The 136323-nt window shown below is 47.9% G+C and overlaps 2 protein-coding genes across 2 annotated transcripts; one reads left to right on the top strand and one right to left on the bottom strand.

The window, feature by feature from the left end:
* Positions 1-18701: 18701 nt before the first annotated feature.
* Positions 18702-68657, top strand: LOC130872683 (serotransferrin-like). Its single transcript, XM_057766858.1, is given in 24 exon segments — positions 18702-18890; positions 20900-21072; positions 23197-23305; positions 24029-24205; positions 24853-24985; positions 25987-26042; positions 26501-26679; positions 27689-27866; positions 29478-29629; positions 31027-31117; positions 32198-32227; positions 33921-34076; positions 35466-35595; positions 38223-38287; positions 40482-40666; positions 42438-42624; positions 49473-49573; positions 49575-49728; positions 50283-50377; positions 52533-52610; positions 57263-57345; positions 61540-61676; positions 65979-66033; positions 67668-68657. Coding segments are annotated over 24 exon segments (2961 nt in total). The 5' UTR covers positions 18702-18847; the 3' UTR covers positions 67882-68657.
* Positions 68658-71037: 2380 nt separating this feature from the next.
* Rab6b (RAB6B, member RAS oncogene family) lies at positions 71038-131454 on the bottom strand. Its single transcript, XM_057767915.1, has 8 exons — positions 130979-131454; positions 102128-102186; positions 83527-83580; positions 83274-83379; positions 82054-82165; positions 80730-80823; positions 78900-78966; positions 71038-75160 (listed from the first exon to the last, which is right to left on the bottom strand). The coding sequence occupies exons 1-8, from the start codon at positions 131046-131048 to the stop codon at positions 75096-75098; spliced, it is 627 nt and encodes a 208-aa protein (XP_057623898.1). The 5' UTR covers positions 131049-131454; the 3' UTR covers positions 71038-75095.
* Between the last annotated feature and the right edge of the window lie 4869 nt (positions 131455-136323).

Below are 136323 nucleotides of genomic sequence, written 5' to 3'. Positions count from 1 at the left end.
CCACACAGACATAATGGCACGAGTGTGCCACCATGCACCAACACACACAAATAAAGGAGTGTTAAAAATACACCTTTGGGGCGATGACCAGTGGGTTAGCGTTTACTTTGGAAGCATGAGAACTTGAGTTTGGATCCCCAACATCCATGTGAAAACTAATTGTGTCTTCGTGTGTCTGTAATCTTGACACTGCAAAGAGATAGGTGGAACCCAGGGCTTGTGGTCACCTGGTCTAGCTGAAACAGTGACATTCAGGTTCCTCAAGAGACCCTGTCTCAAAAAGTAAAGGGAAACTTCTCATGTTGCCTGCACATGGAGAGAAAGAGAAGACACTGTTGGAGTTGACAGCCTTTGAAGAGGAAGAAGGGGGACCTGCTTTTTACTCTGTGCCCCCCAACTCCTATATTCACATGTGGCAGCCTCTGCTCAACAGTGTTGTGTTGTGGTTCTCTTTGCCCCATTACCTGTTGCTACTTTTGTGTTGTCTCCATGGTTTGTAAAGAACTCCTGGGGAGGGAGGGTTCATCCCCCTGTTCCTCTGCTACTTTTTGGAAGAAAGGGGATTGGCAGATGTGGTTACAAATCTTTTTTATATGGTTGGACTAATAAAATGACTTGAAAATCCAAAAAAAAAAAAAGTAAAGGGAAGAGTGACAGAAAAAGACACCTGGTGTCAAACTATAACCTCCACATGTTCATACATGGGACTGTGCTTACGTAGAACATGCACGCACATGCACACACACACACACACACACACACTGGGGGGGGAATTTTAATAATAATATACTTTTAAAAGAGCTCTACCTAACTAATTTGACCTATCTCCTCATACTCTGATTCTTTTACACAAGAGACAAATCATTCAATTACAATTTGAACAACAAATCTGTCTGAATACCATCCAATCAGTGACGATAAGATCTCTCTCTCTCTCGTCTCTCTCTCTCTCTCTCTCTCTCTCTCTCTCTCTCTCTCTCTCTCTCTCTCTCTCACACACACACACACACACACACACACACACAAAACCATATCAGTGTGTTCAGCAGAGACAGCTTACATAATAACAAGAAAGGACAAGGAATGATCTTGTGTATTTTTAAAACGCCGTTTGGGGCTTTGGGAGATGGCTCGGTTGGTAAAGTGCTTGCTGTACATGCGTGAGAACCTCAGTTTGGATCCCTAGAACTCATGTAAAGGGGCTAGGTAGAGTGTCTGGGAAAACAAAACAGGGGTTCCCTGGGTGGCCAGGCTAGCTGAATGGGTGAGCTTCAGGTTCAATGAGAGACCCTGTCTCAAAAAGTAAAGCAGAGAGCAATAGAAGCCAACACTAGACTTTGACCTCCAGTCTCCACACGCATGTGTACATATAGGCACATGCACCACCTCCCCCCCCATATGCATACATAAAACATTATCTTTTGACATTTTAAATTAATGTCAAAGGCAATCAAAGTCTTAGTTACTGTTTCCTGAAAAATATTAAAATTATGGCAAACATTGTACCTGACTGCTTGTTCAGTCAACTTTCTAAAAAGTGTGATGCTCAAGACACTTGCTTCTTTTTAGGTCTTATCAGAAATGTCAGCATCTCTAGTTATTTCTACAACGCCAGCTTGTGACAGCCTCTTAGCAAGTGTGGAATTGGAGCTAAGATTGTATGTCGCTAAAAGTCAGATTTCACAAGTGAGTGAAGGAGTGGCCGGAGCAGGACCACCCTCCTTCACAAACAACTGAAGAGCAGGAAAAAATGCATGAAACAGCTCTTTGTGGTTGAACAATAACAGCGAGGGATTTGGAACCACAGAGGAAGGGAAACAAGAGCTGGGATGATGACCCAGCCTTCCGCCAGTCTGAAGTTTCTAGAAACAGAGATAGAAATCTGAGTCAATGTGACCGGCATCAAGTGCCAGACAGGATGGAACTTTGCAGGGGAACTGTTCGTGGCCCACACTGCAGACTGGTCCTTGATGAACCTGCACCAGTATAGACTGAAATTAAAACCCAACAGTACAGGGGACTCACAACACATGTCACTGTAGCCCTGGGCAATCCAACCTTTCTTCCAGCCTTGGCAGGCATCTGCACATACACGTGCTCACATATTTCACACACACACACACACAAATACATACACACACAGGAACATAGACACACACAGAGACATACATGCACACAAGACTAAAGGCAAAAGTCTACTGATAACAACTGTTTTTTTCAAAGACAGATTATTATTATCATTATTATTTCAGATAAGTTGATAAAGTTCATCAAACTGTTTTGTTATGTTCTTAGTGTTTGTAGACGGTGTAGTGATGCCCTGTCTTCCATTCTTGACATGAGGGATGTATTTCTCTCTTTGATCACTCTAGCTAACGCTGGTGGATTTTACTTTGCATTGCCAGGAACAAACATTTGGTTTTATTAATTGTCACAATTCTCTCTCTACATTCTATCTGATTTTTCATTGTGGTCCTTATGTTTTGCTTTCTGTGTACTTTTCATTTAATTTCATTTTTGATTCTTTAAATTTGTGATTTGTGCATATTAGTTATATGGAATAGAAGTTTATGGTAATATTTTCACACATATATAATAAACTTTTAGGGTTTCATCTATTCGCCTGCCACCTTCATTTACCTTTCTCCTCTTCTTCTCCATCCTTCTGTTTCTCTGATAATTCCCTTCTGATTTTGTATTATTTTATTTCTGGTAGATTCTACACTTGAGAGAAAACATGTAATATTTATCATTCTGAGCCTTGTTTATCACATTTTGCATCATGCTTTGCAGTTTCTCCAATTTTCCCACAGTATTGTGCATTATGATTTCCTTTTTCTATGAAAACTCACTTTGTGTGTGAGAATGCATGTGCCCACATGCGCAGTGTGTGTGTGTGCATGTGTGAGTGTGTGTGCATGTCCATCCTTTATTTTCCTTATTCATTTGTTTGCTGGACATCTAGGCTAGCCCTTGACTTGGTCATTGTGGATCGTGCATAGATAAACAGATGTACAAGTGTCTCTGTGCACTGACTTAGATTCCCTTGGCTATATACACAAGAGTAGTACAGCTGAAGCATATGGTACTTCTGATCTTAGATTTACATAATGGATGGAATAAATGACTCTCCTGTCAATGATGTATAAAGAATTCTATCCACTCCCAACCCAGCTCTCTTCCCCTCTCTCAAATTATCTTTTCCCTGTCATAGTCTCTTTTCTTGTTTTATAACCTACATAACTCCCATAAGTAAATAAATGCACACACACACGTTCAAATACAGACAGTAGTTTTAAGAAATGTGTATGTGTGTTTTGCCAGCATGTATGTCTATGTACCACTTGCATGGGACCTGTGGATACCAGAAGAAGGCATTAGATCCCCCGGGAGTGGAGTTACAGATGGTTATGAGCCACTATGTGGTTGCTGGAAATCGAACCTGTGTCCCCTGGAAGAGCACCCAGTATTCTTAACTGCTGGGGAGTCATTTCTCCAGTCAATCTCTAGGAATGTTTTGTATTCAAATTCATTTCCATCTTCTTGATTCAAAGCTGGTAGTTTTAACTTCATACATTATAGTGAAGATTCTGGGACCAGAAATTCACAAAATGGAGCTAAGTTTTGAGAAGCTACAGTCAAAGCCATGTTTAGTCTAGAGAGCTGGAAGGAAGTGGTGGCTCCAAGACAAAGTCCTCCAAGTGTTTTCCCAGCTGCAGAGCTCCAGTCCACGGGTCTTTATCTAGCCAGTTAGCCGGGAGATTTTCTTCTTCAACTCATTCTACTTTTAGAGCTGATGTATCCGTGGAATGCTATGGGTCCTCCCTTCCCCAGCCTGGAATTCAGTCTCTGGAGAGGCAGCAAGAAAGTCTTGGGTTATGCTGGCTAGTTTTATGTCAACGTGACACAAACTAGTCATTTGGAAAAGGGAACCTAAGTTGGGGAAATGCTTCCGCCAATCAGCTTGTGGACAGGCCTGTGGTACTTTTTCTTGACTTATGGTTGATGTGGGAGGCCCAGCTCACAGTTAGGAGTGCCACCTTTGGGCAGGTGATCCTGGGTTCTATAAGAAAGCAGGATGAGCTAGCCATGAGGAGCAAGCCAATAAGCACCACTCCTCCATGGACTTTGCTCCAGTTCCTGCCTCCATGCTTGTTGTGATGAGGAGCGGCGGGGCTGCGTCCTACCACCCTGGTTCCCGCATGGCTAGCTTATGCCCTGAAATAATTACACGGAAACTGTATTCTTTTGAACACTGCCTGGTCCATTAGTTCAAGCCTCTTATTGGCTAGCTCTTACATATTGATCTAACCCATTTCTAATATTCTGTGTAGCACCACGAGCTGGCTTACCAGGAAAGATCTTAACCTGCGTCTGTCTGGAGTGGGAGAATCATGGCGACTGCCTGACTTGGCTTCTTTCTCCCAGCATTCTGTTCTGTCTACTCCGCCTACCTAATTTTCTGTCCTATTAAAGGCCAAGCAGTTTCTTTATTAATTAACCAATGAAAGTAACACAAAACAGAAGACTCTCCCCCATCACATGCTGATGCCTTGAGTTACTAGCCTGACTTCCTTTGATGATGGTCTGTGATGTGGAAGGGAAAGTGACGCAAACCCTTCTCTTCCCAAGTTGCTTTTAGTCATGGTGTCTTATCACAGCCATAGAAACCCTAACTCAGACAGGTTCAGGTAGTTTCTGGGGCAGAGGACTTATTCTTTCAGGGTCCTGTGCCATCTCCCTGAAGACTGTCCCAGAGGAAGCCACAGACACACCAGTCCTTTATGCCAGGGGTTCTGGAAGATTCTCTTTCAGAGTTTCCCCAGATACAAAATCTCCAGGTTGTTCGCCAAAGCTTTAGACACCATTGACTCTAATGACCTTCAATTTCGAGTCTTGCAGTCCTACACGACGCAGAGCTGGGGTAAGATCTTGAGGCTTTTAGCCGGGCGGTGGTGGCACACACCTTTACTCGGGAGGCAGAGGCAGGCGGATCTCTGAGAGTTCGAGGCCAGCCTGGTCTACAAGAGCTAGTTCCGGGATAGGCACCAAAGCTACAGAGAGACCCTGTCTTGAAAAACCAAAAAAAAAAAAAAAAAAAAAAAAGATCTTGAGACTTTGGTCCAATTGGTGCCTTTTCCTGGCATATGGAACTGCAGTCAAGGTACTTCACCTCCTCCCAATCTCAGGATCTTGCCAAAACCACAGAGATTTTTGCACACCGAGGTCCTAATGGGCCCTACTGAGGATTACTAAAATCTAAAGACTCTCGCCTCAGTTACACACACAGACACATAGACACACACACAGACACACAGACACACAGACACACAGACACACACCTTTGTCTACACCTTCTGCACGTTAATAGTCCCAGTTCAGAGAATCTTCTGAGACTTCTCCCTTCTTTCGTCCTGAAAGAGAAGAGTGGAAACGAAGGCTTGTTAATTTATCTTACGTAGCTGCTAACCTGCGAGACTGGTAAGTTTTACTAAATTATACATACAGAGAAGTTATGTAGTGTACAAAAGGATGTGTCCATGAGTATCATTCCTGACAACCAAAAAGATCAGGACATCCAATTGTAGGAGCCAACGGCTAAGCACCAATGGCTTGTAAGTCTGTGGATTTGTATAGTTAGGTCAGAGGCTTAATTCAGACATGCTGAGAAAGAAATTGGACTTCGGTCCTTTCTTTCCATGGAGAGTAGGGACATTAAACAACGCATAGACCTTGGGAACAACAGAGAGATCAGTGCTGTGTTTGGTTTGGCTCTGGAAATACTGGACTCTGTTCAGGTCAGCTGGCTACCTGTCTGTAAGTCCACCGCAAGCCCTGAGTCTTAACTTCTCTTGATGAAAAAACAATGAGAATTAAATTCTGAAATAAACCTGGGAGAAAACATGAATAGTACTTTCCAGGAACAAGACAAAGGGGACAGCTCAGGATATCAGCCCAGTGTCTAGCTTCCAGTGTCCTTGCCCTACTGGGCAGCAGACCAGCTATATCCACTGCCTGGCCCAGGAGTTTTTTTTTTTTTTTTTTTTTTTTTATTATCTGTGAATTGAGGTTGTTATTTTGGGTGCTCTCTCATCCTGTGTCTTGCTGAGGGGCCCACTAATAATGGAAGGACTCTTGATTGCTACATGTCAGGTAGAGCCTGCATCTCAGTAGCAAGGTCAGTAGTTGTCATAACAACGAGGAAGATATTTGCATTTCTATTGCTAATGAGAGAATGGAGCTTAAGATTCAAAAGTCTGCCTGTTTTTGGATACCTTGTTTGTGGTCTAAATTTGAGGTAGAGTCTGTACATGTTCACTGCTCCATGATAGGACCATGATAGGACCCAGTCCAGGTCAGGTGTATGGGTGGAACTCATGGGTGATTTGTATGCAGAAAAGCAAACAAACCCCAACAAAATCTGTTTGATTTCTTCCAGCATGCACTGTCTAGCAGCTAGTGATCATCTCCTTTGAAGAGATCCCTGAGAAAAAAACGGGACCTGAGATCTGGGTCCATGGGAGGCCGAAGCAGGTGGGTGGTTGTGAGTTTGAGGCCAGCCTGGTCTACAAAGTAAGGTCCAAACCCGCTGGGGAGACACAGTGAGACCCTGTCCCCACAAAACAAAACAAGCAACAACAAAAACAATAAAAATAACCACTACCAACCAAATGGTACCTGAGGAGTGAGGTTCAGAGGACTTACCAGGACTGTATATATTGAACAGACTTACCAGGGACTTACCACAGGACTTACCAGGGCTGTATATATTGAACAGAGTGTAGACAAAAATAAGACCAGCAATGTCTCTACGCTGTATTAGGTCAATTACTAATTTATATCCTGGGATCGGACCCTGCGGTCTCTGCAGTTACCTGTGCTCACATGCATACCCTCTGCACCCTGCCGTGTAAGTGAAAATAAAAATAAAATGTGGGGCGGGTGAGATGGCTCGGTGGTTAAGATTCCAGAAGACTTGAGTTCAATTCCTAGCACCCACACCAGACAGCTTGCTAATTTAGATCCTATAACTCTATTAAATAAGCCAAAGGGGGAAAAAAGCAACCACACACATAAAACAGGGTCTCATATATTCCAGGATAGCCTCAAACTAATACAGCTAAGGCTGGCTTTGAACTCCTGATCATCCTGTCTCTCCTTCCCAGGTGCTAGGATTACATGCATGCACACTGAGGTGTCTGTGTTTCTGCATGCACATATGTGTGTCAGAGGTCAATGTTGGTTGTTTCCATACGTCACTCTCCACCTTATATTTTTAAGACGGAGTCTCTCACTGGACTTGTAGTTCAGTTCACTAATTCAGCTAGGTTGGCTGGCCAGCGAGGTCCAGCAATCCTTCTGTCTCTGCTTCCCCAGTGCTGGGAGTACAGATGTGAGCGGGGATTAAAGGTGTGAGCTGGGGTGATAGGCGTGTGCTGGGATTACAGGTGTGAGCAGTTGCACAATCTAGTGACATTACCAATCCTCCCTGTTGGATGAGAAACGGATGTATGAGGAGCTTCAGGGACTTGCTTAGTTCACTGTCTAATCTACAGGTCTTCACTTGTAGAAGTGAATGATCAACAACTCTGGCCTTAGTGGTGTGACTAAGGAGAGGGAGAACCCGATGGGACCGTCTCTTGTCCCTGTCTGGTCTTTCCCTCTGGGACCTCCTCCCGTGTTTGAATAGGTCTCTTCTACTGGGGTTGCATTGTGGAGGCTTTCTACAAATTAGGATCTGGGACCGACTTTACTCGGGCAAGCAAACTCCTCTATTTGAGGTTCTCCAGGTTCTCCCTGTGTTAGAAATTCCAGGCTCCTTGCTGTCTCATCTTCTGGCCCACTTCACGGTTTTCAGGATCTCCTGCCTTTCTTTTCAGGCTGAAGTTTCCTACTTTGTCCCCTGGGAGAGGGATCCCTGGAATCAGGGACTGAAGCAGTTTCTGTGATAGATGTCACCTGTTTTGTATCTCCTCCCCGAGTCTGCCCACACAGTGGGACGTTAACCCGTGGCCCTGAACTCTAATCTCATCTGTACAGTCCTGGAAGAGATATTCAGTAAACCCGCCTCTGGTCAGGGACTTGTGTTCCTTTACACACGAGACCTCACGAAGTCCACTCAGTTCCAGGGTCAGCGACCTCTCTGGGTGTTGGTTTGGGGGTTAGGGCTGGGCTGGGTTGAACTGAACGTTGTACTGAATGAGGAAAGGAATTTTCTTAGCAGGTCCTCACTGGCAGAATGAGGTCTCAGGCTTTCACAAACAACCCTGGCCCCTCCCAGCTCACCACAGCAGGCTGAAGGAGTATGTGAAAAGGGACTGCAGCTCTGCTCCATTGGAAGGTCCTCAGAGCCTCTGTTCGGACCTTCATCCTGAAATGGAGTCTCTGTTCTTCACAGTCCTCTGTGTACCGTGAAGAAAATGATGCGTCTTCCCCCTCCTCTCCCCTTCTTTCTCTAGTTCTTTTTTTACTGGAAATAAACAAACAACAACAAAAATAACAAAAATAGATTCATTCTCTCCTCTCCTCTCTCTGAGCGGCTGGGGCTGAAGAGCATGAGAGTCTGCAGAGGCATTTGGAAACTAAGGATACTGATGATGAGCAGAAGCAACGAGGAAGGAGGTTGAGATGGGGAGAACGGGAGGACCAGTTCTCACTGATAGAAAGGGGAGGGAGACAACTAGAATGCGGGTGATGGTTCAATCGTGTTGAGCTCTCACTGCACTGAAGGAGAGAAGAAAACTAGAATGTATGCTAACTATATAATATATATTAACTGGGACCAGTCAGTCAGTGTGAACTCATGATCGTCAGAGAGGAAGACAGAGAAAGCACATACACACAGAGGGGATGCAAAATAGGTACGGATAAGTGTGCGTGCAAGCACATGTACACACAAACACATACATACATATCCATGTGCATCCTAGCTCTGTGTGCAGAAGAGTCTTCGTGTTAATGACATGGCAACAGCTGATACACAGAATGCCCTTCCGAACACGGTTCCACACTACAAGGCCACGTCCGTGGAGTTTTTATTTCCAGGAACACAAACCCCAGAGATGGCGCAGAGAAAACACAAGGTAGATTTGAATGATGGGGCTTTTTAGAGCACACAGCTGCTGTAGGCATTAGGATAGATAACAAGGGCTGGTGAAATGGCTTGGTGAGTGAAGGAACTTGCCACCAGACCTGATGACCTGAGCTCAGCCCAGGAATCCTCCACACTTGTACCATGGTGCTCACAAAAATACACACGCAGGCCCAAAATTAATAAATAAGTATAAGCAAAACAAATGTCTGTTCAAAATTAAATAAAGTGCATAGCGACATTCTGGGTTATAGCCTACTATATAAAATAAGAATCCATGAGTCCTCGCTGATCTAAATGATAGCAAGATAAATATGTGAAGAAGGGGAGGATTTTCCTTACTTCAGGCTGCTAATCAATAAATCTTGAGGGGAGGAGAGGACCAGAGAGTCAACACTTGGTAACCAGTGCAATACCAACTCATGCTGGCAAGAATCAGTAATGGGGGCTGGAGAGATGGAGCAGTTAAGAGCACTGCTGTTCTTCCAGAAGACCCAGGTTCAAATCCCAGCACCCACATGGCAGCTCACAACTGTCTGTAACACCAATTTCAGGGGATCTGATGCCTTCACACCAATGCACATAAAATAAAGTTAAAATTATAAATTTTAAAAAAAAATCACTAATGAATGGTGAGACCCAAGGGCAAAAGTCTTAGAGGGAGAAAAACAAAGCATGAAATACTCTCAAAGTATCTCTTTGCAGACTTGTTACTAATAGAAAATCGGAAAACCAGGGAGCTGCAGTGGTAACACCTACCAGACACCATCACCAGCAAACAGTTAACAGCGCAGCAAGGTGACAATCACCTTAGTAGCCTGTGCCATGGGATACAATGTCACCTCTTTGAGGTCACTGCCAACATCAGAAAATCAAAGTCTCCTGATGAGGTAATCCCAGAAAAACCCAAGTCAAGGGACTTTCCCCAAAATAGCTGTCAAATACAAAAGATTACACTAAATCCCATCACCGTGACACAGATCAGCCAAATCCAGAACACTGGAAATTCCACAGGACAAAGATCCAGTTTCTTTGACAAGTAAACAGCATACAATGTAGGCAATCATCTTAGAGCAAAAGACTCAGGAAATAATAGACCCCATATAGCACGTAAATCTCAGCAGACCCCATGTAGCATGGAAATCTCAGCAGACATCATGTAGCATGGGGATCTCAACAGACCCCACGTAGCATGGGGATCTCAATAGACCCCACGTAGCATGGGGATCTCAATAGACCCCCATAGCATGGAGATCTCAATTAGGATCTATTGTGAGCACCTAGCTTAATTTTCTTGTGGATCCACATAGGAATTTGTATACTGAAGGCAGCTCAGTAGCTGAGAGATCTCCCTTTCGTGTCAGACAGCCTGAGTCCCTCAAAGCCTGCAGTAGGAGGAGAGACTCACCTCTAAAACTTGTCCTCTGACCTCCATGCTTGCAAGCAAGTGTGTGTACACACATGCAAACACAAATAACAAATAATAAATAAAATTATTTTGGATATTAGTAAATAGATTAGGCAATACAGAATAATTATTAATTTCTGCAGATGTATCAGTATTGTTATGTAAAAATTCCTATGTGTTAAAGATAGATTGCATACTGTGGGAACTATGATAATTGTCACTTCAGAAGAAAGGGAGGGAGGGATGGAGGGAGGGAGAGGGAGGGTGGGAAGGGTGAAATTAAATCAACAGAATACTGAGCTTTGTTGAAACTGGGGATTGTCTGTGGGCGCTTACTATGTTATTGACTCCTTTTGTGTCTGTTTGAAAGCTCTCATATGAAGGAAGGAGAGAAGTATCTGAAAGAAACTTCAGAGCACAGAAGAAAAATCAAAAGTTTATTCCACTTCTTAGTATAAAACATTGGGGGTGAGACTAGTGTTTATCTGTTGTGGCGATGTGTAGGAACACACCCTTGAGACTGTGATTGAATGAACCCCACAACAACAATAGACACGATAACATGGGTGAGGGAAAGCCCGCAAGACCTCAGCCTTATACAAAGAACTACAGGCGGCTAAGGAATGCTGAGAGCAGGAGAAATGGTCTTCCCCAGGGAAGAGCATGGCAATTGGTTATCAACGGCCAAATACTCTAGCAACATACATGCAAGTAATATGCAGACTGAGCAGGCTGCATCTATGTGTTTAGGGATATACGTGAATAAACATATATGTTATGTAACAATAATTAATGGAAAAAGAGGCCATGAATTTGAAAGAGAGAAAGGAAGGGTGCACTGAAAGGTTTGGGGGGAGGAAAGGGAAGGGAGAAATGATGTAATTAGAATCTCAAACAGTATACAAATTATTTTTTTTTAGAAAGAACGTAGTTGATTGTATCATTTCTTTAAGTGCCATTAGTCCAAGATCATTCTAAAAACACATTTATGTAATTATATGCACAATCTACACCCAATTTCAACAACTTAATGATTCTACTATTTATCTTGGTGCAGGGTTGGGCAAGAAGGTCAGAAAAATTAAACACAATCTATTCTTAGCTTTTGTGCCTTGCCTTACACAACCAACGAATGCATGGAGACTTTTGTATTTGTATGTGAACTGTAGAAATGTATTGTCAATTTATACCAAAATATACAGCCATGCCTTAGGAATTTGATTGGGAGTATTTAGAGTACTAGAATCCATAAATCATTTTAAAGTAATATCTTTTATTTATTATTTGGCAGTATCATACATGTATACCATGTATCTTGATCATAGCAAACCCCAGCTCCTCGCTCCCACTCCCCCAACACTACACCCAACATAGTCCCCTCTCACGGTCCCCTGCATGCCTTCTCCTTCTTTATTATTATTAGTTTTCCTAATTCACCCAGCCTAACTAGTGTTGCCTGTCAGGAAGTTGGCTGATGTTTTTGAATTGATCTCATGCAGGTTGCACACGGGTACCCACAGTTTCAGTGAACTCATGAGTCCAACAGCCAGCCACGTCATGTCCAGAAAACAGTAGTTCATAGCGCTCCTCCCCATCCATTGTCTCTTATCGTCTTTCTGCCTCGCCTTGGCTGTGCTCCCTAAGTCTTGGGGGAAGAGGATTGATATAAATGTCCCATTTAGGGTTGATCACCCAACAGTCTTTTTTCCAGCCCTTTATCATGAGTCTCTGCATTAACTGCACAAAGAGGCTTTTCTGGCCCAAGTTGCGAGCAGCACTAACCTAGGGGGATAAACCAGTATTTAGAAGGCAGTGTTTTGTTTTTTCACTTTTTAAATTTAATTAGTTCATTCATTCATCCCTTGTGTGTGCGCATGCACATTCCAGGTCTTGCCTGTGATGGTCAGGGCACAACCTGTGGGAGTTGGCTTTCTCTTTCTACCAGTTGCATCTTGGGAATCAAACTTAGGTTGTCAGGTTTGGTGGCAAGCACCTTTGGTTGCTGAGCCATCTCACAGGCCTTAAAGGGCAGTCTGACATGTTTATTTAGAGAAACAATGGTAGTACAGTCCTCACTGTAGTCTACAATCTTCTGAACTTTTAACCAGGTTTTTAATATGAAGGATGAATCCCCTTCTGGGAGGCCTCAATCCAATCAGGAAGCAGCTTGTTACCGCCATAGCCTTAATGTCGCTATTGCACCAGTAGCATGCCTGGCAGAGCCTGGCAGGTCACTACTGGGACATACAGGGTTCACCGCTAGACAATACACATCTATGACTTTTCTCCCCCAGTATCCTCCAGCACTATAAAAGCCTGCCAGCAGGAAGGAAGTTTGCAGGTCGGTTCCAGAGTGGTTTCTCTATGTCCTGAACCAATTTTTAGCAGCAGGGTCTTAGCATCTAGCTATGGTGTACAACCAAAAACCATGGCAACAGCCTATGTGGTTTTGAGGTCCTTTTTGACCTAATCAATTCATAGAGAGGGATCCACATCTGGTTCTAAGATCTTTGTTTAATAACATATGTCTTCTGGCAAGAAGCATTGAACACCCAAGCAGGGTGTCTGCATTCAAATTCCTTTAAAAAAAAAGTTCTGAGTTTTAATTAGCTTACAAAGTCGTGTGTTTCCACAGAGCTTTGCATTCACCTTGAGTTTTAGTGACCCAGCACTTCCAGGATCCTAGCTCCCCTCCTCACCTAGACCTGATTAAGCCTCTAACTCCCAGTGGGCCCCACCCCTCTCATCAGCAAATCAGTGTGGAGAGAGTGGAGACCTTCACAGTGCTGGCGCTTCTACTCCACATGCAGGGCTTAGTTTCCCACTAACCTCAAGTTTAATTTCCTTAATAATATTTAATCATTCAGTCAGTGACAATCCAGAGGTCTTTGTTCATAAGCATTTGTTTTTCCTTAAGGTAGAATCCTTTGCTTTTTAGATTGTGTATATAGAAATGAGTTGGTTTTGTATAATTTACCATGCATTCTGATGCTTCTTAGCTCGTTTATCCTACGATACAAAATAAATTTATTAGAATTTTTATATTTATGCAGTTAAGCCATATATCAAGAGAGGAGGGTTTTGTTTTGTTTTTCAATCATTTTGCTTCTCATTTCTCTTCCTTGCCTAGAGGTCCGGCCCAGACCTCCAGCTAACATGCTGAGTGCAGATGGTAACAGTGGTTGTTTTAGTATCCTTCTTGCTCTCGAAGAGAAAGGTTTCATTTCACATTGCCACCCTGAAGCAGGATATCTGTAGATCGTTATCAAATTGAGGAGCAAGCTTGCTAAGAACTGTCATTATGTATGGATGTTGAACTGTACCCAATGATGTTCTGGTACTGATAGATGTGGTCATTCATTTCATCCACTACTATATTGATTTACTCAGTTATATTAAGTGATACTTCAAAAAATAATTTACATTCCTGGATAAATCAAACTGAGTATTTATTATCCCTAGTGTATTCTATTTGTGATTTTTTTTTGAGATGTTCCCATGTGACCCATAATAGTACTAATTATGAAGCCAAAGTTAACTTTAAACTTCTGTTTTTGCTGCCTCTGCCTTGTGGGGAGTGGGTTTCCTGGTGTGTGTCCAAACGCACATTATGCAGTGCTATCAAATCCAGGGTCTCATGCATACTAGGTAAGCACCTGACTGACTAACCAAGCCTCTTCCCAGGCCTGTTTCATTGGATTTTTTCATCTTTGCTCATAGTAGATACTTTGTGTTTGTCATGATGTCTTTATTGGTTTTTTTTTTTTCCTTTCAAAGTCTATATTTCGTTCTCAAAACATTATCGGGACTTTCCTAGACTTGGTTCCCGGAAAGAGCGTGAAAGACTGTGGTGGTTTTTCTTAAGTGCTGGACTAAATTCCAAGTCCACCTGGCCATGGACTGCTACTGTTTACGAGCAGGTTATTTTTGTGGTCTCTGATGTGAAGAGAATAAAGACCTTCCATTGTTCTAGGATTTCTGAGAGGGAAGATAGACAGAGGGAGAAAGAGATGGAGGAGGTGCCACATACCACATCCCAGTGCCAGCTTCCCATGAGGTGCCTGCCCCAGTTCCTTCCTTCCTGGCAAACTTTCCCTGACCCAGCAGGCTGGCAACGACTGGCCTTGTGGTTTTCACTGAACAGGCTTCCAGGTTACTCCCTCCCCAATCGAGATTTCAGAGAAGGAAGGCTCTGGCTTGGTCAGAGGACACTGTTGGGGGGGGGAGATGGTCTGGGGCTGGAGGGGGGGCATGGGGAGGAATGCTTGAGGCAGACAGAAGCTCTTTGTTTGCTCAGTTTCTATGAAAATTGGGTAACCTTTGTAAACAGCAAATATTGGTCCAGAGGTCCACTGCCTTCCTGCCCACCCCCATCTGGGCAACACCCCAAACTCCCCTGCACGTACACACAGCTTCAGTTGTTTCTCTCTGATAGCCCGCTCTGTGGTTGAGATGTAAGGGTTTTACTCTGTTTGTGGTGCACAATTTGGGTCACAAGCAGGTTGGGCTGAAACTAGCAGTCCCCTTTAACCCGTCTCTCAAGCTCTCTCCCTCTCCTCTCTTCTTTTTCTCGCCCCTTTTAAATAGAGAGATCAAATACTAAGAAAGCAGCTATGGCGTCGAGAAGGCTAGCTAGCATTAGGAGCTCTGAGATCTGCTCCCAAGGTCTGTGAACAAGGAGCCTCTTTTTAACAGACTGACTGGGAGCATCATGGATGTTGACTTCATCTGTAGGGTTGTTGATCAACACTACAGACCCACTTGCCCCAAAGCAGGGCCTGGAATGTGCAAGGGGCTAACTCATTGCTTTCCATCCAATTAGGCCTAACCCGGACAGCCCCATCTGAGAGCCTGTAGTCCTGCACGCATTCCTCTCCAAAGCCGAACAGGTCCTCAGACGACAGAGTTGGCGGCAGAGGTGGGGTGAGATGGGGGAAATGCCTGTGGGAAAAAGGCAAGGCTGGAGTCCACCCATGTCTGTCACCTCCTCAGCGTGACCACAGGTGAGCCTTCTTGGCCTCCATATGTTCTGCTTTGCTGGAAGGAGCTGTGTCCCTGGTTGATGAGTTAACATACAAACAGTCTGTCTGATTTTGTATCTCGGCATTATCGCTGACCTTGGGCAAGGCCCTTCCCCTCTGGTCTCCTTGTCCCATCTAGACGGAGAATCTCAAGCACCAATACCGGGGCTGTAGTAAGAGGTCACCAAACCCCACCTCCAAAAGTCTCAGTCATTGTTAAGGTGTTCAAGGGAACAATGAGTGCCCGGAGGGTCTCCGGTATAGAATTAAATACACCAGTGAGGACACAGAGACAGGTGGCTGGGGCCACCAAGAACACAGAACACTGTGATGCCAGCTTCTCATGCCCACACACTGTACAGACATACATAGACCTGGGCACCCAATCTAACCACGGTCGTGTTCACATGAACATCCCCAAAAAAGCCTTTGTTCTGCCTACCCTCTGAAGATTGACAGACACAGGGCTTCTCCTGAGCCAGAACCAATGGCCTGGACCTCTCTGCCAGGTATGTGTTGATGACATGGTAGCTGTAGGTACCAATGTCACACAGGAACCTTCTCCATGTCCTGTGCACCTCTCTGGGCTTGGGCTCAAAGGACCCCTCTGAAGTAGGGCCTCACGTTGGCTGGTCTGGCTAGGACCCAGGGAGACCAGAGACTTGGCTAAGGCAAGGCTGCAGGCCTGTGGAGGGAGGAGTAGCTTGAGGTGGGCTCATTTTGTGTGCACAGGAAAGGACGAGGGAGGGATAGTCATTTTCTATGTCTTCCATGCCCTGCTCTGAGCAGCCCTGAATTTGTGTGATACATTCAACACCTCACGGTTCCCCTTCCTGCTTCCTGGCATCAGCTGGAAGTGTACCTGTTGCTCTGCTGGGTATCTCCTGCCCCCCCACCTCCATCTTCATGCCCTACCTCCAGGTGTTAAAGGAATTCAGACCACATCCTAATGCCTGCTGTGGATGGTAGTGGGAATATGACTTTCCTGCAAAGGGAGCCATGAGAGGGTCAGGAGATGGAACCCAGAGCAGCAGGGGCTTCCCTTCCTCATTAGTGATGCACTAATGGTTGCATTAGTGATGTATGTCTGCCTCATGTCCCTGCTAAAACCCTTGTTAAATCAATGGTCTCTAAAGCAGCTGGTGTGTAACTCCTTTCTACAGGAGCCCATCCACTGGCTTAGGGATATAGTATTACTATTGCTATTGCAGAAGATGAACAAATCAGCAGTGGGGCTCAGGCGGTCGGCCCTGTCTCCTCACCTGTGTCCATAGGCTGGACCTGTGTCTGGAGCTTCTGAGGTGTCCTGAGGGAAGATGGGGATCCTCTCGACAAAGACTGGGCGAGGGAGAGGAGTGCTGGACACTTGTGGCACCCTATCCCTGTCTTTTGCTTTTGACATCTTCGTTTCCATGTTTAGGGCTTTTGTGTGTCCAGTTCCACGAGTGTTAGGTTAGAACATTTGACCTTTGGGCTCGTAAGACAGCTCAGCAGGCCACATAGACTTCAACCTGGCCACTTGAATTTAATCTCCAGAACTTCCGCAGTGGATGGACAGAACTGACTCCTGAAGGTTGTCCTCTGACCTATGCACTGTGACATATGACCGAAGTGTGTCTGTGCTTGGACACACATATATATGTGCACAATATATAAAGGAAGAAAATATGACTTTCTCTCTAACCCTCATAAGACATACAGGTGCCTTTAAACCATTCCCGTCAGAGACTGGAATCACACTGGGGAAAGCCGCCTGTCTGTGTTCCTAACACACAACCAAAGCAACCATATTAGCTTGTTGTCTGGGCCTGGCATGAGCTCTCCATCAGCTAAAATATGAAGCAGGCTCACATCACTTGCCCATTCCTGGTGGAGAGGTCAAGCTACTGGTTCTTGCACAGGATAACAACAGAATCCCATGTCTGACATTCTTCTGAGGGGTCGGCAGGACAAGGCTAGCCATGGGGAGGGACATGTTGCATGGCCCAGGCCTGTGTATGTCTACAGGGGTGTGCGGAGGTGACAGGTTGGCATCACAGCATCTGTAACTGTGTCTTCACTTAAGTGTTTAGTCCTGCACCAGAGACCCTCTGGACATTCATGGTTCCCATGAACATCTTGACAATGGTTGGGACTTGCTGAGAGCGTCACTGGGCTCCTCCCAAAGCCTGACATTGGTGCTTTAATATGTCCACCTTTCCTTGACAAGGAAACAGAGTGGACAACATCTTGAGTAAACTGATTTTGAAAACCCTGAATTATCTTAATGATTCTGAAATCTGGACTGACATTGCGCCTATAGCTCCTTGACCTTTTCCTGGGTGTATCTTGTGTGCTGAAATAGTACACGAGGTAATTAATATACCCACAGGGACATTTTCAAACGCCCATTTTATTTTTACCTCATCGTTTCACAATTTTCCAACCCATGTGCAGGGTTGAAATGCACAATTATAGTTATCGTGAAAATAGTACAGATGGAAGGTACAAGCGCAATATTTTTGTGATAAAACCATGCAATCAAAGCAGTTTGATGATTACTTAATCAGAGGGGACTCGGTATGGGCAGGAAGCATCCTCCCGGGGTGTTCTTTGCACTCACACTGGCCCTTTGTTCTGAGTCTCAGTTTGACCACTTCCTAACAGTGGGAGAGAGTTTCATGCCCCTGTTCCTAGCCTGGGCTGTCCCACCAGAAACTCAGGGACAGGACACTTTCAGCCCCAGAGCAGGCTCTGCCTGGCAGGGATGGAGAGAGAGAGGCTCTTGGTATGTTCCCAGGATCACCTGTGAGAGCAGGGGCTGGGGTCTCTCTAACCAGAGCCCCGCTTTCCTCTCTTTATGTTCCTTTATGTTTTATTGTTCTAGACTGGGGTCCAAGGCAGTTCCCTCCCCTCTCCAGCCTCAGTCTCCCTTCGTGAGGCTGATGAAGCTGCTGGCAAGCAGCTCTGGTACCCGGGGTACTGGAGCATGTCACTCCCGCCCAAGCGGCTATAGCCATGCCGTTCCTGGCACGGAGAGAGCAGTGATAACAAAGAGTGGATTTTGCTTTAGGCCTCCTTCCAAACAGCTTTTTTTTTTTGGTGGTGGTGGTGGATTCCATGCGCAGTTCTGTCTCACAGCCCCACAGCTCAGGAAATGAGGTGATCATCAGGGCAAGAAATGGGGGGGGGATGCGGGCTATTGGGCAATTGGGCTGCGCAAACACAGGAGGTCAAAGATTGCACCCAGCCAGTCTGCTCCGGACATAAAGGGGAGCTGGTCACAGAGAAGCGGTGCAGAAGCGGGTTGGTCTGTGTTCCCCGCTCCTCGCCACACACACCGGGAGGATGAGGTCCGCCGTGGGCGCCCTGCTGGCCTGTGCTGCCTTGGGTGAGTGTGGGCTGGGAAGGGCTGTAGATTACTGCGTGCAAGCGAAAGGCTGAGCCTGCCTTTTGCTTCTCCCTGCCACATCTCCATCCTTTGATAATGTAGGAATAACCTTGACTCAGTCGTCTGGGGCCCAGATTCCTTTTCTTATGCTCCTTGTGTGGTCTCCCCTATGTCCAGTAATTTGCAGATATGGCCTATGATAAGGTAGAAAACTTTTAACCAGTTTACCTAGGTATTACCCTGAGCCGTCTAGTGTAATCCAAACAGCTTGGTGGGTAGTCAGGACTTCTGGGATCTAACGGTGCAATCCGTTCACTGTCTGATGTCCCTTGGATGCCTTTGGCGCTGGTGGCTCAGACTATGGTGTGGGATTCGAAGCCAGAAATCTTGAGTTCAAATCTTGCCTGTACTTCTCCTGTGCCAGGTGTAGTTACAGCACCTGCCTCGGAGGGTCAGGTGAGGGTGAAGTCACAAGATCCTGCTGATTCCTCTCCAGATGGGGTCTCGAGGACCCACGTGCCTGCCCTCGTTGGACAGTTGGAACCTTCTAGTCTGAGCTATTTGCCTTCCTTGAACACTGTAAACATGGGAGAGGCTTCCATGCTTGTCAACTCAGGGCACCTCATGTGCACAGTGGCACATGACGAGGGACAAAATTTACAATTTAGATTAAGTAGGTTGAAGCTCTAGGGAGGTGGTTTAGGGAAAGTCTGCTATTTGTTTTCTCCCTGGCCAGCGTGGAATAAAGGGAAGGACTTGGGGTACCCAGTCTCCCTGTTGTCCTTCCCTATCCATCCTCACCTCGCCCACCTGACCCCATCCTTTGTGCACTGTGGACCTGGTTGAGTCATTAAGTCAGCCCTGCTGAGTTGTTCCATAGGGAACAGATGTGATGAAAGCCAGGCCTGACTGCCAAATCTCATGGATGGTATCTCTCCATCACACGGATTTTAAGAGTGACACAGTTGGGAAGGTGGTTCAGTTGGGGAGATGCTTGCCACGTAAGCATGAGGACATCAATTCAGAACCTTAGCACCCATGGGACAAGTGGGAACCTTAGCACTCTAGGGAAACAGAGACAGGAAGATCCCAGGGACTTAGGGCCAGCCAATCTAATGGAACTAGCAAGGCTAAGATTCCGTGAGAGATCCTGTCTCAAAAACATCAGGCAGCAAGTAATAGCAGAAGATATCCCATATTGCCCTTTGGCCTCCATGTGTGCCTATCTGCACATGTGCGCGCGCACACACACACACACACGTACACCCATTTATAGACACACGTGCACACAAATAGTGATGCACAGGATTGTCTTCGGCTATTTCTCCAAATGGAGACCAAAGTGGGGTAAAGCATTGAGGGAAGGTTTGGTAGAAGCTGAAGCCGTTGAGCAGAAGGGAGTTCCTAGCTATTTCTAGGCAGAAGGTAACTGAAAAGTATCATGGGGGACTTCACAATCTAGCTGTGGCCCAGAGAGAGGCAAAGCACAGAAGATGGTTATCTTCCTCTGTGGTCTGGCCAGCAGACCTGGACCGCTAACAAACACGGTGAGCTTGGACAATCACACCTCACTTCCAGAGTGCAGCTCTCTCGTTTCTGAAAGCTGGCATTCCTTTCCCCGGATCCTCAGAGTTGGAGCACAGAGCCTTGGGTCAAGGTGACTGAGAATCGTGCTCGCATTCTGGAACTTAAATTTTGATGTAGATTTTCAGCCATGATGGCGAGGCAAGGGGTTGGGAGAACTGTGGGCTGTCATCCTCAGCTCTCCCAGAATCCCTCCAAGCAGCCCAGGGGTAGGTGGGAAGATGAGAGGCCACTGGGATGAGCCAACTTCTCTGTCCGCAGCATCAGAAAGCAGCAGAGCCCTGTGCTCTGTTCATGACCGCCAACAGGAGTGGGATGAGGGTGCATCAGAGGGGAGGTGGCTGGCAAGACGCTTCAGAAAGTGGCGCTTTCTCTCCCCTGGCACAGGAAGCGGGCCCCTTATGCCTCTGCCTTCTCTCCTGCAGGACTGTGTCTGGCTGTCCCTGACAAAACTGTAAGATGGTGCGCAATATCAGAGCATGAAAACACCAAGTGCATCAGTTTCCGTGACCACATGAAAAACGTCCTTCCGGCCGATGGTCCCCAGCTTGCCTGTGTGAAGAAAACCTCCTACACTGATTGCATCAAGGCCATTGCTGTAAGTCCCGCTGCCTCACACGGTAGACAGGCGGCAGGGGTTGTTTTCTTTAGTCGTTGTTGAACGTGGAAGGCAGGTAGGAGGCTGATGTGGGAGTTAGGCAACCCCTTGCTGCCCTTCAAATCACGTCAGAAATGGACATAGAAGAAGTCGTGGTTACTGTCCATAGGCAGGGGGCAGTGCACCCTGAAAGATAACTGCTCAGAGGCACTTGAGTTCTATGAACTTGGGGTGGGGGAACAGGCATCAAAAGTTATTGTCTAACTCTGCTGGGAAGTTCTCTTCCTCTCTCTTCCTCCCTCCCCCTTTCTCTTCCCTCCCTCTGTCTCTGTCTCTGTCCATCTCTTTCTCTTAGTGTGTGTGTGTGTGTTTCTAGGGATTGAGCCCAGGGTTTGGGGAATGCTAGGCACACACTCTAATACTACATTACAACCCCCAACTATATAGGTTCTGGACGCGTCTTTGGAAACATGAGTGGGCGTAGGGGGCAAGAATTAAGAGTGGTGACTGCAGGTGACCACAGATCCCTTTGCTTTCCTCTCTTCCCTCCTTCAGCTCTTGTACACCCGAGCTTGCCAGTCCCTCTTCTAGCCAGGGAGCTGCAGGGTTGGTTACCTTTCCCCTCGAGGTGTCCACAGCCTAGTAAGGAGAGGAGAGAGGATTGCGCGAGAGAGAACTATTGATGTGGACAAAAGGAAAGAAGAGTGTTCCAACAGGGACACATGGAGAAAACGTGTCGGGCCCTGTCGTCAGCGTCAGTCTCTTTGAGAAGGAAGCGATGAGGCTAAAGTTCAACAGATGACCCAGGGTAGGGCTCCCTGCTAAGAGCCATGGTGCACACCAGGAATGAACAGCACACTCAAAGGCAGTGCCAAGCTAGTGTGAGCTGTATGCAGGAAACCAGAGAAACCCAGCCTGCTCTTTGGGGGAACAAGATTTGTAATTGTGAGTACTGCCAGCCAGGGGAGTACTGGGCTCCATTCCAGTGTCTGGTAGATTGGACATTTTATTGAAGGAGGGGAGTGCAGGAACTCAAGAGTTAGGGAAATGAGTGGATGAAGATTGGTCAAAGTGAACCTGGTGAACCTGGTGAGGCTAGCAGTGTTGGCTGACTGGCAGTTAGATATTTAGGGTTCCATTTCACATAGAGGTGGGTAGACAGATGCCATGTTCTTCCTGATAGATATCTATCGAAGGAGGTGTGTGTGTGTGTGTGTGTGTGCATCTCTGTGTGTAATACTTCTGAGCTGCAACAAATACACAGTTACACCCAGAAGTCTTATTTTTGCCATAGAAAGGGAGAGGAAAGTCTGTCATTTATTATACCCCCAAAGAGAGAGGACATTTTTCCTAAAGGTGTCGTGCAGAAGGAGCTCCCGCAACACAAGTAGACAATTATACCAGAAATGAGGGTGTGAGGGAGACCCTGAACCTTGAATCCTCCCGCCTGTGTCTACCAAACTCTGGGATAACAGGTGTGTGTGACCACGGCACGCTAGCCCCTACTGTTTCGCGGGCCCAGGACTGTAGGGGAACGCAATGAGTCCCGAGTCAGTGGAGAGCCAAGTGCCTTCAAGGATTTCATCTTCCTCAGAGGCAACTCCACAATAGCACCCACAGAAGAGCTGACGGGAACACTCAGAACACAAGGGTCTCTGATGAAAAACCTTTCTGGGTGGCTGAGCATGGAAAGAGATATAAAGACCACCTAGAGGTCCCTGAGTGCTCTATACAACCATGTCAGAACCTATAGTACAGTGGCTAGGCCCGCCTCTGGAGGGGGAGGGACCCTTTCCCCAACCAAGCCTGCCAGGCCAAGCCTCTACAATTGCTGAAAGTAAATCTGCATTAGGGTATTTTTGGCTAGGTGCTGGACAGACACATCATGGGGAAAAGAGAAAAACACTCCGTTCTTTTCTATGCAGAGCAAATGTGAATGGTAGCAAAGGGGTCTTTTGACAGAAATGGAATCAATGCATGCTAGCAGGGTTGGATGTGTTCTTGTTAGAGTTGGGGGTTTTCTGGCCCTGGATGCATGGGTCATCGCTGTCCCTCCCCATCTGCTATGGCTTAGGGAGGCCTTCTTTGGAAGCAAGAGCTTCATTGAGGATTATTCTCTCTTAGGGAAGTGAAGCAGATGCCATAACCTTGGACGCCGGTTGGGTGTATGAGGCAGGCCTGACTCCCAACAACCTGAAGCCTGTGGTAGCGGAGGTCTATGGGACACCTGAAAGTAAGTTCTCCCAAAGGACCCAGGAGCGGTGTTGTGGCTTTGCCCCCTAGGAGACATGAACTCTCATTTCGTAGGCAGGTATTAGATATTAGACGCTAGCAAGCATTCTCTTCGGGGAGTCAGTGAGGAATGAGATCTTCTAGTTCTCCAGGCACAGATGAAAGCATCTGGGGACTCTGGGCTGGTTGAAGGCCAGTATGGACCTTCTGAGTCAGGCATCCTCACTGGACAGAGAGCAGCCTGGGGTCCAGCTTGGTCTTCATTGGATTTGGTGATGTGTCCAAGCTGGAGCGTCGGATGCCATGGACATAGGAGAACCCATCCTATGGCACACAGTGAGAGCCCAACAGTCCAAGGAGTCTTCTGAGATCACTCTGAATGTCCCTTGTCACCAGAGGACATAAAATACTTTGAGGGAGGCAGCGAATGTGAGCCCCTGTTGTTACAGTCCCATGTTCCCGGTGGCTTTGGGTTGGTGGGCAAGAGCAGGGTAAACAGCATCCTTGACCCTTGTGCAGGTCCTTCTCGACCCTGTGTTTTCCTGGGATGATGTTACAAAGGTTCCCTCAGCCTTTAAGCCAACAGAGGTTTCTCTGACTTCTTACAAGCCAACTGCACCTAGGTTACCCCCGGGTCTCTCTTCTCTCGGTCAGAGCCAAGCCCTGATGAGCGGTGCTTCCCTGTGCTATGTCTAAGTATTCCATTCACACTGTCCCCTTTCAGAGCCACAAACCTCCTACTTGGCTGTGGCCGTGGTGAAGAAGGGTTCTGGCTTCCAGCTGGACGAGCTCCAAGGCAAGAAGTCCTGCCACACTGGCTTGGGCAGGTCTGCAGGATGGAACATCCCCGTCGGCTTACTTTTCTGTAAATTTCCGGAGCCTCGCAGTCCCATTGAGAAGGGTAAGCTGTCACCTCTGTTCCTGAATATCCTGCTAAGGTCACGCAGTCATGATTAGTCAGGCAGGTAGACTGAACTCCAAGGTGGTGGCGAGAAATCGAAACGTCTAGAGTGGCAGGTCCGTGGTTCCAGCTGCCCACGGGAATTGCAGCTGGGCCCTTTTTGTCGTTGTGAGCTCCCAGTACCCCAACAGAGGCTGTCCTGAGGAGGGAAGGAAAGGGCAGATGGGTTCGCAAAGGATTTCCATATTCACAGCGGCTGGGCCTGCTCCCCACCCCCAGTTCCCGTCTGGAGACGCGATTCACTCTGCTAAAGGATGCTTTGGTGCCACCTGCTGGGCATGAGGTTGTTCCGCACCTCTCTAGATTGTTCTACCTCCCCGAGAGGCGCCCCCTGTCGGAAAGATCTGGGAAGAGAGTGGTTGAACAAAGGTGGAGGGCTAGCCTTGGCTAGCAGGAAATACTAACTAGTGTACCTCGGAGGGTACCTGCAGGGCAGAGGTTTACCTGTGCCTGCTTAGAAACCCTGCTCAGCGCGTGCAAGGCTGAGTCATCGCTTCCTGCCTCTGAATCGCCGTAGGAGCCCAGGCTGTGAGGCATTAATGGCATTGTGCTTACTCCCTGCTGTCCATTTTTTTTGTATCGAGCAGCTGTGGCCAGTTTCTTCTCGGGCAGCTGTGTCCCCTGTGCAGATTCGGCATCCTTCCCCAAACTGTGTCAACTGTGCCCAGGCTGTGGCTGCTCCTCTCTCCAACCATACTATGGCTATGCAGGCGCCTTCAAGTGAGTTCAATTGGCCTCTCTGGTGACCAGTGCTGAAAGTCCTCAAATGGGGGTTCTTTGCTGACCTGAAGCAGATCCTCACCTGCCTAAAGTCATCTAGGGAGCTTAAACTTCTCCCAAGGAGGCAGGGGTACAACCTGGAACTCTCAAGGCCAGGCTAGAGACATTCCCTTTCATCTGTTGTGATAGCTCAAGCCCTGTTCTAGGAGTCCTCTCCTCTCTCTCTCTCTCCTCGGAGCTCTTGCGTCTGGCTGGTGTCTCCTCTCATCGAGCTGGCCAGCATCTGAAGGGACTAACACACCCCTTGTGCCTGGGGGATGTGACAGAGCATCTGTCCCTATGACAGCATTGAACCATGCTTAATGTACTGGACACTCCCCTGTCCCCAACCCAACAGTACATTTGGCCTTTTTAAATTATTTTTTACATATAATATATTTTGATCATATTCTTTCCCTTCCCCCAACTCCTCCTAGATCTCTCTCACACACACACAAACATACACACACACACCACTACCACCACCACCACCACCACCACCACCACCAACAACAACAACAACAAAAGTCAAAACAAAACAAACAAAAAACAAAACAAACAAAAAGCACACAGGTAAAAAAAATAAAACAAAGCTTGGAGTCTGTTTCGCATTGGCCAACTATTCCTGATGCATGGGGATCTGCCCTGAAGAAAACTGATCTTCCAAGAAAGCGTTAGTTGCAAGTAGCTTCTTGGTTAGGAGGGGGACTTTGTGGCTGTTTTCCTGATCTCTCTTTTTATTTTGCTTATATCCTGAAGCCCACATAGCCAGAGTAGAATACCATCATCTTCTCTACTAGGGATTTGAAGCTTTTTTACATTAAAATGTTTTCACCTTCTTTTTGCCGGTTTGGGGTAGAGATGGAGGGGCTTTTGTCCCGTGTGAGCTCATCCCCCCCTCAGCTGTATTCCAGATGTCAGCAGACCACCAGAGTCTTTGTTCCTGTGCTTCTTTCCCACAGGTGTCTGAAAGATGGAGGTGGGGATGTGGCCTTTGTCAAGCACACGACCATATTTGGTAAGCCATGGGAAAAGCCTGGCAGGTTTCCTGCCCCCTTTTGCAGTCAGTAGGCGAGCACGAGCTTGCATGGTTTCTCTACCATTGCTTGAGTTTCTACATGAGTAGAGGCAGGTGCTTTTGAGGTCTCCATCTAGATTCGTGGGACCCTTTCTACTTTCTATCACTCAAACCACACAATGGCTCTTCTTCTAGGGAAGAGTTGCCATAGCTAAGGTTTGGAGATTGGTCTGACTGACCCTGGCCTGTCAGCCATCTTGCTGAACTCAGACTCATGGGATGGAGGCTGTCATTGCTTCCCTAGTCCCCCCAAACCTCCATGCCTTCATCCTGCTTCGGGCTCATCTTCCTGCCTGTTCCTTGGCCCTCAGAGATCCTTCCTGGTCCTTCAACTCCTGCTTTCTCTGATAAGAGGACTGCAAAGGTGGGAGGGGCTCACCTGAACTTTCCCTCCTCAGAGGTTCTGCCACAGAAGTCTGACAGGGACCAATATGAGCTGCTCTGTCCCGACAACACCCGCAAACCAGTGGATCAATATGAGGAGTGCTACCTGGCCCGCGTCCCTTCCCACGCTGTTGTGGCTCGAGCTGTGGACGGGAAGGAGGACTTGATCTGGGAGATCCTCAAAGTGGCCCAGGTATCCCCCCTCACCCCCCCCCCCATTCTCTCCCCTACTTCCTACTCCGTGGTCAGAACTTCTTGACATCTAGACATACTAGAACAGTCCTTGTGTGTGTTCAGGAAACAGTGGGGACCCTGCCATGTGTTACAACCTCTTCCACATCCCCAGCTGGGACTCCTTGTAGGGTAGCAGGAACCTCCTCTGGTATCAATATTCACCACGAAGACAGACGCTAAAAAAAATCCTGTACTAGCTCAGAACTGAGTATAATAAAGGGTCCTTTATTTAGGGTAGACTCGCAGATCACAGTCCTCTGCTCAAGCGGGAAACAGCAACCGAATCCAGCAGCTGGAAGACAGAGAGAGCAAACACACACTTTACATGGGCAATTATAGGATAAAAGGCCATACCGAAGTGGGCGGGTAACTTAAAGGCTACTGGCTGAAGGATTTCCTACAGCACACTGCTTTTTGACCAGTGACACATTTTCCATCTAAGGTAGGCCCTTAAGGTCCAGAGAAAAATCTCAAAAGGCTCTCCTGAAACCCAGAAGGAAAGAGAATCTCTCTTTATCTCCCCACTCCTTCACACACACACACACACACACACACACACACACACACACACACGCACATCCTGACTGTAGAGGCACTGACTTCCCGCTGCTAGTTCTGTGTCTCTTGGCTGGGGTTGGTTAGGACAACTGCCTCTGGTCCAGCCTACTTATCTGTCCATCAAGAATGTAAGGGGCAACCATCCAGTACCAGTCTCTGCGCTAGGCTCAGTTCTTGTTCTCAGCTAGCTCTCAGCCACTCCGGAAGGAGACCGTGGGATGGTCCTTCCAAGGCACTGGACGACGAAAGTGCTGGGTGATGGAGAGTATGTCTTTCCTAGGACCTCCAAGTTCCCTGTGGTTTTAAATCAGTTTCCTGGAGTTTTTCCTTGTTCTTTTCAGTTCTGCTACTTACCCTCCCTAATCCCTGTTGCTGTTTGCTGCTCTGTTTTTTTCCCCCCCCGGAAACAGGGAAATTTTGGCAAAGGCAAATCCAAAGACTTCCAACTGTTCGACTCTCCTCTTGAGAAAGACCTGCTGTTTAAGAACTCTGCCATTGGGCTGTTGAGAATCCCCTCGAGAATGGACTACAGGCTATACCTCGGCCACAACTATGTCACCGCCATTCGGAATGTACGGGAAGGAGAGTGTAAGTACTCAGGAAAAGCTGGGTGCCGCCAAGGAATGTGGGGAGCTAGGCAAGGTCAAGAAAGCAGCCATAGTCTTTCTGGGGACTGTCAGCCTCTCCTGATGTTCCTATTTCTGTCTCTTGTTTGTGAGCCCAGGGCTGGAGTGATGCTGGGTAGCATCCACCAAGAGAGGGCCTGGAGATCACCCAGAGCTTTAAAGGCTGTTCACATTTTAAATGACCTGGGTTGGTACCAGTATCATTCCTCTGCATAACTCAGGGTATTCCCATGCCCTTTATGAAGCCAATTAGACTATTACAAAGTAAATAACTCAAAGTTTCTGCAGATTGCACCTCTCTTGTCAATACTGTGGTCAACACAAGTCTAATGAAGCTGTAGGTCTAGGGAGGTTGATCTCGCCCCGAGTTTCACTGGGGCACTGGAAGTCTGCCTGGTAATTTATTCATTCCGTGGATATCTGTTGAACATCTAGCCACACACTCTGCTAGATGCTGGATTTAAAAACGAGTATTAGATTCTGTTGTCCTGGAACTTTCAGGCCAGGGGGAGGACAAATGTTTGAGAGATGGTCACAATACCGGACAACTAATCACAAAGTGAGAAAATGGAAAAGAGCAACGGCAGTAAAATAGTCAGGTCCTACAGGAGTGAAGAGCAAAGGCAAACAGGCCTTCCTGGCCAAGGGCTGAGCCCCTGTGAGGGCGTGGTCTGGGGGCCAAGCCTAAAAGATGGGCATGTGTCCATTTATCTGTCTGTCTGTTTGTCTTTCTAGCTATCTATCTATCTTTTTTTTTTTCTTTTGGTTTTTCGAGACAGGGTTTCTCTGTGGTTTTGGAGCCTGTCCTGGAACTAGCTCTTGTAGACCAGGCTGGTCTCGAACTCACAGAGATCCGCCTGCCTCTGCCTCCCAAGTGCTGGGATTAAAGGCGTGCGCCACCACCACCCAGCGCTATCTATCTTTTTGCTGGACATATATTATAATGACTCCATGATAGCACTGCTTAAATGGGAGGGTGCCCTGGTGAATGGCACGGTGTGTCTCTTTCTCTAGCACAATTTACATTTCCCCCATGTGGAAACCTATGGCAAACCATGAACGCAGAAATAAGAGATTAGTTAAAAGTGCTGTTTGAAAGAGAAGGGAGAAAGAAAAGCGTTCAGATGTTAGGGTGTCCTGAGGCTAGAGAATCAGCTTTTCAAAAGAAAAGGTTGGGGCCTAGAGAGATGGCTCAGTGGTCAAAAACAAGTATGGTTTTTGAGAGGATCCTAAGAGTGTCTCCCAGTGCCATATCAGACAGCTCACAACTGCCTGTAACTCCGGCTCCAGAGGCTCTGACACCCTCTCCCAGCCTCTGTGCACAAACCCACATATAGATAGATACACACATACCTAATTAAAATTAAAGACAAATAATCTTACCAAAGAGGAAAAGCTGAATTTAAATGGAATTAACCAAAGTTGGTCGACTGTCTTCCGTAGATGATTATGAGTTCCTTGAATGGGATCTGTTTATCTCCTTTGCAGGAAGCAATCAACAGCATTGACATATCCCATACAGCAGCTGGGGTTGTCTCTTTCCTGACCTCTGGTTCTTCTTCTTGAACTCCAGGTCCAGAAAGCCCCAGCAGCAATGTGCCAGTGAAGTGGTGTGCCCTGGGTCACCACGAGAGACAGAAGTGTGACGAGTGGAGTGTGAACAGCGGAGGGCAGATCGACTGTGAATCGGCAGAGACCACCGAGGACTGCATCGACAAGATTGTGGTATGGCCCTTCTGCCTGTCCAGGGTAGTGTCCCCAACAGTGGCCTGCTGGCCCACTGTAAGGCCAAGGCGGAAAGTGTAGCTAGCGCGGTGTGGAAATCCCCTTTCTAGAATCCTTGATTTCATGGTCTGAGCTCAGCTCCCCAGGAGGTTCTAAGCCTTAGAGTTTGTGGGTCTGAAGGGTGCCTCCAGGTTCCTTTGGCTCTTCACATTAGCCCACTGGGAGGGTAATCCCAGCCATGTCCTTTTGAGTGGACTGAGATCATAATTCGCCCTGATGAGCATGGAAGGCCTCGGTTTTGATCTCGCAGGCAAGTACACGTCTGCTTAATTGATCAAAAATCACATTCCTTATTTTCCTATAGAGAATCTCCAAAATCCTCAGCCTGAGAAAGAAGAAAATAAGCACCCCTTGTCATCATATAACTCAGAGAAAACCCTCTTATTGGGATCGAGTTGTATAGGCTGCTTAACGCCTCCCCCTTCATCATGTCTTAGAAGCCTCTCTTGATTTGGCGTTTCTGTCTTAGAGAATGCGCTGAGGTTCTGCCAGGGCGGCATGCCTGGCGAGGGCAAGGAAGCTACTAGCTTTCACAGAGTGCCCCTTCCCCCAATCTGGCTATTCTTTAAGTTGAACCTTTCGATGTTGCTCTAGTTGCTACTGTGGCTGAGGCTGTTGATGGTGGTAGTATTTGGAGACAGGGTCTCAAGCAGCTGCTGTTGGTCAGTTCCTGGCTGAGGCTGAGCTGCTACACCCACATTATTCTGCTTCTATCTCTGGCATGTTGGGATCATGTGTCACTATGCCACCACCTAGACTTAGGGTTGCTCAGGACAAGACCTCAAGCCTCACGTATGTTCGGCTGGTACTTGACCAACTGAGCCCAACTGAGCAGTAGTTTCAGTTGGATCTTTGATAACAAACTCGTAAATACATGGAAACAAAGTAATACCTATTGACAACTTGCCACTGTCAACTGATCCTTCTGGAGTTTCTCAGCTCTGCTTTTGAGCTCTTAAAAACAACCCTGTGCTTTCTAAGCTCTCAGTCACAAAACAAAGCAGACTGCCAACCCTGCTCCTCTGTTGGCATTTTAAAATATTACAGTATTTTAGCTGCATTTCATTTTATTGTTTTGCCTGAGTCGAGGCAAGAAAAATCAAACCAAATTAATGCAAAACATGCCAACTCAAAACCCGAGTCTATTTAAAGGGATGCTAACACCTGGGTGTGCCTGACCGATCACTGGGGGCGGGAGGGGGTGTCCAGTGCCAACACCTATAGTTGCCCTGGCTTTATACCTTGTGCTGGGAAGGACTTTCAAGGAGACAGTCTAGAAGGGCAGGTGGCACAGGAAGTAGCACCTCTCCATTTGTTGTGACGTGCTTTCTTTGCAGAATGGAGAAGCTGATGCCATGAGCTTGGATGGAGGATACGCCTACATAGCAGGCCAGTGCGGTCTAGTGCCCGTCATGGCAGAGAACTATGGTGAGTGTGCTGAGTGCTTGCTTCTGTGTTTTCTTCTTTCTGGGCTATGGCGAGGAGAACCACAGGCCAGTTTATCTCAGAGCCGTGATAAAGTGCCTCCTGCCTGAGACCCTCTGTGGTTGGTTTCTCTTTTTCACTCTTTTTTTTTTTGTTCTCTGGGGGGCCTGCCACCCAGCTCTCAAATACGGTCTTATTACTTATGAATGCCCAGCTTTAGCTTGGCTTATTTCTAGCCAGATTTTCATAACTTAAATTATCCCATCTACCTCTTGCCTTGGGGCTTTTTTTCCTTTTCTTACTCCTGTAATCTTCCTTTCACTCTTACTCTGTGGATGGTTGTGTGGTTGGGTGGCTGGTCCTTTCTTTTCTCCCTTGTTGATCTCCCTCTTCCTCATTTTCTTCTCCTATTGATTCTCTGTGCCTGCCAGCCCCACCTATTCTTTCTCCTGCCTTGCTATTGGCTGTTCAGCTCTTTATTAGACCAATCAGGTGTTTTAGACAGGCAAAGTAACACAGCTTCACAGAGTTAAACAAATGCAACATAAAAGAATGTAATACGTCTTTGCACCATTAAAGCAAATGTTCCACAGCATAAGCAGATGTAACATATCTTAAAATAATATTCTGCAACACCCCTCCCCAGTCTCTGGGACTCCCTCACCTAGAATCTCCACAATTATCTTAAAGAATGAGGGTGGTGGTACCGTCCATCAGTCCCTGCTATGAGACTTCTGGTATGAAAGGGATCCCACTGCAGAGACCATGTGGGATGTCTGGAAAGTCTTGCAATGTCCAACTACTCCTGCTTTTCCCACTGCCTGTTGCAGGACAAATACATTCAGTTAACAGCCATTGCAGGCTTGGCACACAGTGAACAAGACACTTGAAATGCGGTTTGTGAATGAACCCTAGAGGTCCAGCACCCAGGTGAACTCGCAAAATCTGGAGAGTCTTGCCTTAGTGTCAACCAATGATGTGTGCAGTTTTATCCACTTTTTTTCCTTGTTGGTGGTTTCATGAGATGGGCATGATTTTCCAACCTATACATAAATGTTTAATGCTGTATTTTCCTTCCTCCAGATAGCTCTGATTGTGGACGACTAGAAAAAGGTGAGTTGAATTTGGCAATCACCTTGGAAGGGAAATCCTCATTGCTGGGGGAAGTGGTTAGGCAAGTTTATAAGTCAATGGAGAGATACAATTTTGGAATGCAAAGTGCTGTGTGAGGGTCAGCACTGATCAGGAGGGCTGTGCTTCTGCACTTCCCATGACTTAGACATGGGGCTTCTCATTTCATGTTCTGACATACGTACTGTCCTCTGTTAGGACTCATGGGAGGATCCAGGGATTTAGAATTTATGAGTGGGTTAGAATCCTGGAAACAAATCTAGGCTCTTCCCATTGCTTCCCTACATTTTGAATTAAAGTCTTCAGAGTTTTAGATGAGAGTTAGCACAGCCAAGGAACCCTACTGATGTGGTCCTTGCAGGACTGAGTAGAGAGCGTCAAAATACTGATATCTAGGAGTGTGGATTTTTTGCCCATCCAACCAGGCTGGGCCCCAAAATTAGACTAACCAGACTAGGGCTCTGATTAGGGATAGATCTAAAATGATGCAAAAGAGTGAGCAGGAAGCCTGATGCCAACGTGACACGTGACACCGAGACCCAGTGTTCAGACTCCTTAGGTTGTATTCCACGGAACCATGAGTGTACAATTCTGGCCTTGCCCCCGCAACTAAACACAAACCTTCTGACTTATAGCATATCTAGAAAGAGCTGTTATTATTCCACAGATAACAAGGATTGTTTTCTGTTGGGGAGAATATTCTGAATAAATTAAAATAGAAAACAGGATCACAGGTTGGTGTTCTAGCCCCTATTAGAGGATATGTTTGTACTGCCGAAAAGGACAACTGATTCGTTCTTGGTGTTTCCATTTTGCATATTAGCTCTGGTATAAAACTATATTCTCCTTATGAGAGAATGTCTGGTCTGATTAACCCCCAGGCATGTTCATTATAAACTCTTAGAGATACATTCACTTCCTGGCATCCATTTCTCTGATTTAATGCTTTGGAAAGTAAGTTACAGGTTTCTAACTCAATAACCTTAGCCTTATGCACACAGGTGAGGATTCTGGGCCAGCCGTTTCTATAATGATAATGTGTTAGCACTTTTGCTTTTTATTTTCACATTGTCTGGGCGCCCATGTGTATGTGGGCACGTGTGCATGCTTGCGATGCACCGTGTAGAGGTCACAAGTCAACCTCAAGTGGCTTTTCTCTGAAGTCATCCACTTTGTCTTATGAAACGGGGTCTTTGATTGGCCTGGAACCCCTTTAGTAAGTAAAGCTGGCTGTCGGTGAACTCCAGGAATCTGTCTGTTTTCATACTTCTTTTCCTGAGATTATAGGCACATGGCACATACACACACCACCATGCCTGGCTTTTTTACATGGGTTCTGGGACTGAACTCCAGGCTTCATGCTCTCGGGGCAAGTACTTTACCAGCTGAGCAACCCCCACCACCACCCATTATTTTTAAGTTGATAGATAAAAACATTTAAAAACTGTACCTGATCACGGGGCACCACGTGATCTTACTGCTTGTTTTTGAACTTCTTCCTGCTAGACTGTCCTGTTCTTCACCAGAGTCAGCTGCTGGGGAGTTCCTTTCATGACACAGTGTGCTATTTAGGAGATCCTTGCTGTTTTATGAAGACAGTGGCAACTGCTGGAAGCATATACTCTGGGAGGTCCCAGAGATATTAATAATGATTTTGGTGGCATCTTTCCTGTAGGGTATTATGCTGTGGCAGTGGTGAAGGCATCGAACCCTGACATCACCTGGGAGAATCTGAAAGGCAAGAAGTCCTGCCATACCGCAGTAGACAGAACTGCTGGCTGGAACATCCCCATGGGCCTGCTCTACAGTAGAACCAAGAGCTGCAAGTTTGGTGAGCAGAGCTGGGAAAGGAACCTGGCGTTGTAGAGAAAAGGGGTCCTGAGAAAGGCTGTTGGATCCAGGTCCATACAAGTGAAGTCTCATAAAAACAAGCCTCTAGGAAATAGCAAAAAGGACTGGAAGGGCTAAAGAGCTGGGGAATGGAGTGGGCGTGATTTGTCTCAGTTGCACATAACGGCTTCAGTGAATACACATTTACACTTCTTCTGTCCCATGAAGACCAGATGTGGGCATTCCATGGCTGATGGGGTCTTGAAGTCTCCTTTCTTTTTCCCGCTCCACAGTTCCCATCATAGCACGTCCATGTTCAAAGCTGTTTTATAGCTTCCAGGGCATTCATGGTCCAGGCAGGAATGAGAGCAAATGGAAGTTTATACCAGCTGTGATCCGTGTTTGAAAGGAGCCTTCTGAACATCCGAGCAATTATTTTTGAAATAACTTCCTATTGTGCAGATCTTAGGTGTGTTATCATACACCTGCCTACACACACCTGCCACAAATCAAGCTAGATTTGTGTTACTGAGGAACGAAGGGAAATGGACACTGGGAGACACTATGAGATCCCGCTGTGGGGGTTCTATGATATGATTATGGGGGGGCGGTCCTGGGTCTCTTATGGTGTTAGTCAAGTTCTTGCTCAGCTCCTAGGAGTCTTTAGTTTACTCTGTGTCCTCTGAAGACCTGAGTGGAGTTTGTCTCTACCTTCTAAGTTTCTGAGTAGAAGATCCCAACAGACAGATGTTGACAAGGGCTTTGCTTTCTGTTGGCTTCCTGAGTTCTTCTTTCCTAGTGCCTCCAACTTTGGGCAACTCCTTAAAAATGAGAGAACTATATAAACCTGACTGTGATCCCCACAGCCCTAGCATAGGGAGGCACTGGAAATGAGGACATCTCTAAGCTAAGATGCTCCGAAACAAAGCCCACCTGGAACCATGGGCACAAAACACAGGTTCCTGACCTCTGACCCCTGAACCCTCTGGGACTTCCTGGACCTTCACAGCCATGGATGCAGCCAAAATGCAGGGGAAATTCTATGTTCTTCTCTTCAGCTTTGAAATGAAAGAGGAAACTCAAACAAACACAACACAAAGCAAACAAACAAAAATAGTGGTACAACCTCAGAAATTCCATTTCTTCATTCTTCAGGCTGGAGATGGTGGCACTCAAAGCCCCCTACCACCACCACCCCCCGCAGGAAGTGGGCAGTTCACAAGATTCTTTCCCATCCTTGATAGGTTTCCTTCAAAGGCCTGCAGTCTGGTGATTCTGGGTTGGTGGGTGGCAGGTTTCAGAGTGAATTATTTAAATCCTTGTCATGTGTTAAGTAAGTCATTAGAACTGACACACGAAGAAACTGATTCTCTCTTGTTCTTGGGTCCAGATGAATATTTCAGTCAAGGCTGTGCTCCTGGATATGAGAAGAATTCCACTCTTTGTGACCTGTGCATGGGCCCAAACAAATGTGCTCCGAACAACAAGGAGGGATATTTTGGCTACACGGGGGCTTTCAGGTGAGTTTTCCAATCATAACATATATAATGATGCCTTAGTCTTGACCAGATTTCTTTTAGGAAGTGAGATGAGGTCTTTTAGTATTGGTCTATTAAGTGTTGCACATATTAGGATAAGAGATTTTCCCCACCAAATGTAGAGATGGCGTGTGAAGGGGCCTCTGGGTCCCCACAGAGCTCTGCTTGCCAAACCAGTGAGACTGACAGGGGATGCTGCTTAGCAGTGCTCGACTGGGGGCAGTTTGCCTCCTGTTGCCTTGGCAATGTCAAGAGATACTTCTGATGGTGGTGATGTTGGCAGGGGATGCCTCCAGCATTGAAGGGATGGAAGTAGATAAATCTCTACAGTGCGTAGGTCAGTGCTAATTAACAAAATCCCAAATGTCACTAACGCCAAAGCAACGCTACCTTTCCATAATCAACAAAATACTGAGCCAGGGGTTTGGCTCAAGCTTTTCCATGCTAACCAAGAACCATACTCATTTTGAAGTAGAGAATAATGAAGAACATGATTTCTAAATTCCTCGCTACCATGATATTTTATAGAATATCTATCATTTTTTAAACTTAAATATTAACGTTTGAATTACATTTATGTATGTGTGCTGTGTGCAGGCTAACAATAGGGGGCAGAGGAAGGCATCAGATCCCACAGAGCTAGAGTTATAGGCAGTTGTGAGCTTCCTGGTGTGGGTGCTAGGAGCAGAGCTCAGGTGCTCTGCAAGAGTCACTTAACTGGCTGGGCAGTGGTGGCACACACCTTTAATCCCAGCACTCGGGAGGCAGAGGCAGGTGGATCTCTGTGAGTTCAAGACCAGCCTGGTCTACAAGAGCTAGTTCCAGGACAGGGTCCAAAGTTACAGAGAAACCCTGTCTCAAAAAAAAAAAAAAAAAAAAAAAAAAGAGTCACTTAACTGCCCAGCCACACTTTCCGTTATGTGGTCACTCAGGAATCCATGTTTGATGCTATTACAATTGAGCCTTCCAATAACAGAATGAAGAGTAAAATGCCATTAAGAACAAATCGCGAGAGAAAGTGTGCACCATACCACACACACTTCTGATCATATCAAAGAGGATATGTGGGACGTAGGGTCTCAGGATTTGGGAGAGGTAGAATACAATGCACCCCCTTTGACCTATTCCTTGTCCTTTTTGCTAGTGGTAGCATGTTTGAGGACTACAGGTCAAAGGAAAAGCTCAAACTTTGCTTATAGAAACATATTTAAAGGGTTTCATTTTCCAAAATGTCTTATAAAACTCAGATATGACATGGACTTATCAAACTAACAGACTCTTAAAGAAAACACAATCAGTTTAGGGCACAGTAGTCCCTTCACTTTTTCAGTGACTGTGCACAGAACTTTGGAGGAACTGCAGGAAGAGGCAGGTGGCTTTTTCTTGATGCAAGAGAGGGAAAGGACAGGGTCCACTGTTTAAGAGTCTGATTTAATTGGATCAGCGCGTAGTTACTGAAGCACATGCTAGTTCAACACCTACATGTGTTCGCTTTCAAGGGGCTGCAGTAAACATGGTGGAACCACACACAACAGGGTTAATGTTGTGGGTATTTGTGTCTGGGAACTTCCGGGAGCTGTCTTGTGGCTCAGAACTCTTTGTTCTCTATCTGGAACACTCTTCTCAGATGTGTATATGGGCCTTGCTAGAGTCAAGGGCGTATGCATCAGGTTTGCTATATTTTCTGTGTTTCTCAAATGAAAAAAAAGAAAGAATGAGAGAAAGAGAGGGATAGAGAGAAGAAGAGGGGGTAAAGGAAGGAAAAAAAGAAAACCAAACAACCCAAAACAGACACCCTTGCATGCTCCCTGGATGTTAAAATTATTTTTTAAATGAAGTACGGATACCACAGATTGAAATTTACAGTCTCTCAAAAATGTTACACAGGCATTTGGGGCTTCAAAAATCTGAAGGGATGGAGTTTCTCATCCATATTTCAGATAATGGGGAGTTATGGGGGGGTTATCATTAGAAAACTGATTCGCTGTTCCCTATGTTCATGCTGGGGAAAGCATATAACCTACTAATGAGTGTACTAAAAATTATGATGTAGAGGGTGGGAGACGGCTAAGTGGGTAAATGTCTGCCACACATACATGAGGACCTAAGTTTGCATGCCTAAAATCCACAGAAAAGCCACCAGCATGTGTGTCTCAGTGCTTGTGGGTGTGGGATGGAGAAAAGACAGGTGGGTCTCTGGAGCTCACTAACCAGCCAGTTTAGCCAACAGAGGAGCTCCAGGTTCAGTGAGAGACCATGCCTCAAGAGATAGACAGTGGTCAAGGAAGATACCCAACGCTGACTTCCAAATTCTGCACATGTGTATACATGTGTACAGGTATGCACACCCACATGAATGTGCATATACTCTTCCCATCCCATACACAAAGAATAAGGAAAAAATCATGTAGTGTGTGGAGCTGAGTTTGTGGAACTGCATAGCAACTTGGAGGCTTTTGCTTTCCTTATTATGCATGTTGTTTAGTGATAGAATGGTCCTAAGCCTTGCTGGCATCACGTGGCCAACCTGGGTCTGTACGATGTCTCTGAATGACATGTATCACTCTGACCTCCTGTCTTCTTTCTCCCCCATATCTGGACCTGTTCAGGTGTCTTGTTGAGAAGGGAGATGTAGCCTTTGTGAAACACCAGACTGTCCTGCAAAATACTGAAGGTATGTGTGCTCCCTCTCCTCTTCCCTACAGAATCTGGGTCCCTGCGATTTGCTGGGGTTCTTTCTCGCCAACAGAGGGTTAACCTGATCTTGTCACCTTAGATTTCTTTTGTGCTTTTCTAAGAAAGTCTCTGATTTCTAGGCCTTGACTCTCCACTTTTTCATAAAGACTCCAAAGTCTATAGCCTCCTGGCTATAGTTTATCTAGAGACCTGACCTTTCACCTCCTTCAGCACCTCTGATTTGCAAGCTTCTATTTTTATGCAGAGAATGCTGGCATTGAAAACCCCATTGCACACATGCACACCCTTCATAGTTCTCTTCTCGTAGCTCCTGACTTTAGGTAGAGAACGTTGTTATAATTCCCTGCCAGTGTCTCCTCTTGTCCCTCCATATAACACAACAGTACTTGGGAATCAAGACCTTGCTCATGCTTAAGCAAGACTTTACCACTCAGGGTAGTGGAAGCAATTTGGTTATATTAGAATTAAGCTGAATTTACTGTTCCACATCTACATGAGCCCATTCACATTCAATAAAACTTATCATTCCTGTAGTAGCCAACAAAATTAAAAACACTCTACATATCTATAAATGGAGAGATGGCTTAAAAACACAGTTCTATGCCACACCATAGGATGAGGTCCAGTTATTTGAAAGAATGACCTCGGTTTCCATAATGGTAGAAAAAAACAGTAAGGTATATAAGTAGCTGAGAAAGAACTACAGAAGTTTATTTATGTTAAGATCGAATGTTAAGAAAACTAACTGTAAGCTTGTAATATTGTGTAGAGCCATATATAAGTAAATGAGTATAAGAGGCATAGATGGAGCCAGGCAGCGGTGCACTGGTGGGGTACGCCTTTAATCCTAGCACTCAGGAGGCAGAAGCCAGCAGGTCTCTGTGAGTTCAAGGCCAGTGTGGTCTACAGAGTGAGTTCCAGGACAGACAAGGCTACACAGAGGAACCTGTCTTGAAAAACAAAACAAAACACAAACACAAAACAAAACAAAAAAAACCCAACCCCCCCCCAAAAAAACCAAAAAAAACCCCAAAATAGCCATAGACAGAAACACAAATTGTGAAATTGAGATTTCAAGGATTGGAGTCAAAGGAACCAGTGGGAATTTGGGGAATGCAGAAGTGAGGATTTTCAGTTTGTAAGTAGACACATTTAAAAATACTCTCACTCTGGTCTCACATAGTATTTATTCAGTTATGGAAAGATTCTTGAGAGATCAATGAATGAGATGAGAAAGGTTGCAATCCTGCTTTATGGGAGAGAGATGAAAACTGGCTAAATAAAATGCCAGGAGGAGCCATGGAAAGCCTCAGGTCGGGCAAAGGCATTTAAATTGACTGACTGATTAAGTTTTGCAAAGAGAACACAGAAAAGATAATGCAAGCAAGCAGCTGAGACAGGACGCTTTCACCTGGGACCAGCATGAAGTCAAACTGACTTTTTCTTTCCTTCCTTCCTTCCTTCCTTCCTTCCTTCCTTCCTTCCTTCCTTCCTTCCTTCCTTCCTTCCTTCCTTCCTTTCTTTCTTTCTTTTTTCCTTCCTTCCTTCCTTCCTTCCTTCCTTCCTTCCTTCCTTCCTTCCTTCCTTCCTTTCTTCCTTTCTTTCTTTGGTCTGGAGATGCGATGTGTGCAGAGATGGGGAAACTGACTTAGAGTGTCACATTCTCTCCATGCTGGAGACAGAAGTACAAAGGCTTTAGAACTTCATTGTTGTTTGAGACAGGCAGTCCTCACTCTGTCTCTCTGGCTCACTATGTAGACCAGGCTGGCCCCAGACTCACAGAGATCCATTAGTTTCTGCTCCCAAAAGCTGAGGTTTAAGGTGTGCACCACCATGCCTGGCCTTTTAATAAAAACTTTGATGTTGTTTAGCTTTGGAATTGAATAGAAATGAAGATCTTATTTTTTTTTAAAACAACACACATGGAACATGGTTCTTTTTCATTTGGCTGAAAGGGAATATCAGAAAGGAGTACTCACCAGTAATCTCTTGTGAACTGAGTACCACCTGAGTGTTCCTTCCTCCCAACACTGCCATAACCCTGCACACATGCTTCTGTGAGCCAGAAGGCACAGCTTTCCCACACACCAGCAGGTCAGGGACATACCCCCTTTCCCCCTTCCAGTAACTAAAGCAGTCAGATCTGCTGATCCACCCTTTTCTCTACCCAGGAAGAAATCCTGATGCATGGGCTAAGGATCTGAAGCCTTCAGACTTCGAGCTGCTGTGTCCTGATGGCAGCAGGAAGCCTGTGACAGAGTATGCCAGCTGCCACCTGGCCCAAGCTCCAAATCACGTCGTGGTCTCCCGGAAAGAGAAGGCAGCTCGTGTTAGCACGGTGCTACTTAACCAGCAGGTATGGACCGTCCAGGGTCTCCCACCGTTTAGTCCTAGCTGGGGCAGGTTATTTGGAGCGCAGAGCTGAGCAAAGCTTCGGTGTAGACATTTGCTTTCTGAAAACCTATAATCTGGAGTCCTGAGATTGTGGATCAGAATATCCGAGTTTAAATCTCAGCTCGGCAGCTTTTCTATCCGTGCCGTCTTAGATGTATATGGCTTAAAATTTCCACTCTCAGTTTCTTTACATATTAAATGGAAACGGTTATTAGAAAAAAAAAAAGTGAAGCAAGCACACAAAGGCTTAGGAAACGTGTGTCTAACGAAGGGGTTTACAGTGTGTTAGCTGGGACTGGATCCCTCAGACCTGGCTCTGTTTCACTGGAATTCCTAGCCGCTAGAGACTAGTTCCCACCTGATCCATGAGCCCTCAGGACCTGGAATCTGCTTTCTAGCCCCTTTTGACCTTGACTCAGGGATTCCTTTATTTTCCTCAAGTCTGTTTTTCTGAAAATGAGGATGAATGAATGATTCTGCTTCCTAATGTTCCTTCATACAAACCTTGAGGACCAGAAATTATTTCTATTTCTCATGCTTAGACCAGTTGTACCATGCTCTTAACAGTCTGGAAAATACAAGAGTCTCTCCCTCAGAACAACCCTGGCAGGGACAGCCTGGGGGAGGAGTTTCCAGGGGCAGGTGCTGCTTGAATACTTGAATCCCCAGAGCCCCTCTACACACAAACATCACTGTGCCTTCTGGTGTAGCTTCCTGCCTGTCAATCTGCCATTAGTTTTCAAAGAAAAGAAAAGAAAACAGGATAGCATGTCTTCAAAAGCCCCTTTTAAAAGCACATTGGTGATAACATCGAGTGATGTTTCTAGTTTGACATTAGATTTGGGTCAAATAATCTTATCAGTGTTACCAATGTTTAAAGAGTGAAATTCTTTAACCTTTTGACAGTGTCTTAAACCTCTTTACTACTTCTTCTTCTTCTTCTTCTTCTTCTTCTTCTTCTTCTTCTTCTTCTTCTTCTTCTTCTTCTTCTTCTTCTTCTTCTCTTCTTCTTCTCTTCTTCTTTTTTTTTTTTTTTGATTTTCGAGACAGGGTTTCTCTGTAGCTTTTGGTTTCTGTCCTGGAACTAGCAAACCTCTGTTTCTTACGAAGATCTTTTAAATACTATGTCAGCTATCCAGAGTTTAGAATGAAGAAGAGGGCACAGGATGACAGTCACGAGCATTCAAGAATACTCCTCGCGAGCGATAGGAATGCTAGACTGACTTCCAGCACCCTCATTTACAGCCGTGGGCTGGGAGAAGCTACGTGGCTGGTCCAAGACACTTTTAAAATGTATCCAGATGTGAACTTCTATTGGTTTCTTTTTTACCATTCCTCTGAGAGGGCGCATGTCTGATGTCTTTTTGGCAACCATACTGGAAGGGGCATATTATTTCTTCTTCCTTCCTGTGAACACCTCTGAGACACTTAAGCCACAGGACGGAAAAGACATCAGCAAAGTTGGGAGTGGGTAGTGAGAGGGGTTGGAGGTCTCAGAGGACAATAAGATAAGGGGTGTTCAGAGGACTTTGGGGAATTGTGAAAGCACGTGGTTCAGGTTCAGGTAGGTATAAATGGCAGATAAGAGAGGTGGAAAGTTCCTAAGGTGTATTCCGGAGTTTTCCTTTGGTTTTCCAGGGCTGGCTGGCTTGGAGTTTTCAGCCTCCTGCAACGCTGGCGTTTTCCGCTGCTCAGGGATGTGTGTTCACAGGTATTCTCTGTTCATTTGTCAGGGTGCATTTGGAAGCAATGCTGATTGCTCTACGAGTTTCTGTTTGTTCAAATCTGACACGAAGGACCTTCTGTTCAGAGATGACACCAAATGCTTGTATAAAGTTCCAGATGGCACTACATGGGAAAAATACTTAGGAGAAGACTATGTCCAAGCTGTTGGTAACATGAAAAAATGCTCAACCTCACGTGAGTAGAATGAGCAGTGTGGAGAAATTGCAAAGCAAACCCAGTGGCAGGCTCTGGAATGTCAGTTATAATAGAGGAATCAAGCGAGGCTTTTAGGAAACAGCCACACAGGCAGAATAAAACCTAGCAGATACAGCAGGATAGGTTATATATAGTAAGGGGACCGCAGATCCAGGACTCTAGGGCGGTGAACTTATTAGATGTACATAATCCCATCTTATTTCTAAGAAGACAAAAAAGGGCACCAAGCTTATTAGTGGTTCTTGTCCAATAAGGCAACCACTAACAAGATGTGGCTACTTAAATTTAAATTACAGCTGAATTAAATGCAGATGTCATTTCCTCAATCCCATCCAGCTACAATTTTAGTGAAAAGTAGCCACAGCAAAGAGAATATTGCGGAACATTTTCTTAGACAGGTCTGATCTGCAGAACGTCAGTCGTGATAAGTTCTGGCTAGCTCTAGTTGTCAGGCCGTCTGGAATGCCATATACCAGGCACCGAGACAGAATTTGGAACAACACCACCACCCAGCTCTACCTTGTTTTTAATGGGTGAAGCTCTGCACCTGAATTCATATAGCTAAAAGTTGTCCATGAAAAATCTTTCCTGAGTTTTTAGGCAGATGGTGGCTAGCAGTCCCCAGCAACTTCTAAGCTGGGTCTAGGTGGCACATGCCTTTAATACCATTACTCTGTGAGTTCGAGGCCAGCCTGGTCTACAAGAGCTAGTTCCAGGACAGGTTCCAAAACTACAGAGAAACCCTCTCTTGAAAAACCAACCAACCAACCAACCAACCAACCAACCAACCAACCAACCAACCACCAACAACAAACAAGGTAGAGGATGCCGTGGAGTAGGAAAGTTGTGCGAGGCCCTTCCTGTGGTAGGTACAGGAGCTATGTAGGCATGCAGAGATGGAACAATGAGCCACAACATGCAGCAGAACAATGAGCCTTGGCACCGCTGTGTAAATATAAGAGGATTCTGAAGGCCCTACCTCTTCCTTCTCTTCCCAGGACTCCTGGAAGCCTGCACTTTCCACAAAAGTTAAAATCCAAGAGGTGGGCTGCCATTGTGACAGAGATGGGTGTTCCCGTGATCCGTGGACTTCCCTTGGCCCCTGCAGCCTGAGGGGTTCAGGCTGATTGGGTCCATCTTCATGTTTGTGTGTCTCCATGTAATAGAGCACAAAATAAAAATGACCGTGACTTTATATTTCCTAAGCTCCATTCTTTTCCAAATGTTTTCAACAGGATTTCTTTATACAATCTGACTATATTTGTTTACAACTGAACCTTGTCTTCTGAGTTCAAGATTCAGGTTGTCAGGGCTGGTGAGATGGCTCGGGGGTAAGGGCACTGACTGCTCTTCCAGAGAACCCAGGTTCAATTTCCAGCACCCACATGGGGGCTCACGGCTGTTTGTAACTCTGATTCCAGAGGCTCTGATGCCCTCTTCCTCTTTGCAGGATCCTGCATGCATGTGGTACATATGAGCTCACACAACCACATACACATAAAATAAAAGATTAGAAAGTAATTTAAAAAATAAAAATATTTTAAAGAAGTAGAAAAATTTAGGTAATCTTTCCCATAGCTCTGGGGTTCGCAGACACAGTTCCAGGGTCTAGCCCAAGAACAGTCCCTTTTGGAAGAATCTCCTCAGTCATCCTAATAGAATCAAATCCATACGGCACACACGTGGGTGTGTGCACATGTGTATACACAAGGCGCAAGAAAGAGGTATTTGTTACAAATAAGTGCCCTAATGAGTACTGGGAAAGGTGAAAGAATATCTAATTTTTTTAATGTGTTTTGACACCATAGCCATGGTCTAAAAGCGAATCTGAAACAGCTTTTGCTAAAAATCTTCTTTTGAGCCTGAGAACATAGCGATTTCTGTCATCACTCAGTGGGCTGGGGTCCTTTTACATCACTCAGTGAGACATGGTGGGCAGGCAAGGAAAAGCTCCTCAAATGCTGGTCACTGGGAGCTTTGGTATATAGGGTGTCCCACATTGGGGCGCGGGGGGGGGTGTGGGGTGGGGGATGCTGCAAGCCAGATGGCGCCCTCTAGTGTTACAGTTCTCCTTTAGGGCTGCGGGTATTAGAGCTTAGCTGTCACTTAGCAGAGAGCAAAGACAGCAAGGGCCTGGGTAAGCACTGCTAATTCAGAAGTAAAAATGTTCCGTGCCCCAAAGTCTTGGCTTATTTGTATAAAATGAACATTGAAAGGAGTGCTTCAAATAAGAATGGCCCAAGAGCACAACATTAACACTGACAGTGACTTTAGCAGATTTTAATAGTCTGCCCAGTACCCAGAGAGAGTTGGGGTCCTCCCCCTGTCTCATTCTACACTATCTCCTCCGGCTCTCAGTCCACTTTCCTGTAAGATACAGCTCATTCCCCACATATATCAGTAATAAGTAGTTGGTTGAACACATAGAGACTAGTCATCAACTCTGTCATTTCCCACCCTGATGTAAGTCACTGCCACCTGCCAACTCTTCAACCAACTTACTTCTTTATTCTTAAGCCTGTTTCCTGCACTTCCTGCAGGTGTCTACCCTCAATAATCCTAGCACTTGGGAGGAGGAGGCAGAAGGTTCAGCAGTTCAAGGTCATCATCAGCATAGCAAGTTTGAGGATGTCTTGGATAACATGAGAACCTGTCTTAAAAGATACACACACACACACATGCATACATACACATACGTGCGTGCATGCACACATACGCATACAGGCATACACAAACACACTTTCTACCATCTAACCCCAACAAATTTTCACCTGATAATGTTTAAGCAATGTTTTTTTTTTTTTCTTAAAGAGAGGATGATACAAGATCTCACATGTGGTGGAGGTTGGTGTGTGTGTAGAATTTACTATAAAGGTTAGGCTCTGTGGTGGTTTGAATGAGAATGACCCCATAGGTTTATATGTTTGAATGCTTGGTTCCCAGTTGGTGAAACTATTTGGGAAAGATTAGGAGGTGTGGTCTTGTTGGAGGAGGTGTGTACACAGAGTGTTTTTGTAGGAACCACTGGTCAGCTCCCAAATAACCACACGGAGACTTAATTATAAATGCTCAACTGGTAGCTTAGGCTTGTTACTAACTAGCTCTTGCAACTTAAATTAACCCATATTTCTTATCTAAGTTCTACCTCGTGGTTCATGGCTTGTTTCCTCATTTTCGAAATGTCCTGCTTCCTCTTCTTCTGGCTCGAGACTCCTGAGACTCTGCCCTTCCTTCCCAGTGTCCTCCTCGTCTGACCCCCCCCAGCTATAGGCCAGTCAGCTCTTTATTAACCAGTGAGAATAACACATAACACATATATACAGTGTACAAAGATTGTTCCACATCAGAGGTGTGTCACTGGGGGTGGGTTTTGAGGTTTGGAAAGCCTACACCAGGCCCAGTTTCTTATTCTCTGCCTCCAAATCAGGATGTAATTCTGATGTGCCAGTGCCATGCCTGCCTGCTGCCACACTCCCTACCATGAAGATCGCAGATGCACCCTCCGAAACTGTAGGCATGCTTCCAATGAAATGCTTCTTTCTGTAAGTTGACTTGGTCATGCTAATAGAACAGCAATGAAGACAAGATGTCACTGGGTCAGGCTTTGACGTTTCAAAAACCCACATCATGCCCAGGTAGACCTCTTTATCTCTGCCTTACACTTGTTGTCTTAACATATGAGCGCTCAGCTCTGCTCCAGTCCCTGCCTGCCTGCCTGCTGCCATGGTTCCCACCATGATGGTCATGGACTCTATTAATCTCTGGAACCCTGAACCCCAAATTAAGTGTTTCTTTTATTAGTTCTCTTTGTCATGGAGTTTCTTCACAGTAATAGAAAGGTAACTAAGATAAACTGTTCTCAAACTCACGGCCATCATCCTGAATTAGTCTCTTGAGGGTTGGGGGGTTATGGGTATCAACACCACCCCTTGCTCAAACAGTGATAAGTCTAAAGAAGAAGCAAAGTATGTGTGTGTGTGTGTGTGTGTGTGTGTAAGTGTGTGTGTGGTGTTAGGACCATAAAAAGAAAAGAAACAGAATGTGTCATGATTACTGATAGTCCTGGTACTTTAACCGTTATAATAATTTATACCCTACCTTTTTAAAGCTCACATCCTCAACACTTCTCTTTGACCTGAAGCCCTTTATCAAATCAATCCTGCCACATTATGGCAAGAGGTTAAGCATATAGAAGCCTAACTGCCTGTAATCCAATCCCGACTCCCCCTCTACTTATGCGCTCATGGGGAATTATTCAAACCCTTCCCCAGTGTCCCCTCTGTAAAGGTAGAGTGGTGAGTCACCGTGAGGATTTAACAAATGAGTACATTAACAGTACCCCAGAAAGCGCTCATTACCGGTAGACATCAATCCCATTCTCGTTACCGTGGTCTTCCTTATTCGCACTTCCCACACTTCCAGAGCCCCTGAGCTCACGTGCATCCTTATTACAGGGGCTTCTCTGCTGCAAAAGATTCTATCAACAACTGCCAGAAGCCTTTGTTTTATTTCTACGCCACCGACTCAGGAACTCCCAAAGAAGCCCAATTGGTTACTGACTCCAAATGAAAGTCAAGAAGTACATATTTGTGGCACTTTATATTTCTTTATTCTGCCACCTGCTTGAGAGTGGCTCTCAGATTTTTCAGAAACACCTGAAACACAACCTAAACAGGCAATTTTCATTCTAGCTTCCCTTTCTTATTGGGTCCACAGCCTCACTCTCCCTTAGTAAAGTCTTTAGTTCACCAAAGGACACATTTGCTGTGGACTATTCCTTTACAGAGTGTGAATATATGTTGCTGGGATTGGTTTAATAAACAAGCTGACTGACCAATAGCTGAACAGGATGAAGTTAGGTGGGAAAGCCAAACTGAGAATGATGGGATGAGGTTGGGAGGAGTCCAGAGGAGTCTGTGGCAGACACAGAGGGAGCAGGAGATGAATGTGACATGCTAATAAAGGTACTGCCATATGTCAGTGTGTAAATAAGGAATATAGGTTATTTCAAATGTAAGAGTTAGCTAGTAATAAGCCTGAGCTATCAGCCAAACATTCATAGTTCATATTCAGCATCTGAGTCAGTTATTTGGGACCAGGCCTGGTTGGAGACAGGAAATGTCTGTTTACACACATTCGTCTTTTCAGTCACCCAATACCAATGTTCTAGGAGAAAGCCTTGATTATTCTTCTCTACTTAAGTCATTATCTATATATTTTATAGTCATTACAACTTACATATTTTATCATCTAAAAACCCCTGAAATTTGTACCCTCCATTCCACACTTTTATCCGGTGTTAGACTCTGGGTATCATTTGTCTAAATATGACGAGACTCCTATTGGTAGCCCAGCTTCAGTCTTTTCTCCCTCAAGGGTCAGATCTCTGTACATCTGCTAATTGTCCATGTCACCTTTAACTTGGTCCATTCTGAATAAACTCTAGGTTCTTCAGCACAGCACACCAAACCCCTCCATGTCTGAGTCCTACAAACTTTGCCACTGATTTTCTGTCTCTCTGGCTTAAGTGAACATTCAATTCAATTTTTTTTTTTTTTACATAGTTTGTAACCAGTCACTCAGCATCTCGTGACGACAGGGCCAAATGAGTGGCCTAAAGTGTGCTGATTTCATCTGTGGTGTGTCTAAATCATGCTGGGGCCCTTTCAAGCACAAACCTTAACATCTGTTTTATTCCCTACCCAATCAAAAACGTTTCTTTCTATCTATTCACAGCTACACTGTGAGAAAGGGAGAGCCCCATTCCCTGCTTCCTGGTGCCTCGGAGTTGGGGTTTTGAGCCGCAATGTGGAACTGTAAAGACGTCTTTTAGTCTTTAAGGAACTTTGACTTCTCCTGTCATCACCCAGTCATTCCTATACTTTAAATCACACTCACACTTTAAAACAATGACACCTACTTAATGACAGAGACTGCAAACACAGCTCCCCAGGCTTGGTCATTTCTGATCAGCAGAGGTGTTTTTAAATTGTAGCACACATTTTGAAAGTTTTCGATTTCCCGCTGAACTCTTAAGTCAAAAGATTTACCTTGAAAATCTTTTATAAACAAGTTCTCTTGAGAAGCTGGGAGAACTCATCTACCCCAGGTCTCAAATGGTCTATGTGGTTTGAGTAGGGCCTGCTTTCTCTGGGTGGAAATGATCAGTTTATTGTAAATGTCCCCCAAACCCACCAAGTACTGATTTTCCTGATTGCTTTTAAAAATGCACTCATTTGAGTTTTCCCCGCTGAGCGTGTCAATTGAGGACACAGAATTACTGAGCTTCCCATATGTCGCTGACTTTTACCCATGCTTCTTTTCGGCACATCTTTTTTTCTTTAGCTGCCTGCATAGGTTACCGAATCCTTCAGGATTCGGGTCCATCTCTAGCTACTTTTCTCTGATCCCATGAAGGACTCTGCGTGTCTTTGTGGGTTCCCATTCCGCACGGGGGCTCATTCTGTCACATCTCTTGCTACACTGGTAAAATGTCTCACAAGTCTCAGAGCATGTAAAGGTAGAGTAGAAATTCTCAAGTGAAAATTTGCAAGCCATTAATTTTGCTCAAATTCATCGTTCTTTCAAAAATCTAAAAAAAAAGAAAAAAGGAGTAGTGGGATGGATTTGACTAAAACACACATTCATGTATGAAATTCTCCAAAGATAAAATTTTAAATGTAAGGGGGAAGACGCACAAAGAAGACAGAGTAGGTGTATACACATCCCAAAGCGTCAAGATATCAGTAGACCAGTTAACTGGGTTGTAGAAACCAAAAAACTTCAACTCCCATCAGGCACCTGGCGTTCCTCAGGGCCTGCAGGAGGGAACTGCGCCCCCATGAACTACCATTCCCGTGATGCTCTGCGTCCCGGGGTGCGGAGTCTAGAGCCACGTCGCTTAGGCAGCCTGGGAAGATCACGCACCTTCCCTCATGGCTTCCGTAGATACCCGGCGTGTTGGGGACAGCGCCGGGGGCGCCTTCCAGCCTTACCTCGATTCCTTGCGGCAGGAGCTGCAGCAGAGGGATCCGACGCTGCTGTCCGTGGCGGTGGCTCTGCTCGCGGTCCTGCTGACGCTGGGTGAGACGGCAGGCGGGCGCGGCGAAGGCGGGGTGGCGGAGTTGGAGCTCGGCGCTGCAGGCCTGGGAGGCGGGCGGCGAGGCTCCCCTCTTCTGCCATCCGCCCTCCAGAACGCAGCGGCGTCGAACCGGGACTCCGAAGTGACCTAGTTCTTGGGACAGGAGTGCCCGAGGCTCCCCTGTGCGCTTGAGCGCAGAGGGCGTCCGTCGCCATCACTCACACCAACTTTGAGTTGCTTCTATCTGGGAGCTGGGTGCTGGGCTACTGAGGTACTAAGGAAAAGTGGAGATCGTCAAATCAGATTTAGCAAGCCATTATTATTATTTTTTTTCCAGATTCATCGTTCTGTAGATACTTGAGGTCTCCACAGTTAGGATGGGGGACATAGGTGTGGAAGGAAAGGTTGACAGTCGATAGTGGCTGGCACTCAGTGGGTTCCTAACTATAACTCTAATGGGGTGTAACAGTGAAACTAATGCAGACGGACACGTTGTTTTGTCGCAAATGCCTGTTAATGCCCTTGAAAATGAAGGCTGCTGTTTTCTTCTCCGCAGTTTTCTGGAAGTTTATCTGGAGCAGAAAGAGCAGTCAGAGAGCTGTTCTCTTCGTTGGGCTTTGTGACTCGGGGAAAACGTTGCTGTTTGTCAGGGTAATGTTTTTATCCCCACCTCTGTTAAATATACTAGGAACTGTGATGGCATTTCAGTATTCCTGTCATCTTGTGGTTTATTTAGTACAGGACACTCTGTCAGCAAGTTTGGGACAAGTTTTTAAAAATATTTTATTTAAGTTTTTATTTTCTTTTTAATTCTATGGATGTGTGTGGATGGGTGCACATCAGAGCCTGTGCCTGTAGAGGCACACATGTGTAGACTCTGTAGAGTTGGAGTTACAGGCTACTCTGAGCTGCCAGATGCTGGGAACTTAACTCAGTTCCCTTCCTTACAGGAGCAGTATGTGTTCTTAACCAACTTAGCTGATCCTCCTTCCATCCTGGGAGTTAATTCTTGACTTACTTGGGAATACAAAAAGGCTCTAGGAAAACCTGTTCCCGCTCTCCACACACGCACACATTTAGTCGTTACTGTAGGGTCTTCTGTAAATATATTTTGGGTAAAGATGCCAGAAGAGTTGGATGTTGGATAAGAACCCCTTCTGAGAGCCTACTGGAGATTTTCATTGTTTCCGATTTTGGATGTTTTGAATTTTGGCATATTTGCATACATTTTTATCACTGAAGCATCCTTACAAGGAAATGCTCCAAAATTCAAAACAGTATATTTTCCTCATTTGTAATCTGTGTTGTGAATTCTGTGTAGCTCTTTGGTTCTCATAGAACACCCTTTGTATCAGGAGCAATGTTGTGATTGTAGTTGAACCAAGACTGGGTGAAGACATTTACATCCTAGCCTGCTGACTGATTCCTCAAGAAGTTCACGGTCACTCCCTGAAAGTGATCCATGGCATGAATATTGGCTGATACGTTTTTTAGTTTAAAGGATGGTAGAGAAATGTTGAAGATGTACGCCAGACTTCACTCGTCAATGGCATGGGCAACGAATGTCTTTGCTGATTCAGATGATACCGATAGAATATATGGACTGGGGCTGGGGAGGTGGCCCAGGCCATCGAGCTTGCCTGGTAAAAATGAGGACCTAAGTTTGGATCCCTGGAACCCACATAAAAGCCATACCCAGAGGTGCATGTAATCCCAGTAGAGACAATGGATGCCTGAAATTCCTTGGCCGGCAAGCCTTGCTAGTTGGTGAGCTCCAGGTTCAGTGAGCGAACACAGCCTCAAGGTGGAGAGTGACTAAGGAAAGACTTCTGACAGCCTCCGTTGTAGACACACACACACACACACACACACACACACACACAGACGATGGAAGACCTGGAATATAATGGCTACAGACGTGTGCTTTTAAGTTTAGCCTGCTTTATTACTCTTTCTTCACCACTTAAAGAAAAAAGGAAGCTCAGTAACTTTTGTTGTGACATAAGATAGTTCTAGCATGGCCAGTTCTAGCCCAGCATTGTCAAAGACATGACAGAAAGATCCTCCTTTGACAGTTGAAGCTAGTGAGGCTTCCTTTCATTAATGCTCAGTTTTCTGTAGCCAGTATTTTTTAACTGAGAGTGTCTTACTATGGAGAATTTCCACTCTTCGTTTGGCACGTATAAATTATTATTTAATCGTCTGTGTGTGTGTGTTCACGTGTGAGTGCTGATACATATGTGTCCTGTCACATCCGTGGAGGTCAGAGGGTGACACTGTTCGTGTTCTGTCATTGCTGCGCCAGATTAGCTAGTCTGAATTTCTGGAAATTCCCGTCTCCTCCTCCTGTTCTCCCCATCAGGGTACTAGAATTACGAATGTGTACATTACTAGATCTGTTGTTATTGGGCTCAGAAGATCCGAACTCAGGTTGTCAGGCTTGCAAGGCAGATGTTTATCCGCTGGAACATCTCCTCAGACCTTGAGTTGTTGGTAGTTTAAATGTTTACAGGTCAGTAAATTTGGCCCCTTGCTGTTTGAAAAAAATAACATTTGGCCTAGGGTGTCACTCGACATGTCTGAGGCTTTGGGTTAGATCACTGGCACTGCAAAAAAGAGGGATAAAGCCTGTAATTAGTTAAATTTCTACAGATTAAAAATAAGCCAGCATGATCCTTTCCAACTATTCCAAGTAGCGTTCATTCATTTGACCTATGCGCGACAGAATTAAAATGGTGTTCTTTAAATTGGGTTTGGTGTTATTGAAGTGCACTCACCCAGATCTGGTCCATGTTGTTTTTTACAGCTGCTAACTGGCCACTACAGAGACACACAGACTTCGATTACCGACAGTTCTGCTGCGTACAAAGTCAACAATAACAGGGTAAGGTGTCTGTGGACTGTTCTAGAATCTGACACTCTTCTTGCTGTGAAGTCTAGTTTCATTTCCATTGCTGTGAGAAAATACTCTGAAAAAAGGAAACAGACGGGTGGTGGTAGCACTCGGGAGGCAGAGGCAGGGTTAGCCTGGTCTACAAAGCAGATAAAGCAGATGCCAGGACAGCCAGGCCTGTTAAACAGAGAAACATGTCTGGAGAAACCAAAAAAAAAAAAAAAAAGGAGAAGAAGATGAAAAGAAAATATTCTGAGGAGAAGCAGCTTGGGAGGAAAGGATTTATTCTGACCCATTATTCAGAGAAATCAAGACTGGAGATCAGAAGCAGGAGCCATGCAGAAATGCTGCTTGCTGGCCCACTCTTTGGTTTACTGAGCTTGAGTTTTTCGTGCCCCTGGACCACCTGCCTTGCGATGGAACCTCCCACATCGGCTAGGCTGGGCCCTCTTACATCAAGTAGCAATCAAGAACGCGACCTGCTGACATGCCCACCGGCCAGTCTGAGGGGCTCTGTTGAGGCTTTTCTCAGATGGCTGTGAGCTGTGTCGAGGTGACAGGAGCAGAGTGTAGGTGTCATTTGTAGCCTGCTTTTATGAAGAACATATTCTTTTTTTTTTTTTTTTTTTTGGTTTTTTGAGACAGGGTTTCTCTGTAGCTTTGGTGCCTGTCCCAGAACTAGCTCTTGTAGACCAGGCTGGCCTCGAACTCCCAGAGATCCGCCTGCCTCTGCCTCCTGAGTGCTGGGATTAAAGGCGTGCACCACCACCGCCCGGCAAAGAACATATTCTTGGTAGCAGATTTTGTCCTGCCTCTCCTTGTAACATGTACAGGGTTACGTCACAAAATTTTTTCTTCCTAGGTTCTGTCTGTTGAAGGTTACCATGAGTTTCAGTGGGCATTGGGTCTTTTTCTGCTACAAGAGCAGTACATAGACGAAGGATAATCATTTACTTAAAAGTAATTTTCAAAAAAAAAAAAAGATTGTGGCCTTGAAACATCTATGCTAATTACTGTTTATGAGTCTAATAAAAGACTCAAACTCAGAAAAAAAAAGAGTAGAGGTAATATACCTCAACATAATGAAAGTAACATACTAGAAATCCAAATAAAGAAAAATTTATATTTTTAAAATACTGAGATGGTGGGCTGGAGAGATGGCTCAGAGGTTAAGAGCATTGCCTGCTCTTCCAAAGGTCCTGAGTTCAATTCCCAGCAACCACATGGTGGCTCACAACATCTGTAATGGGGTCTGGTGCCCTCTGCTGGCCTACAGGCATACATGCAGACAGAATATTGTATACATAATAAATAAATAAATATTTAAAAAAAATACTGAGATGGTATGGGAAGTCCTTCTGTATATGTGTTGCTTTTATTGGTTAATGAATAAAGAAGCTGCTTTGAGCCTATAGCAGGGCAGAACAGAGCTAGGTGGGGAAAACTAAACTGAATGCTGGGAAAAAGAAGGTGGAGTCAGAGAGATGCCATGTAACCCCGCCAGAGACAGACGCCAGACAAAACCTTGCCAGTAAGCCATAGCCATGTGGTGATACAGAGATTAATAGAAATGGGTTAAATTAAGATATAAGAGCTAGTCAGTAAGAAGCTAGAGCTAATAGGCCAAGCAGTGATTTAATTTACCAAAAGAAAAGTAATTTTCTTTTTCTGTTTCTGCTGCCCTGACTTTTTTAGAAGCTGTGCCATAGTTAGATTTTTATTTAGTCAGAGTGTTGTATTTAATGTTGCTACAATCTTGCTTTTATGAGCATGGTTGTGGTGGCTACACACCGTGCATTTCACAAATACCCACGTTTTACACCTGTGTTGCTGGAGGGTGCAGATGGGAACTACCGAGCTGATTACAGTGCTAACAGCTTTGGTGAGTGGGGGGCGGGCTCCGTGGCTGATGAGGGAAGGAAGGACGGTTGGATAGGCGAATTAAGAGTTGTGCTTTTAGAGCCCCTGTTCGTCCCCTTTCTGGCGCCTTCAGAATTAAGCACTGTGCAAATAGGGTCAGCCATTTAGCTGTTTTTCTACAATGGTACTTCTCTGATCCAGTACTTTATTTTAGTTTTTTCTTGTCTTTAAGACAAGGTCTCATTGTAAGCATTGCAGCTCAGATGGAAAGGTACCCTGGCAGTTAGGAGCCAAGGAATACTATAAAGTCACTGTAAGGTAGCAGTGTACAGCCCTGCTCCAGGGAAAGGTTCCCAGTGTAAGTGCAACAGCTCTGCTCCAGCAAGGGCAGGATTTCCCCAGTGAAGCTGTTGCAGCCCTGCTCTGCTGAGAAGGGTGTCCCCTGCAAAAGTGTCACAGCTCTTGTGTAAGTTCCCCGGAGTGTAACATCTTCGCTCTGCTAGGGGAAAGCTTCCCCAGCGACAGGGTTACAGTTCTGCTCTGCTCTGACTTGCTCCAGCGAAAAAGTCATAGTGCACAACAAACCTCACTTGACGTTTGTTGGGAAGGAAGAATCCAGGGAGGTGGCTGCCTCTAGGGTGAGAAGCAGCCGTAAACTGAACAGGGTACAGAGCTTACATAGGGTTTCTTGGGTGGCTGGGGGAGTTCCAGGGTGGCTTGGTATTGGTGGATTTTTGTAGCCTGATTCTGGGGCTCAACAATGAAGAGCACTTGTTGCTCTTCCAAGGTATTGGAGTTTAGTTCCTAGTACCCATATCCCACAGTCCACAACGGTAATGCAGGGAATCTAACACGCTTTCCTGGGCCTCATGGTCATCCACATTTACGTGTACACATATACACACATATAAAAAATCTGAAATAATACTTCATATTGGGTTAAATAATTTTAAATACTTTATTAAAATTGATAGACAGTGTTCCTCAGGCACATGAGCCTGCATTGTGCTTCATTGAACATAAAGAACACTCATCCCTTTCCTCTCCCACTCCCTGGTGTTCTGTTCCAGTTTAAGCAGTAATGTGCCCAGTCATGTCTTCTGGATCACTAACGATGGATTCTGAAGCTAGTACTGCTTCAGAAAGAGAGCAGTAGACCTCAGCATGGCACAGAGCGGCAAAGCTGTTAGACATGTTGTCGGTGAAGGTTCGGGCATAATGAATCCAGAGGGTTGTGCGCAGTCTGTATGTGGTACTGACTTCTGCAGACACCATGGTCATAGCTGCTTGAGAATTAGGTCAGTGTGAGAATTGATGGATGGTTCTGAATCATCCATCAGATGTACCAGACCACACCTGACAGTTTTATTTATGTCTACAATAGTATGTTCCAAGGATGAGGTCATAGAATGGTGACTAGCACCTCCTAGGGTGCATAGTGAGTTTGCTAAGGAGGGGACCAAGAATTCAAACGAAATACTGAAAGAATTGGAACAAATAAATGGTGAATCTAATGTACAAATATCTAAAACTCAAAAGTCAAAATTGTGGATATTTTATTAAGATTGAGAATCTCATTAATTGTAATACATGCTATAAATTGTATGTTTTTACTTTACATTGTTTGTGAATATTTACCAGTTTTCATATGAGTTTGCTTATACTCATATTAATGTATTTCCTAAGCCTTGGATAGCCCGTGCTTCCATGATTCCTTCAGACAGTAAGGTGTCTTCATTCTCTTACGAACATTTATTAAACTGGGTGGTGGTGGTGAACATCATTAATCCCAGCACTCAAGAGGCAGGGCAGGCAGATCTCTCCAAGTTTGGGACCAGCCTAGTCTACAGAGTGAGTCCAGGACAGCCAGGGCTACATAGTGAAACCCTATCTCAAAACAACCAAACAAACAAACACTTACTTACATTGTAATTTTATACATCTTACATAATTTTACATTGCATTATTCATGTCATGTCAGGAACCATGCTGTTTTGTTGTCGGAGCTTTTTTTTTAATGATTTATTTATTTATTTATCTATTTATCTATTTATCTATCTATTTATTTATTTATTTATTAAGTATACAACATTCTGCTTTCATGTATGCCCGCACGCCAGAGGAGGGCGACAGATCTCATTACAGATGGTTGTCAGCCACCATGTGGTTGCTGGGAATCAAACTCAAGACCTCTGGAAGAGCAGCCAGTGCTCTTAACCACTGAGCCATTTCTCCAGCCCCCTGTTGCCAGAGCTTTTATTTAGTATGTGGGGGGAGGCAATAATGTGGGGCGTGCAGGAATGTGCAGAGGTCAGGCTCGGGTGTGTTGTTCTTTAGGATGCCATACACATTGGTTTTGAGACATGGTCTGTTCGCTCTCCTGGAACTCACAAAGTAGGCTAGGCTGGCTGATAGAGCTTCAGGGATCTGCCTGTCTCTGCTTCCCCAGTGTTGGGGCAAAAAGTAGCCCTACCACACTGGACCTTTTTTTTCTTTCTTAATGTAGGTTTTTGGAATAAAACTCAGATCATTTTACCAACTGGCCTATCTTCCCCAGCCCGTTTTTTATTTTTTTCTTTCTGTGCCTCGTGCATACTCATCAAGCACTCTTCTCCATCAGTGTCGATGGTTAGGGCTCCACAGACATCCATCTGACTCGCTGTCTGCAGTGATCATCTGCTTGATTCATTAACACAGCACCCGTGTGCTGCCTGTGATCTATCTGATGGTGCAGATTTATCCTCTTGGAACTGAAAGCTGACTAATCTCACTCTTGTCCTCAGGGCAATAGCCTGACTTTGATTGACCTCCCTGGGCACGAGAGCTTGAGGCTTCAGTTCTTAGATCGCTTTAAGTCTTCAGCCAGGTAAGTTAGGAAGTGGCATGGGTTTGTGTAAGTGTGGATCATGTTGGCATCCACTCATGATGCTTCCTCTGTTAAGATTCTGATGCCATGGTGCCCTGGGGTGGAAAGGTGATGCGCTTGCAGTATCCGTTGGGGTGTTAGGATTGTGAAGACTGTAGGAGAGTTTCTCAGGGAGTGTTACTCCCGTTAGCATGATTAAATTTCATGGTAACTCTGAAGATACTGTTTTAAAAAATTGTTTTTAACCATATGCATGTGAGGCCGGCTATGTGCACTTGTGTGGAGGTATATGTGTAGGCCAGAGGAGGGTGTTAAATCTCCTGGAGCTGGGGTTACAAGTGGTTGTGAACTTCCCAACGTGGGTGCTGGGAACTGAACTATGCAAGAGCAGAGCACTCGGAACTGTCGGGCCGTCTCTCCATCCCCTAACTCTAAAGATAGACTTAATGGTATATTAGAGCTGTTAGAGTTTGGAAAAGGACTTTTCTTTGTGTTCTGATTTTTGAGACAGGGTTTCTCTGTATAGCCCTGGCCGTCCAGGAACTTGCTCTGTAGACCGGGCTGGCATCAAACTGAGAGATCTGCCTGCCTCTGCCTGGCTGGGATTAAAAGCTTGCACCACCACATCCAACTCTCATAAGTTCTTAGGCATGTTCTTCACACAATGCAGTGGATGCTAGCTGGGTATCTTTGTAACTGCTAATTATTTGCGTGGATAGCACATAGCTGCTATGGTCAGAAAGGCCGGCCAGAGGCCTGGCTTGGCTCCTGTAAAGCACCAGTAGCTGTATTCCGTAAGTGCGGGTCCGTCTTGAAGTCCTAGGTGATTTCCACACTAGATGCTGACTGGCAGTCTGTGGCTCAAGAGCTTAGTAGTGTCACACAGTGCCAGGCTTGGGGTGATGAGGCTTCCACACCCCTACAGTAGCAGCATGCTCTTACAACAGCTTTGTAGCCTGTTGTTTGCTGGTTGTTCTCCACTAGTGGGTTTGGAGCAGTCCACTTTGTAGGAAGCATGGTATAGGAACCGTCCTTATCCCCCTTGAATAACCCACCAAACGCTAGAGGCAGCATGGCAGCCCAGCAAGTCTGTTCTTCAGTTACATTAAATCAATGCCTCAAGAGCTATTTTCAGTGTAAGTCCTCCTGCCAATTGATTCTTAAGTTCTTTCCTAAAATCTGAACGCTCTAGTTTTAAAGGCTTTCTTCATGTTTGCTATCTAACACTGATTAAGAACTGAAGAGGTAAATTTATATGATACATTTCAATGATGTGAAGGCATATTTTAATAGCTAGATTTGGAAAGCATTTTGGAAATGATGTTGTGATAGTTTAATTGGCAGTATTATACTTGAGGTATTCATGTTTTTGACTGATGGTATCTTAGCTTCCTTTTTGTTGAGCATTCTAGACTTAGATTTTGTCATTGCTTCTTGCCACAAAAAGATGGTGATGAGCAATTTGTCACGGATGAGAATTTTTATTCCTCAGACAAGTGAGACATACCTAGAACTGCTAAATTTGGCCATAATAGGGTGTTCTTTTAGTGCTTAGGAGACTTGAGACAGGGGGATGGCAAGTTTGAGACCTGCCTAAGCAATATAGTGAAACTGTCTCAAAACCAGTTTTTTCCTATTACTAATTGCAAATAATTTACAGTTTATAGTATAATTATACTCTGTTATCCAAGTATTTTGAATAAATAGAATATGTAGCATAAGATAAAACTAAGTTCACAGGAACTTCAGTTAAAATACAAAGGAATTGAAAATACTATGATCTGTGACTTTTTAAAGATTTTTTTAAAAAAATTTGTGTATTTTTGTGCATGCGCCTGTGTGTATGTTTGTACATCATATATGTGCGTGTTCCTGAAGGACCAGAACATGGTTCTGGATCCCCTGAACCGAGTTACAAGCAGTTGTGAACTGCTGGATGTGGGTACTGGGAACCTAACCTTTGTCCTTTGCAAGAGCAGCAAGTCCTCTTATCTTTGGAGCCATCTCTTGCGCCCCATGGGCCGTTTTTTAAAAATTCTGCTTCTGGCTTAAGATTCTTTTCCCATCACTGATTTTAAAGTATATTATTTTTACTCTTTCTTGGATTCCTGCCCTTTTTAAAACAATAACAGCATCCAATACACACTCATTTCCTTTCGGTGAACTGTAAGCACCCGTGATTTGATCTTCATCAGACCATCTGTTATTTGGGGATGCGTCTCTGTAACTGCCAGTGATGGCCACTTTTCTCCTATCCGGTGGGTACTTAAAGTAAACCTGCTGTTTTCTTTGCTCTTTGCCAAATTCTGCTCCTTCTTTTCAGGTTCTGTTTTTCTCAATGTCATTTTCCTACGGAACATCTGTCTTTGGCTTTGTGGTATTTGGAATTCAAGTGTACCACCCTACACCAAAGGACGCTATCTTCTGTTCAGGTGCAGTGGCTGACAGGTCCCGTGCAGCTGGGCCAGCCACACCAAACAAAGCCTCCCACCCAAAAGCAGTCTAAGAAACTGAAGCAGCTGGCTTCCTGCCTCACAGCTGCAGGGCACAAGTGGACACTGCAGGCGTAAGACCCCAGTGAAAGATTAGCATGAAACTTGGGCCAGTTCATCAAACCCTGTGATGCCGACAGATGGCACTATCTGTTCTTTCTCGCTTGTCACAGCATGGGACTCTGCTGACATTTTTGATCCTTCTCTCTGCCGTCTCTTTGCTAGTTTATCTAAGAAATCCTTTTCCCTTGAGTGTTGTGTGAGCCCTCAGATCTACTGTCTAGTTTGCTGTGTTCTTTTCGCTAAGTTATATCTGCTTAGCTTTCCACTGAGTTGCTAATTTCATATGCTATTTTTAATGTTGTAGTCTTTAAAATACCCTTTAAAAGTACACCTGCTTCTTTTTATTTGTTTCTAGTAATATCCTCTAAAATAATTTTAAACATAGATTTTATTGTAACTTTGGTGTTTTTTTTTTTTTCTGGAGGCAGGGTCTCACGTAGCTCAAACTGGCCTTGAACTCATATTTAGCCAAAGAAGACCTTGAGCTTATGACCTACTGCCTCTACCTCCTTGCTAGGGTTACAGAAATGTGCTTTGTCTGGTTTTATGCTGGCTGGGATGGATCTGAGACTTTGTGCCTGCGGTGCAAGCATTCTATCAACAGCAAATCTCCATGACTATGTGCTTAGGTCACTCTAAACTCCAGTTTGGGGGTTCTGGATATTCTCTGTTGGAATTGCATGTCCAGAACCCCTCCTTCAAGGGAATGGGTGTCACTGATGAGGCTGACAGTCTTTGCTACTTTAGGATGCGAAGGGTAGACTCCAGGGTTATTTCCATCTGTTGGTATCATGGGGGTTGATGAATCTGGCCCAGTTTTTATGTAACCTTCGCCTGGGATCTTAGTGCAGGGAGAGTGCCAACTTGTGCACGGCAGCTGTGAGGCATTGGAGACAGGTGTTGTAGTTCTTGGGAATTTTTCTAATCACAGCCTCCATTAGCCTGCCTTTGAGCTGGAGGCTTTGTGCAGGGTGTTTGGTGTGGCTGCGCAGGTTCCTCTTAGCCGCTGCGCACCCCTCTTTACTTGGGCCTTCAGCTCCTGACACTAGGACTATTGTCTGTAGTTCTGACGGCTTCGTTTCTGCTACAGGATGATTGTTATTGCTGTTGCCTGAGGTTAGTGCCATGTGCTTACAGTTCTTGAGTTACCGTCCCAAGAGTTCTCTGTCTTCTCTTAGGTACCAGTAGTCTTTGTCGGACAGGAAAACAAACTGCACAGGTCAGTGCGTCATCTCTGACCTGGCTTTCCACAGCTCACCCTCCACATGTACTCTTTCCAAGGTGTGCTTTATCTGTACGGTCAGCACACTCCTTTAGCCCAACGGTCTGTGCCGGTTTGTGTTTTGTTGGTTCAGCTTTAGATCGTCCTTTGGTCTTGTTCAAATGTCTTCCTCTTTGTTCTTACTCCATTGTGGACTATAGGATGATTTCCTGGCCCTTGAGCAGACACCATTTCTTGTGTCCTTTTAGTTTCTTAACAGCTGTATGATTATTATTATTGCTAATATTATTATGTCAAGGTGTGTGTGTGTGCTTGTGTGTGTATGACAGAGGGCTGAGTCTAGAGAGATCAGGGGTCCTGTCCTGTGGCCCCCGCTTACTGTGTACTCATGTGCCTCTTCCTTTTAACTCACTGCAGGGCTGTGGTGTTCGTGGTGGACAGTGCAGCGTTCCAGCGGGAGGTGAAAGATGTGGCCGAGTTTCTGTATCAGGTTCTCATCGACAGCATGGGACTGAAGAATGCACCATCCTTCTTAATAGCCTGCAACAAGCAAGGTGCTCCTTGGCGGCGGCAGTGGGTTGGTCTAGGATTGCTACTGAGAATTAGTTCATTTACCTGCAGTTGTTACTGTTGAGCATGGGGCACAGGGGTGTCACAAATTAAGGGATTAAATCATCTATTACTATTTCCCAGTCTTTTTACCAGGCTGCCCTAAGGACTGGCAACCAGGTGTTCTTATACCCTTTTTCATAATACGGTGCTTTTTATTTTGAAGATCTAAATTATTTTACTTTACCAAATTTTACTTTACTTTAGTTTGTGAGGTTACATAGTGTCACTTCTGGAGATTTTGGGGGGTCTCTGTAAGACAGCTTTACCACTGAGAGGTTCCACCAGAGGAAACTGCATCCCCTTCTGGGGCTCACACTCGGGACAGCGGGCTTCAGTTCTGGGCCCAGTTCAAGTAACCCAGGACAGTTGGTCTTTCAGAGCTCTCTCACATACATTTCCTAGGAGTCTGGAGCATTTTTCAGAAGTGATTTTTTTTAAAATCCTAATACCTGTTGGGGGGAGCTGCAGGCTGTGTTCCTGCCGCCCCAGCTCCTGGTCGCCTAGCTAGCTTATGCCCCAAAATAACAACACACAAACTGTATTCTTTTAAACACTGCTTGGCCCATTAGCTCTAGCCCTTACTGGCTAATTCTCATATCCCGATCAACCCATCTCTAATAATCTGTGTAGCATCAGTCTTACCGGGAAAGATTCAGCATGTCCAACCTGGCGGCTTGCTTCATTGCGTCTGCTCTGGAGAGGAGTGGCATCGCATCTGCCCCAGAGAGGAGAGGAAATGGCATCTGAGCTCACTTCCTCTTCCTCCCTGCATTCTGTTCTGTTTACTCCACCCACCTATGTTCTAACCTATGAGGGCCAAGCAGTTTCTTTATTATTTAACCAATGACCTTCCTCCATCATTTCCCCTTTTTCTGTTTAAACAAAAAAGGAAGGCTTTAACTTTAACATAGCAAAATTACATATAGCAAAACAGTTATTAAGTAAGAATTACAGTTACAATATTTACATCTATTTTATCTTTATCATAACTAAGGAAAACTATAACTATCTATCTATTCTTCAACTCCATCAAAGACTCCAGAAGGATATAATATTACCTAAGTAAATGAGAAGTAAGCAACTTACAAAACTCTAGAAATCACAGAGATATCTCGCTGCCTGGACAGTCACCCAAAGTTCCTCTGTACCGTTGGGGCATCCATCTTCGGCCTACAGGTCCATAGTATCCAAAGACATTTCCATGAAGCAGGAAATTTCAAAGGCAGTTCAGTCACTATCTGCTGTGTCCTGCAGAATGTCTTGCAGACTCTTTCATGAATCAGGAACCCTGAAAGATCATCTCACCTTTAGGCAGTCCTCTCTCTCTGCAGGTTCTCTGTGTCCAGTTTATACAATAGTCCAGGCAAGAGCAGTTTCTTGCCCAAATGGCTATCAAACTCCATAAGGATCCTCTTCGATGCCCATCTTCTTCTTGAAGTAGATTAGTGCTGCCAGGAGCAGAGTGTCTCATTGTCATGAAAAGTTCTAAGTTATTAAAACATTTAAAATGCCATATTCTATAATCTTTGAAAGATATGAAGAATGCCTATCTAAAATATATCTATGCACATCTAGAAAATCTTAACTAACATGACTACAAACTTGACTATTATGATTATCTATTAACAACCTATATACATTACATTTTAAAATGAACTACACAATCACAATACCTTAATCAAGATCAGAAATACATATACATATAACAAAATTGACCTTAAATCTCTATCAATAAAGCAAAATCTATACTAATGCAAATTATTCATACCTCTATCATATCCCCCTTTAAATGTAAAAGAACATTTGTAAATAATATATGGGAACATGGGCGCAGTTATTTCTCTCCAAACTGCTTCCTGCTGAATGGGGGCGCTGTTATTCAGGTCTTTTATGGGATAACCTGTCTGCTGGTTTCATCTCAGTTGGCAGTTGAGCAAAGCAATTTTTTGAGGGTGTTCACAGCAGCCTTTCAGGAGGGCGTGGTCTATCATACCATATTGTGATAGAAGTAATCCAAAGAGTCTCATCCTCTGTGAAAACAAAAGAAACTCTTTTCCAAAGTATCATATCCTTAGATCCAAATTCTGAAGTCAAGGTATTTTGAAAGTATCTATCTTGGATTAGTTCAGCAGCATTTATAAACAACTATCTTTTAGCAGCTGTTGCTCCTTCCTCAGCATTCAAACAATTCAAACAGAGCATAATAACATACAGTATCAAAATTCTCTGTGTATTTTCCATCTTTGTGCAGCTTTATTTTAACCTCTATTTCATTTATTTTTACTTTTATTTTATATTCTCTGTATATATTTGTCCTGGAATAACTCTGTAGACCAGGCTGTCCTTGAACTCTCAGAGATCCTTCTGTCTCTGCCTTCCAGGCATTGGGATTAAAGGCGTGTGCTACCACACCTTGAAGTCACAGAGGTCAATCTCCCTCTGTCTCCTAAGTGTTGGGATTAAAGGTGTGTACTGCCACACCCAACTACTTTCTTCCTTCCTTTTTTTTACTCTTAAGAACTTTAACTTTTAGCCTGCATATATTTTAACATACTATAAATCATTTAAACGTTTTCTTCAACTTTGAACCTTTCTTTTACTGAATATCTCTCTTTTTGTGACCACACGAGCCTTTAAATTACTGAGCAATATGGGTAGGATTAAAGCCGTGGCTTTGAAGGCTGAATCCAGCCCATTCCTTAGCTTTCCAGCCTCACGGCGGAGGTACCGGTTGTAGCCATGTTTATCACCACAACTCTGTGGCCTTTCAAGGTCCCTGCCAACAAGCAAGCTGCAGCATTATGTCCACAGACAACACTCAAGTCCTCTCTCTGTAGTCGGCCCTCCTGCCTCAAACAGTCAGAGTTTGCCCTGGCAGGACAGACCAGAACACCACCATTTTAAAACAGCACAACTTTTTTTCTGCTACAGCTGAAAACAAACAAGCATTCAGTCAGCTTTTATCAATACCATTTAAGTGTTTCGTGGCAGGACTTCTTAAGAGCTGCGGGGTTTTGCCGCTAAAGCTGAGTCAGGAAGCCTCTCTTAGATGAGAGCGCTTGCTTGCCTTTGGCAAGCAGAGCAGACCCAAAAAATTGCTGCTACCACGTCGGGCGCCATTCTGCTGCGGGTATTATTTTAAAATTATTTTTAGGGGCAGGAGAGATAGTTCAGAGGTTAAGAGCTGTGGCTGCTCCTCCAGAGGTCATGAGTTTAATTCCAGCAACGACACGGTGGCTCACAACCATCTATAATGAGATATGGTGCCCCCTTCTGGTGTATAGGCATGCTTACAGGCAGAACACTATACATAATAAACAAATCTTTTAAAAACTAAAATATTAAAAATAATTTTTATGTGTACAGGTGTTTTGCCTACATGTGTGTCTATGAACAGTATTCATACCTGGTACATGAGGAAATTAGAAGAGGGCTTTGGATCTGCGGGACTGGAGTTACAGACAGTTGTGAGCTGTCATGTGGGTGCTGGGAATCGAACTTAGATCCTCTGAAAGAGCAGCCAGTTCTTTTACTGCTGAGCCACCTCTTCAGGCCCAGCTCTGACCTTTCTCTGTTTTGTATAAGGAGGGCATTCAGTACCTATTGGTTTGGGCTTTGTGCCTTCCTGGGCTTGTTTCTAACCTACGTGTACTTCATGCTTGCCATAGCTTCTAAAACTTAGCTGGTTGTATGAGGTTCTCTTTAAACCGTAAATAAGGAGTTGCGTGTTGAAAGTTCTCATCAAATGTCAGTCACAGTGCTGGTGGACAGGTTTAAGCTTGAAAGGCTCATACGGTGTGGAAAGCTCAAGCTTACTTAGTTTTATGGACATTAGCACTAGAACTTATTGAATTTAATGTTTTAAAGCATTTTTCAAAAAAACTACAAATACAACATTTACTTTGACAAAGAAAGAAATAGCATAACAAAAAAATGATTTAATAGGGCTGGAGAGATGGTATAGTGGTTAAGAGCACTGTCTGCTCTTCCAGAGGACCTGGGTTCAATTCTTAGCTCCCGCATGGCAGCTCACAACTGTCTGTAACTTCAGTTTCCTGGGATCTGACCCCTTCACACCAATGCACATAAAATAAAGTTAAAATAAAATTTAAAAAAAAATGATTTAACAAAGGAATGGGAGGTAATCTTCTTGGAATAAATAGGAATTTTCTTTCTGTGGTAGAAATCCAGGGCAAAGACACATTGAGGTTTAATCTAGAACAATGCTCTTATTTCTCCCCCAGATATCGCAATGGCAAAATCAGCGAAGTTAATTCAGCAGCAGCTTGAAAAGGAACTGTAAGTGCATGCCCTGCTGGCAAATGTCCCGGCACCCAAGCGTCCAGTGGCTGTGTATGGTTATCAGAATTACAGTCAAGATTAGTGTGGAATGTATGTGTTAAATAATCTATGAAAGAATTAGTAGAATTCTAAAAAAACTAATGATGTTCATAGCTGTTTTAAAATTTCGTGACTTACTGAAACCATCAGCTCATTTTGTTCTTTTATAACCGGAAGGTTTGAGAGACTTACGACACTAAGTTTAAAATAATTTTATTTCAGTGAATGAAGGTATTTGTTCACATAGTAAGGCATGTAAAATAGTGTTAAAAGGTACAAATAATATGTAAAATAGTAACATTAAATAAAAACTGAGGGTCAGGGGAAAAGGGAAGTAAAAAAATTAAAAGCTATTGGAAGCTGGGTGTGTTCCCGCAAACCTATAGTCCCAGGACTCTGGAAGCAGGGAAAACAAGTGTGCCAGGCCTGCCTGGCCTGTATAGTGAGAGCCTGTCCCAGAAAATAAAATTTAAAAATTAGGCCTGGTGCTGCTGGTGCACGCCTTTAATACCAGCACTTGGAAGGCAGAGACAATGGCCGGATCTCTGTGAGTTTGAGGTCAGCCTGGTCTTCAGAGTGAGTTCCAGGACAGACTCCAAAGCTACAGAGAAACTCTGTCTCAAAAAATAAAATAAAAAATTGTAGTCACTGGAAATTATTTTTGACAGAACAAGAACACTCAGGAAGAATATAAAAAATCTATGTTACTGTTTTGTAATTTCTTATATTGTTTTCAAGCTGTGGGCAATATTATTTATCTTAGTGTCAGAAAGCTTGTAAGTTGAGTGAGATAAACTGTGGGCATTAAGGAACCTAGCAGGCTTCTGTGCAGTTCCTATTTCTAGGAACTAAAAAACTGTTTTGCTGAAGAGAAGACCAGCACAGAAAACCCATTTACATTCTCCTACTGCTGTTGTAAGAGTAAGGCCTGTTGTCGGCAGACAGGGTCTGCAGCCTCACTGTCCTGGAACTCACTCTATAGACCAGGCTGGCCTCGTACTCACAGAGATCGCCTGCCTCTGCCTCCCAAGTGCTGCAGTTAAAGGCGTGCACCACCATGCCCAGCTTGCTATTTTAGTTGGATCTAGTATTTATAAATATTAGTCCCTGGCAGGAAGTCAGTCAGCATTTGCCTGTGTGCTCTCTTAACAGGACGAGCAGCTGGCAGGAAAGTGGCTTAATTTGGGAAGGTTTTTCTACTTAGAAAGAAACAGGATGGATGAGACTGAAGTCTGCATAAGTATGAACTTTATATCCAAGAAGACTCAGGATAAAAAGCTCCCTATCTCCCCGTACTGAAGTTTCCAAACCTTGAGTTTTTATAAAATAGCATGCATTTAAAACTGAATTTTCTATGGTGTCATTCAGATCTTAGAAGTGGAATTAGGCTTAAAAGAGCCGGTGGCACCTGGGTCTCCTAACCCCCTGACATCTGGCTAATATACAGGTTGGACCCATCTAACCTGTTTGTCTGAAACAGTGGTTCAGGGATATAAAGGATAAGTCAGCAGTGTTAATAGCAAATTGGCGGTTAGCCTATCAGTCTTGAATGGGTACTGATGATTGCCTCTGACTTGTCCTCTTGCCCACAGCAACACCTTACGAGTGACCCGCTCTGCTGCTCCCAGCACACTGGACAGTTCCAGTGCTGCACCTGTTCAGCTGGGAAAGAAAGGCAAAGAATTCGAATTCTCCCAGTTGCCCCTCAAGGTGGAGTTCCTGGAGTGCAGTGCCAAGGGTGGACGAGGGGATGCTGACACCGCCGACATCCAGGACTTGGAGAAGTGGCTGGCCAAGATCGCCTGAGGGGCAGCCCTGGCTGCCAACCTTGGGCATCTGTGACTGATGAGCAGTTTGGGAAAGGGCTGTGGTGGTGTGGAGCCGACAGAGGGAACATGGCATGTGTCTGCAGCATCTCCGTGTTCTAGAAACAATTATTGCAGCTTGAGAGCCTTGTCCCTCCTTTCTCAACTAGTCCTTTTTATTTAATTCTCCTGTTCTCCCTCTTGGTAGGTGTAGCATTATTTTAGTGTGTGACATAGCAGGGAGGGCATTACCATGAGAAAAGGGAAGTTCTTGTCCTCTGCCTCTCTGCTTCCGTCCGTTTTCCCGGAGCCAGACCTGCCCTTTTATGGAGCCAGTTCATTTCCAGTTGCCCCTGGTATTTTGGCACAACTAATGCATTGTCAGTTCTTAGTGAAGTCTCAGATATAAAGGTAGTTACAACAAAGACAGGTTCAGAATCACAGGGCACCGTTGACAGTGACCTGTCTCCACTCCAGCTGAGGTCCGAAGCCTGCCGGGAACCTCTAGAGCCCCTCTCCCCTGACGGATGTTAAGAGCCAGCTCCCCAGACACTTGTGCTTTAGTGTGCTCCAGAGGTTCCCTGGGAAGAGCCGGGAGACAGCGCACTGCTGCTCTGGGGGCGAGTGAGGCCCCAGGCTGTCTGCCTGTGCTACTTGGTCAGCTCCTGTTGTGTCGCCTCAGCTCAAATGCCGTGGAACAGCACAAACGGGAAAAGTCCACTGTATATATTTTTAAGTGAATTCATGCTTTAAAAAAAAGTTGCCTTTTCAAAATAATGCTGTCTTAAACATTTGTGTTTTTATTGCTTTTACAAATGACTGGTATCTTGATAAAGAACTGTATCTGAAAGCATTAAGTTGAATGATGAGCGAGTATAGCTGGGAAGCTGAACTAGGATTCAAGCTCAACTCTAGGTTACCTGAGCCTACTGCATGTACACAGACTGTCTCCTCTCACACTCAGAGACAGGCCTCATTAGAGAGACCCTGTAGGAGAGGCATGACTCGAGGTGTGGTGCTTGGGAACACGCACAGGAGCGTCTGGGCTGGCCTTGGGGACCAGCGGGAGTCAGGATAAACACACGGTGTGCTCCCTGTGCAGTCCAGCCCCAGCCTCTGCCGCACCACATGGCATCCCTGTGGGGCCCAGATTGCTGCTATTCCTAGCAGGTACTCAGGGCTCCCCACCCTAATGCATTTCTTCCTGGTGTATGAGACATGTGTAGCACAAAGGTTAAGTCGAGAGATGACCCTGCCAGTTCTTACTAGAAAGCAGTGTGCGCTGGGATTCTCACTGCTCTCTGGACCCTGCTGCATGAATGACTGACATTACAGTAGGTGTTCAGGGGAAGAAAGGTAGATGTTTAGTTAAAGAATATGTGTTTGCTGGGCAATGGTGGCACACGCCTTTAATCCCAACACTCAGGGAAGCAGAGGCAGGCAAATCTCCATGAGTTCTAGGCCAGCCTGGTCTACAGCATGAGTAGTACAGCTGGAAATACACACAGAAACCCTGTCTCAAAAAAACAAAACAAAAAACCCCTGTGTTCACTGACACTACTCCCTTTTTCTGGGTAATAAAGTGATCTTATTTACTGGGAGAATCGGCACATCAGAAAAGTGATGAGGGTGGAGAGCAAAGATATAAGTTTTATTCATAGCTCAAGGATGCTCTGAAAGGAAAGGTTAGCTTGGGCAAGGCTGGAAACCCGGTTGGTAGAGCGCTTGCCTGGTGCTGCAAAGCCCAGTTGTACAGAGGCAGCTGCACTGAGGAAGCCTGAAGGATTCCACTTCTGGAGTCGGCACGACCAGACTTCATTCTGCTTTTTCAAGCTGTGGCTGGCAGTGATAGTTTTCAACTACCAGGTGCCTCACAGTTTCTGGAAGGGCCTCAGCTCTTAACAACAGCTGGGGAACCCCTGCCACTGCTTCCCAAGGCCTCTACACCTCCTGACGAGGTCTTCTGACATTATTTCACACAGAATGTAGCCTTAATCAGCAGCCTTAGGTCCCACCCCACAGAAGCACCTAGCCATGTTCTGTTAACCTTAAAAAATACATGTTTGTGTACACACACAAATATATGTATATATGTGTATATACATGGATATGTTATATATAACATAGCCAAGAGTACAAGGTTTCCCTGATATATATAAAATTTGGGCTTAGCAAACAGTGGTCACTCTTGCAGTGACGAGGAGAGTCACCCACTAGCCCCTGCCCTTGCCACACTGCACTTCAAACAGGACAATCACAATGTCATGTGCACACCTGGAGTACCTCCTCAGCCTCGAGACAGCGGGGCTTAACTGTGCTAACGTAGGGAGCAAGCATGCCCTCGGTGTGAAGCCCCGTGGCTCTGGACACTACCGTGTTGGAGGAGGGCTGCTGTTCTTGCTTTCGTCTGTCATGTAGTTATGTTCTTGGGCTCTCAGCCCTCCCCTCTTCCCCATCCCCTGTATCTGCCCACCTCACACCTTACCACTAGATACCAATCTAAGTGGGCAGGGACTTTTGTATCCTCATGGTGGCCTTGAGGTGGCAAACTGGAGTGTTCCAGAACTTTTAGGACCTTTTGATGGGAAAGGTCACTGGTGAACTTAAAACTTCAGCATTCTCAATAACTGTTTCCAGAACCCAGATAGGAACTCAGGACATCTACTATGGTAGGCGTAGTGGAGACCCAAGGGGCCTCTCAGAGACTGTCCCCCAGCTGGTGTGGAAGAAGCTGGGGGTGGTGATGGTTGATGTCATCTAAAAGGGGATCATGATAACCCTTAAGTTCTTGCCTTTAAATGACAGGCAATCATCAAAAGGGTAAGAAACCTAGTCCCTGCACTCTGTCTCCTTAACTCGTAGCCCTGTTGAGTAGAGTGTAGAGGTGATAAATACATTCCCGAGTCCTGGTTCCTCCTGGAGTCTCCCTGACCATTTACTGTTAGACTCTAACAGACGAGGCTGTGCATACAATCTCACTAGCCCACAGTTTTCTTTTAGAATCAGTGGAGAGCCCAGGTAAGCAGGGACAAGAGGCAAAAGGCCCTGCATTGGGGACATGCCACCCAGACATGAGAGGGCCTTTGAGGAAATCCCCTTTTAAGCCCCCTATATGTGAAATCGTACCACTCAGACACAGTCGACAAGAAGCTTTGTGTTGAGAATCAGGACATTTATTGTTTGACCAACATGCTGAGTCTTTTCCACATATTACACAGTTGAATGTAAAGTCAATATGGCCGCTTTGCCTTCTGAGCCCATTACAGATGGAAATGCCACCCTCTGTGTTCCTCTTTTAAAGAACAGGTGAGGTGAGAAGTCAACACACAACAGGCAGGCTGGCCTTCGTTGCTATGGAGGCTTCTTGTCTCCTGAAGAGACCATCTGAACTCCCGCTGCAAGGCTTTCCTGATAATATACCCTGCAGAGTGCCAATCAGACAGGGCCTCGAGTCCAAGGAGTTTGTACACTGAAACTGCAAGATTATGGAATACCGAAGTAGTTGATTTCAAACAAAAAAGGGTGCCCTGACTACTGCTCTGTGTGTGGTTAGACAATGCAAGTAGATTTGGGGACCACCCATTACAGCAAAGGAGCCCAAACTGCACCTATATTCTCTCTAGCTACTAAGGCTGGAAATAACATGTTCTAGCCATGGTATAGAGATGGCTCAAGGGACACGAGCACAGGATGCAGTCGTGTCTGTACTCCCAGGTCAGCAACGGGTGGAGGATGCCAACACTGGCTCTGTTCGTTCCTGGCTTGCAGGACCTTGTCTGTTTTGGTTCTCCCACCTGTGAAACAGGAAGGGTTTGGCTCCCGGTGCTGCGGCACGGTGACAGTGCCTCCCATTCTTGGGGGAGAGGTAGTCTGGGAACTAGTGAGCATTGAGCCCTGAGCATTTGATACACTCAGACACACCCCTGCCTGCTGGCTCTCGTAGCTCTGACTCACCACCTTCTCCTGCCCTGTCTTTCTGACAGCCTCTCCCCCTTCCGTATGACGAAGGAATTAACTGCTCTACCTGCAGGACGCTGACACCAGTGCTGTCCCCATACTGTCACACTGGATACTGGAGGCCAGGCACTGGCTAGAGCTCTGACTGTGCCCAGCTGTCCACACTCCTAGCTACCACCTTGCAACCCTTCTCTCTGCTGCCTGACGTTTCACTGATGCGACCGTGGCTTTGCCTCCCATCTTGGGGTATTGCAGAAATGTTTAAGGATGGTGACAGGAAGGGAGCAGTAGCTGTGACAGCAGTCAGGCCCTGGCCACCAAACATTCTAACCTTTGACTTCACAGCAAGACTAGCACTCAGGACACTGACGTCATACCTCCATTTTGGTGTCCATGTGGGTATAGCTAAGCCGCCTGCCTTTCCAATCTTAGACTATTCCTGCAATGCTCACAGAAGTTTTGCTGACAATCTCCTTCAAGACTCCTAAAGAAAAGAGAGAGGGCCATGCCCATCTGCCAGGCTAGGCTCAAATGTCCAGGGAGAGGAAATGAATTACTAAGTTGAGATCTCGTCCTAAGAGAATCCTCCATTCTGTCTTCTGACTGATGTGGATTCAGCAAAGATGGGGGCACTGAGATAATTTCAGCACATCTTCAAGCGAACCTGACCAGATCCTGCTGACAAGGAGGGTGGTGGGCGTGAAGGAGAAATCAGTCCCAGGCATAACAGAATTAGTTCTGTGCGGGGCCCGGCTGCCTTAATGGCCATCAGAGAAGGAGATGGGCTGAGGAAAAGGCCAGGGCATCGCTGGGGTGGGAGAGCAATGGGGTGACTGTACCCTCATTCTTAGAGGCAACGAGACTGGGAGACCCTAAACTCAAGAGGGGGCTTTGTGGACAAGCTAGGAAGGCAGGGCTCCTTAGGTCCAATCAACCAGGATGGCATCCACCATGGCTCCTGCTGTTTCTAAAGCATGCCATGATGCCTTAGATTGTGTGCACAAGAGGAGGGAACGGATCTGCTACTTTGAGTTATAGAAATATGGGTAAGGTTACCGTTTAGTGCCAAGAAGGTTAAAATTCATCCTACATTCATTCCTTGAGACACAGGACAAAGCCCTGTCCGTGGGGCTCTGCCAGAGGCTGCCAGCGAAGCCCTTCCCTGCCAACCAGGCTGCAGTCAGCACAGGGTAAGTGTGCCTTCTTCCAACAAGCACCACTTAGGTGGGGTGCCCACGGTGGGGGGACACTGGCCCACAAAGGCATGCACACCTGTGCACACAGGTACAGAAAGCAGTGAAGGTAGTTCTGTGGACGAGTTTTGATTGTAGCTTAACACATCTATGCACTATTTTATTGAAGGCAAGACAACCACAAGTTATCGGACAATATTTTGAGTATTTCTTATTTCAATACACTGCATACTTTTGAACTTCCAAAACTGGAATCACAATGCAAGTTCCAACTTGAGAGTGGGAGCGACAGGAATATACATTGAGCACATGTATACGTGAGGATGTGTGTGGGGGTGTATACACAAGTCTATCTCTATGTATAATTATGTACACACATAAAAAAGCTAAACACATGATGTTTCAATTATGCTTGTACATTGGTCCTTGCCTTCTGGAAGAGGTACCCAGGAGGATCCTGCTTCCTCTCTTCTTCACCAGAGTAGGCACTGACACTGTCTCCCAGGATGGAGAAGCATGGCAGGCCCACTCACTAAACGAAATCCACCATGCAGGCTGCCATTCTGAACTCATTTCTGAGAAGTTCCATAATTCATCCCAACCCCCTGTGGTGGCATTTACCCTGCACATCAACGGTCTGGAGACGAGCCAATGCTATAGGACTGGGATGTTTTGAAGGGTCACTGCCCCTGTCTGTTTTTGGGCAGGCTTAGGGCAGTGAGTCTGGGGTGTTAAGGGTGTGGGTTACTTTGCTTTGAGGAGAGAACTCTGTTAAGAGTCTCTGAAGATCTTTAAGACTAAAGCAGTCTCAGGAATGAGTGGAAACAGCAAGGACAGCTTGCTGGGGCAGGTGGTAGTGCCCTGGGCAGCCTTCTGGAAATCCTACAGTAACCTCAAGATGCCCGTAAGTGCAGCCACAACACTCCAAAGGTATTCATACAAAGATTTCAAATGTACCATGCCAGGGACTGAAAACACATCAAGGAATCAATGCCTCCACAACAGTACCCAGCAAGAGGAGTAGAAGGTCTGGGGACACATATTGTTCAGAGTCAGGGTGGACATCCATCTCTTCCCCAATCACAGGTGAACCAACGGCACGTACCCCAGGCTTCAGCACCCCTGAGCCACCCCGCTTCACCTCACACATTGAGTTGGCCAGTCAGCCTAAGTACATGCGTCAACCGTTGGGCCAGTAGCTTACAACATTTGAGAACCACAACCCTGCCTCAGTCCTCAGCTGCCTGGAGCACCCCATCCTTCCAGCACCTTCTCGCTCTGCTCGTCACTGGGTCAGCACAGAGAACACACAGTTGTCTGTGTTCTCTGTCTCCATGTTTTTTCAGGGGAGGAGATGAGGCAGAAGCAGCCGTGGGGCCTGGCGCTGATGCTAAAGCCCACAGGCCTTCATTTCCAGTCAGGGGCCGGCTAATGTGTCCCACTCTGCCAAGGAAGGACTGAATAATGGCCCCTCTGGGCTGTTTTGTTAAACTAAAGTCTGATTTGACTGAGGGGAGCCTGGATAGAGGGCTTGGTTGGTTTGAGTCATGTGACCCAAGGCCTGGAACCTAATTACTACTTTTCAGTTAATTGCTTTAATTAATTTATGGGACAGGGGATGGGAGGAAGGTAGAGGTGACACACAGTTTCAAGAGAACAGGAAGGAAGAGGTGTATGGAGAGGTTCTCTATAAGTTTACAAATATACAAAAACAAAAACAAAAAAAGCACATCTTTCAAATAAAAATGACTACTTCTTTTATCTGGCAAAAAGTTGTATACACATGATTTAAATTTTTTTTTAATTTTAACAGTTTTTGGCAATCTTAATAAAGTACAATATATTACAACCAAACCAAAAAATAGTTGTTTAGGTAACAGCTGTTAAGAGTGACGTGGTCCCTGATGCCCAGCCTCCCTCCCCATGTCCCACCCTACTCCTAGAGAGAGAGAGAGAGAAAAGAAAGATCCTCCCGTTTGATAAACTCATTTCCCACCCCGTTAGGAAGCTAACCAATAGGAGGCAACACAAGTGAGTGTTTTCGAGGAAGCCGAGTGGGTCTGCATTAGCAGGAGCAGCCACCCTCGCTGGCTGGCGGCTCCTGGGGCTTGTCCAGCTTGATGTCAATCACTGTAGGAGGCTGGCTAAGGAAGATGACGGTCACCAAGATGCCACTCTGTCCTTCTGCACACCCCACACTCAGCTCTGGAGTGGGAAGGAACTGCCTGTCTTCCACCCTTCTCTTTCCTACTCCACCTACCTACATCCCCCACACTGTCTGCCCAGAGGGAAACAAAGGCCAGGGAGGGTCTGTCTCAGAAGCTTTCCCCAGTGACTGATGGATAGTGCTCAAATTCCGTTCGTCTCAGCCTCATTAACTGCTGGCCCTCCTCCCAAGTGCTACTTTGTCATGGCATACCCTCTGAGGGTGGAGGATGCTTGCAGCATCCCTGATCTCCACCCATCCGCTGCCAGAAACACCTGCTTTCCAGTCCCCTAACTTACCACAACCCAAGTCGTCGGCACACATTGCTCAATTCCCCTCATGAAGGAGGGGCCGGAGTCAGTCCAAGCTGAGAAGCACTGGTCCAGCTAAAAGGCTGGCTGCTGCCATGATGACATTCTGTCCCATACGGGAATGACCTGACTGTGTTCCAAAGGAATCTTCTACCATGCAGTCTGAGGCACAACACTTATGGACACAATGTGGGGTTTTTGGACAGTGTCTAAACATCTCCTGAGAAACCTGTTACAAAATACATCTTCCTGGTGGATCTGGAGATGGATCTGCAGGGTGAATTACCAAAAACTCTGGAACATCCCAATGCATGGCACCTGGGAAGCCATTGCTACAGACACTGGGTAATTCCAAGATGGCACTATTCAAAAGGACTTGTGGTGGGAGGCTACTCTCCATCTGCATGGTGGCCACACTAAACTTTTTTTTTTTTTTTTTTTGGTTTTTCAAGACAGGGTTTCTCTGTGGCTTTGGAGCCTGTCCTGGAACTAGCTCTTGTAGACCAGGCTGGTCTCGAACTCACACACTAAACTTTTTAAACTCTGTGTGTGTGTGTATGTGTGTGTGTGCACGCGCGTGTGTGTGTAGTAGGGTCTCTCACTAAATCTGGAGCTAGGCTGGTGGTCAGCAAGCCCCATTGACCCTCCTGTCTCTGCACAGCACTGAGGCTACAGTTCTGTGGCTATATCTGGGCTTTCACAAGAGTGTCAAAGATTCAAACTTGGGTCTTCGAGCTTGTGCAGCAACTGCCCTTACCCACTGACCCATCTCCCATATCCTGAAACTTAACTTTTATATTAACCCAAGTTTAACTAGTTTAAGTGGAAACACTTGTGTAAGACTATGATATTATAAAGCACAACTTTAAATACTTTGCTGCAAGCATTTGTGCATACTAACATTTAATGTTTCTTCTTGTAATGCTACGTGCCATTGGAATACTGCGGTCGAGGGCTGCTTCTGATTGAAAAGATGGGGAAGAATGGGTGGGCTGACTTCTCAATCATCCCCAGAAGAGGAGACTCTGTGCGGAGATGTGCCATAGGACTTGGGATGAACCTGCCCTGCGCTCTTCTGTAACAGGACAGCATGTGGCTTCATGTCCCTCTAGCTCAGTATGCTGCACCTGCCACACTCAGGACCCCAGGTGTGGCCCGTCACTAACCACACCAAGGCCCACTGTCTGATGGCTCCTGAGACAGTGATGGGCCCAGATGGCCTGTTACCATCTTGTCTCCAACTGCTGTGTATGCTTCCCCGCGCCAGTACTTCTGGTGCTATGGGGGACACAGAGGACAGAGGCTACAGAATACAAACATTCGGATTTTGTCACGGCTCTGCAAGTTTATCAGCTGGGAGGTCTGGGACATGCTCTGCCCTGCTTGGGAGGCCTAAGTGTCATGGTCACTGCCAAGTCACTGCCAGAAAGGAGAGTCCTGTGCGTGTGGTCATAGCAAGGGGTTTGTGGCTCCATCATCCTGGGGTCCCTTAGCCCAACTCTGTTGACAGCTACAGAACAGGTGGTAGAAGCTGCTAGAAAGGCCCTGGGGAGGCTTCCTGTGCGGGGTGAAGGGGAAGTACAGGAGTTCTCTGGGGATCTGGAAGCAGGGCACATCCATGCCCCACCCCCACCACCCATCCAGGGAGCAGAGCCACCTAAGAACCTTTCACAGAGCATCCCCAAGTGGCATTTCTGTGTGCTTGGTCCTCATGTCCATGCCATCCCAAGCATGACCCCAAGAACACATCCTCAAGACATTGGGGTTTGAACCGTCTGCAGGCTGACACTCCGGCCTAGCCAGAGTGGTCACTGCTTCCACCTGGTCCCTTCTGAGCTGTCTCCAGTCTGTTCCAGGCTGTTCTAGTCTTGCCTCCTAGGAGGATCCAGCCATTGGACACCTGGGAAGGGTACGGCTGCATCTGGCAGATGGGGGTACCACATAGGGCAAACAGACACAGCCCAGGTTACCCTGTATGATCTGCTTGCTATCTGCTCAGAATTCTTCCCCTGGAGCTGAGTGAGATGTTAGGCACACTAGGATGCCATGCTAATTGTCACCCTGAAGTGGGAACATGTGGCCTGATTACTGGTCCATCCCATGTGGACCATATTCCCGGAGAACATGCATCAATGGCCAACACTCACCCGGGCAGGTTGGCTTTGCCTTTGTAATGGGCAGGGCAGGGCAGAGGAGGCTATTTGTCCCTCATGCTTGGCACATCAGGGGTCACCACGCCTCTTGCCTTCCTGCAGGTGGGTTTCTGCATTCTCTGGCAACTCGAGGGCTCCTCACCTGGCTGGTAACACTGGGGGTCTTTCCCTCAAGGACCGCAGCCCAGCTCAGCCATGCAATGAGAGTGGGGAGACAATCTCTGTAGCCCGGGGTGTGTTTCTGTCTCCTTACCTGCAAGTGAGGTCTTGTGACTGGCCAATCAGGTGACACACATTAGTCTGATCCCCTTGGTACCCTGTCAGCCTCTGAAGCACACAGATACTGTCTGCTAGGGCCTTATTTCCTACTCCCCACAAGGAGCACTGAGCAGAGGAAAGGGACAGGCACGGCCACGCCATTTCTTTGGCTTCTCATATCAAACTAGATGTTTCCCTTGCTTCCACCCTCATCAGCCTGAAGGTGCTCTTCGAACCACTTGGGTCACTCTGTGACTGGGTATCTCAGTCTGAAAGATGTAGGCTGGGGTGTGAGAGTCCAGTCTCTTGGGCCTTATATAGGCGGGGCCATCTGATCAGCTTCAAAGAACGCCTGTTTGTGGGCCATGTCCTCTTGTCCCTATGCGCTTCTAATCTCATCCTCTCAGGTGCCCTTTGAGAGATAGCACCCCAGAACAGAGAAGAGGTAGATATGAAGGAAGCCTCAGCGTGAATCCTAATTCCCTAAGTTACATACATGGCCTCTATGTGCCTCAGTTTCAGCACTGGGTGTTAGCTAGGTTGGGAGTGCTGCGCAAGCTTGTTCCATAGCGCAGTGGGGAGCTGAAGGAAGCACTGACATGCTGAAATCCCATGCTAGTGTATAGAAGCATCCTTGCCTGGCTCTCCAGTGGCCTCACAAAACACACATAGTGTTCACTACAGAGCAAGATGGAGCCACTATTTCTCCTCCCCTCCCCACACTGATGATTCCTGCATAGCCCTTGTTTCTCTTTCCTGGCTGGGGGCTCAACGGCCATGGAGCCCATCCTGCTGCTGAACAGGGGCGGCCTGGCTATTTGGATCAGTCCAGGGAAGGCCGGGCTGGAGGCCGGGTAACATGCACCTGCTCTAGCGCAACACCAAGCCAAACACGGACTTTGGGGCCGTCTTTTCACTCACGTGTCAAAGGAAAAGGATACTCCCTTCTTTGCTCTTCTCCTGGACGTTCTCCATGCCGGGCAGAGCCGATGCCACACGTCGGAAGAGCTGCAGGCAGGAGATGCAGGGTGAGGTCCGCCCAGTCCCCCTCCTCCCCTCTCCCCATCTCCTCCCTCACTGCTCTCCTCATGTGGATGGGTATTATGGATGTCTACCTACTGACAGTGCCATGGAGTGCAGGCTTGGTCTGAGCCTTTTGCTGTCACCATAGCCCCTTACAGGGCAGGTCCTGGAGGGTCTCAGGGTGTTTACAGGAAGAGGGAACAGAGGTTAGAGAGACGGCCTGGTCAATAAAGTGCTTGCCACACAAGCATGAGGCCCCCAACTTCAATGCCCAGAATCCACGTTAAAAGCTGGGTATAGTGGCACACACTTGTAATCCCAGCGATGGGGTGGCAGAGATAAGTAAGTTCCCAAGGAAGGACTCACTTGCCTCCCAGCCTAGCGGGAGTGGTGCACTCCAGATAAAACCAAAACCCTGTCTCAAAATACAATGTAGAAGGCACCTGACGAATGACATCAGAAGTTAGCCTGTGGCCTGCACAGGTGCAAACACACGCATGTCCACACACACGGCAAAGCTGCGGCTTCTCCTGCAGGCAGACTGGCCACAGGCAGTTGGCAGGGGCATGATGGTGACTGCAGAGGACCTGCCCTAGTGCAGAAAGCATCCGGGCCACAGGGAGCAGGCCCTTCAGTAGGCTTCTGTCTGTTGCCCTCACATGGGAAGTAGGTGGAGAAAACCAGTTTCTGACCTAAGACAAATGGCATTACTCAGGGACACTGGGGCAAGGCAGACGCTGGGAGCCAGGGCCACAGCCACAGTGAGGAACATGAGAATGCCACCATGACACGTGTGTGTGTGTGTGTGTGTGTGTGTGTGATATGTATGGTGTGCAAGATTGTTTGTAGAGTATGTGTGGAAAGTGTACGTGTGGAAGGTGTGTGTGTGGTATTGTGAATGTCATGTTCCTATGTGTATATGAGAAAGTGAGCGTGGGGGAAGCAAGCACGCTAAGTATGGTTCATGTGTGAGTTCACCTAAGTGAGTGTGTATGAGAACAGGAGGAGACATTGGGGGGGGGGCACCTGGAAGGTGGAGGCTGGCAGGGATAACATCTTGAAAGTAACAAGTACAGGCCGAAGCCCAGAGCACAGAAGATTCTGGACTAGTCTGGATGTCTGGGTCTCCCCTAAGTTCCTATGTTAAAACCTGGTTCCCAGCAGAACGGTATAATGTAGGTGGGATTTTCTTAAACACAGGCAGCCTGAGCAGCTAAGCTCTGCTCACAGACAACTTGGGTTCTGTGGATCCCAGCTGCACACGACTGCTCCAGCCCCAGCTCCACCTCTTCTCCCTCCTACCATCCCCAGCTGCCGTGGGATCCTCTCTGCTCCATTTCTGAGTTTCCATTCATGGCCCCGAGTTCTTGCCACATACAGGACATAAACCCAACACATTAACCAAACTAAATATTTCTTGTTCTCTTTGGAAGTGAAGTGAGATGCTAGGAACCACAGCTTTCTCAGCCAGGTGGACTCTCATCAATGCAGGTTGCTACAGGGGCCCACACCCGGTCCCAGCTGTGGAGACTAGTGACTGAGGGTGTCTGCGTGGCCCCCAAGCTCCCTCCACATCACCCGCTTTATCAGCCCCGGAGGTCAGTGTCATCCCCGACTGCTCAGAGAAGCAGGTGTATGTGCTGACTGGCTGTCTTAACCTAGTAAATAGTCAACCAGAGGAAAGGAAGGTCCCAGGTGAGGGCTTCTAGACCTGGGCGAGTCAGGGACATTGCCGGCCGCGCCCTCACCTGCTTCACGTTGTAGCCGGTCTTTGCGCTGGTCTCGATGAACATAACACTCAGTTCTTTGGCCCGTTGCTCCCCTTCCTCGATGGTTATCTGCCTGGAAGTGAAGGGGAGATGGAAAAATCAGCTGGCAGAGGGGCAATCCCGGCAGAAGTGAAGGAGGTGGCCTAAGAAGAAGGACTATGGGAGGGCAAAAGGAGCCTGCCAGGCTCCTTAGTGGGTCCTGAAGACAGACTCCCTGCCAGAATGCCAGCCATCATCTGTCTAGTAAGAAGGCAGTACTTGAACACAGAGGACACCGGCCCCTTTCCATGTCTTCTGACCAGGGAGCAAGGCTACCCCTATCTTTGAAGGAAGGGTCATGCTGGCCTTGAATTCATGATGTAGCCAAGAACGACACTGACCTTCTGATTGCCCTGTACCCACCGCCCTAGAACAGGGAATGCAGGTATATTTCATATTTCACCAAGCCTGGTTTTATGAGTGCTGGGGACCGACCCCAGAGCTCCATGCATAGAAGGCAAGTGTTCTACAACTGAGCCACAACCCCACTGCCTTTCTCGGCAGCCGTCAGACCTGGAGCTCCTGCACACATGCCACACGGCCTTTTCTGGAAGAATCAGCCTTTTCCTAATGTAAAAAGCCCAATTAAAAATACTCCCCCCCACACACACACACACTGCTCTGCAGAGGAGCACACTTCCCTCCCCTCTGGGCAGGGTTCTCCTCTTTAACTCAGATTGTTTCTTGAATGGCAGGGATCCTGTAAAAAGCCCACAGGCTTTATTAGAAACCATGACTCACAGCCTTATCTGTCCAAGTTCTGAGAGTGGACACACATGGAAAGGACGCCTTAGTGAGCGGGACATTGGAGGGTAGCTGCAGGGAAGTCTCCTCCAGTAACACTCCATGCTCAGACACAGGACAAACCAGGACGCACAGACTAGGGACAAAGTCTGTGTCCTGCTGACATTCCACAGACCCATATCTGAAGACCTGGGCTCCGTACCCCACATGTTAAAGCAGGGCCTTCACAGGCGCAGGCGCTCCAGCCCAGGGAGCCACTCAGAGGCTATCTTGGGACCATAATGGGAGCATCTGTGCAGACAGGTCCCTGGCCTGTCTTTGCTGCATTGAGGAAGATGGAACTCTGAAATGAGACGCCTGCCACCCACCGTGTGTGGGGTCTAACAGGCCTGTCAGTGTTCCTGCATAGAGCCCAGCCTTGCTGTTCCCTTCACCTCAGACCTCCAGGGCAGGATGGCCACAGAAGGGTGAGGAAGCGCAGTCCTGCCAGGCTTCCATGCTCTCTCTGGCGCATGCCTACCTCTTGTCAGCCAGGTCCGTCTTGTTGCCCACGAGCATGATGATTACGTCACTGCCCCTCTCTGTCCTGACATCATCAATCCACTTAGAAGTCTGCTGGAAGGAGTTGAGATCTGGAGGCAGAAAGTGGGGGCAGAGTGAGAAGCAGGGGTCCCGGGAGCAAGCATGGACCGAGACACCAATCCAATCTCCACACACCAATTAGGCCGGGGTTAGTCAGGGAAGTGAGGTCTGCCCTGGGATCCTGGAGAGCCCCCAGCACTGCTCAGCCATCCCAGGGAGAGAAGCTACCATTCCTGGAAAGCTAGGCTGTCAATCTCTACACAGGACAGTGACTCTAGAGGTCACGCAAGCGTCAGAGCTGATGTGGGGCTCACGGAGGAAGGCGGAAAGGAAGGCACTGGGCCTGGCCAAGCTGCAGACCACTGAAGGGAGGACACATCAACCCCTAGAAAATGTTGTCGCACCAAAGGGATGCTCAGGGGAGTCTGTCGAAGGCCATGCTGGCTTGGGAAGAGAACCCACAACACTGCGGCACATGAATTCAGTACCAGGCATCTATGGGCAGCAACATCTCTCTCAGAGAGTCATGGAGTTACACTCAAGCTCAGCACCTAGAGGGAGGGAGGTGGCTGCTCTCCATAGCCCGTGACACAGGTCCTTTGTGATGTTGCTCCCATCTCGCTAGGGTATACAAAGAGCATGCGGTCAGGGGGACAGAGGGGAAAGGCAGACCTGAGGTGGCAGGCTGGAGCCGTGAGTCAGGCGTGCCCCTATCCCTTGTGATTTCAGGGTCCTCACAGTGTTCTCTATGAAGCCTGTGTTCCTCTAGATGGTCTTGGGTAGCTGGGCTCTGCATAAGGTCTGTCCTAACCTCTGGGCCCTCATTGAGCCTCTGAAGCCCTCTCAAGATTCATGTGTGCAAGCAGGGCTGCCTCCAGGGATCCCTGGGGAGAGCTGGAACACATGTCAGCCAGAGCCATGGAGGGCACAGAGAGTTAGCCTTGTGAACATCTGTCTCCCCTACATGCAGGACCCTGCCTTGTTCAGCCATGTCTGTCACAGGAGTCTGAAGGACAGTGATCCCATCAGTGGTCTAAGATAACACACTACCCCCACACTGAGCACATCCCTGTATACATAGTCACATAACACAGGTCTGATCAGGGTCACACTGGACCCCAAGAGTTCCCTCATCTCAACACAGACCCCCCTACTCACTAGTGATGTCGTACACCACCACAGCCACTGTGGAGTCCCGGATGTAGCTGGGGATCAGGCTGCGGAACCGCTCTTGCCCGGCTGTGTCCCAGAGCTGCAGTCTAACCTACAGTGTCAAGGCAGAAGCATTAGTGAGGCAGTGGAGTCCCTCCTGGTCTCGACAGAGACTTTCTAGAGGGCCCAACTGAGGGCTCTAGGGAAATAAACCAGACAGTTCCCCCTCTGTTCTCCCAGGTAGAGACCAGGAACTCACCGTACGGTCTTCCAAGTACATGGTTTTTGACAAGAAGTCAATCCCGATGGTTGCCTGTTAAAAAAACAGCACAGGGAGGTCAAAATGGCAAGGACTCACAAAGGAGCCAAAAGCCCTGGGACCCCAGGAAATGGCACAGACCGCAGAAGGGGTACCAAAGCCAAGTCCCTCCAGTGGCCACTGACTTCCTTCTCTGAGGAGGGAGCTTGAGCTAACTGTTTGAGAATGGAGTTATGTTTTCAGAGAAGAGAAAAATGCTTCCAGAAGGTTAAGAGAGCACGGGGCACGGAATAGAGGCTCCACAGGAACAGTCCACCGAGGAGAGCTCACTACTGCTCTCCAACACCGCCTAGCTCCCCCAGCCTCTCCCTTGAAGTTAGACTTGGGCTCATCATTGCTCTTGGGAGAGTCTGCGGGGTGGGGGTGCGGTGGGGGTAGCGGAACTTGACACTGCATGGGAACAGAGAGCAATGTGTCCCGCCTCGGGTGGGGGTACTGTGGACCATCCACAATAATGTCTTATTAGAAAGCCCAATGATCTCTCTGCTCCTCATGCTGCCAAGTCAAGAGTTGCCCCTCACCCACCCTGTGCCACTCCGGTGGCTCTTCTGTCCTGGTGGGCAACCCCACCACCTCTCTGGCCCTGTGCCTACAAGTGGGAACTAAGATCCGGGCGATGTGAAATGAAACCAACACCATTAAGCAGTAACGAAGCCTCAGATAGCCAGGCAGCCAGGGCAAGGTGTCAGCAGCATGCTCCACACCGTGCCTGGAGTCACCTCATAAGATACATATGGCTTTGGAGGAACCTCCACCCAGTGAAAAGGCTGAGTATAAAGCATTGTGTGTGCTGAGATCCCAACTTGATTACATAAAGTAGACAGACAGTTTCCTGTCTTCTCAGATGCTGAGACGAAGAGAATATGTTGTGTACTGGTACCTGAATGAAGAGTTGCACCTTGGGCAATTATTGCTTTCTCTATTACATGTGTTCATATTTTCTACAATAAACAGTTAATAGCTATGAATTTAGAAGAAAAAATCCTTGAGATAGCCGCACATGATGGGCCATGTCTGTCATCCCAGTGCTTTCGAGGTAGAGGAAGGAAGAACAGAAATGTGAAGCCAACCTGAGCTACATGGTGAGTCTTGATTTTATTTATTTATTTTTAAATTTTTGAATGAAAAGGTTTCACTGTGTGAAAACCTGCAGTGAATACAAAAGACACCAAGGGGAGACTTCGGTGTAAATACAGAGATCTCTGTCAACGTGACTGATTAAGAGTCACCTAGAAGACACACCTTGGGATGTCTGGGAGGGCTTTTCCAAGAGTTTTACCTGAGCAGGAAGGCCTGCCCTGAATGTGAGCACCACCTTTGGCTGGGGTCCCACACTGAATGAAAAGGAGAAACAGAAAGCAAGGTAGGCAGACCCCTTTCCTCCCCTCTCCCTCTTTTTCCTTCTCTGGGTTGGTTGGGGTTTTTGTTTTGTTTTATTTTGTTTTATCAACTTGATACAAACTAATCACCTGGGAAGAGGGACTCTCGGCTCCACCAGGTTAGTCCTGCCTCTGGATGTGTCAGTGGGGACATTTTCGTGATTAATGGCTGATGTGGGAAGGCTCAACCCATTGGGGATGGGGCCACCCCGGGCATGTAGTCCTAGGTGCTATAAAAACGGAAGTTGAGCAAGTAATGAGGAGCAAGCCAGTAAGCAGCGTTACTCTCCAGTTCTGTATCAGCTCCTGTTTCCAGGTTCCTGCTTGAATTTCTGCCTGACTTCCCTAAATGATGGATCATGATGGAGAAGAACAAAAAAAATAAACCCTTCACCACCAAGCCGGTTCTGGCTGGTGCTTTATCATAGCAACAAAAAGAAAACCAGGACCAATAATACTCTCTCTCCTTCCAGACTATGGATACAGACTGACCAGTAGCCTCATGTTTCTGCCATTCCATCTTTGCCATGACGATTTTGAGCCCTTCTCAAACTGTGACCCAAAGTAAGCCCTTCCTTCCTTAAGTTGCTGGTTCCCAGGCATTTGGTCACAGTACTGTGTTCAGCACCAAATGCCATCTCATTCTAGAATGAATGTGCAACTCACAACTTAAGAGCTACATACACACCGTAGACACACTCGGTCCAATCGGACTGCAGGGATGACAAGACAAGCCTGGGGAAGCCGGAGGACATGCCTCGTGACTTTGCCAGTCGGTACAGAGCTGGGGAAAACCAGTGTGGAAATCTTGCCATTGCTAGCCTGGCTACGCAATATCCCACCCAGCACAGTCATGGTGGCGAACCTAGAACCAATAAGCACTTGCAGACAGGTCGTCATTCCCCAGCGGCCACACCTTTTCACTCATCAGCGAGGGGACTGACAACTCCATGTCTACTCAGAACCTCGAGGAATGTGCCAGATTTCAACTTCTCTACGTGCAAGGTCCTCACGGGGTACCGCATTCCTTCTTTAGTGACTCCTGAACCAAAACCAGATGCCTGGGCTCAGGATCAGAGGCAGGGGCTGCCAGCTTTCCCTTAATACAGAATTCGAGACACGTGATGAGCTGGCGGCTGCCCCGTCGAAGGCCATGTTCCCATGGCTACAGGGTGGTGATGAATCTGGGATGAGTTCTTTGTGGGTCAGTGCGCCCTAAGCTGCCCCTGTACCCACTGCTTGGAATGCAGATGGCTCACCCGGCTGAGGAAGACAGGGCAGGACGTCTCTCAGCAGAGCCCACCCTGACCGTGCAGTTCCCTTGACCCTGCTTGCCTGCGCAAACCTATTCTTGTCGTGAAAGAGAGTCTCCAGCTTCCATCGTTTTTTTCCAAGCTACTCTGTCAACTCAGTGTAACGAACCTTAATCAACAGGGTGAAGGACCATGGAAATCATATCCTCAAAGGCCGGCACCTGGACGGTGACAGGGATGTTACTGATAACAACTGTGACGGTGACAAGCCTTTTTCTCCTTGTGTACACATAGGGCCCCTCACTGTTACAGAGCAGAGAGTGGTCATCAGATACTATGACAAGGAGTTATGCCACTGGATCAAGCCGCAGCCACGCACGGCCCAGTGGCTTCCATCACCACGCTCGCTAAAGGAACCACATACTGTATCTCTGTTTAGCCTCAACACAGCCTGACCCTCTTGCATACTGAAACCTCAGTGACGTCAGGTGCCTGTACTGCATGCCGCTACTGCTAAAATAGACTGAAGTCCTTTGGAAATCCAGGAGCCAGAACAAATCTCTCTTCCTTTCAAGGTGCTTCTGTCAGAACAGTGAGAAGGCAGCGAGTGCAGAGCTGGCCCCAACCAAGTGGCCACTGCTGTCACTAATGCCACCAGGCGGTTTATCAGCCTTTGAAACTGGTCTGTGTGAGGGATCTGGAAGAGTTTGAAGCTGTGAAGTCATCACTCTGGTGAGAACTTGGAGGATGAGAAATGCTGACAACGTGGACGGCAAAGACGGAACTCACGTGGTCTCAGGTAGGGACAAAGACTCGACTGGGAACTGGTCTACAGAGCCACTTGTGTCTGACGAAGAATTTGTTTACATTCTACCTATGTCCTGAAAATTTGAGAGAGGCGGATATCAAAGGTAATGGAGAAAATGCAAGACAAGGTAGCACTCAGCCTGTGATATGGTTCTGGAGGGCTATTTTAAGCTAGGTTTACAGTGAGAATTGGCAATAAAATGCAGAGAAGAATTTCTAAAATCGGGGTTTGGTCCTGAAAGGAAGGTGGAGATGTTTAAAGCTGTGGATAAGGGAAGTGTGGGCAAGACAGGCCGCTGACGTTAAAGTCATCGGGTTCATTCAGAAGCCGCGCACCTGACACCGCGACAGCAGAGCGGGTGACCCGAGAATGAGTCCCGCCGTCTGAGGTTCCTGAGTATAAAACTAGTATAAAACTGAAGACGCTCTTAAAATGCCTTAGAGTTACCAGGGCGTTCTGATGGAAAAGGCCCACCTAGGGAAATAGTTTCCTTGACTCCAAGTTCAGTTACTCGAGTATTTGGGCTGATGCGGTCACGATCTAAGGGGTCTTAGCTAGCAGTGGACTTTGGAATTATCCACCGGGTGCTATTTTCAAGTGTGCAAAACGCAAGACTTTTGGGGTCTTTTTTTCAAAAAAAACAAAACAAAACAAAAACGGAGTTTCTCAGTGTAACAGCCCTAGCTGTCTTGGAATTGGCTCTGTCGACCAGGCTGGTCTCGAACTCACAGAGATCCTCCTGCCTCTGCTTCCCGAGTGCTGAGATTAAACGTGTGCACCACCACCACCTGGCTCGAGTTTTGGGGTCATGGAGACTTGCACCTAGGTTTCTAAGGAACCCTTGTGAGTAAGACCAAACAATGCACCCCAGGTTCTGGGCATGGAGTCACAAGATTTAACGTTTTGGTCCTGCTTTGGTTCAATCTTGAACACATCCTTCTTACTTTACAGGTCACAGCTAAAAGACTATTTGGAGCCTCAGTAGAGACTTTAGACTTAGGCTTCTGATCAGCGTTGGGACTATGAGACCTCTGGAAACTGGAATAAACACATCTCTGTATTACAAGATGGCCACGGACCTTTGGCAACCAGGATAGAATGTTTTAGTTCAAATCTCAAGAGTCTCTCACAGGCTTAGGTATTGAGTGTTTGTTCCCCAGATGGTGGTACTATTTGGGGAGGGTTTGGAACCTTTGGGAAGTAGGACCTGGCTGGTGGAATCAGGATATGAGGGGGGTGTCTGCCATGTACACCAATTTATCTTGGCTCTAGTCTTGCTCTGTCTGCTTCATGGTCCGCTGTGACGTGAGAGCCTCTGCCACATGCTCACACTCACATGCTTACACTCACCACATGCTCACACTCGCCACATGCTCACACTTACCACGTGCTCACACCATGTACTCACATGTTCACACTTACCACACGCTCACTCATATGCTTGCACTCACCACATGCTTACTCACATGCTCACACTCACTGCACGCTCACACTCGCACACATGCTCGCACTCACCACACGCTCACACTCACCACAGGCTCACACTCACCATGCTCATGCTCACACTCACCACATGCTTACTCACATGCTCACTCACCGCACGCTCACACTCGCAATGCTCACACTCACATGCTCGCACTCACCACATGCTCACACTCACCACACACACGCTCACACTCACCACACGCTCACACTCACCACAGGCTCACACTCACCATGCTCATACTCACCATGCTCATGCTCACACTCACCACATGCTTACTCACATGCTCACTCACCGCACGCTCACACTCGCAATGCTCACACTCACCACACACACACTCACACTCACCACACGCTCACACCACACGCTCGCACTCACCACACGCTCACACTCACCATGCTCATACTCACCATGCTCATGCTCACACTCACCACATGCTTACTCACATGCTCACTCACCGCACGCTCACACTCACCACATGCTCACACTCACCACACACACACTCACACTCACCACACGCTCACACTCACCACACACACACTCACCACACGCTCACCCTCACCATAGACTTGCACTGCTGTAATTCTGCAAGCCTTCCCTGTCTGTGAAGGGCTGAATTCTTCTGAAACCATGAGCCCAAATAAATCTCTTTCTGTAAATTGTTCTCGTCAGGCAATTTGGTGGCAAAAACATAAGAAAAACAAATATAATTCTCCACCAAACTAGGCCACTTCTACTGCACATGTCGCGGTTGCGCATGTCGGGGACAAAGCACAGGCATCACTTCCGGCTGCAACTGAGCCATCATTTTGTGTCAACTCATAGGTCAAAGTTCTGCTTTAGTTACTAGCTGAGCAGATCATATCAGGCTTTTCTATAAATTCAAGAAGTAACAACTTGCAAGCACTTCAGAGTGATCACAAACTGGGGTGTAATGGAGGATTATGGTCTCGGGAAGTAAAGAGAACCCAGTGAACCTTGCTTCTAAGTCATCCCATCCGCTCAGTAAAAGCAGCCATGCAGAGAAGGAATTTGAATCATAACCAAGATAGGAAAAAAAAAAAACCTCTACAGGAATAGACTCCCAGATGATACAAATAGGTATGCTTAAAAAGAGAAGGAAAAAATAGATGTGCAGATGGATTTCAACAAATCTGAGGACGTTCTAAATGAGACCGAGGTGGGGAAAGGCAGAGACAATCGAGGCCGAGGTCAGCTACCACGTAGTGCTGTCTCTTATACTTCCACCTGCCCACATCCCCATCCCCTTTCCACCCCCACCCATCACTCCCTAGTTCAGACTGAACCTCTCATGTGAGGCCCTCTAGCCTGGTCTCCCTGTCCTCCACACTTGTAAGAAATCCTTATGCAGCAGGCGAGGTTATTTTTCTGAGTTTAAAACTAGGAGTGCGGAGAGGCAGCTCAGCAGTTAAGAACACTAGTTGCTCTTGCAGAGGACCCAGGGTCACTTCCTAGAACCCACAGGGTAGCTCACAACTCTCTATAGTTCTGTTCCAGGGGATCTAACGCCCTCTTCTGGCCTCCACCAACACTGCACATACCCTTTCATACATGCAGCCAAAACACCCACAGTCATGACATAGAGATAAATAAATCTTAAGACACAAAAAGTATGCAAAGTAAAAATCGACTCCATTCCTCCCTGCTGCTCCCAGGAAACAGTCTAAACATGTGTGGTTGACTGTTCGGGACCTGCCACTAGCTTTTCAAGGCCTCATATATCCCTTCCCCAGCTTGACTTTATACCATGGAATAATGCTGTTTGAAATACCCATGCTAATTTGCATTTACTTTTGTTTATTTTGTATATATTTGTGCATCCATGCATGCCATAGCTGTTGTGCGAAGGTCAGAGGGCAATCTGCAGGAGCCGGTTGTCTCTTTCCACCATGTGTGTGTGGTCATCAGGCTTTGACAGCAAACACCTTTGCCCACCCGCCGAGTCAGCCTGCAGGCCCCTCCCACGTCACTCTGTGTGTCTTTTTCTGATGCTGTTCCTCCCCTGCTCTTCCACGGTCAGTATTTCTTCAGAATCTGAGATGCTTCTCCTCTGTAAGCCACATTCTGAACTCTCAGGCCAGCCCAGAGAGCACTCAGTGCTTTCTCTACTACCGAACAGGACAGGTCTCTGACTGGCTCATCTCAGTCACCGGTCAAAAGATGTGGTGACTCTCAGCGTGCAGCCTGATGATCACGTGCCTCAGAATTACCCTGGGAGCTTTACTGACACCGAGATTCCTGATCCCACTTAGGCAGATGCAAGCGCAAGCTCTGAATGTCAGTCTGGGAATCAGAACTAGGGGGAGTTCTCAGAATATTGCCTTGCTCAGTGAAGCATGCACAGAACCGCTCTGTGCTGTGATCCGGGTCTGAGGAGGCTGTGTTCTCCAAGGGCCACAGGTTGATAACAAGGCTCGAGGAAGACAAGGACAATGCTAGTGGATCAGGTGTTATGCACAGGGACCAGGCTCACTCAGAACCAAGGTCACACAGTCTGGGTAGCAGAGCGGGGGATCTGAATCCAGGTCTCCCTGGCATTGAAGTCTGCTACGGGCAAGTGAACTGTACTCCTTCTAGAAGTCCCATTTCTGAAGCTGTCACTGGTTCCCTGGCATCACGGCCTATCTGGCTCCCTATTGTCAGAAAGGGGTAATAATTAGCCATGGCAGCTCAGCAGAGCCCACTTAAGAGGGAGCTCATTTGCATTTTAGTAGAAATAAATAAAATGAACCCTCAAAGGACAGAAGGGGAAGGGTTTGGAACAGAGACTTGGCTGGGTCTCCATGACCAGAACATTTCTAGCTCCTGGGCACCGTCTATTTCCCAGACACGAGCCGCAGCAGCAGGCCCCACACCACTGCCAGCTGGAGTCTGTCTCTCCCAAAGAAGGCCAGATTTCCAGAGAAGGTGGCCATGTTTCCCCTGGGCAGCATTTGTGTGTGTGTGTGGGGGGCAGATGGTGTAAATAATTAAGTCTAGCCACTTCGCTCTTGAGTGCCTACTGTGTGCTATAAAAGTCCCTGGCCCTGCCCCTGAGGAGACTGATTCTATGGAGAAGATGAGGTACAGAATGGTCACTCACAGTCGATGGGAAGAGCCAGCACAGGAGGGCTTGAGGGTCCAGAGCAGCAGGCCCTGCTTGGCTGGTGTCTCACGGACGCCATAAGCCTTTAGTGCACGTCACCTTCTCATCAGGCAGAGGATGGGGAACAGTGGAGGATGGGAGGTTCAGGGAGACATATCTTAGAGGGAGGGAGTTCTGGTTCTCATCTTACGTGAGTTCATATAACCCTTTGATTACTATCATTAACTGCGAATCAATTAGAACTACCAGGTGAGTGAAGGCACCAGAAAGCACAGGTAGAAACTAGAACGAGTCAGCACTCACTTAACGGGGGAAGAGCTGGGGGATTTTCCTTTGCTTTATGACTTCTCACCCAGTGGCATCCCCAGCTGCAGCCAAGGGGTGGCTCAGATTTGTGCAGAAACCCACAGTTAGAGGACAAGCAAAGCTACCACAGTTGATAAGAAGTATGAAAAAGCCTAGACACGAGAAAGCCACAGAGAAGGGACTCTGGCGTCTGCATATAAATGCTGTCCAGCACTGGATGAGGCAAGAAGACCGACCCCAAGGAACCCACCCAAGGCTGGCAACAAAACAAAATAAACAAAAAATGGAACAGAATGTGCAGTTGCTGCCCAGCACAGGACAGAGCTGAGAATCAGGGTCCCCACAAGTGCCAAAGAAACACCTCCGCTCAAAACTGCAAGCGGAATCCACAGTCACAAGCACAATGTGCAGGACAGAATCCTACATGAGCAGACAAAAGGGGTGAGGAAACTGAGAGCCAGACCCGAGAAAAATAAATCAATGAAGATCTCTCCGGAGTTAATTTAGATGCTGAAAGTTGGAGGAAATATTTTAAAATGGTCAATACTATTATGCCCAAATGCAGAAAGAAAATTATTTTTCTAACAGAGACACGGATCTGGGTCAGCAAGATGGCAGGTAAAGTGTCTGCCACCAAACCTGACCACCTCAGTTTGATCATGGGAACCCACATGGTAGAAGAGAGAAAACTAACTCCACAAAGTTGTCCTCTGATGGCCACACATGTGCCATGGCATGCACCTCTCCATACACACACACACACACACACACACACACACACACACACACACACACAGAGAGAGAGAGAGAGAGAGAGAGAGAGAGAGAGAGGTATTCACGTACATAAAAAAAAATCAGTGTCAAATCAATGAATACCAAACAAAAGATAAAATCTTGAGAGCAGTCAGGCAGTCAGAGGGAAATGACATGTGATAACCAAGGGAGGGCATGGTGACAGCGATGACCATGACAGTAGGCAGCAAGTAGAGCTGGAATTTTAAATCCAGCAAAAAGTTCTTCCAATGTGCAGATAAACTAAAAGCATTTTTGAATGAATGAAAACAAAGAGTCTATGTTAAAATGAAGTCAGCGGGAACCCAGAGTCTTCTGGAAGTGCTAGGACACAGGATGTGGTGAGGCAGGACAGCGTTGTGGAAGAGACTACCCTGAAGTATGAGGCCACACGTTTTCTTCAGAAAACGGAAAATGGCGGGGACTACTGGCTGGTATAGGGGACACAAGGAGAGGACATGGTGAAGCCAGAGAACTGGATGAAGCAGAAATTCGGAAGGACTACCTAGTAGCCAGCACTCTAGAAAGGTCACTCTGGTTGACAGGTGGGACAGATTCCAGGAAGACACACAGACATTTGATGCGCAGGTCTGGGAGACAGGCAAGGGGAGAGAGCAGACTCCAGAGGGAAGGACACACATGGATGCTACTGAGGACACGTTGGACTTGGTGATTGTTGAGCGACACAGGAAGGCTGTGTGGCTGAGGCAAGGCTTTAACAAGTGGAGTGGCTTGCATATGTGGGTCACACCTTCACTTTTCAGATGACAAACCAGGGGTTCAGAGACAAGCTGTGACTTTTCCAAAGTCTCATAGCGAGCCAGCAGGGTGACAAGGACTGCCATGTGTCTTGTCTGCAGCTGGCATGTGGGCTTTTCGGTGAGAGCATAAAGAAGACCTCGTGGGTTGGGTAATGGTTAACTCTGCTGACTTGAGTAGTGCATACTCTTGGATCACTGCAACCAAAACACCTGATAGAACTCAATAATGGGACCACTTTTTTTGGGCTTACAGTTTCCAAGACTGCAGTCCATGGTGGCCTGGTCCCACATGCTGGGGCAGGATATCGTGGTAGTAGCATAACATGGGCAAAGCTGTTCACATCACAGCAGGCCAGGAAGCAGAGAACACCACAGGAAGTAGGATTTGGATATAATCTCCAAAGGCCCACCCCCTGTGACTTATTTCCACCAGACAAAGCCCCACCTTTTAAAGACAGAGCAGTCACTCAAAATAGTGGCACAGGATGGGGGAATAAGCATTCAAAATATAAGCCTATGGAGGATATTTCAAAATTAAAAAAAAATTGAGAAATACCTAGGGAAATAACGCACAGCTCCAGGTGTGTGTGTAATGCTATTTCCAGAGATGATCAGGTCACGAGGATGTGGCCTGATCAATGGAACAATCCTTTGTGGTTCCTAAGATGGTGGCATCATTTGAAAGCACTAAGGAGCATGAGACGGGAGCTAGGAGAGAAAGTAAGTCACCAGGTGTGTGTCCCTGCCCAGACCCCTTCCTGTACGCCCCCTCTGCTTCTTGGCCACCACGATGTGAACTGCTTCGCTCTCGTGTGCTCTCCACCATGATCGACTAGCATCTCTGAAACCACACGGGCCCAATTAGACTGTCTCTGTTGGGTTTGTGGTGATGTCTGTGGAGAAGAAGCTGATGCAGGCTGACTCCTGTGGAGCAGAGTCCAGAGAGGGTACCACAAGAATGAGCGAAAACAGACACGACGTGAACTAGATCCAGACTGACTGGCATTCTCGCTGGGGATGAGCTGGGATGGCCACAGCGTAGCAAGGGAAGCTCCTGGGCTCTGAAAGTTTTCATGGCTATTCAGCATGGCCCTACAGGCTCTGCCCTGTGTCAACTCAGACTGGAGAGGGCCTGGACCTCAGACATTGCCCACACGGTACAAAACAGCGCTAGCGGCGAGTGAGGCGAGGAGGCGGGCAATGCACTCTGGAGGTCTGTGAGCTGCACAGATCGCCACGTGAGGGGTCTCTACCTCGCAGCCCCCACCACTACCAACCCAGGAAACCCTCTGTATTAGTGGCTTTTCTGTTGCTGAGGCAGAACACCTGACAGAAAGAACTTCAGGGAGGAAGGTTCTAGTTTGGCTGTGTAGGGGCTACAGTCCATCTGGTGGCGAGACGGCAGGTGGGAGTGTGAAGCTGTCTGTGCACACCACGGTGGACCAGGTAGCAGAGTTCAAGCTGGAACTGGAGCCAGGTCATAACCCTAGCACTGCATGCTGCCTTCTCTACAGACACCCACTTCCCCCACTAGGACCCACCTCCTAGAGGCTCCACAACTTCCTCAACATCCCTCCCTGATGGAAACCAAGCACTCAAAGACAGCCTGCGGGGGAGGTGGGCCTCACAGTACCTTACAGGAACCATGTGCGGTTTCCTTTCTCTGTGGTCACTTGGGAACTGGGATCAAATGCTGAGCCCCAGGTGGTGTTTGCCACACTCAGCCCTGCGCCCCCACTCGGGGAGCTAGTGTTTTTCTCCTTCACACCTGCAGTTAGTTGTAAAGGAAGCCCCCACTTCAGGTGAGCGCTAGAGGAAGGAGACACCAGGTAAGAAGAACCAGGAACTAATCGGAGAGGCCTTGGCATCCTTGGTGGCTCCTTCTGACCAGATCCCTCTCAAGGGTCAGCAGAGGTCACACAGGAGGGCTGCATATTGATGTGTGTGTGTGTGTGTGTGTGTAATGCATGGTAATGGGGTCACGGAGGCTTTTATTTGTACAAAGTCATGAATGTGTGTATTATGCTGGTATGAGTGAGAAGGGGGGTTGGGGCTTCTGCCGTGAAGGAAGTCGGGAACCCTGATATGCACAGAGCCAAGGTGATGAGGGATCTTTGGAAAGGAAGTACACTCAGGGTGTGTGTCTATCAGTGCCACTCAGGACAGGCCACTGGCCCCAGAGAGGCTGCCAAGCCATCACTCAGGTGGCCAGTGGGCACCAGTATGCATTTCTTTGTTGTTATTTGTGTTACTTTGTTTTTTGTTTGTTTGTACTGAGGTAGGATCTACTGTATTCCCTGCTCTGGAGCTGGCCTTTAACTGGCTATGTTGCTTAGGATGGCTTTGGATGAATTTATCCTCCTACCTCTACCTCCCAGGCACTGGGATTACAGGCATGCACCCTCAGGCCTCATACCGAGGAGCCAAGGTTTCCCGCATGCTAGCTAGACTCTACCCACTGAGCTATGGAGTCTGATGGGCTTCCCTAGCTCTCAAGCCCCTCCTCTCTCACCTGAAGACACCAGAGCTCCCTGGAAGGGATGCTGGACCAAAGCCAGCAGAAAGACTTCGTTCTGTTCTATGCTACATACACAAAAATGAGCCGTTGTTAGCAGGAGCTGACTGACACAGGGCTGTGCAAGCTAGGCTGCAGCCAAGCCCACGGAGACTGTCAGCGTCTGTCTGCTTAGGGGACATGACCCTGAGAGTCCCTGATCAGGGTGAAGGTGAGCAGTGAGCCAGCACTCTGGGGAAGGGTTCCTTTCCCAGCCTCCAGTGTCTCATTAAAGGCTCGGCTAAGTCCTGCCAAGGAGAAACAGGAACTGGGTTTTCCTAATCTGCCACACCTCCCTCCCCTCAGGAACCTTTGTACCCCTAATCCTTATCAACACCCCGATAGTCTAGTGTTCCTGGGGCTTCAGCAAAGGCCGAGCTTCGGAAAGGTGGGTCTGAGACGAGGCAACACCCATCTTCCACTGTGCCAAGGAGTCACGGTCAACGCAGCAGTTCTGTTCTTTGATCTTGTGAGGTACGGAACAAATGATTGCTGATGGTAGCTGCTCCACAGGGGATGGGACACCAAGACACAAACAACAGGCATGTGCTTGGAGAGTCTCCCGTCAGCCTGGAAACTCCACGATCCCCTTGCAAGGCTGTGCCTACTCTGCCTGCGTGGCACGATGTCTTCTCTGAAGGAGACTGCAGTGTACTCTATTGTGGTATGTGGTCCCGGGACCTTGCAATGCTAATGCATTCCAGTGCTAGCAGCACTGCCTGTGAAAAATGGCCGCCGCTTTATTTTACACATGCAAGGAATATTAATAAGCACAGACTTCCTCCCCACCATTTATCTTCCTCTGCGTATGGTTTTAAACGCTACCAACAGGGGCTCAAACGATGGCGTGCTATCGTGCATCCCTCTAGATGGAACTTCCACCAGCACAGCCCATCTCCGAGCAAGATGTTCCCTACGGCACTTGTTGAAATCTTCTTGGCTCCGTGCATTTATTATGAAATATAATTTTGCATCCACATTCTGACAAGATACAGCAATAAAGTCTACAGAGGAAATCTGCATGGCAATTTGCATAAATTGACTTCAGCGTTTCTTCTGGGGAAGAGAATGAAAAGGCAAGGATGTGTGTCTTCTTTTAGTCTTGGCCAGGCCCGAGCCCAGGGCTGAAGAGAAGCATCCGTAGATGACAGGAAGCAGCTGGGCATGACAAGCCCTTGACAATGACTCTGCTGTTCTCCTTTTGCACAACCAACCATCAGAGAAAAGTATCTGGGTAAAGTCATGCAAATTAGCATGCAAATGAGCCTGGTAAACTTAAAGATTCAGCCCGCATATAAGCGGGGGCTTTGTTGGGAGGATCCCAAAGCCTTTGGGAAACATGCACTGCCAGGTCGCTGCCAACCGTGGCCAGCCGTGGCTATTCATGAGTACCCTAGAGGAGGCGATGCTGGCTCCCAAGGTCACAGGGCAGGCACCTAGCCTTCGGGTAGTTACTTTCCCCTGTATGAAGAATGCCCATCCAATTCGTAATTATAGGTTCTGTTCCTCGAGAGAATACTAATTCAGAAAGCAGCTTGCTACCCTGTCCCTGGGTGGACATGGGGCTCACACATCATGAGAAATGAGAAACATCACGGCTGCCATCCAAGTCCTTTCCCATTCAACCCTTCCCCCACCTGCATTAGCGGCTGAGCCTGTGAAGAAGTTGTGTGTTAGTGGCGGGGTCCCTTGGGTGTGTGGTGCAGACAAGCCAGCGATGGATGGCTGCTGTATGGGCAGCAAGACTGCCTGGAGAAAAGAGGGGAGCAAGTGGGAGATGAGCAGGAGGCAGCTCCAGTGGAGGGAGGAGGGAGTATATGCAGAAGGACTGGAGAAAGGCTGAGGTGTCAGGATCCAGCGTTGTGAGTGTGGATGCTGCATGGGCGTGTGCATGCATGAGTGTGGGCATGCATGTGTATGTGTATATTCACCTAGAAGAGGAGGCATAGCTGGTCAGATAAGAGACCAGTTAGTACACTGTGTCAGGGAGAGATCTCTGTGACCATAGCAAGAGCACACAGAAAGGAAACAGGGATAAAACCCAAGGCTGTGGGGTACCAGGTGACTACCTGGTGGCTAGGAGCCTGCCCCAGAGGATAGAGGCGCACTGACTCCACCTCCAGCGCCCAGAGGTGAATCCACACTGATCTATCAACCACATCTCCTCAGATCCTGTGAAGAAGGAGACCAGATGGGAACCTTGTAGCCCCACAACAAAGAGCATCTGGGGCTGCCGGAAGCTGGCAAGCGCATCTTCCTGTAGTGCCTCTGAAAGGGTCGTGGCCCCTTGTATTTGTTCCACCCTAGGCCCCCAGGAAGGTGATGAGAGAATACACTGCCATTGTTTGAAGCTACTCAGTTTGCCTTAATTTGTTATGGCAGCCCCAAGAGGCCAGTGTGGGGAGCCTTAGGGCAGAACAGCCTGGCATGGCTTGAGGATCAGCTGCAGGCAAGGGCACCTCAGGAGCCCCGAGCCTGCAGGAAAGACCAGAGCTTTCCTGTCACAGCAGGGTGTCCTCTGAGAGTAGCCCTTCAGCAAGGGGGCCTCTCCCAGAGGCAGCCCATTAGATCTGTTGTTTCCTAACTTGTAGCATGGTGTGAATTCCAGGAGGAGCCACTGGCTCCCAGCTTTAAGTTCATCTCCATCACTTTTCAGTTTTTTAAAACGCTAAGGCCTGAACTCCCAGGCATCTCCCAACAGCTGTCTAATCTGCAGACAGGAAAGAAAGCCCCACAAAGCATTAATTCTCCAAGGTCAGCCAGCAGTTGCTTCCAGAGGACCACACCTCCTCTCAGGCCTCCTTCACACGGCTGACTTTCCCAGGGTCTACAAGGGTTTCCTGGGTGTGTGTGTGGGGGCACCTAGAGCCAACTCTTATCACAGGTATTACAGATCTTTCCCACCACAGAACTTCAAGGTAACCTCTTAGCTGGGATTTTTGCATGAAGGAATCATCACAGCCACAATTCTCCTCTGGCCGAGGCGTGGTTTTTTTTTTTTTCCGAGGCGTGGTTTTGCACTTGTACAGTGAACTGCTTTGTGCGGGGTAATTAGGCAAGGTGGTGAGAGTCAGCAGAGGCTATGGACTGCGCGCACACGTGTGTGTGTGTGTGTGTGTGTGTGCGCGTGCGCGCGTGTGTAACTGCCAGGTAAATATAGAAAAAAGAGGTGTTCCTCAAAGGTCTCCAGAGCTCACAGGCAGACAGAACCTTCTGAGGTACAGAAGAAGACCCCAGCCCCCCATGCTCACAGCCTCATGGTGGCCCTTTAGAGCCTCATGCATGCTGAGCCGCAGACCAAGGTGGAGCTGGCTGTCCCTGAGGATGGGCCCTGTCCTCTATACCCTGCTGAGGGGGGGCCAGGCTGTCCAGCCTCACTGCTTTCTTCTACTGCTTTTCCACAAACCATGGACCACACAGACATCTTTTGTCAGGGTGAGGGGATGGGTGGAGAGTATGGGGCTTGGAGACAAGGGGAGAAGAGAGGGAGGGAGCACAGTCTGGGAACCGTCTAAGCCGGTCTAGACTCTGCCATGCTGTCTTGGCTGCTGGACAGACAGGATACTGGTGGGAGGGTGACTGGCACGGCCACTGTGCACTGGGACAACCTGAGAGGAAGTAAATGTCACCCCCTAGGGCCAGTGGAGACTTTGTCCACTTCCCATACACCTCTGCTGCTCTGCTAGGAAAAACATCTCCAGAGAATCCATTAATACAGATGGTGTGTGTGCGTGCTTGTGTGTGATGCATGTGTGTGTGTGTGTAGCCTGTGTGTGTGTGTGTGTGTGTGTAGAAGTGGAGCCCAGCCTCTCAGACTAATTACTGCTCTAAAGGGCTTTTGGAAAAGTCTCCTACCTGAGGCTATAAAAAAACCAAGCCAGACAATTCTGCCATATATGGAGAGAGCGTCTAGCCTTTGACCTCTCTGACTCACCATGACAGTAGACCTGGGAGGCTCTCGGCCTGCGAGCACCGATGAACTGAGGCAAGCAGCTACCACTGTGCCAGCATCTGCGGCACCATCTGGGGCAAGGCCTTGTATGGAGATGGCTCCAAGAAGATCCCAAGACCCAGGTGAAAACCAGGAGGGCAGAGTAGCCGGCCTACATTTGGGGGGCCCAACTAGCCTTAAGCACAACATGCTACTGGCAGAGGGTCATGAGGAGCTGACGGAGGTGGCAGGGTCTCTGCACCAAGGACAAACGTTTGCCCCAGGCTTCAGGCATTAGAAGAATTTTCAGAGTAAAGAGGAGACAAAGACAGGAGCCGAGGCCAGCACTGCTCTACAGGGAGCAGCGAGACTGACTTAAGTGACAGGCGGGGGCAGTGAGGGTGGGTAACACTGGGAAGAGGAAGCAAAATTTCAAAGGGGACTTGTCCACTGCTGCCAAAATTATGGGTTTTTTTTTTTTTCAGTGCAATGACAACAGAAAACAGGAAGATGTTTATTATTTTAAAATCAACCAGTAGGCAGATGTGGTGCAGGCAGAAAGATCCTCAGGTCAAGGTCGTCCTTAGCTACCCAATGGATTTAAGGCCAGCTGTAGCTATATGAGTCTCTATCTCAAAAAACCAAAGGAAAAAAGGTCAAATAATAAATATAAGACACGAGCATGTGTGCAGGCACACACGTTCACATGTGGGCACACACGGAGCACAGAGTGAGGCTTGAGGAAGGAGGCCCTAAGGGTTGTCACCTGTGCTCCTTACTGGGATGACAGGCCACAGCGGGACCAAAGGGACACCAAGTCCTGGTTTGGGAGAGGACACAACAGCAGGGCCAACATCGCCGTCCTAGAGCCCTGTACAGTGCCATGTGCACCACTCGGAAGCACCCAGAGTCTCCTTTCCCACAGACAATCCTTCCACACAGAGGATTCTGGTCCACCCACTGTGAAGTGAAAGTAGGAACTCAAGGGAAACAGAAAAGAGGCCCTCTGAGGGCATCTAAGACAAGAACAACTGGACCAGGTTAAAGACAGACTGACAAGCAGACCCAGAATCTCAAGTGTGCTGTCCCACACCCAGCGGTGGGGAGGGAGTGACATCTGGGAAGAGCTGACCCAGTGGATCTATAAATACTTGTCCTTGAAAATGTGATGATAAAGGGATTCCTCTTCCAACACACTGTGTTTGCTTTCCACAGGCTGAAGGCCCACACTGAGAAGCAAAGCCCAGGGAAGTCTTGCTGAGAGCCATCCCCTGCCTGAAGAGCCCAGCTCTGCTTGAATACCCACCCTCCCCTTTTCAGGTGTTACCTACTAACATGTCTGGGCACTAGTAACCACAGGACCCACAACCTAGAGAAATGAACTGCAGAACTGTCTATATCCTAAGGGGGAAAAATGGTACTTTAAAAATATACAAAAATAGTTGAAATGCCTAAGTTTTACAACTTTGGAAAAAAACTTGAATTATGAGGAAAATTCACTTGTACAACAACCCTACCACTACCACTGAAACCAAACAGATATGTCTCTGCTCCCCAGGATTTTGATGTCACCTAGAGAGGGTCTGTGGTTGACCCCAGACCACCATTCCCAAACAAGATCCAGAGGTCATTGTGTGCAGTCTCCTGACCACACAGGGCAGGATAAACTCTCCACCCGTGCCTCTCTGTGGGAGGATGTGCTTCAGCAATGGGCGTGGGGGCTGAGTGTGTGAAGTCTAGGGAATGTGAGTATGGATATGCATGGGTGTGTGAGAGCCTCTACGTGTGCAGTCTGGGTTTTGCGCATGAAAAGTCCAGCGAACAGAACACAAGCACTCCGGACGTGCAGCCGCTCTTGGGTTTCAGCCTGCCCTCTTCTGCCTGCCTCCCAACATAACCAAACACTGTAATGGTTCCAAACCCTCTCTGGTTTTGGGATTTCTCCCTAAAAACAAAAAATAATGCTTCCTTTTCAACATCTAGATTCTGAGATCATTTTCTGCACAGACCCAGTACTCAGCCAAGATGTTCCTTCAAAGCAACCTGGAGCTGTCCCCCTCTGATCTCAGCAGTCCCTGGAGACAGGCTGGCAGTAGTTTCCAGACATGAGCCCCAGGCAGAGATGAGAAGCAGGGGAGAAGGGGGGAGGGGGGATGTGGGGCTCTCACCTGGTAGGTGTTGTCAAAGCTGTCATACATGAACCTCGTGATCAGAGACGTCTTCCCGACTGCAAGAAAGAAAGGAGAGAGATGTTCAGTTGAAAGAAGACGAGCTGGATGGCCAGGGTCTTTCAACTTGAAAGAGAGACTGGCTTATAAGAACCACAGGAAGGCGGGAAGCAGACCCAGGAAAAAGACTCCAAGTCAAGGTGCTGAGGGTCTACGCCAGGTGAGCTCCAGAGGCACTCTTGTCAGATGCCAGGTTACCATGGAGAAGGAGACCCACCCTTTCCCCACTTCCTACCACACCCAAGTCCAGGTCTGTCATGGCCTTGGGTACCAGAGGACATTCAAGGCCAATAGAATGCTCTTCTCATAGCTGCCCGTGTTCCCTGGGTCACACCATCTCACCATGGGGCATCTGCTCATAGAGCTTCCCATTTATTCAGCTTACACATTAGCGACAAAGGGGCAGGGAAGGCAGCTGTCCTTTCTTATTGTCTCTCAAGGGCAAGCCTATTCCCCACGGAGTGGAGTGTGCCTGACTGTCCAGTCCAACGCTGGGCCCTTAGCATCCCTAGCTCCCACTGTGTAAATGACAAGAGGATTCCCAGATAACGTGCCAACTGCAGGCTTACCCACACGTCTGTAAGCACCCTAACTGGGGCAGCAATGTCCCCAACCAAAAACTGCTAGTATGGCTAAGAGGCCAAGAGTCTCTTGGGAGACCCATAAACGCCGCTAATTTCCCAAACCGCAGGCTTTGGCTCCTGACACAACCCCGTGCAGCTCCCCTGGGACGTGGCAGTGAAGGAATGCCAACTGTTGTACTTCTAGCCATCTGGGAGGGGAAGGAGGATAAGAGAGGGACATTTGCTGGGTCACGACATGGAGCACTCCTCTCCTCCATCCTCCCCGGACTCTGCCACAGTCCTGGGAGGTACAGAAGGGAGCCGCAGGAGACAGTCATCCCTGACAAGGAAGGCAAAGATGCCTACGGCCATGAGCTCTCACCGTTCTGTCCTCTCCATGTCCAGCAGGCCATGGGCAGACACCGGGACTAGAGGCATGGCTAGTCACTGCCTGGACAGGCCTGGGCAACCCAATGATCCCGGAAAGGGTCGCTGCTCAGTCTGCATCTACAGACACGTAACATTGCTGACAGACCACACTGGCGAAAGAGAGGCAGTTACCTGACCAGGAGGCCCCGGGATTGGGCTGCAGTCAAAAGACCCAAGTCCGACCCAGATGGGGTCAAATCCCACTGGGACACATTTTAGCTGTGTCACCTTTGAGGTCATCACTCCTCTGGACCCCTTTATAACATGCCAAGTCAGGGGATGTAATCAGAAGTGAGTAAGGAATAAAAGAGAAAGGTACATGAGAAAGGCTGAAGGAGGGATCAGGTCACTTCAGAGAGCTGAGGTACTTTCCAGAATGACAGATGAGGAGAAAAATGAAACCACCAGCTCTAAGTTTGTATAATGAAGAAACGGATTCCTCCTTGTCTTGGGGTGGGGACATTATATGCTTGGATTGGAATTTTAGGGGGTAGCAGGAGTATCTTTTTTTTTTTTTTTTTGCCCTAGTCACTATACCTGAGCCTATACTAATGAGGTGGTGGCTCCCTAGGTGGCCTTGGGATGAAGCTGTCCATTACAAGACCAGAGGGGTGGGGTCTGGAGCCAATGTAAACTCCAGGGAAGGGAGGAAGCCTGGAGACTGAGCTCCAGCACACGGACAACTTTCAACCAGCTCTGTCTACACAGTGAAACCCCAGTAAGAACTCTAGACACCCATGCCCTGGAAAGGCTCGTGGGGGAGCCTGCTGGGTTGTGAACACACAGATGTGCCCTGAGGGTAGACAGGCTGTAATTCTGTGGGGAGAGGGCCCAGCCATCTGTATTCGCGGCACTCCTAGAGCTCACTGATTGGTGAGGCGGGCTAGCTTCAGGAATCTGCCTGTCTCTGTCTTCCCTGGGCTGTGAATCCAGACGTGCGGCACCACACATGTGACGTGGTGTTGATGAGCCAAACTCAGATCTTCAGGATTGCACGGCAGGCTACCAACTGAGCTCTCTCTCCACTGCCCCTCATCCCCGCCACTGCAATCTTAGGAGTGCTTTCCTGATTGAGGAGCACTGGGGACTAGTTGGTCAGAAGTATCCATGTCTTGGGATCCCCAGACATTTTCCAGCTCCTCTACGTGGAGACAGTTCCTGATGGCCCGGGTGCCCCTTCGCACCCTTCCCCAGGCCGTCATGCTCTTTAGAACATTTGTCTGTGCACTTTTATTTCTGATCGGCTTGTTTTGTCTCAGCCCCACCTTGGGCAGGGTGGAATTGCAGTGTCTCTGTCCTGCCCCTGGCTTCTGAGGTCTCTGGGCTCCACAGTCTTCAGGGACTGGACTCACTGCCCTGCTCTGGACACAAAGCATGGCAATGCTACCCGATGCCAGGAGCTGCAGGGAAAGTTGTCCTCCATGGCCGCCTCCAGGAACCCCCAGGAGGCCTGAGTAGAGAGAATTACATCCCCTCTGTCTGCCCACACTGGTCCCCGCCCGAGCTCCATGGGCTTGGGGTGTTCTCTGCCAAGCTCACCTAACCCTGAAGGGCAGAAGCCCCTTCCCTGTCCCTTTCCTGCCCTCTACAACAGGCCTGGCTAGAAGATGCTGGCATCTGGAAATCGACCTGATTAGGCACTGCTGTAGGTCATGGCAAAAGGGAGGCCCAGAGGGGTGGGGGAGGCCCAGAGGGGTGGGAGCGCTCAGCGTGCACCGGGACAGCAGTGGGGGGAGGGGCAGAAACTGCTGGTAAACCTCAGCCTTTTATCCCTGCAGGAACCCTCCAGAGAGAGCCCGGCTCCCACCCTGCTCCATCCTCAAGGTCACCCCGTCTCCCTGCCAACAACAGCTCGCAGACACGCTGCAGCAAAGCAGCGCGGGACTTTATTAGACACAAGCAGGGGAATCACTGCAGAGCTCTTTCTGCCCTCGGCTCAGGGCTTGGCAACACTTGTCATCGCCCGGATGTGCAGTCCCATATGACTAAACCAGGAGCTGCCTTTCTGTTCCTTCAGCCAAAGGAAGGTGAGCAAAGTCACCCTTGGGCACTGACCCTCTAGGAAAGGAAACACCCACGCTCACTGGGCCTCTACTTAAACCGGGCAGGGTATTTGGCCCTGTCCTTGGGTCGTCTCGGGAATCCTTGCTTCCATCCTGTGCATTAAGATATCCAAGGTCACAAAGCAGTGGAGCTGGGATAGGAACACAGATCTTTGCCTCAGCCACCGCTAGGAGCTGCTTCATGTAGAGGTCTGGGCAAGCAACAGATCCTGGGATCTGTGAGCAGAGCTGCTGGTGGGAGGGTGAGGTGGGCAGCAGGGCCCCAGGCAGCAGGAACAGTGTAAGCCAATGCAGAGGTGGGGGATGGGGGAGGTGAGGGATGGGGGAATGGGGGATGTCCATTAAGAAAGGAGAGGAGAAGGCCTGGATCTCACGGGGACGTCATGTGGAGGCCCCTCAGTCTTAACCCTGCCTTACAGACAACGGAGTCAGACTCAAAGTGCGAGGAGAGACATGAACAGAAACACTGTTCCCAGAAGCTCTGTGAGGCTGCAGGGTTGATGGAAACAGAAACTCACCCTTGGGGCCAGCTGTGGAGGACGACAAAGGGCAGATGGAAAGGCTAGGCTGGCAGGGGCATGGCAGCCATGGCTGAAGCTTCCAAGGCTGTGGGAGCTCCAGAAGAATCCTTAGCACAAAGGATATGAATATGCACAGAGACGGTACTTCAACATTCCCACCACAGGCTCACGGAGTGGTCCCCATTCCACATGCTCTCTCTCACAACGCAAGTCTGGGACTCATCCAGGTGCTGAGTCCGGCAGGTCCGACTCCGATGACAGAAATGATAGTGTGTGACTTCCAACACCGGGGTATAAAGGGCAGATCGCCTGTCTGAAGTGGGCTCCTGCCCTACAACCGGGCTGTCACATTTCATGAAAGCTCACCCCAGTCCATCTGGATGAGATCATTCTAGTGTGTTCGTGTGACAAGCAACTGAGACATCCCCTATCTCAGGTGACCTGTGCATGAAGGAGCCGTCTCATTCTGAGACCTCTTGCCTCAACCTCCAGGCTGCTTTCAATGCTGCGTGCTCAGAAGCAAAGCATGCTTGCCCTGCTGTGTCCTGCTCCAATTATGAACCTGAGGGCCAGATAAGTATCCTCCTCCTCCTCCTCCTCCTTCTCCTCCTGCTGCTGCTGAGTTTGGGGTGGTTTGACAGAGGGCATGAGCTACTCAGAGTCAGTTCTGAGCTTTAAAAGGACCTCATCCTGCTAGGGGAGACTGGCTACAGAAGCCGCCCTGGAGGTGGGGCAGAAGTCTGGCGAGAGATGGACCATTTGAAAGGATGCAGGGGCAACAGGGGTGAAAGGACAGAGGAGGTGACAGGACCCCAGAGCAGGTCAGAGCCAAGTGAGAGCCCAGGATGGATTCAGTCACTTGGCTTTGTAACCAGCAGGCGATGGAGCCATTCTCTGGACCCCAGCACCCAAGGAGAGATCAGGTAAACGGCTCGGATTCAGAGCACTGCAAAAGCTTTCCTTAGAAAGATCAGATCAGGGCACGCGCGTAGGACCTGACTCCAGAAAGTAAATAAATAAAAGCAATCATTCAGTCTCATGAGCAAAGGGTCTACACCTATTTCCCATGAAATAACTTTATTTTCTTTGAACTCTCTCCTGAGCTGCCGGACCAGGCTGTTGCACACTCTTGCACACCCACAGGCTGTGAGGCACTCAGTCCCACACACCACGGTAGTACCACCAACTGCTGGACAGACCGAACACTGGCCCTTGGTGGCCTGCTCCCAGTGCCTGCCTGTCTCCTCAGGGTCCACATACTCCACTCGCCTCCTACAGTCTGTGGGCCTCCGTGACTCAGCACAAGTTCCAGCCTGACAGATTTCTGTACATTCTGCTCGGTTCTAAGTAGCTGTAGAAGACCGAGAAGTTTCCACATTCGGTGACCCTCTACTGGGTGCTGATTCCGACAGGTTCATTCTAGGCACCGAATTCACGGTGAGAAAGCAAGCTGCCATTGAGAAGCCCTGGTCACGTGGAGCCAGACCCCACTATGAGTACCTGAAATGACAGACTTCAGGGAGGTGGCTGCAATGAGGCCCTGCTGGGGGAGTCCTAGCATCCTCTCGGAGGGGAAGTTGCACCTGGGTTGGCGGGGAGAGGTGGAGATGAAGATCTGAGGACTGAGGGATGGGGTGATCCACCACGCAGTCATTCACCTATACCATTCCATCAGCGCCATGTTTGAGAGTCAGTACCCATGAGGGCGTGACTTGGGCCCAGGTTACAGGATGAGAGCTGCATGCATGGCCTCCCTCTATGGAGGATACATACCCTCCGCATCTCCACAGTGAGTGTGAATGTAGGCAGAGAGATGGCTGCTAGGGCCAGGGAATGCGACAGGGCCCAGGAAATCACCTGCCGGCTTGGAGGGTCTGCAAGGCCTGGATAAGCTGTAACAACCACGCAGAGCCCTGGCCTGCAGCCTGCTCTCATCTCCAGCACACAGTACTGTCCCTAACTGCTCTGCAGTACTCTCGGGCAGAAACGCACCCATCCTAGTCCTCCTGATGGTCCAGGAAGAGCTCACATCCTGGATGGCAGTAGCATGTAACTCATGGCTACAGCCAAGGTGGATTGCCTGCCTCTCAGATGTGGGGTTTCCAGGCATGGGCACAGTGTCAGGCATTAGGTCTCTGCACCCTGTCTCCAGCCCTCATCAAGGCGGATCTGCAGCTCTGAGAAGGTGGCTCTAGGAGCTGAAGATTTGAATCTGCTTCCTTCCATCTCAAGCCACCTACTCTGAGGATGGGACCAGCCCACTCAGCTGTCCTGACCACTCAGTTTTCAGGACACAGATGGGAAATGCTGTGGGGATGCTGGCAGCCCAGGGCCTGAAACTGGCAAGAGGACAAGCCACCCTGCGTCACTGCTTCATAGCTCCCTCAAAAGATGTCTGCACCTTCCCCTGCAACCTCCGCACACCAAGTCCTCAGTCACTGGCCCAGCTGCGGCGTGCGTGACACCTAGACCCTGTGAGGGGGAGAGGAACAGAGGAAGACAGCAGCAACCTTTGTCTGAGTCTTGTTTCCTTTTGCTCGTGTTAAAGAAACAGAAAATCCAGCCCTCTCAGACTGTGAAAGAAAAATATGCCTGGGGCCAGGCTCTCCCCCCTCCATACCCCACCCTGCCACCCTGTTCTCAAAGCAGCTTTGATAGCTCCCACCTGAGCCCTCAGGGCCCGGCTGGCTCACTGTAGGCTAAATGAGGAAACAGGTGAAAAATCCCATTTCAAACCTTTCCCCCATAGACTCAGACGGTAATTAAGAAATATGCAAAGCTCTTCATTGGACACTTTAATTAAGTGTGTTAATTCCCTCTGCCAGCGGATGCTCAGCTGCCTGGGCCTCACTCAGGGGCCAGTGAAGTTGGAAGAGGGAGATAGAGGGCAGGAGGAAGAGGGAGGCTGGGGACAGCAAGGTATGGGGCAGGCTGGTGTGTGCTGGCCTCCTTCTGGAGTGCTCCTGCCTCACAGCCCCCCCACAGGTCACCTCCCCATCCAAGCCCGGTGTCCCTGGAAGCCTGCCCTGACTCAGCCGTGGAGTGTCACTTCACTACCACCCTTCACACTTGCTGGAAAAATGGGGGTCCTGGGGTACAGAAGGGAGTTCTGGCCGCCTACCCGCCCCTGACTGGCTACAGACCTTGGAACCATTATGGCCCCCTGAGGGCTCCAGTCCTTTGAGCAAGAAAGAGTAGGACCAGGGGATCCAAAGGCAACATAAAAGTCCACATACTAGGGGTTGGAGAGATGGATCTGTGGTTAAGAGCACTTGTTCTCCTTCAGAGGACTAACTAGAGTTCAGTCTGGTGGCTTCCAGCTACCTGTACCTCCAGTTCCAGCTCCAGGAGGATCTGATGCCTCTGGGCCCCTTGGGTACATACACACAATTTCAACAACAATAACAACAACATTTTAATTTAAGAAATTAAAAATAGGTGCAGGAAAGATGGCTCAGCGGTTAAGAGCACTGCCTGCTTTTCCAAAGGTCCTGAGTTCAATTCCCAGCAACCACATGGTGGCTCACAACCATCATATAATGAGATATGGTGCCCTCTTGAGGAAGAGATCTCGTCAGTAGTTCTCATCAACTTAGACCATAAAACCCAATATGGACAAGTTCAACAGAACCGCCATATATGGGCTGCCCATGCATGCTTCAGCACTGCCAAAGCATAAATTTCACTTAAAAAAAGAAATTAAAAATAAAATGGAGGCTGGGCAGTGATTGCACACGCCTTTAATCCCAGCATTTGAGAGGCAGAGGCAGGCGGATCTCTGTGAGTTTGAGGCCATCCTGGTCTACAGAGCAAGTTCCAGGAACAGCCAGGACTGTTTTACAGAAAAAGCCCCACCCCCTCAAAAAAGGGAAATAAAGAAGAAACCCCCAATTTCACCCATGTAGAAAGGATAAGGGCAAAAAACAGAAGGGTGTCAATAAAGGTTCCTTGTTGCCCTAATACTACAGACAAGGACCCCTCAGGTATGCAGGGTGGGCGGTCCCCAGACACTGTTATCAAAGCCCTGAGCCCATTGCTAGGGCTTCCCATGGTGATCAGACAGTGCATTGGAAGTCCCAGCCTCAGTTTTCCTTTCTGGGCTGTCTTCCTGCTTTTTTTCCAGTGGTTCCTCTTTCAGAAGAAAGGTAAGGGGAGGGAAAAGCTGCCCACAGGGCTGGGCTAGGTGAGACCCTTCCAAAGGTGCCCAGCCTCTGGCCGCTCAGGGGGGCTCAGCCCCTTCCTGCATACAGAGGATCGTGGGCTCACCTTTGGTTTCCTTTTGTTCTCCCATTTCCTTTTTGTCTCCACCCCCAGGTTTACTAAGACACAACTGACAAAGGAAAGTTATATATAGTTAGAGCATACAATGTGAAGCTTTGCTGCAACTCCCTCTCTATACAGATACAGACAGATGATAGGAATATGCACTATAAAATGATACAGCAGTTAGTTTAACTAACGTATTCATCACAACACAGCTACCTTTCTGACATGTGTATATGTGTGCCTGAGGTATATGTGTGTGTGTGTGTGTGTGTGGTGTGTGCACGTGGTGTATGTGGTGTGTGTGTATGGTGCATGTGATTTGTGTGTATGATGTACGTGTGTGTGGTGTATGCACGTGGTGTGTGGGTGTGTGTGGTGTGTGCACGTGGTGTGTGGGTGTGTGTGGTGGGTGAGTGTGCCTGTGGCACCCAGAGGTTGACGTCATGTATCTTCTTCAGCTGCTCTTCACCTTATGTGTTGAAGCAGGGATTCTCAATTGAACCCAGAGTTCTTTGGCTCACCTGTCCAGCCAGCTTGCTGCAGGGATAACCCATCTCCACCTCCTGTGTGCTGGGATCACAGGTTGGTATGACCGCCTGGTATATATGTAGGGGCTGGGCACCAGAATACCAATCATCACATGTGTACAGCAAGGGCTTTACCCACCATGTCATCTCCCCAGACTCCCAGGTACCTTTTTTGTAATGACAATACTTAGGATTTGCCAGACACACAAGGACACAGTCGTGTGGTTTCACCTGTAAGTTCAATCTTCAGAAACAGAGCACAGAGAGTAGCTAATGGCAGAGGGTGGGGGAAATGGGGAGATGTCAGGCAAAGGTACAGATTTGTGGCTACAGGTGAGTTCTGGAGACCCAGTCTCCAGCAGGGGGAGGACAATCCACAGGCTACTGGACAGCCCTTCCGTCCTTCACGCTCCAAAGTCTGGGAACTGGTGCATTAATTCTGGACTCTCCCCAACCCCTGCCCAGCCTCATGAGATCCCCAGACACTGGAAATCATCATTGCCCAGCCAAACCTAACTGAGATTTCATGTTCTCCCCTAATCCCAAGAAGACCTTTGGGGTATTTGTCCTGGCCAATCCCACTGTTAGATTTAATGATTTGGGGGGCATCAGCCACAGGAATATCCTACTCCTTAACCCAAAGTCAAAGCCAGTCTTGGCTCAGAACCAGGAAGCAAGCAGTTTGAGCTCTGACCTGAGGCTTTTCCAGTTCAAGGCCAGGAAATGACGTGGAGCCCCTGAAGTCATGAGGGCACAAAATTTGGACTTGAAGAATGGTAGGTATAGAACTCAGTTAATAGAGACATGGGCAACAAAAAGGAAAGGGGACATCAGATTGCTGAGGACTGAGGAACGGAAGCCAAGAACTGGACACACAGGTTTGCCCTCAGGACACTGCAACAGAGACACTGTGTCCCAGAACAGACTTGAATGCCAGAGCCCAGGGCATTCTTACAGAAACACTGCAGAGGGCTAGATCTGGGACAAGAGTCTGGGACTGAGGCAGGCACCGCGCATGAGAGACGGGACCACTGATGACAGAACAGGGACCTGCTTGTCAAATGATGGGGGACCAAGGGGGTAGTAGACCCAGCAAGTTTGCCAATGCGCCATCCACACAGGCCTTGGCTTTGTCTAGGCTCGCTGGTATTCCAATGAGGCTGAACCAAATGGTTTTAAGACTGGAATCTACTTTGATATACTCAAGGATCAAAGTTCCAGAAGGGCTCCTTTACTGTTGTGGGCAGAATCCTCTTACTCCAGGGCTTCAAACCTTACTCTTGTCCCCACTTCCCTTTATCTGGCCCAAAGCCCTGAAGCCAAAGGGGACTGAAATATGGCTGTCTGCTGTGGGGGGGAAGGCAGAGGGGAGCTGGGGCAGCTCGCAAGGAGGCAGCAGTTGTGTTCGCTGCCTCAGGACTGCTGTGAGCCAGAAGTACCTGCCCTTACTGAACTACTCAGGTAATTTCTCCCTGTGCCCAAAAGATTGTACATAACTCTCTAAAATGAACATGAAATTGTTGAAGATAGTGTCAGAATATGGTGCCTTCCTATTAATAAAACTGAACAATTTCCTGATCCTTGTTTGGGGAAGCTCCAGCTTGCCTCTCCAATAGAGAAGGCTCACCTTGCAAGACATGGAGGCACACGGTAGCCCTCCCCCTTCAGATACTCACACAAGGCTCTACTAGAGGACTGGCGTGAACCTAGTGAGATGGAGAACTCACTACAACCTGAATTCTGCATTCAGAGGCAGCCATCCTGGGAGTATGGCCTTGCCGATACCCAGAATTAGAACTGTGCCTCCCCAACACCACTCCTCAGGGACTAAGGTTGCTGCTCCAAGCCTGAGCCTTTGACCTTCCACCCTGAACTATCCATCACTCCTCCAGTGCTCAAATCAGCTAGACTGTGACACTGGGTCTCTGGTTTACAATTACAAACTCAGGAAGGCAAAAGGTTGGTAATGAGGATGTGTGAGCAAAGTCTGCGCGTCAAAATGTGTTTCAGAGCACCATCCCCAGATGGCAGCCTCCTCCTCTTTCCTGGCAATTGAAAAGACCCAGCAGGGCCAGTTATAAGATTCACGGTATGGCAGCCCTTACTTACCTACAGGGTATTCATTCTAAAACCTGAATGTGCTTGTAGCCACAGACAGCACGAAGCCCTATAGAAACTATATTGCATCTTTATCACACTCGTGATAAAGTTTAATTTCTAAATTAGTGAATGAGACTGATAATAATCATAATATAATATTGCAAGTATAACAATTCATTATTATTAAAGTTATATGGATATCTTACCACCTGTACTCAAAATACCTTACTGCACTATGTTAACCTCATGTCTTCCAGTTGGCCATGGGAAACAGTACAAGTGAGACAGATAGAGGGGTACCATTCTACTCATGTAATTAAAAACCAAACCAGGTATGAGATACTGAGATGGTTTTTTATGAGCTGTGTTCCACAAAACATTAGAAAAGAGTCTGGAGTGCAGAAATTATACCCACTCAAAGGGCCAATGTGTACACTTATACAATGAACTGTATGTCATCACTACCGGAAAAACCAAGGCTGATGATCAGACTAAGTCAGCCTTCATAGTCATGGACTCAGGATAGTGTCCTGACAGACAAACATATGAGAAACCTAAGATCCAGTGATTTTAGCTTCTGGTCAAGCTGGAGAAACAGAGACCAGATACACCATCTCATTCAAATGACAGACAAATACAGAAAACAACAACATAAAATAATGGCTTCTAGGCAATGGTGGTCCCAGAGAGACGTGTGCTCCACAGACAATGCCGTGAGCGGCAGAGAAACTTGGTGCACTCCTGAGTGGAGGAGATGAAGTTGAGAGCCCAGAGGATAAACAACTGGAGTCAACAAGACAAAGTTCCAGAGAAGAGGACCAGAGAGAAAACTAGCATCTACGAGGGTCTCTCTCAAGTCTCAAGCTGAGCAGCCAGTGTATAGAGGAACTAACTAGTTGGGGCAGAGGAATGACCCCCCCCCCCAGCAGAGGAAGCCATGTTTAGTGCCCACACAGGGCTGGTGACAGCCCCTGTTCCCACCAGTCACGTAGAATGCTCATCATTTGAAGGACACTGGGGCACCTCAGAAGTGGACTGCAATTCACTGAGTGTTGCTTAGGACCCAACTAACAATTCTTCAGAATATTATAGGAATATAAAATTATGCAGTGCCCAATAACACCAGGTTCCCGGTACCTGGTACCCAATAAAAAATATCACCAGGTGAGGCTGGGAAGATGGCTCAGAGGTTAAGACCACCGGCTGCTCCTCCAGAGGTTCAATTCCCAGCACCCAAGACAGCTCACAACCTCTAGATCTAGGGAATTTCATGCCATCTTCTGGCCCTTTCTGGGCACTGGGCACACCTGTGGTGCACAGACATTCATGAAGGCAAAACACCCATACACATAAGGAATAAAAATCTTAAAAAAAGAAAAATCACCAGGCATGCAAAGAAGCCTGAAAATGGAAACATAAAAAGGAAAAAAGAAAAAAAGTCATCTGGAACCAAACCCAAATCAATACACTAGAATTAGCAGATAGATAATATGAGTTATTATAACTACATTCTGTATGCTCAAAAGTTAGAGACAAGAAATATGTTTTTAAAGACAGAAATCAAAATTCCAGAGGTGAAAACTACAATGTCAGAGATGATGGCACATCACAGAATTAACAGCAGTGAACTTGAGAACAGTGATAAACACTAAGAGGCGACAGTGTGGGGGAAGGGGAATAAAAATGATCAGAATACCAGTGAGCTGGGGTCTTCCATATGTGTTCTCAAAGGCTGAAGGAGAGACAGAGGTGGGGGGAAGGAAAAGAAAGAAAAGAGTTCACTGAAAGCACCCCAGGAAACATCACCGCCAGGCTACAGAGTCAGGGATAGCAGAAGGCTGAGGGGTGAGGGTGAGGGCAGAAGGATGGGGGGGTCCTTTGTGCACCAAGAGTTGGCAGATAAGGGGGCAGCAGAGTGCTCCCCTAAAGTGGAAGCAGCAAGAAGGCAATGGATTGCTCAGCATGCACTGGGCCCTGGGCCTTGGTTCAATTCTCAGCCCTATGGTAAAAAAACAAAACACAACAAAACAATAACAACAACAACAACAACAAAACAACAGGCCTTGGGGCAAATGTCTATAAAATTCTGAAAGTTAAAAGCTTACTTAATACACTAAGTATTAACTGAGAATTCTACACCCAGGGACAGCATCTCTAAAAGGCAAGACAGAGGCTAATTTTATTTATTTAGACACATACAAAAGCTAACAATGTGTCGCTAGCAGATCATCATCATGACAAAAACCGTTGCTGGATTCTTCAAGGACGAGGGAAATGATGCTGGGTGGAAAAGCAGAGTGACACAGAGAAAGGTGGGCGTGGACAGGACACGGGCAAATGCCACGGCCTTTGTCATTTAAGTCCCTCTGAAGATAGACTGTCCAAACAAAAGTAACTATAAGCCTGAGAGGACAACGAGAAAAGCCCTTGCTACTCTGAGATGATAAAACAGCCACTTAGAAACTACTTTTACTAAAAAGCTTGGATCCCTCACTGGTCCCATGAGGTCACTAAAGCAGGAGAAAACCCTTCATCCCACATCTTTCTCTTTGGTCTTAAACTCAGGGTCAGAGCTGGGTGTCCCAGTGCCCCCCTTTAATCCCAGCACTCAGGAGGCAGAAGCAGGCGGGTTTCTATTGCACAGTGAGACCCTGTCTCAAAACAAACGACTTAGGTCCAGGCTGCTGCTTAACTCTGCACACAGGCATGTTACTCATTCAAGGAAAGTCTGTGCAAAACTGTGATACTCAGTTTACTTCATTCCTCTTCAAGTGGGAAAGTATGCAGATAAAAGCTTCTTCCTGTTAGACGTTACTATCTGAGACACCTCCCGGCTCCCAACAAAATGAAACACAATGTACCAGGGAATGGTTACTCATTGCTTTGCCATCACCTGGATATCAACAGCAGCGGCTCCCCACGGACAGAATGCCCACCTTGAGTGTATTGTCCCATCGTGGTGTCTTCCATCCCTGTCTGTCTCACTCCATCCCCCCCTCCCTCCCCTGCTCCCCGAACAGAAGTAAATGTCTTACGGGGACTGGCTTGACCCCTCAAGCAAGGACTTCAACTACCTAGCTGACCTGGAACTGGCCAGTTTAACCAAGACTGCTTACTTAGGCAAACCTTTTTACCCCCGTCACTCTTCTGTCTAAATCTTGAGTCAGTTCCCAGAAGATGGACCACCTGAAAACACTTAATGGAGTTTGTTTCCCAGCATAGCCGGTTCATCAAAATCCTTCTCTGTCTTTTTACCCTTATTCCTTGCTTTCTTTGGAGCAGGTGATGGGGACCTGATATGTTGGGACCTTCACGACTGGGCCTCTGGCCTAGGACTCCAGTTTTGAGGACATGCCGAGGAAGTAGCCTCTTTGAAATAGTATCCACCCCAGATTCTACTATTTCAGAAAAAAAAAAAATTTCAAAAATGAAAGTGAGATAAAGACAGACAAATGCCAAGACAATTCACTGCTGGCAGATCTACTGTACGGGAGAACTGAGGGGCAGAAGGAGAGGCGGCTACAGAGTCACTCTGTCTTGTCATCAGCACAGCTGCTTTGAGGGTCACCACGCCTGGGTTTTATAAGCTTGGTTCTGCCTCTGACTTGCTGTGTGACCTTATACTAGTTACTACCCTCTCTGGGGTTTAGCTTCCTCATACATACGATCTATATGACCAAAGTCTGAAGAACACTACTACTTGCGGGGCAGTGGTGGCGCACGCCTTTAATCCCAGCACTCCAGTAGTGAGGCAGAGTTCGGGGCCAGCCTGGTCTACAAGAGCTAGTTATAGGACAGGCTCCAAAGCTACAGAGAAACCTGTCTCGAAAAACCAAAAAGAATTCTATACTTTTACTACTTAAGATTCAGAAAGTGGGGTCCTGGGTTAAAGGCAAAGGGGAAGTCTTTATATTATTTATTCTAACTTTTTATGAACCTAAAAGTATGACAAAATAAAAGACAGTTAAAAGGAAAAATGATATTTTAGTTACAGTATATACACGTCTCTGAGATAGCCACCATAATCAGGAAATGGTGTATTCTGATTAAACAAATGTGTTGGTGAGTATGTTTTATTTTAAGGTTTAATTTTTAAGTACGTGTTCATATGTGTGCGAGGGGGTATCAGAACCCCTGCAGCTGGAGTTACAAGTGGTCATAAGTCACCCAATGTGGGTGCTGGGAGCCAAACTTGGGTCACGCAGTCTCTTAACAGCTGAACATCTCTCCTGCCCCTAGTGAGATTTCCCTAAGAAACTGGAATATTACTGTACATCTATTCAAGCCTCATGGAGGAACAGGACTGAGCTGTGTCAGAGGCTGCAGTGAGCTTTTCTTATTACAGGGTTCCCACTGCTGTGTGCACATTTGAGACGCATGTTGTACATATGTACACAGGTGTGTGTACATACATGGCCAATACAAGAGGTCTGCGTGGAAATGCCTCAGTTTCCCTGGGCTTCTTGCTGTTAGGACTGATGGTCAAGAAGGTCACCTTCAGGGGTTCTGGGATCCTCCCGAGATCTTGGCACCCCACTGTAGGCTGCAGAACTACTCTAACCCCAGCCAGCCTACCCAAGTCCCAATTCTTTCTGCCTCGCAGGGTGACATCAAACACTCATAGCAATCTCAGAAAGGAATGGTGCCGTCCATGCAGGGCCAAGTAAAGACTCCTGGATGTCACACACATGGCACTGGCAGGTACCCATACACAGCACACACAGCAACCCTTAGCTTCCTAGGAAAGTCACACTGAGCTAAGTCAGCTGCTCTGAAGCTCAGCCCGGCTCCAGCCAGACATTACAGACCAACTGTGTCCATGCATCTCAGAAGCTGCAGAACTGGTCCACCATGATCACAAGCATGCTGTAGAGAAGGGAGATGTGCATGCTCCATTCCCATACCCCCACCCCATCCCTTAAAAAGATTTCTGCTAATGCAATCTGGAAGCTTATCTAACAGGATGTCTTGATTTGGCCAGCCATGAGTTTGATAAAGTACTGGGCATGCTCATCCTTTTCTTGCCAAGGCTGGAGGTGTGGATGTTAAAAGCCTCTAATTCCTCGGGAATAGAAGGAAGGTGAGGTGGCAAGATGGCGGACAGAATGCTGCAGGGCATGGCTGTGCTTCGAGTTGTCAGAGATTTGTAATAACCTATAGTTCCAAAGACCAGGTCAAAGCGTTGGCATGACAATGGGACCAAGCTCGCTCAGGAGTGCAGAAGAGGCCTGCAGATGACAGATGCTGGCAGCCATCTTCCCAGAAGTCCATGCCCTTCTCAGAGGAACTCTTGGGCTGGCAAGTTAGGATGTTCTCAGTCTCCGTGAGAACAGGGGCTGGTCCTGGTGCTGTCTTTGTCGGCCTCCGCTCCTCTTTCTGTCCTCCACAGATGCCCACACAGCTTCTCACCTTACTTCTGGCTCAGGAGAAGATGGACAGAGGTCAGCTCCCCTCAAACAGGCCTCTCATTCATCCTCCTGTTCCCAAGACGTATGTATTGACCCCTGCATAGCAGCAGATCTCTTGCTGAAGTACCATGAGGGCTGCTGTCTCTAAGCAGAAAATGCACTGTAAACCTCAGGCCCCTGGGCCTGTGTGAACACAAGCCATCTGGAACACAGGAAGGATCACTGTGCCTCCAACGTTTGTAGAACACAGACGGTTGCTGGTCAGGCACCAGCCTAGATGAAGAAGCAGGGGAACGGGGGCAATGTTCAGATTCTCGCCCCCACAATGCATGCTCTAGATCTCTAAGGAGCCAGTCTCAAAAGCAGCCCCATAATGTTGGAAGTCACAGAGGACTCTGGAGCTGATGGCTCAGAATCTATGTTTCTCCTGGCCAGCAGTAAGGTGAGAAGCTATATGAGGATCTACAGAGGACAGGAAGAGAAGCTGGGACCCAGAGAGGTAGCACCGGAAGCAGCCTCCGTTACCATGGAGACTGAGAGCACCCCGGTTTGCCAGCTGGCACCATGCTACCTTTCACACATCTAAGAGTTGTGAAGCCAGAGAAGAGGGGTCACCTGTCTAACAGGACTCAGCACCAGAGCCACAGCCAGGCACAGTCTCTTCCAGTGCACCACTAAAAGGTCACCCTCAGAAGCTGCTCTTACTCCTTGTCCTTGCCGCTGATATGATCCCACAAGGTCCCCAATGTGCCACCAGGCCAGGAAGGCTCCATACAAGAGGAAGTGCCAAGGGTCAACAGAGAGCTTAGAGGACAACAAAGCATGGAGGCCTGGCTCCTGGGAGGGCCACCGATCAGGGCAGCCTCAGAACACAAGGGCATGGCAAGAAGGGCCTGCCGGACGTTCTAGCCCTGCATGTGACGGAGGTTTATTTGGGACCACATGAAGAACATAAACAGATGATGCATCGGGGCTTCATAATGGGGCCCGGGCAGCTGCTTAGCCCAGGGCAGGTCATGGATTCCTCTTGAGAACTCCACTTCTCTGATAAAGGGACCCCCACCACCTTCTCTCCTCTGTGTAAGCTATCTGCTGCTGTGTACCATCACAAGGTCACAAACAAGGTGTCTGCTAGGCTGTACTTATTTTCTGAAGTTAGAATCCTCCTCCAAGCTTATGAAGTAGAAGACAAGACTTTGGATTTTCATGGTTGTGGACTGAATTAAAGCCTCATTCTCTTGCTGGTTGGTGGCTGCACTTTCTTCTTAGAGGCCAGCCACAGTGCCCAGCCACAAAGTCCCTCTCTACACACACGCATACACAGTAAGGCAGCTTATTTGAGGCCTGGAGGAATAGTTTTCTAATAAAACAGTTGAGGGGGCTGGGGAAATGGCTCAGTGAGCAAAGGACTTCAGGCGGATCCTCAACACCCCTGTGAAAAGCCAGGGCTATTTTTTTTCAGGCAGTACATGCCTACAAATTTTAGCACAGGAGGTAGAGGCAGGAGAATTACCAGGGCTCACTGAACAGGGAATCTAACTGACCAATGACTCCAGGTTCATTGAGAGACCCTGTCTCAAAATATATGGTGGAGAGAAGTGGAGAAAGACACCTGGTGTGGTCCCCTGGGGGACATGAGTAGGAACATAAGGGATGCTTATCATCAAAGCACACTGCATACATGTATGACGTTTTTAAAGAATAAGTTTTAATTAATCGAAAAATAATCAAAGGACAAACTACCCTGTTACCTTTCTCAATAATGTGACTCAATTTAATGAGGGACCTCTTGCCACCTCTGCCGTACTGTATGGGCTAGCAGCACATCACCAAGTTCATCTGCGCTCAGGGGAAGGATATTTGAGAAATGGGACTCACTGTTGACAAGCTCACGGGGGGGGGGGGGGGGACTGCCTTTCCCTTCTCCCTCCTATGGCTGTGAACTGGGCTGACTCCTCCCCTAAGACCCCGGCCACAGGTCTCCTATCCTTCAAACATTCCTCCCAGTCTGCTGGGATGAAGGCAGAAGGCAGGGCTGCTCTGTGGTGCCTACTGGTCCACACCTCTGCCCAGTTCGCCCACACCATAGCTGGGGCCTCCAAACAGCAGACACCAACGATGCCAGCTCCAGCAGCCCTTCTGTTCCCAGAGCTGCAGAAGAGCTGAGTTTTCTGGCCCCACATGTGGGGCTCTGCCATTCTCTGATGTGGGTAGGAAAGACCAGGACTGGAGGCCGGCCATGTGCCTTCCTAGTGAGGCCTCCTGCTCCATGTGATCCGGGCAGTGGCCTGCAGTACTATGGTGGGGTGTGGGGAAGCGGGAGGAAACCCAATGAATCAGAATCAAGAACACACAGACCCTAGGGGTGCATGTAGGATGTGCTAAGAACTTAAAAATAATTTGGGAGTGTTTTTTCCCTGAAATGAAGCCCTTCTTGGGGAGTGTTCTCTACAGAAGCAGCAGAAGTCAGCCGAGAGCTCAGTCCCAAGGTGTGACTTTATTACAGGGACCAGGTAAATGTCATCGTCAGGGTCACAGCAGCAGCAAAAAATCCTTGGGGGAGGAAGAGGTGGAACTCAGTGCCCCTCCCTTCAGCTCCCCACGGGAAGCACTGGGATGCTGGGACTTGTTGATGGAGGTCCTCCAGCAAGCACCACTCGGAATCTTCCTTTTCTTGACTGCCCCGCAGGGCTACAGTCCTCTTCTTGGCCTTCACGGTCACAATATCTTATGCCCAAGAACCAGCAGCAGTCTGACAGAACCGCCAGCCTTTGACTGGACTTGCTCAGAACCCTGGGATGGATAGTACCACTACCATGAGCAGTCAAGCATCCTGGCTCTGGAAGCCCCAGGGAAGCCAGCGAGCCCTTTAAGTCCTAGGGTGTTGAGCAGGCCTGTGCTGGAGGCAGTAAGCACACCTTCCCTGACTCCTTGGTCTCTGTCTTCCCCTCTGCCTACACCTGTGGCTCCCTCCTGGTCTGCTCACCATACTCATGAGAGAGAGGGGTGGGGTTCCAAAGGCCTCCATTGCTCTGCCCTGTGTCCCACTCCCTGCTCATCACAAGGTCGGGGGGGGGGGGTGGTGTTTCTCTCCCTCTCTTAGAGTTAGCCAGAAGTTTATCTGCCCATCCCTCAGGACATGGCTGTGGTGCACAGGTCACAGTTACAGCAATCTATTCCTGAACTGGGGCTGGGTCTCTAGCTCCCACCCTTGCCTGTCCTAGAAATGGGGACACAGAGACCCCGAAGAGGCTGAACAAGTCAAAGTGGTGCCTCTGTCCTCTGCTGAGCTCCAACACAGAGCCGAGTCGTCCCCCACCCTGACCTCAGAGATGATAGATACGGTACTGTTCAAGGGGTTGTCAATGCAGATGAAGCAATCAGGGCTACATCCATTCTGCCAAAGCTATACCAGGTGGTGTTCCACTGCCGTGGAAGACTGCCAAGACAGGAAGGGCAGGGAGCAAAGGTCATGGGTCATCAAGGTTGATCCCAACAGGCCGCTCCTTCCCAGCTAGGGGTGGGTTCAAGAGTGGTGGTTCTCTACCTCCGCCCAGGCTCCTGGCTCTCAACCCTGGCTTTTGGAGCAGTCAGTTTAAGATTAGGTTTTGAGGGGCTGGAGAGATGGCTCAGAGGTTAAGAGCATTGCCTGCTCTTCCAAAGGTCCTGAGTTCAATTACCAGCAACAACATGGTGGCTCACAACCATCTATAATGGGGTCTGGTGCCTGCAGGCATACATGCAGACAGAATATTGTATACATAATAAATAAATAAATATTTTTTTTTAAAAAAAGATTAGGTTTTGGTCTCCAAGGCAGGGATGAGCACTTTCTCTTCTGCTGTGTGGTGCTCTCAAATCTCCTCATCTTTAAGGGGAGACAACAGCAGAGGAGGAAGTGGGGGCGAGTAAGGGAGGACTGGCAGGAGGCTGCTCAGAGAGCCAATACCTGCTGCTCACTGCATGCTGCATCTGCCTGAGAACTGGCAGAGGGAAGTCTGGAAGGCCTACCACAACCTAGATCACCCCTGCCCCCAAGGTCGAAGTAGCCAGGAGCCCCCGCCTACTGTGGAGGCTAGGCAGACAGGGGAGTTCAGAGTGGCTATTTCTGGGACATCTGAGGGCAGTGTGAGACAAGGCTGTGAGTCCTCCCCTATTCCTCTCATTGTCCCGAGGCTTTTCTTTGAAGATCAAACTGAGAGAACATACCCACCCAACTAGGCAGGCCAGACGAGGCAGAGGATTGAACTTAGACCCCCGGAAGCCCACTCTATGCTCTGAACGTCCTTTGTCGGACCCGGACCAAGTTCAGTCACTTGGACCTTCAAATGGGACCTTCGTCCCCTAATCCATGAGCATGGGCCTCCTCTGTCCAAGCCTCCATGGGTCCCTGCTCTCTACAAGACAGGCTCAGATATCGGCGTGGGAAGGCAAGGGAGGTCCCTTAGGTCTGGCCCTGACATAAGTAGGCTCAAGCCCTACACCTGCTACTCTCCCATGCCTGCAGGCTACCAGGGTGCCTGCAGCCCTGAACCATGCCCCATTCTCCAGAAGCCCCAAGTCTTCCACTGTCTTGGCAGAGTGGAGCCCTTTGACCCCTGCATCTCCATGCCTGCAGGTGCTTTCCCGCTCGTCCTAAAACCTCTGAGAACTTCCGATGGCTCCCTCAAGCAGACCAGGGCCACAGCCTTGCTTCTGTATACAGTGCTTCCTATTTACAATGGCTGGGGTGTCTTCCCACTTACCTCAGGCTAAGTGCCGCTCTGAACACTCCACAGGCCCCAAGTCATATCAAACACAGCTTCTGCCCCTGTTCGTCGGGGAAGATGAAATGCTCTTCCCATGAAGGGCTTTGGTGGACCTTGAAGGGGTAGGCTGGTGAGTTGCTGCCACTTCCTGCCACTGAGGAGGGATGAGCAGGGGCAAACATTAAGCCAGAGGCCCAGGTCTCCTCCTTGCTGAGTAGAGGCTGCCTCTGGGCTTTACTGGGTCCATGGACACCTCCTTTTCTTCCGTTGTCAAATGGAAGAGCCACCATGCCACGCTGAGGCTATGGGCTGCAGCGTACCTGCAGAAATGCTCCGTGCACCTATGCGCCTTCCCTAACAGCTGCTTGGTGAGGAGGGGAGGGGAGGCTTCCGTCACGATTTTACTGACAAAGCCAGCTGGCACTTGGGCTTTAACCGTGTGCGGTGTACTTACACATTTGATCTTTGTGAAATTCCAGCAAGGTCATGAACTAAGGAAAAGGAGCATGCGTGGTCCTACTGCACCCCAAACACCATCCAGACAGTGAGGGCAGAAGCCCAGGACTCGGGAGGTCTGACATAGTGATGGTTGGAGCAGGAGCTTAGATAGGGTCACCAACACTGCCTTGGTTCTGGCTCTTTCCTGGGTTCTGGGTGCCTGAGAGCTGTCACCTTCCTGGCTACCTTCATCTTAGGTCATCCATATGTGGAAGAAATGCCTTCTGGTGACAGGAAGTAGAGGATGGACCAAACACACCAGGAGAGAGGAGCCAGAGCGGAGCTGGCCACCCCTGATCCTAACCAGCACCGCCACCCCACAGCCCCTCATGCCAGCACCGTGCTCATCTCCAGGCCGAAGTGACATTGTATTCCTGGCATCATGCTTGGTGCCAGCACACATTACAGAAGGAAGAGTCTGAGCTCCACTGGCCCAAGAAGCCACCCTACCCAGGAGTCTTAGGAGCCAGAGTGGAGCTGGGGACAAATAACATCTGAGTCTCCAAGACACCGTAGACCCAGGCATGCAGTCCACACAGCAGGTGGTTTGACAAGCTGACACTTTGTTTGAATGGGTTCGTCCCTTGTTGGTAATTGGTTCCCAGCTAGACCTTGGGCAGGATGTCCCCAGTAGAAGTAGGCTGAAGGCTGATTCTCTACTGGTCCTCTTCAAGGCATCCCAAGTAAGCAATTCACTGTGTGGGGAGACACAGTGCCTGCTACAACACAATGCCTGAGTCACCAGCCTCCTTCATAGAGACCCTGCCTCCTCCCTAAAGGCCTGTCCTTCCTGTGCTAAGCTCCGACATCCGACACCCTTCACGGCCTTCTCTACACAGGGATGTACCGGTTTCCTCTTCAGCAATGTGTTTGGCACAGGTGTTCTGAGTCATTTATGGCAGACTTCATGCTCCTAAGTCCTCAGTGTTCTTTTGTCCCTGCTCCTGGCCCTATGCCTGACTTTGACCATGACCTGGTCTAAATGCTTGGGTGGGGTGTATGAGAGTGTGTGAGTTTGTGTGTGTGTGTGTGTGGTGTGTATGTAGGTCAGAGGCCAACCTGTCATTCCTCAGACATAACCCCCCCCCTTTTTGAGAAAGAGTCTCTCATTGGCCTGGGACTTAGCTAGTAGACTATGTTGGTTAGCTAGTGAGCCACAGGGATATACCTGCCTCTGCCTTCCCAGTGCTGAGATTAAAAATATTTATTGCCACAACTCACTTTTTTGTGTGTTTTGTTAGTTTTGTTTTTCCCCCGGGTGCTGGGGTTAAAGGCATGTGCCACCACCAGCTGAACACACCCTGCATTTAATATGAGTTTTGGGGAACCAAAAAAGTTCTTCATGTTTGTAAGGCACTCCCTTGATTAAGCTACCTCTCCAGCTCCAGCTCCAAATTCTAAATTTGCTACACGAATAGAAGGCAGAAGCCAAGCCGCTGCCTCATGAGCCACAAAATGATTATCACTGCATGTTTGTCATGGGTGACCGGAAAAGTACAAAGTGCTCCTGGGGATCCTGGGGCACCAGACCTGAGGTACCTGGAGCCACCTGAGGTTAGCAGGGAAGGACACCAACAACCAGCCTCTCTATGTATTTCTTAAAGAACACTTTAGTTTTGGTTGTGAACCTAGCCTTTCATGGCTGAGCCATCTTTCCAGTCCTCTTGGAGACCACTTTAAAGAAGCAATTCTACCCTCAGGGCTACACTATCATCTGTATCCTTCAGGACCCAGGTCTGTCCCTTGGGTGCGTCACCCCCTGGAGACAGTGCCAGGCCAAGGCACGTAGCCCTGTTACCTAGGCTCCCACTGGTCTTGTTACCAAGAACACAAGATAAATATAAACTACTTTATTAAAGTGATAAAAAAATACTCGTGGCACCAAAAATTTTACTTTTTTGTAATGATCCCTCTTAGTTTCAAGCAAAAGTTAGAGAAATAAGGAAGAAAATTTGACTTTCGAAGCTCTGGCATATAAGATAGACCTCCTCAGGAGTCCTGAGAAGTGAACCGGCATCCATCCTTTCCCTGGTTCTAGAAACAAAAGACTGCCTGTCATTCCCAGTCCCCTTGGGACTTTAAGTCCCCAGGCCCTGCCTGGAGCCCCGTTTCCCAGCAGCCTGTATTTCTGGCTGGAACAAAAGAGCTGCCCATCTCAGGGCGTGTCTGGTACTTCTCCTTGGCAACCTCCACCAAGAGTTCCTCCATCTTCCCTTCTGCACAGTGAGACACAATAAAGGATCACAGACAGATACAGACAGACAGACAGACACACACACACACACACGCACACATGCTCAGGATAGTAGTCCAACCCCATTCATGGCTTTTACTGTTCTACCTAACCTTTCACTTGGCTCCATGGTTCTGCCCAACAATTTCATTGTTTATATTAAGACCAGGCAGCCCTGTATGTCCAGCAACAGTGAAAGACACCAAATGGGGTTGGGTGGCGAGGGCAGGCTGGATGCAACATACACCTCTCCTGGGTCTGCCAAGGACTGTCTGCAGTATCAGGGCAACATAGACTGACTTTAGGGGTTTAATTGTAGAAGAAAAGGACAGGAAGTTATTTTGTTACATTTTAAAAGGATTTATAACTATTTAAGGACTATAGATAGTGACAACGTCATTATTCAAAAGCTGGTCATCACTACAGGGCACAGCCAGCACACTTTATTTTCTCTCTACTGGCAAATCCTCTTGTATCTGTCTTTGGCACTATTGATGCCATGTTTCTCTTGTGCTGCCTATAGTCTTCAAGTCTCCAGTCCGGATGTGGTTTGTCCCTCGGGTAGTAGTGGGTCTTTTAAGAGATGGGACCAGGGGATTTAGCTCAGATGATAGAGTGCTTAGTCTAGCAGGCACATGTCCCTGGATTCAATCCCTGGAACTCAAAAGGTGGAGGTTGGAGGGCTCAAGGTGATCCTCAGCTACACGGGGAGTTCAAAGCCAGTGAGGACTATATAAGACCCTTGGCCACCATCTTATCCCCCCACCCCCATTCCCACTCAATCGTCCACACAAATAAAAAGACAAGAAACCTTTTAGGAGGTTTCTGGTGCACTGGAGCTTGACTGGGAAAGGACTGGAAGCCATCTACCGTCCTGTGGTAATGTGACCTCATGCTCTCATAATCACTCCCAACACTGCGATGTCATCTGTTATGACAGCCTCACTAGAACCGAGCCACTTGCCAGCACCCTGTCCTTGACTCTTCGGTGTCAGTTAGAGGCACCTGCTCTCCTTACAAAGCTAGCCTGACTCGGGTGTTTCAGTGCAGTACCAGAAAGCACACTGGTACACTCTTCTCCGTGTCTATGTGAGTCTCTCCTACACACCTCTCGAAACAAACAGAAATCAAGAGTTCTAAGTCTGTACCCAACATCCAAGTTTCTCTCTCGTGTATTATCATTCAAGGGAGGGGGTAGGGACAGAGAAAATTAAGAGAAAAAAAAATTAAGATGAGCAACTGAGGCACAGAAGAGCTTGGTGGTTTAGTCCAGGTCCCCAAGAAAACTGCTCTGGTCTGACATGCCCTTCCTGACCCTGAGAAGATGGGAGCTCCTCCGCGTTTCTTCAGAGATATAAAAGGAGCTGGAAATCCTTGAGAATCTCAGGGGACTGTGCATGACCATGGTACAATGATGAAGTTCCCTGAAGAAAAAAAAAACCTGCCAAGTGTCCCTGGTAAGAAGTTCTGGCACGAGAAGGCGGCAAGTGCCAGGATGAAGGGAAGCTGCGTGAAGCTGCCTCGAGTCCTTCACTGTTAATCTGCCGACAGGCCGTCATCAAATCTCACACATCAGGGATGTCGTCATCTTCAAATCAAGATATTTGGTGAGCACACACAGCCCACAGATGGGGCGGGGAGGGCAGGAGATGACTAAGACACAATCCTTTAGAAGTGCTCTGGCCTCCCATCATTTGGGTACCCCAAAGGGTTAATGAGAGCATCCTAAAATCCTTAGCTAACTGAAACAACAGAAGAGGGTCATGGGATAGCACATGACCAACTGGGTTTTTTTTTTTTTTTGGTTTTTTTTTTTTTTTTAAGTGCTTGTTTTTTAAAAAAAAAATCCAAGTTGTGCCCATTTGTGGCAAGGCAGGCCTGGGAATTGGAAGGAGGAGAAAGCTTCTGGAAGGGCAGCAGCAGGCACATCACCAAGCTAGTGAAGGGCAGTTGTGTGCTGGTGGGCAGGGAGGCTTCGGGGAACAGGGCTGAGCCTGTGGGCAGCCTGTCCTTAACCCTTAACTAGAGGAAGTGGGGGTCAGTCTCTACTGGGCGCCAGCAAGCCAGATCCCTTAGGGTCGCTCTTGACATCCCATGCCTCCACCTATTCTTTCTGGCGAGCAGGCTAGAGGAAGGGGAGCAAGGGAGCTTCTCTGAAGTCTCTTCCTGTCCCTGCACTCAGGCCTATGGATGCACAGGCTGGCCTATTGACCTCAGCCTGGGACAGTAGACAGCTTGCCTCATGTACGTCTACTCTTTCTTCCCCCTTTCCTCACCACACACACCAAGATGTGTCTGGCAAGGCTCAGATGCCCTTGAAGGCTCTGATAACTTGGGAGGAAGACAGAAACCCTTCAGGTCCACTTCCCCTTCAGACATCTGTGCCTGTCTGTCTTTTCTGGATGCTATCAAGGGTCGTGGACCAGCCTGGTGTGTGTCACCCTCCTGTGTTCCCCACCATTGTCATCCATGTTAGGATTAGTCAGGAAGACCCGGACAGCTCCCTGAGCACAAACGGGACTGGATGGCTTCCCTGCTGCAAAGAAATACCTTGCCCTAGGTCCCCTAGCGTCCACTGAGGATCCTACCCCGGGTGGGGCTGGCACTGTCAGCCAGACTATAGTCCATAGATCAAGTGATAACATTCACTCTGCTTTCACGCTCTCTTCCAGGCTGGAGGTGTGTTCCAGAGACGGGGCACTCAAAGGTTTCCCATTTGAGCCAGTTCCTTGGTACCTTTGAAGGCATCATGCCTACCTGCGATTATCTACCCCAGGGTATCTTCTTCCTTACCCTGCTCCAAGGCTGACCCTCCTCTTTGGAGTCCAGATATCTCTGCCCAGCAGTCTAGAGCATACCACCATATTGCCAGGAGTAGAGATCAGGAGTGTCCTCCTTCCCCCATCACCAGCAGACCCAGCTCAGATAGGCAAGCCTATGCTTCAGAGTTCAGTGGGCTCAAGTGCCCTGGTATAGAAGGCAAGGGGCCTGCAAGATCACAGAAGAAGGGAGTCCTAGGGTAGCATTTGGATCAGACCTCAGGAGCCTCCCTCCACAGCACAGGCTGCAAAGGATGTTAGCATGCAAAAGCATGCATAGGTAAGGCTACACTGCTGGGCTTGGGGATATACATAACCTCTGCAACTCACAGACACCAAAGGCTCTGTAAAGCTGAGGTAAACAACTCACTAATGACACAGCTAAGCGGAAGGAACTATTCAGGAGCTTGGGCTGTCTGCCAGAAGGCATCAAGGTGGCTAGCAATTAATCTCACTGATGGACCATGTTCCAAGGGCCCATGAACTCTACCCCCAGCTAACTAGTCCAGCATTCCTTCTAGGTCACTCAAACTATCCATGAGCCCCTATATCCTTTCTAAGAGGTTCCGGATGTGGCTTCCCCCATTGAAGGTCATCTTATTTCCCCGTGACAGGCTAGTGAAAATGTGGATTCCTGATCCTAAAGTGCTCACAATTCACGACGGGTCTCCAGGCAAACCCTCCCTATTCCCTGGTGCTCCCTTCCCACAGAAGCATGGGGCAAAGGTAGACTCTCACTTTTGTGACTTCTGACCTGCAAAGGGGGAGGGACTGGCAGAACTCTCAGCAGGGGTTTCCCCCATCAGCACTGTTTCTAAGGAAACAGAGTTTTCATTCAAATCCACCACATCTGATTCTTTATGGAACTGTGTTCAGACTTGGAATAAACAAAATTCTTTGAGCATAGTGCAGGCACTGAGGAAAACATGAGGCATATGGGCTCCTTCAAGCCACCCATTTTTCTGAGACAGAAACTGAGTGTCTGAGAGGCCTCAAATTAGGCAAAAGACAATATAGTTGAGACTTCTACCTCAAGGATGCTGTACACCTGCAGGTTCCCTCCTAGGGCTGAGGTGCATCCAAACCCTTTCCACACAGCAGGGACGGGAGGTGTCCTCTGTGACACTGGGATCTACAAAGGACTGGAAATCAGCGCCGGCTGACTACCTAGCTGGGCTGGTATGGATCTGAAATGTCCCAAACCCAGTTCTCCAGGACAGGCAGCCACGTCTTCCATTCTGATCCCAACCCTCCATGTCAGGTACTGAGCATCAACAGACAGAAGGTGGCCATGTGACCCCCACAGCCCACGCGCACACGTCATAGCTGCACTGTGCCTGAGCCCACCAGGTCCTCCCACAGCCTTCCTTCTCTTGGACTCTAAACCAGCTAACAGGACTGGTTTACAGAGCCAGAGCCGGAGATCCCGCCCCCTGGGGATCCCCTTCTCCTCCAGCAGAAATGCTCAGAGCCTAGCTTGTCTCTGTAACCCCTTGGTGATGGTGATGAGGCTCCTGGACCGAGGTTCATGGAGCCACACCTTCCTACAGGTATCAGAGGGGTCGCTGCTCTTCCATCTGGGCTTCCCACCTTGGACCAACCTGGGTTTCAGTTACTTGGGGTGGGGAGGCTCCTGGACAGCAAAGAAAACCTCAGTCTCCCCCTCCTTCGGCTCTGGCTGGCTGTCGCGGTGACCTCCCCTCCCCCAAGAAGGGCAGTGAGCTGGGAGATGGGGGTGGGAGAATCCACCGGCTCCACTGATGCTCTCTGGAGGGGGCAGGGAAGCCAGGCAGGGCGTGTCGCTTAGGCCTTTCTCTGCCCAGTGCCAAGCTCCTTGATAGGAGACGCTTCTGTACCATCCCCCAAGTCACCTGCTATGGAAAGAATCTTCACTCTCATGGTCCACACCCCTGAGCCCCAAAGAGGCTAATGCATTAGCGAAGGACAGTGGGTCTAGAACCTTCTCAGTCAGATGTAAGCCAGAGAAGCTAAGCGCTCTGTTCCCCTACCACCTGCACCCACTCTTTTCGAAAAGGGACAGGTGTCGTGTCGTGTCCCCCATTCCCGAGCTGCCATCTGCTTCGGGGCTGGACTTGTCCTTCCCCCTGGTTCCGGGTAGGGTCCACAGGGAACCTCTCGGGCGCAACCTTATTGGGGTGGGGGCAACTAGCCCCTAGCCCCACCTCGTTCTCCCAAAAGAGGCTCTTGTCCCCTCGCCCACACCCTCCCTGGCACCCAGACACCTGCACAGTGCTCCGCAGCCGGTGCCGCAGTGCGAGCTAGTCAGCGAGCCCGCGAGCCCGGCGCCTAGAGCCACTGTGCTAGCCGACGCCCTCGGTCCTCCTGGACGCACCTGCACGGGGGACCCCTAGCCAGATCCCACCCTCATCCTCATCCCCTGACCCCAGAGCCGCCTCCATCCTTTACCCCGGGTCCTCCCCAGCCCGGCCCCACCCGAGCCGGCCCCATTTCCCCATCTGCATCCCTTTCCTCCTCCGCCCGGGCGTGGAAGGGCCTTGGTGAGCCGGGGCTGGGAGGGTCCCCAGTGGGGTGACTGAATGGGCGGCATGGGGAAAGCACTCGGCTCCGAGCCGAGAGAATAAACCGAGTACTCACCGCTCTGCTCCCCCAGGAACACCAACTTGAATTTTCGCAGCGGGTTCCCAAAATCTCCCCCTGCGGACATGGTGCTGGCAGCTGGGGCCCGGAGAGGAGGAGGAGGAGGAAGCGGCGAAGGAGCAGGGAGGGGAGAGTAGGAGGGCGAGGGGAGGCGGCGAGCGGTGCGGGAGCCGGAGGGGGAAGGGTTGGCTGCGCGCGCCCCTGACTCCCCAGCTGCGGCCCGGCCCCGGCCTGCGGCTGCGTGTCCGACGGCGGCGACGGCAGAAAGGGAGGAGGCAGGGTGTGCGGCGCAGCCGAGGGCGGCGCTGGCTGCACGGGCGGCAGTCGCGTTGTGGACGCCCGAGGCTCAACGCGGGCAGCTAGGCACGGGTGGAGCGGGGCGCAGGGACCGAGCTGGGCGGAGGAGCGCTCTCCCCAGCAGCGCCACGCGCCCCCTCCCGCCCGCCTGCTCCGCCCGCGCCTGCGCTCTAAGAGCTCCCCGGCATCTGATGTCATGCGAAGCCCGTGGGCTTGCGGGGCTTGGGGGGCGTGCGCCAACCCCCCCTTCCCAACCGCCGCAGCCCGCCTGGGAGAGCCACCTCGCCTTGTGCTTACGAGAGGCGCCCCCCACCCCACCCTACCCCACCCCCGCATCGGAGCGGCTTGCTTGGCCCGGCTACTTCTGTTTCCCCCACCCACCTAGAAAAAAAAAAGATATGACGTGGTCAGGGGGACATTTGCTTCTGGTCTTTGACACCTGGATGCGGGTCCCTTCCTCCGTCTCAGGCACAGATATGGAGAGTAGTGGTCAGACCGGCGGGAAGGAAAGGGCCAGTGGATGGTACTAGTAGGAAGGGCTAGTAGGAAGATGTGAGAATACCTGGCGCAGACCGGGGTGGGGCTCCTCTGTCGCCCCTGGTCACCTCTAGCTCGCCCTTCCATCTAGGCCCAAACTCTTCATGGGGAGGGGTCTATGGTGTCCCCAGCAGGTCTGGCCCGTGGGAGGGAAGACACCCTCACAGGATGTGCCTGAGGCAAACCCACTGGTTTGAATCCTAATCTACTTCATGGAAAGAGAAGGCTTGGTGGAAGCCAGCTCCACCAACACCAGGACAGTGCCCAGCCTTTCTCGACCCTGAGACCACCAGTCCAACTGCACTCTTTTGCCCTGTTATTTATGTTTATTTGTATAATGAGCTCCAAGAGGACACAAGGGCAACCCCCTATTCATCTCTGCTTTCTGGACACACAACAGGATGAGAGCAAAGGGTAGACACTAGGACTAGATGCACCCACAGGGACAGCCCAGTCTAAAACATCCATTAATAGAGGCCTTACGAAGCCCCACCCCCCTTTCTCTCTTGCTGCCTGCTTGTCTTGACCTCTGGCCTTCAGGGAATGCTTATTTGGAATTTGTGGTGTATGCTACACACTGAGCCAGGAGCGAATGTGCCCCATGCCTACAGTAAATTTGTGAATTTTCCCAGAGAGTATTCACTGCAGTCTCTCACCACTTGTTAAGCCCTCACAGTAAACGCCATGGAAGCGGCAGCTGAGACTCCACCTGGAATCTGAAGGACCTCACTCAGAGCTTAGGGAAGAGTCGCTGAAGCTCAAACTAATGTCTAGAACCCCCAGTCATTGTAACTGTTTGCTGCCATCTCAGGATCACCAAGCAAGGACAGTCCAACCCTCTGTCCACAGGCCAATTGTCGTGCAGGATAGCTATGCATGCTGACCAACGCAGTATTGCAATCATACGTAAAACACGAGATATTGGGGTGGGTTTTTTATTTTTTGCAATTTGTTGCTGTTGATTTCATTTCCTAGTTCTCCAGGGTGAGGTTTGTAGATGGCAGTGTTGTGTCTTCATATCAAGAGGTGGGCATCCCTGCAAATACTCCTCAGTCACAGTCCTCTCTGCCGATGAGTAAAGGCCAATGGAGATCAAGACATCCAAGGAGGCCACATCCTCCGCCCCACACCTCCTCACTGGTACTATCTCCCCATAGCCTCTCATGCTGGCCTGAAGACATCATTGAGGCAAGAGACAGCAAGTTAAAGTGTGAGAGAGAAAGCATGGTCTTCTGGGCCAGGTTAGCTCAGCCCTGACCACCCCTCTCTGATCACTTGATCCTGTACCATCTCTCTGAATATCTGGTCCTTCACACACAGGTAGGGTGTGGAGGGCATTTCGGAAGGAGGAATGGAGCGGAGGACCTCTGGGCACCTCTAAGCCTCTGAGATAGCTCATGGGGCTTAGCTCCAAGTACAACTGGGGTAACCATGGACCAGAATGCATTGCAGCATTCTTCTGATGACGATCCTTCTAGGTCAGATGACAAAAGCTGGGCTGGCTCTTGTAGTCTGGGCAGTACTTGGTACACATAGTGTGGTCTTCATGCTGTGGGATCTTAGCCTCAGACACGAAGAGTCCGATCTAGTCCAAGTCTCTCTCCCACGTTTTCATCCCTTTGTCTCTTAGGGGTATTCTGTCCTGGGATATCAGGCATTTCCCATGTGATAGAAAAAACAGCCACGATAAGCCTTGACATAGCAGCCCCACTAGAGAGAGTTTCTTCTGCAAGGCATCTTTCTGGGCCATTTGTTGAGGGGTGAGGAACACAGAAAAACTGTCACCACTAGGAGCACATACCTGTCTCCTAATATTCCCAATGCCCTGGGGGGTTTCCCTCCTTTTCTTCCTTCCTTAACCCCCAAGCCCCTAACTATGACTTTTCTTTCAGGTATAGTCTGTTTAGACGTACATCTCGGCACTTCCATTTCCTGTGAGTCTTTTGAGTGCACATTTCAAACTCTGTGCCATGACTTGCACTTTCCTCCTCGTTACGCTCCCAGGGTTCCTGTCAATGCATAGAGCAGAGTCTTGTGTTCCCACGACTGCTTCGTATTCCACTGTCTGCCCCAATTTTCAAACCATTTTCAGCAAAATGTGTCCAGTTTTTAAAGCTTGAAATAATTTTAGACTAACATAGAGGTTTCAGAAAATAGTACAGGAAGTTTCTGTGTCTCTTCATCCAACAGCCCCACAATAACATCTTACATAACCACAGTACCTTAGCAGAGCCAGGAAATTAACCTTGGAAAATGTACCCAGTCTTCTTTCTGCTTTGCAAATGGTACAGATAGGATTGCTCTCTACCTGTCTCCTGATGCACCTATGAACAGATTTCGGGGCTCTGCAGAGAGGAGCTATGTTGCGCGGTAGAACCTAAAGAATGCTGTCTTGATGCAAAGACCATTGTCAGGACCTATAGCTACCTTGCTACCCATGTTTCTTCATGTTCTTCAAGAAGGTCTTGGCTATTTGCCCTTGGCTATTTATGTAAAAGCAAACTAAAAGGATAGATAAAAGGGGCCATTATTGTTTAAAAGGCAACTATTAATCTCAAATATTTTACATTGGTATGGATTTTTGTGTAGTGATACAAATTTAAGGTTATTTTTGTTATGCTGTATATATGTTTCTACTCTTGTTTTAAGGTATTGTACTTATGAAGCTCATTAAAATGTAATGTATAATTTAAAAATACAGGTTAGTAGTTAGTCATCTATAATAATGAAACTTGTAGTCATATTAGTTATATTTTCAAGGTTAAACGGGGATATATTTTAGACAGTAAATGGTCTTCAAACACTTCTGAGACTTACAGATATGGCATTTAAGATGTTTTAATAACCTAAGTTTTTTTTATGAGAGTGAGACATGCACCTAGCAGTGCTAATTTGCTTCAAAAAAAGGATGATGGGAATCAAAGAACTTCCATATGGAGTTTGCTTTTGTTGTGTCAAAGTTAGCCACTATGTAAGAAACTACCCTTGCCTTCACTACTGACAGTATTCTGTCCAAATTAGATGTGCAGGATGCAAAATAAAGTGACTGCTGAGCTTTGCCAAGACAGGGTAGGACAAGTCCTTCAAAATTCCTGCTTCACAGAAAAGTCTATCATATATCCAGACCTCTAGGCCAAAGATAGATGACACAATGTTGCAGTCAGCTGCTTCTGTCATTTCTATAGTTTTGAAAGAGGTTTGCTCTGTACTTCCTGTTTACTTAGGTAACTTTTTGTTGTTGTTGCTTTTGTTTTTTGAGACAGGGTTTCTCTGTAGCTTTTGGAGCCTATTCTGGAACTAGCTCTTATAGGTCAGGCTGGCCTCCAACTCACAGAGATCCGCCTGCCCCTGTCTCCCAAGTGCTGGGATTAAAGGTGTATGCCACCACCATCTGTTATAAGGAGAGAGGGGCTGCTTGTTTGTCCCGGCTGCCCAGCTAGCTTATACCCAAAATAACCACACAGAAAAGTGTATTAATTAAAACACTGCTTGGCCATTAGCTCTAACTTCTTATTGGCTAACTCTTACATATTAGTTTAACCCATCTCCATTAATCTATGTATCACCACGTGGCATTGGCTTACCAGAGATTCTAACCAGCATCCATCTCAGGCAGAGGATCCATGGCGGCTCTGACTCTGCACTTCTTCCTCCCAGCATTCAGTTCTGTCTTCTCTGCCTACCTAAGTTCTGCCCTATCAGGCCCAAAGCAGTTTCTGTATTCATTAACCAATGAAAGCAACATATGAACAGAAGAACCTCCTACACCAACCACCCGGATACTTAGATAATGTTATATCATAATAGTTCTATGGTTTTGAAAGATGTTTGCTCTTTACTTCCTGTTTATTTAGGTAATATTATATCCTTCTCAGTTGAAGTGGAGATAGTTATAGTTACAGTTTTCTTTGTTACCAAATTCAGAAAAGAAACAAAAGAGGTATAACGTGTACAAGGTGGAGAGACATAAAAGCTTAAATTGTTTATCTAAGAAAATGTTTTGGAGGTCTAAAAAGATAGTTTTGCGTTGGTAATACAAGTTAGGATAGAAAGTGAATTAGGTACTAACCAAGATAGGGTAGATAATAGAGTAGTTTCTCTGAATTTGCCAAATAGACTGGACATTGTGAATGTAATCCTTACTTGATGATTGTTCTTATTTATGTAGTTTTACTGTGTTGAGGCTAAAACCTTTTCTTTTTATTTAGCCAAAAGGGGGGAAATGTTGGGGGATATTTGATCACACTGTGAACCCCAAGTTTGCATTTGCATTGATTAAATAAAACTAACCTTGGGTCAGGAGGCTGAGTTAGCAACTAGTTGACAGAAAGTAATCATAGAGCGTCAGAGGTCATCGAGTAGACATAAAGAGACACAGGAAGTAGTAGGGGGGTATTTTGAGTGGCATAGTTTTTTTGTTTTTGTTTTTGTTTTTTTTTTGTTGTTTTGTTTTTGTTTTGTTTTTTTTTTTGTTTTTTTTTTTGGAAGAACAGAAGAACGGACATTTG

The sequence above is a fragment of the Chionomys nivalis genome, chromosome 4 (genome assembly GCF_950005125.1).
Source record: "Chionomys nivalis chromosome 4, mChiNiv1.1, whole genome shotgun sequence".
NCBI lineage: Eukaryota > Metazoa > Chordata > Mammalia > Rodentia > Cricetidae > Chionomys > Chionomys nivalis.
The sequence above is the reverse complement of the archived record's forward strand: the minus strand, read 5'-3'. Positions and strand labels throughout refer to the sequence as shown.

Excerpts from the sequence above, each read along its gene's own strand:
- Rab6b (XM_057767915.1), bottom strand. The coding sequence starts at position 131,048 with ATGTCCGCAGGGGGAGATTTTGGGAACCCGCTGCGAAAATTCAAGTTG. Across the intron at positions 102,187-130,978 it reads GTTCCTGGGGGAGCAGAGCG|TCGGGAAGACGTCTCTGATC; the intron begins GTGAGTACTCGG and ends TCTTTCTTGCAG. Across the intron at positions 83,380-83,526 it reads TGTACTTGGAAGACCGTACG|GTTAGACTGCAGCTCTGGGA; the intron begins GTGAGTTCCTGG and ends TTGACACTGTAG.